The 144179-nt window shown below is 39.8% G+C and overlaps 2 long non-coding RNA genes across 18 annotated transcripts; both read left to right on the forward strand.

The window, feature by feature from the left end:
* Window positions 1–8535: 8535 nt before the first annotated feature.
* On the forward strand, window positions 8536–10118 carry LOC128852743 (uncharacterized). The gene is made up of 3 exons (XR_008450776.1): window positions 8536–8700; window positions 8854–9073; window positions 9897–10118. It is a non-coding gene; the product is annotated as an uncharacterized LOC128852743 (long non-coding RNA).
* A 506-nt stretch (window positions 10119–10624) lies between these two features.
* On the forward strand, window positions 10625–112292 carry LOC128852689 (uncharacterized). 17 transcript variants are annotated; one of them, XR_008450666.1, is made up of 27 exons: window positions 10628–10742; window positions 13275–13482; window positions 14688–19273; window positions 19880–20075; window positions 22078–22162; window positions 22451–22561; window positions 25858–26062; window positions 31943–32088; window positions 32214–32403; window positions 34100–34232; window positions 34733–34842; window positions 36250–36311; window positions 36839–36995; window positions 38357–38449; window positions 83444–83536; window positions 86294–86407; window positions 88335–88677; window positions 89337–89542; window positions 91490–91615; window positions 92381–92429; window positions 94506–94632; window positions 97069–97195; window positions 97960–98224; window positions 100180–101337; window positions 101816–101970; window positions 102057–102142; window positions 104969–112292. It is a non-coding gene; the product is annotated as an uncharacterized LOC128852689 (long non-coding RNA). The 17 variants fall into 17 exon arrangements; XR_008450667.1 differs by having other exon boundaries at window positions 89407–89542; XR_008450672.1 differs by having other exon boundaries at window positions 14688–18005; window positions 19170–19273; window positions 88335–89542.
* The last annotated feature ends 31887 nt before the right edge of the window (window positions 112293–144179 follow it).

Here is a 144179-nt window from a genome sequence, read left to right on the forward strand (position 1 = left end):
TCAAATGATGTCTTCACACTATGTTCTGCCTCAGGTGGTTTGGATTTTTTTGTCTATAATCTTGTTTCTTTGCATCAATTTAAAATTAGTAAAGAAAGGAGTGTTTTCCTTACCTTTTAATTTATTTTGTAATAATATTTTGATTCAAAAACCTGAGCTCTGCTCCCCTGGTGTGTAGCTATGTGAACACATATTATGTGCTCTTGAGAGTCCTTCTCTCCTTTGGAAGGAGTGAGGAAAGGCTGAAAGTGGTAAAACCTGGAATTATTTATGTATATGTGTTACTGCGGTGGGATGTGGGAGCACTGGAGCCTGTGTGTGGCTCTGGCTCAGCTCTCACACTAAACACATAGGATGCTACTGCTCTAAATCTCCAAGGGAAGAAACAAAATGTCAGAGGCAATTTTGGTTCTGGCACATTCGAGTTTTTACAGGTTCTTCTCTCCCAGAGGCCTGGGAAGTGGGGTCAGGAACTTGGTTTCTTTTTCCTGTGAAAATGCCTTTTTCTATGGCCAGGAAAGATCGATCCACACAAAAATTTCTACATACAAATCTGAAAATCTTTTATTCCTGTACTGAAGGTAATAAAGATCTGTGCCAAGATCTAGGCACTGAGAGTCTAGGTATGTTCTCCATCACTGGATTGATCTATTTTGTCTTTCAGAACGATGATCGATCACATCAGAAAAAAACCAGGGTGGATTTGAGAGAGAAGAATCTGGCAGTCTCAAACTAGAGTGACGTTGCAAAAGTCAGTGTCTGACTCTGTGGTACTTCAAATGAGAAGTTATGAAAGGACTGAAATTACTTTAGAAAAATGATGAATTTGATTTTTTTTTGGTAGAGTCCTGAGTGTGCAAGTGGAAGCCCTAAGGAAGAAAGGTGCAAAGTGATCTGGCTGCTTATGGGGCTTTCTGAGGCTGGACATAGCTCTTTGGCTTATGAACATGTGCATCTCCTTTCACACTCCTAAAAGGCAGGAAGGGCTTTATGAACCTTTCCTTGCAGAGGCACTGACTTGGCCCAGGGCTGCTCCCTGCTGTTCAGTTGATTGAGGAAAACAGCACGTATTTACAAACAAAAGCTACAAGGACATTAACGAGGAGCTATTACAATGTGTATATTCCTAATATGCTGCAGATCATGAATTTCTTGCAATTTCTTGTTTTCTGATGAATGTTTGTAGCCTGAAGCAGAAGTAAAAAACTGATGTGGTGCATTCGTTGATCACGAGGCGTTTCTGTGCAATAAATCTGATCCAACAGTAAAAATACTAGAATCATAGAATAGTTTGGGTTGGAAGGGACCTTAAAGATCATCCAGTTCCAACCCTCCTGCCATGGGCAGGGACAGCCCACTAAATCAGGCTGCCCAAGGCTCCTCCAACCCAGCCTTGAACACCTCCAGGGACAGGGCGTAATATTGTCAGTCTTTCATAGGGATTACATCCCTTGAGCTGTGCCAACAATGCAAGACTCCGAGGGGGACTGGGCTCTATGGTGTCCCATGGGATGCTTGGCTTTGCTGTGCAGAGGGTGCACTCAGGGAGTATGAGGTCAGGAGCAGCTGGGAGGAGACCATGGCAGGAGGACCACAGGATTTGAGCATCAGTGGATTACAGTGGATTACAGATCTCCTCCAGTGATCACCACTGTCCGGCGAAGCTGACTTTCAGCGTAGATCCTGTTGCAGATTCAAACAAGAAGAGAAGTGTTGAAGGGAGAAAGACCTACCCAAACCTGGCCCCCACCCTGGTGAGTGCTGCAGGGACGGGCACCTTGTGTAGACCACCCTTACAGTAGACCTCTATGATCTGAGAGCTGAAGGCACTGCTCCTCAATTCCCCATCCATTCTCACTGAAATACTGCCCTGCTAACTGTGTTTTTCATCTGTCTTTTATGAATTGACGTTTTAGCATCCTGGAGTTCCTTGACCTTAACAAATGAAAAAGATGACTCCTCATTTTCACAGGTAATAATAAACAGGATTGGAGGCTGCAGCTCTGTGCACAGTTGTAGCAGAGTTTTGTGAAATCCAAGATGAGTACCGGTGCTTTAATTGGAGCAGACATAAACTGAAGTGTTTTTAATGCATATCAATATCGAGACTTCATGACGCTGGGCAGAACAGCTGTTAGACAGTGATTTGCCAAAATACCTACATTTAATTTGGACAGTTGGTGAACTGTAGTATTTGCCAAATCGTGAACAAGACAGACACTTATTCCAATTACGCAGTCGTATTTGCTCTACAGTAATCAGTTTGGGGTCAAACAGCTACAAAGTAGATAGAAAGTAAAGCACCGTGGCTAAGTGGCTTAAGCTGTGTTTCGTTCTGCTGCAGGACGTATTGAATGTAAGCACCAACAGAACAATGGTGCAAAATGTTAACATTGTTAAGACATGTTTATTCATGACTTTCAATGTGACAAATATCATATAATTGAAACAGTTGATGGGTCACCAAATTCATTCAAAGCATCTTGCCTTCAGAGTGCCTTTTCTACACAAATAGTTCACAGCAATTTAGAGTTGAGTAATAGGAATGAAGGAAAGGCAATTACTTTGGATAACTTAGCATTCATTTTTATTATTAACTGGTGGGGAGTGGTTAACAAATTATCATTTTTATTTTTTTTTTTTTGCATCAAGTGTGTAAGCCAGCATAGGCAGGACACAGGAAAAAAACACAAAACCATGGATGAAATGCAAAGTAAACTTAGTTTCATTACCTCATGAACTGAGGGATCCCTGAAGCAGCACCCGGGCGGAGGCACACAAGTGGGGACGTAAGCTCTGCAGAGCTCGATCTTGGCTAGAGAGTTACTGAACCTGCTGTTTTTACTTCTATATCAGGGATTTGCACAAGTGTAGTTTACTGCTGTGCTATGATCTTTCCCACAGCAGGGCAGGGATCACCAGCAGATTCCATAGGGTTCCTCTCAGTTTATCCCAGGCATATGTTATCTACACATGGATGTTCTACTTGTCAAGCGCACAAGGCTAAGCAACAATTAGTATGATATATGTGTTTTTCAACCCCCCAGCTGCAAGTCACTCGACTGTTTACATTCCTTGCTAGTCTTCCATTATTTTCCAATACCAGAGGTCCATCTTTGCTGGCACAATTTCTCTGGGCCCAAAGGGAAGGGGTGGGGCTGGGTGGTGGAACTAGACACTACTGTGCTGGCACTGGATCCATTGGAACCAATAACGGGAAAAATCATTGAGGAAAATCATTGGGAAACCCAGTGAGAGATCAGAGCAACAGCAGATAATTTTTTTTGAGGGGAGACCTCTTTCAAAATTCTTCCTTCTTCTCAGTAGCTCTCTCCCGTTCACTGGCATTTCGGCTTCCTCTACCCAGACAAACAATGTAGCTCATAAATGGGCCAAGATCTCTGATTTCTTGTGAATACCTGGCTTAGAGATAGCTGCCACTCATGCTCTCAGTAGGTTGCTATAAAGCTGCTTGCGGAGCAGAGGACTTGGCGATAGCATCAGAAGAAAGATTTTCCAAGTCCTTCGCAAATTTCTTACCTGAATCAAAATTTTCCTCAGGCTTGGGAGGAAGGGGCAAAGCGCTTTATTTTCCATAAGGATTTTTTTGTTCGGCTTTTACACCACAATTATAAAGTCAGATCTTTTTGGTGGTTTTGCTATGTTCTTCCTAATGAATTACAAGCATGCTGTGTTTGCAGGCTGCAAATTGCTAAATAAACTGACAGATAATAGAATTTAGTGCGTGTTTTTAATTTGATAGCACTGCCCACAGCGTTGCAAAATGTTATTGTGATAGAGTGCTTATAGCAGTGTGCTTCCATCATGTACTTTCATTTAGAGATTTCTAAGACAGCATTATTAGTGATAATATTATCCCAGTCTGTACCATAGCAGTCCATGCAATGCCTTCCTCCAAAGTGCTGATAATGGGCTGCACGTGATTTATTCTTGTGTTAAAATGATAGATGAGGTTTTAGACTCGTGAAAGCTGTAAATTTCTCTGTAAAATATACTAAGAAAATTAAACATTGATCTTATTTTTATGGGAGGAAAATATTTACTCAGACATTTATCTAAAGATAACAATATTAATTCCTTAGTGTCAGAGGAGTCTGCATGTTTTTTGTTTGTGTTTAATGAACATTCTTTGAGCATCTCTAAACTTTCACAGAAGATTTTTCACAGTGGTGTCAAACCTTTGTGAAATAGCTTGTTTTCACCATATAAGATTGGGAAGAATTTTTTTTTTAAAAAACTAAAAAATCCCGTCACTGGATATTCCACATCTACATCTGAAAGTGGGTTTTGAGAGGCCTCACTATGTCTTCATTACAAAAAGCTTGGCACGTGGCTAGATTTTTCTGAGGACAGCATCTTTCATAGATGTCCCTTGATCTGTGAGTAGCACGTCAGGTCCCTCAAATTTGGGGCTAAATAATAAAATTTAATACTGTAGTTGAAGAAAAACTTCATCTTTAACAGGTATGACTTGGTTTGGGATGAGCATGAGATAAAGACCGATTTGATTTTATCCTTGAATTGGGTAGATGGGATATATGTATTACTACAGATTCTGGAAAACACTTGGAGAACAATATCTTCTTAAATATAAAAAAATCACACAGCTTGATAGAAATACCTGAATTGAAAATTAGTGAAAAGTTATTTTCTGCTTCCAGTCCTTGTATTTGGAATAGCATTGAAACCTGCATGTAATGACCTGAAGCTGGAGAAATATCCACGTGCTTCCACATGTCCTTTCCGAGCTATGCACAAATTCTCCCTTATGTGGAGTAGGAGCCTCATCCATCCTCTTGTTCCAGAAAAATGGGACACGCTTTTCTCCTCTCTCCTTTATAAATAATCTTGTAATGAAGGGAAATAGAATGAGTGTCTGTCTTGAAAGACGCCAATGGCCAGTGGCAGCAGAGCCACGGTCACCCTGCCCGGTCCCATTATCAACCTATAGGCAAGAGTGCAGGAGGATGGGGACAAAGAAGTACAAAATCTTATCCCATACCCTACTCAGGGTTTTCTTCTCCCTGGGACAGGTGAAATTAAGTTTTCCTCTGGGCTTGGGGGATTATGGGGCAGATCGGGATGCTAAATTTGGAGGTGTGAGTGGGACTGTTTTGAGCATTGGAGATCCATGGTGCTGAGCGTAGCAGGCTGGGGAATAAAACCTTGCGTCAAGCCCAGTGTCAGAAGCATAAAAGGTATTGGTTTATGAAGGCATCTTTAAATAGAACGTAATACCTATAGATTGTGGGGTCAAAGGCTGGATGACAAGCAAAGAGGAAATATGAACATGTAATCTTATATAATCTTACAGTACTTCTTGCTTCAAAACTTAACCTGAGAGCACCTTGCTCTTCTAATTGTTCAAAAACTGTAAAAGTTGCAACAAGAATGAGCAGCTCAAGCAAAGGAATTAACATTTAAACCATTTGAGGATAAGTGCTACTGTGTCTCTCTAAAGTTTAAAACATTGACTTAAAATACCTTTAGTTTGGGTTCAGTGAAATGCGATGCTGAAGCTTGCTTGGAAAAAATAATGCTTATCATCTGTAAGAAGGCAGGAATTTATGGTTACAGAGCAGCTTGCTTTGTGCTTTAACTCATTTGGCAGGATTTAATGTAGCTCTCATAAATATGTTACTTGCTAAATAAAAGTCTTTATTAGTTAGTCAGCAGTGCAGGGCAGAAGCCCCAGGCTCGGTGGCACGGGGTATTCCCGCAGACACCTTCCTAAGTTTATCTTCCAATAACTGGATGAAGAGGGTGGAGGTGGCTAAAAGACGACCGTTAAGATAGAGTGGGAATTTTATGCTGTGCCTACTTAAGACTCACTTGTGTGTCACTTCATGGATGCAGGATTTTGTCAACCTTTTTGATGAACCTTGTGATTTTTTAATTTGGAGCCTCTTCACTCCTTTAATGAAAGTGCTACTAATTACGTCAGGTCAGGAAGCACATGCTGCTTTTAGGATTGTGTTGGCTGCCCATGGCCAAGCCCAGTAGGAGATGCTCTTGTCCAGGCAGTGCTCGTTGTATTGAGGCTCTCTCACAGTACGATACATTTTCCCCACAGCTGAGAAGCTCTGACAAAAGCTTCTGCTGCTGAGAGCACGTGCTGATAACATAAGAGGTGAGCTGCATGGCTCGTGATTTAGATGAAAGTTTCCCAAGAATAAACCCCGTTTAAAATCACTGCAGAATCTGACTCAACAAGTGCACATCAAGAGCTTCTTGAAGTCATTCTGCATAAAAGTGCCTCCTCCAGGGACAGACGAGGTGAAGCTGTGACTGGAGCGAGAGCGAGCAGGGTTTCATTTGCCTTAGCAGTAATGAGCTATCACTCTGTGCTCTGCTTCAAGCTTCCCTGGGACTAACCATGTGGAAGGGATCTATGTTTCCTTAAAGTGATTATAGTTGCAACAGTGACTGTAGAAAAATACTATTATATATCCTTACTGAGCAGACTTGCTCAGATGAGCGCTCCAGTCGTTTGGACTTAACTCAGTGTACTTTATTTTGCTTTTTTCTCTCCCGGTGTTTTATTCTGTAGGTTCTGCAAGGTATTTTATAGAGACTTGGTGAAGGAAGTAGAAGACGTGCACTTTCCAAAGGAACAGGTGATCTTTTAAAGCTTCTGGTCTCAACAATTCAATTAGAAAGATCCTTTGAAAAAAATTCATTTTAAGTATCTTAACACTACGGACAATCGAGGAGAACGGTCACTCTTGAAAATCCAGGTACAGTGGCTTTGTGTTTTTAATGAGAACTGTCCTGCTTGTCTTTGTGAGCTTCCAGCAAAGCTGGATGTTGGCACATTCCCATTTTGGTAAGATTTCAACAGCTGATGTGAAGACCAACAGTTAACTTCTTACCTGCTGAAGTAAAGTAATATTACTTTCCTGCAGGAAACATAGCAAGTTTCTGGATGGTGTTATGAGACGTCATGGCAAGAGATGGAAAAGATTATCAGCTCTGCCACGTTCCGCATAAAGATGAGTGGGTCTGGGTAGGATGTGGGGCTCTTGGAGGCATGGAGGACCAAGGGACCAAGACTTTGACATAGTGAAAGGGTGTGTGAGGGACCATATATCTCTCGTGAGTGCTGGATACAGGCTAGAGGCAGCCCAGCTCCAGCCATGGCTACTAAGGAGGAATAAAAACCTTTCAGGCCTTTTGGCAGCAGGCTGTCCTCTCGTCTTGAGCTCTCTCACACAGCACAAAGTGCAAGAAGGGTGGTCAAATGCTCCCTGGACTCCCTAGGGCCAAGCAGGGCTGGTTTTGAGGTGTTGCAAGCTGGGATTTTGTGATTGCTGGTGTTTGCTGGAAATCCTCAGCAAAAATGCAGCTAAACAGCTTTGTATGATACACAGCACACGGCAAAAAGTGCCAGGAGCTGGAGATAACAAGACACTTGGTTCTTCCCTGGTGTGGGAAAGGCCGGCATCTGCTGGAGGCAACTGGAGATCTCAGATCCCCACTACCAACAAGGCTCATGATTTGTATCTGCACACACTGACAGATCTACTGTATGCAATGATATTCATCAAAGTACTCCCTGAAATACAATCCAGGTGAAAAATACGTTTAAAGTTTGCTGAAACTCCTTTTTCTGCAAAACATTTATTTTCAGGCATGTCATAAAATTTCCTGTTCATTGCTATTTTTTCATCACACCTTCAATTTTAGCATGTTTCACGCCAGCTGCTTTGTTACAGAGAATGTTCTTGGATGCATTCAAATTGTGATCCAATGGATACCTGAAAAAGTCACCCTTCACTACAAATTACTGAGGGCTTTAAAACTGATTTTTCAGGATTGTAAGGAAATGTTTTCTATGAAAAGAATGTTGATATTTATATAAATGTCACCATGTCTATTATTAAACATTTATGAATCCATTGGCTGTATATGGCCACTGCATGGAAATTATGATGGTCTCACACTGGCCCAGGTAAGGAAGTGGTAGAGGTTTGTAAATTGGGGCTTTTCCATCCCTGCTGTGGATGTGGTGGTGTTGGATTTCTTCATGCTTCATTGATTTTTTTCTGTAGTTACAGAAAGCTCTGCCTGGAAGGTTTCTTCTTTCATTACTGTTTAACTGTGCACCTCTGCTGGAGTCATAAGTTGTTACTAAAAAGAGTGCAGGAGGCAAACACTTGAAAAATGTCTTTTAAGTTTATCCTTAGTATAGCTTTGTTTTGTCCATCTTCATGAAGTGAGCATCTCTGCCAGGCAGCCCTGTGCACTCTGGTCTTGGAGCAGTGCTGAAGAGAGTCCAGAGCTAGAAATAGGACTCAACAGCAAAATTTGCTCCCAGATTTTGACCCTGAGCTTATTTCTCTTTAGCAGTTCAAGGGCTTATTAGTTGGTTTCAATCCATCTCTATTTAGCTGAGAAAAAAAAAAAAAAGAAGGTGAGTTTAATTATAAGTCACCTGTTTCTCAGATAAGTCAGAAATTTTGTCAGATGTCATTTTTATTTCTTTCTAAAGGACATGTTCTTCGCCAGGTTGTAAACTCTTGACTTCTTATAAAGCTGGGAGGGTGCAGCTCCTGACTGAGTTCCCAGCACCTGCGGAGCTTGGCAGCGCCTTGGGACACTGTGAAGCTGCAGCAAATTACACCAGCTCAGTACTGGGACTCTTTGTATGCAGTCATCTTGGAAACTTCTCCTGACTTTGTAAGGAATATATTTATTTCTTTTTTTCTCTATTGAAGCAATTGTAAAAATTTGCCAGTGATGCTGCATGGAGAACATTTTACTGAAAGAAAAGATAACTTATTAATATTGCAGTGTATGAGCTATGTGGTTGAAGAATTTTTTATCTTACAGGAGAATATTTTGGTAACCAGCTATGCTGAAGTAAATTCAATTGACACAGTGCTCTTGGCTAAATGTGAGGTGGAGAAAGTCAGCAGTGTCAACTACAGAAACCTTTCAAGGCTGCAGAATCATTGCACTGTGCTCTATCATCTATCTCATCTTGGATCCATTTTCCTATTGCTCTAAAGGAAAGGAAGGAATATGGAAGGGGAGGTTGCAGTGCTTTGTGGTAAACGTCTCCTTATCAGGGCTGTTGCTCCAATACTTCTCAAAATCTAAGATTACTGTGATTCTAAGATGCTCCAGGGAGTCAGAACAATGACTTTATTGTCTAATTAAAATGGTTTATATTATAAGCAAACCTTGCTGTATTAATGGAAGGAGAAACAGAATGATGTACCGTATCACCTCTTTAAATTATTTTGTTTAGTGTCTGTGTTGAATGTTAAACATTATGTCATAAAATGTGTGGCTGTAGAGAATTCCAATAGCCTTGACATCAAGGTAAGAGAAAACTAGTAAAAGCATCCTAGTCTCTTTTATAACACAGCCCTGTGTAACCAGGGAACACTAAAGCTAAAATGACTTTTTGCCAATGATTGTCTTTTGGTTCTTTAAAGCAATATAGTCAGACCTCCGTAGACTTAATACGACCAGTTATGGGATTTACTAAATGCAAAACTTAATTCAATGTTCAGTTCTTTAGAATTTAAAATCAAAACTTGAGTATGTCATAAAAATTACAGTACTTCTGGTACTTATTAGTCTAAGAAAAAAAATTGTCTAATTCAATAGAATTCATGGACATTGATACTACATCGGGTTTATTGAAGAGACAAGGTGGTTTTATATATAAACCATGAAAAGGCTGCAACATCCAGCAAGTTATGCAAATTCAATTTTGTATAAAAAGGAGTCATATCTGCATTGCACGAAAACTTAGAAAGACTATCCCTTGCCGGATTTTAACTGTGAGGGTTATTGTGGCTTCACAGCGTTACAGATATATGCACAGTCAAATTGGATCCTGCTTTTCTTTGTTGTGTTGGCAGCACAGGCCCAATATGCCAACACATTATGGAAATGAAAACTGATAGGTTTTCAGCCCCCAGCAGAATTTGAAGCTTCGTTATGCCAAGCAATGAGTCTGTACCTAGCCTCATCATCTGCGGTGGAAGGGTCTGCAGTGCGCAGTCGATGTGTGGACATCCACGCGATGCAATTTGTTGTGTATATTCACTGGCAAGAAAACATGTTTTCCAAGACCAATTTGAAAGACGGTGAGTTCCTTATTGTGGCATTGGTGTTTGTGGATGAATTGTTGAATGAGCATGGGGTTCTCTCCTCACATCCTGTGGAAGGTGTCCACACTGTTGAAGTGAGGGTGGGAAACCATCTGAAGTGTTGGCTAGGTCAGAACTGATAGGTCCTCCGCAAACCACCCAAGATATACCCCCTTCTTCTCCCTCTCAAGAATTAGCTCTGTTGCAAGTTTGAGCAGCATAACAACAGGCTGTGCTTAAGTTAAATTTTCTCCTGTTTGATCAATGCTCTGCTTGAGGCCATCATTTTCACAGCACTGATAGCATGGCATTTCACAGCTCTATAAAGCACACTCGTGAGTGAGATGCAGTCCTCAGTCTTTTATCACGGCAACTCTGAAACAGGCTTTGTAGTACCCAGGCATCTTTTTGCTCGTGAAAAAAAAATCCCATAACATTTAAAAATGCCGTTGGCAGTGGCTGTAGCAGCTCAGATGCAATCTCTTACCCTCTTCCTAGCATCCTGCTGCTGGTGGCCGCTGAAATCTTTGTCCAACTGCTCCAGCAGACAGGAAGGGAATCTGTGGCCATCATCTCCCTTTGCTCGTCTGATACCAATATCTGCTCAGCTGCCAGGTAGGTTCAGATTCGTGCATTTGAAATGCAAGAAGAGAAAGCAAATATGCTGGAAAAATTACTGCTGTTATTGTGGAATCATTGTAGGTGGATCAAAAATGGATCTCGTCTCTGAAATTTGGTGGGCCAGCAAAGCTTTAGTGAGTCAAGGCAGCGGACCTCTCCTTTCCCCCCCTCAAACAGAGGCTTTTTGTGTTCTCAAACATTAAACCCCAAATGACAGATGAACAGGCAGGGATAGAAGTAATTAGAGTTATACAGGTTATTTTGTACTTTGGGGCAAAACGTACTTTGAAAATCCCATTATGTGAATTTTCATAAAAATTTTCAAAGTTACTAAACTTTGACAATGCTCTCTGTGCATTGAAAGCACTGAGATAGCAGTGAAACATTCCAAGATACTTTCAGAGATTTTCATGGAAATATTCACAAAAGATTGAAGAAAACATTTCTAAAAGTACCCATAATTCCAATAATATTCTCCTAATAAGTACATCTTCCTTGTAGCATCGTGCAGTCTTCTATGGAGAAAAAATGACATGTCATACCAATACCACTGCATGTTAAGGAAGAGGTTATAATATTTTGGAACTGAAAATAAAATTTTAAAAAATTGCATGAGGGTAAACCACTCATCTAAGGAAATTTCTATTAAAAATGCTGTTTCTAAACATAAACCCATGGTCTAAATGCATAACTAGTCATAACATTACATAAAACCAAGCATGGAGTATTTTACTTTAGTCGAGAGAAAATATTCCTGAGATTCCAATGAAGTATTCATAAAATATACTTAATAAATGTGCAGAAGAGTAAAGAGGAGAGAGAGAAAAATTCACTGATATTTAAGATTTGAATTTTAAATATCTCTTCTTTTAGAGAGCAATGACCACTTTTCATAATTATCTGAAAATCTCTGAGTCAGAACTTGACAACTCTGGTCCTTCTCCCCTGCTCCACTACAAAAATTTCCATGCTGTGTACTGGGATTTTGTAGCACAAGGCTGGTGGTGCTCCTGAAGCCCTCTTGGGAGATTGTCTTCTTAATAAATACTGCTGAGAAAATGTAAAAATTAATTAACTGAAAAAAGGGCTTTTTCCTGCTATGCCTTGTTCCCTTAATTGTCTTTTTTTTTGCCTTGCATATAACAGTAGAGATGTGCTGCATCTCCTGAAGTGGTTTCGTTGTATGAGTGCCATTCATGAAAGCAGATGGTGAAATGGAGATTGGGGCAGTCCCGGTTGCAGCAAAGGCCCACACAATCACATCTACTTGTTCTTAAGAACTCATGCAGACAGTCCTTTTCCAAAAACAAATTAATATTTATCTACCATGTGGCAGGTCCTATGTACGTGAGAGACCATCTTTTGTGCTTGAGAGGCCGTAAGCTCCTGGGTAACGTCGTTGTGCAGCTGAAGGTGGCTTCAGGTCCTTGACTGCTGGGGGACACTGGTGTTGGAGTCCTGCCCTGGTGGTCATGTGTCCTGTTCTCCTGTTCCTCAGGTCAATCCAGCACCCAGTACAGCACATGACTGCCCCATTCACCCTTTGACAAGAGAGCTGATGCAGGAAACACGGGAAATAATATTGCAGAAAATAATTCTCCAGCTAAATTTAACGCAGACTTGCTGCTCCTCTCTTCCATACTGATGTAGGTCTATTCCTTTGGCACTAGGAGGAGAACTAGTTTTTTTTTATCATAGCATTAAACTCAAACCCCGGTCAGGTACAAATGGAAAGATATCTGCATCCAGCACCCTCCTATGCAGGACATCAAACTCAACCTCTGCATAAAGGTCAAAGAAAATATTTTTTTGGATGTGTTTCTGTCTTCCTCAACCTATGGAAATTTCAGAGTATTTCTGAAATTTGTGTTTTAGCCCAGTGCACGTAGTTTTACAATAATTTGGTCCTCGGGAAGAGAGCTGCTGAGTTCCATGTCTTTGATGCCCAGGACTGCTGTATATGGAAGCTCTTCTGCACTTCTGTAGGTGTCAGCTGAGCAGATCTACTTTGAGCATATAGAATAGGGCACACAAGGAATAATGAGCCTTTTTAACCTTGACACTTAAATCTGAGCCTAAAAGTATCTGAAGAAATCCTTGTCTGCAGTTTAAAACATCCTTAAAAAGAGCAGTGATATTCTTAATACTTTCTCCTTGCAAAGATATAGATTCACGCTTTTCCCTTAAAAATTCACCTGAGATTCCTGGGCATGTAGTTGTGCTGATTATGAAGATGTTTGGGATCTTATTGGTTTCCATTTTCAATGATTTTTTTTCAATGTAAATGTTGGATTTATAGTCTCCGGTCTGACTCTGTGTAAAGGGAATAATAATCACGTACTAACATTTTTTTGCTTTACAGCTTAACGTAAATCTTTATTAGAGTTTGTAAGTAGCAAAATAACCTTTGGCACGAGGCACTTAGGAGGTGATGTAAAACCCTCCTGAAGCCAAGGGGAAGGCTGCAGCTGGGTTCAGCAGACAACTTGCCAGGCTCTTCGGTGTCCCTTGATTCTCTCTTCGCAGACATTGGTCATCCATCACTTTATTTAAATTCCATTTTCTCATTATGAACTTGCTTCTGGTTCAGCCTTGTTCATCCGGATAGTCAGTGGGAGAAAAAAGAAAATCTGGTACACCAAGAAACTGGGAAAAGTTCTGTGAAGAACTTTTCTGTGAAGCCTCACCAGGAGTGAGGCTGGTTTAACTCGTCCTTTAGCACGAAGACTATAAGGTAAAATGCTGTTGTGGATACCTACCTTTAATATGTTGTGTTGTATGCATGTTACATAGCAGGTTAGATTATTTATCGGTCCTACGATTGTGTAAGAATAAGTATATAATCTATAATGGTCTGTAAATTTGTTGTAGTTCAGCACTCCTGCATCTATATTTCATTTCTTAAAAAAGAGCTTTTCAGCCTTGTTTGATGAATTGGCAAAAGCTCTGGGGGTTTTGGCAACCAACCCTTGCTGAGATTCCCAGCCTTGTAGCTAATTTGAATATAAGTTAGCATAATTATTAAAGGAAATAACAAACTAATTATTTTTTAAAGTAGTTTCATTCTTTGCCAGCAGATTTTCATTTGCTTTGCAAATTCTTCCATGAATTTTCTCAACATGTTCATAATCTGTTCATTAAAGATGCTTTTGCGCTGAAGATAATGTCCAATAAATTTCAAAGGAAAAGAGTGGTAATTTGCTTAGAGAAATAAGTATATCAATTTGGATATTTCCGTGGATTTCCAACGAAATGTGTTTGCAAAACAGCTTTATGGCGAAGTTAAGTGACTTTGTAAACTGTCTAGCAGTGAAAAGTTTTTTCTGGCAGCTTTGAGAGATGGATAGGCCTTTGCTGGCATTTGGGGTTGTGTCAGATTTGTTCTCACCTGGTAATTACTGAGAGAGCACAGCTCATGACCATCATATTGATTCATCACTTGACCCTTGAACGATGATTTCTCAGCCTGTGCTAAGAGGTAGTGTTCTCATTAGCTAGCAAATTGTAGAACCCTTTTTGCTGATTTCTTTGCTATTGGTATTTCCATTTAAAAAAAAAATAAAAAAAAGAAAAAATTAATTCCTATAAAGCAAATGTATCTAAGATATATAAAACATCTTAAAAGTTTTGGCAGTTCCTAAGATGTTAAGGAATATTCTCCCTTTATTTCTTCTTGGTACTCTAAGTTTTGCGTTGTATGTTGTATTGAGAAAGAAAAGGAAGGGTTCAAGAGGATGCAATTCTTTCTTAGCTGTGGTGTCTCGCTCACTTGAAGCAATACTGAGATTTTTGCCCATTCAGTATTGGTTGAATAAATTCAGATTCATCTGGACTAACTTCCTCGGTCTTTTTAATTAAAAGGAAAGTGAAGCTTCTGGTAAGACTGAAAAACATCCTCAGATCTGTGTGTTTGACTATAATATTCTTGTGTTCTTACAGCTGATAGAAATGTGTGAAGGGAACTTTCCTTGCTCCAAGATAGGAGTTTTTTTTAAGAATTATAACTCGCCTTTTCTGAGAACTTGGTGGGAGCTGGAGGTCAGATGTGAGTAGTCTGCTGAGGTCCAGGCAATGGGGATTTTGAAAGGCTTTTTCTCCTCAGCATTCCGGGAGTGGATGAGAAGAAGTCTCCCCATGGAAAGTTTAGGTTTTGGCAAAACACAACCGAGGAACATTTTAAATTCTTACCTGAGGTACATGGGTACAGCAAAGAGAAAATCCAAAAGATTTAAGAAAGAAAGACAAAAAGCTTAATAGCAAACATCAGAGGAGAACTACTTTTTGGTAGTAGGGGATGTGGGAGGTGAATTACATTGGCAGCAGTCTGCAGGACAAATTCACATGAATGCATGGGCCGTTTTCCTCTGCTCATGGTCAAATATAGTGAAAGCGATTCCCACTGCTTTAAAGCAAACAAACTGACAAAACTGAGTATTGTTCATGTGAAAGGCAGATCCTACCAGGAGACACAATACAGAGAAGGAGCATGGTGCAACAGCAGTGAAATCCAAGCAAACAAAATTTAGAGTGAAAGGGACGTACTCATGTGTGATGGGGTGAAGAAAAGGAAGGTCTAAGAAAAAGCTAAACTCTTGTACAACACACCCTGGGGAAATGTTCTTGGAGACCCGTGTTTAAAACTAGAAGTAACAAGGAAAAGTGCTCCAAGAACATAACCATCACTGATACTGAGGCCAAAGGCTGCCTAGAGGGCACTTCCCATTGCTGTTCCCATCCCATTTCTGTAGCTCTCTGCAGTGGTTTCAGAAAGAGCTGCTTTGCTCTCAAACTGGTTGAACAGGTGAAAATATTTATTGCCTTGGAGTTTCTCTTCTGTGTTGTATTTTTTTCTTGATTAAGACACTGATAGCCCATATGAGATAGCTATTTTACTGCAGTCAGCACTATAACGTTCTAATCAGATGTATTTAAACTGAATCCTGTGCTTTGCATTGAGGGTTTTCTTAGAAAACAGAGCACAACTTTATTATACTGCATTGTAGAATAATGTATTTAACACAGAATCTCCAATCAATGGGATATAGATTTTGTGGTTTTGTCTCTTGCTCTGTATTTCATACTCACACTGCACATGCTTAGTGTTGGGTTTGACTCTGTTCCGAATATCAGATATAGTTGTTTAAAATTCACAGAGCTGCACAGGTTTCACACTTGCCTGTGAATAGCTGGTTGCTATTAAAAGTACGTTCGTGGTGAAACAGTTCTCTGGTGTCTTAAAGCTGCCAGAAACCATTAGTGCCTGCTGTTGTGTGATAGTGGTAATGTTGGAAATGTCATTTTATGATGTCTATCACCTTAAAGACAATGCAGTCTGTCTATTTTTTGTTCTCGTGCTTTGATGTTATTCAAATATATTTATTTTAAATACTTATAAATGTCAGTGGCTGCCGTTAGTAATCTATTTCAGATGTCGCATTGAAAGGTAAAAGCTCCCACCCCCAGGACATTTGGGAGGGTGGAAATAAAGTCTCATAATGAAGGCGAATTGGGGACAGTAAGGAAGCAAGGGAACACCTGAGGCAAAGTTGTGTGTGCATGTAATTAGATTAACTTTTAGGGCTTGATTAATTTTAGAGCTGTTCCCAAACTGAGGAAGGAGAAAACTGGGGTAAACAAAAATAAATAGCAAAGTATAACTGAAAACAGTACTTGATTTAATTACCATAAGACATATTTCCTGCTGGAAAATAACATAATTAGTGGTATATTGAACTTAAACCTCTTCTATGGTAGTTATTAAATTCCATGACATTTCAGCTTGATTAACTTTTTAACAGATATGACTCGAGGCTTTTACAGTAAACCTTCTGAGGTGGATGGGATATCTGATGACCTACACTGCCGACAGTCCCAATTATTCAAACTGAAGAAAATGTGTTGTAAAACCTCATTAGCAGAAAGGAAACTGATAGACTTATTGCCTGATTTTTCTCCTGTTTTGGTATTGGGTGAGATGAAATGAGGAGTTGTAAAAGAAAGCATCCTCCTGCCCCAGCGAGTAGAGCAACAAGGGGTTTTCTCAACTCCAGCATTACCTCTGCCTTGATGATGCTATTTTACAGGAGTTAATTATGCGTTTTGTATAGGATATTTATTTACAGGGGGTTATTCTGTTTGCGAGAGCACTCCAGCTGCATTTGGGAGTCCCTTTTCCTGTGCCTCCACTAACCTATAGCTGTTCAGCGTAATGGACAGAGTTGTACAGCAGCTTCTCTCCATTTGATAAGAATGACAGCCTTGGGCATAATAAAGGGAATGAGGCTTCATGTAGGTAGAGATTAATTAGTTGCATTTCTCAGGAAAATAGTAATAGAAAACCTTATTTCATGTCACAGCGCCTCAAAAGTGCTTCCCCAGTCCTGTGCACTCTCCAAAGAGCTGCCTCCTGATATGAGGTTTTTGTGCTGAGATCCTGGAAAGAACAACCCAGTGTTACCATTGCCATTCGCACGGGCAATTGGGGATTTGAGGTGAACATGTAGTTTAAAGCAGAAGAGCCTCTCCTCGTGTTGTTTATCAAGCTCGAAGCACATGGGCTGGAAGAATCGGATACACAACTGTTAATATTTTCCTCCTTGATGTTGGAAATATTATTTATTTATATATTTTAAATGAAATTAGTTCAAAGCCATGTTATCTCCCCATTGCCCATTCTGATCTCTGATTGTATGTAGTTCCTAGGTTAGAGGAAACCAATATAATAATGTAAAAATTATTCCTAAAATACTAAGACCGTGGTATTATTTTATGGATCTATTTCAGGGTTTTTTTTTGATCTTGACTTGTACCTCTGCTGCACAAACCCACTTGGTGTAATGGCTGTAAATAACTGCTGTTGAAGTAAAGTGTCCTGACTCTGTTACATTTGGCCATTGCAGGTCTGGACCATCATCCTGTTGGAATCCAACTGCAGGGCACGTGCTTACCACCACAGATGCCCAAGTGCTCCCAGGTCCAAAGCTGTGCATTTCCAAAGTTTTATCCATTTATAAGGCTTCACAAGAATAAAAGATGAAAATGTATCTATAACCTGAGAGCCTTTCCTGGGAAATAAGTACAAACCATGGCATTTATATCAAATATTTGGACAATGTGTATACAGTTTTCTTTGGATGGGATGTTGTTCCTTGATTCTTTAGGAGTTTTCTCTGCAAGGGGTCACAGACATTAATCTAATCAGTTCTAACTGTTAGTTGCCTTACCACACAGTACATAGGGAAAACTAAAATAATCCAGGTAAAAAAGTTAATTTTTGAAAAATGTTTACAAAATAGTGAACCTTAATGGGAAACAAACCCAAAGAAATAAAGCTCCGAACCAAAGTGAAATTGGCTGAGTTAATGAATAATGATCAGGGAGACGATGACATTTGTATCAAATTGCTCTGTGCTCCAAAATATGAGAATGAATATAATGAAAGATTAATGGAATTTGCTTTTGTCTTTCTGTAAAGAAGAAAAAAAAGGCTACTTAAACCAGTGGCGTGATTGGTATGCATATGAAGACACAAAGGTTATGAAAATATGGCACAATCTCCCCAATTCTCTGATTTAATTAAGATAAGCCTCTAAAGAAAAGAATTAAAAGGGATGCTTGTGGTAACGGTGATTGATAAACTCACGTGCCATTTCTTGAAGGTGCAAAACAGCAGCAGTAATGAATGACTGCTCAATACCACCAAATGTCAGATAGGAGCAGCTGAAATCAGTTTGGAGGAAAAAAGGGACATCAATTTTACCAAATCTGTGAGAATAGCAGTTGAATAGTGTAAGTGGAAGACCTCATACTTTACAAGGATGCACTGGGGCTGAGCTCTCCAGAGATTTTTGACTGACCTCACAGTACAAACAGAGGACTTTTCCTGACAGTATTTTTTTGTTTAGGTTGTTCCTGAGAGATGGAAGTTTGTCTCAGCAGCCCTATCACTGATATCTGTAGAGAATATAAAAAAAGATAAATTGCCATACTTTAAACCAGATCCTCAGATAACACAGTAATCCTGGGTATGTCAATGGCTTTTCTTGCCATGAGAGCCCTTTTCCCAGTTGGATTAATACGAAGGCTTCAATGGGGAAAAAGTATGTGGCAAGGCACTTTCCAAGCTGTTCTCACTCCATTCTTTGCTGAGGGTTTTGCCAAATTCTGTAGGCTGCTCTAAAAATTTCCTTAACTGCTTAGAAATCCTTTGCTGCCATTGGATGGGGATAAAAGTGTAACTTTTAAATAAAAAACTAAGATAAAGCAATTCATTGTTCTCCATTTAAAGTACAGTATGTTCACATTAGCTCCCACCGGAGCACACATTTAGGCCCCCGTTTGCAGTAGATTCTTATACTAGAAATATAGTTCCTGACAGCTTGAGGCTTTGTCATCGCAAGATGCACTGGGTCTTCTTTTTAGGGCTCAGCCTTACACATCAGTTTCCTGCATCAAATGGAAATTGTCCATAATTAAGGACCTTCCTGAACCTGCTCTGGACCATCCCTGTGAGTCAGGGAGCAGAGGTGAGCACACTTGTTTGTTTGTGTTTAGTTTTTCTTCTAATAAGAAAATCCTAGAATTGTTCGCTTCTAGCAACTCTTTTTCCTTTTAAATTTGTTCTATTAAATCGGTCATTTCTCACTATTGATATCTTATTGCCAGTCTGAACCGCTGAGAGATAATCTAACACTAATGTGCTAATTAGTCTTACTGCTGCAGTATCTCGGACACAGGCTGAAGAGTTTGGAGATAATTAGTATTTAACCAATTAAGTTTGTTGCAAATTCATGAACACAGCTCTTAGATTTGTTGTGGTTTTTTTTTCCTGGCAAATTCAGACTGAATACAGTAATTAAGCAGCATTTTTAAAAGGCAGCAGAGGAGGTGGTCAAAGAGAATTTTTTTTCCCTATTTTAACATCCTTGGGATTTCACCTTTCCCTCCCAGCTGTCTCCCCAGCTCCCTCTGATTTCTCATTAGACTTTGTTAGATCACAGTTGTTAGATTATGGCTCTGACCTCAAGTAGCCACACAGTATTTGTTTCCACATATCCTTCATGTAAAAATTTAGAAAAAATAGTGAATGATGATACAGATCAATGTGGTTTTCCTTCCTTTTTTTCTTGTAGACTGTGGCCCTATCCCGGTCGAGCAATGCCCATGGTTGCCATGGGTTGGCTCCTCCATGACAAAACATAAAGGCGTTCACCTTTCTTGAAGAAGGAAATGGTTAACAAATGATCTGTGAGTGTCCAAGGAGGAAAAAGCTTTTGTGGCTGAACTATCCCATTTGTGTTTCTGAAGACAGAGCTCTTGTATGAGAAGGTATAAGGTTAATGTTTGTCTTGATTACTAATTGATGTACTAATTGCTACCGATTTTTTTTTATACAAATTGCATAACCATCAAGCGAATGTTAACTTCTTGTCTAGCGACAATTCCTAGCACCTGACACAGTGGCTTACTCTTAGGGTTGCCTGGATGATCTGTTTTTGAGATGGGTTTGAGTGTGAAATGAAAATTCAAACTGCGATTGGGGACCTCAGGATTCTCCCACTCATGAAAGAGGGGGACAGGGCTCTTCTGAAGGTCAATGTCAGCTATATATAATCATACAGGCTGCTCAAGGCCCATCCAACCTGGCCTTGAACCTCCAGGGATGGGGCAGCCACAGCTTCCCTGGGCAACCTGTGCCCCTATATGGGAGTGCTTTCTGATGGTACCGGTTTTGAGGGAGATGTTATACCTCATATATGCATCAAAAGGTTTGATTTGATGATCAGTTATGATCCTACGAAAAGAATTCTTGAACTATTGGTTTCTTCTGTATGAAGAATTTTCTTTCCTGGTTTCTTAACTCATTATTTTTGTTATCTTCATTTTGGATTTTACCTTTGAGCTCTTGACTCACAAACTACGATGGTTATGCTAACCTAGTAACAACGCTTTAAAGACTGCGAGAAAGGAGAGGGTCTTGTCCAGTGACTCATTGGAGTCAATCAGACCAGATGTACTGAGACACAACACCTGGGAGCTGAGGGAGCAAACTGGGGAGCACTGGGATCAGCAGTAGTGGGTAGAGCTCTGTGTTGCTTGGAGCATATAGAACCTTTTACCTTGGTTGATGCTGCAGGAACTGTGGCAACTGTGCTTATAAATTAGCCTAAGAAAAAAAAAATAATGACCGTGTTTATGAAAATCTAAATATTTATAAAAATACATATTTCAGAGAAAATGACTGATGTGAAGTTATGAAGGAATCCATGGCCAGCTCAGTCAAACTACTCTGTTCAAGGCTGTGCATTTTTTAAGTGTCCCGTCTGAAGGACTGCAGAAGGAAGCCCAAGGCAGATGCTTTTTCTTTTTGTGCTGGTGAATCACCTTGTTTCTGCAGAAACTGCACTGGTTTATCTCTCGTGAGAGCAAAATACTCTCTCATCTCCTACTCCACTTGCTGTAAACTCCTTTTCTGCATGCAAGCTGAGGGATGAATACCAAGAGACTGCTCTAATTAAGATATGCCAGAGCAAAGTTAATTTTCAGGGTTTCTTTCAGATACTGACAGGAACATATGAGAATTATTACACAGGGTAATTGACTTCTATTTAATGTGGTACTTGTTTACAAACAGCCAGTCAAAGGTACCAATGTAAGCAATGAAGATATCGTTCAGAAATATTATCACTAATTCTTGTAATAAGTAATATTGAGCACATTAATATTTACACTTCTATAAGTTTGGTTAAGGGGAGATGTTGAACTCACTATGTTTTCTTTCTGCACAATGAATGGGCTGTAAATGACTTAAGAATTTGAAGCAACAAAGTATTTGCGTATTTTACTGTTCTTCAGCCCTACTGTATGTTTCTATTTATTCTAATTTTATACAAACATATTGTTCTCTATATTTTCTACAGAAAATACTGCTGGTTGGGGCAGCACTGGGTTCCTTCACCCTGCATGAAATATTACAGGGAAAATAGCAAAAAAATGTTTTGCAATTCAGAGAATGATGTAAATATACTGGCAGCAAAGAGCGCTTAATAGAAATATTTCATACTGGGAATTTACAGTTTTTCCTTAACCAGGTTTTATACATTTAAATATAGTTTAGAAATCACAGATTTTCTTTAACTTTATTGATTTGGGAATATTTAATGGGTAATGCTCACAACATAGAGATGCTCTCAGAAATATTCACAGCTTCTCCGGGTGATCACACTGGGAATAAAAGAATGCTGAGGAGAAAAGATGGAAAAACTATAGAATATATATGAATTTTCCTTGGTCCTGTCAGGGCTTTTATTATAATTTTATTATTTTATAGATGCTGGAAAAGCTGATCCTCTCACTGAGATGGACAAGTTAGCAACTTAAGAGGAAATTTGCTTCTATCGTGAAGGATAAATGTGGTAATTCTTTCTGAGAGGTTGGAAATTACTGGGGAATGATGAGCAACTATAATTGACTGGAAGCTAAATATGTCTATTGAGAAACGTGTGCCATGCCACTCAAAGTGTGGGCCTGGAGGAGGGGAAAGCCACAGCTCCTGCCTTGCCCTGGTCCAGCCCTGCTCCCCATGGCAGGGAAGAGGATGGCCTGAGAGGGGTTGATGGAAAGATGCTCTTTGCCGCAGTTTGCATTGCTTCCAGACTCTGTACCTGAAGGTATTTCTCAAATTTATTTGGTTTTTTTCATAGAACAAAATCCTATGATGGATAACTGCAATTTGTGGAGCTGAGGTTGTCCAAGATGAGGAGGAAGCTGCGGTGAATACTTGATGTGACCCTCTGCAGCTTCCACAAGAACAGGTCAGCCCCAAATAAGTATGTTACTCCTCCCATGTTTATCATTCACAAGCAAAATCTAGATAAACTGTTACTGGATTTAAAAAGTCAGGCTCCAGTGAAGCTGGGAGTTTGCTTCTGAGGCAGATGATGGGAAAGAGAAACCTTATCATGCATGTGACACAAATGTTTCTGCCTTCTAAGCAAGAGACAACCGAAGCTATAAATTTTGTAGACAAGAAAAGAACCCTGGCAAGCTATTTGTAATCAAAATATACTAGAGATATATTTTTTAAAAAATAATCTACCATTTGTTCGTATACTTTTTCTGAGTGACCTGTATTAATTTTTCCTACAGTACTGAATAATTAATTCTCACTGAGAAAGCTGGAATTACACATTGCAACCTTCAAGAATCAGCGCAATCTGAAATGAACCCTCTACTATTTATCCTGTATTTATTTCTTATTTTAGTGTTCAAGTAATGCAGTGGATAATTCAAAAGAATATGTGATCGAATGCAGCTTTTGAGCAAAGAAGGCAGTCAGGGATAACAGCTCCTCTGCTGAAATAACCCTTTGTGATTTGTTTCCCAGGCCTTTTCCTTTAATTCTAATTTTAAATTGACTCTGAGCTATAAAAAAGTACCAACCTTATCTGCTTTGTGCTTGTACAGAAATCCACATTTTTAAAGTGTTCTAGAAACATTAATTAATCCATTATTACTACGTATATCACTGGGTGAAACTAGGCAGAATAAGTGGCTTATGCCCAAGCTGCGGCATGCCATGCACAGACCCTCATCTTCATGGTGTGGTGTCTGTTGGACTGGGTTAGAATCTGTAATTTCCAGCTTCTTCAGGGAGAAAGGTGCTGTTGGAAAAAAAAGAAGTAACAGAGTTCATGAAGGGACTATTTCAGTCTGGTGCTTCCGGTGGTTAAGGTGAAAAAGTGCCCCCTTTAACAGGAACTCATAATGTGCCGCACTTCTCCTTCAAAATTAAAAACATCAGGGCTCAAGCTGCCAGTCCTTCGTGGGCATCAGATCGCTGAAGGCTGAGGGTAGGTCTCGCCCAAAACCCTGAACTGAGCAGTGTGGAATGTTAAGTATAAATGGATTAAAGATTTTATGTGGTTATTTAGGGTTTTACAAGGTGGCAGTTGAAGCAAACTCTGAGCTTTTTTATAAAGGAGAAAACAGTGAGTTAGAGCAGAGCAAAAGAACGTGAAATTACAAGCCCTCTATATTTGCCTTTTTTCTGTGTCAAAAGCCCTCTGGCACCTGCAGCACCGGCATCCTGTCCACAGAAACCTCACCCGATGAATACAATGTTCCATCAGGAAGATGCTGGCACTTTCCAAATGTTGGTACAGACAAGGATGTCACAAAAATTGTATTTCTGACACAAGTTTGTGTAACATGCCAATACTGAACAAAGATGTTCTGTCAAAATCAAATCCTTGTCGAGTTTGTACGTAATTTTCCCTGTGCACTCTCTCTCTCGTTTGTTGGGGCATCACTTTAGCGTGGTGACATGTGGCTGTCACTCCAGTGAGCAAAGAGTGTTCCATAAAGTCTGAGCTCTCCATGGGGTGCGGCATTGGTCTTGTCGCATTCCTGCGTATCAGGGTTAGGATCTGATATGTCATCCTAATAGCATAGCACAAACATGTATCATAGCTGGATTGAAGTGTCTGGTAGGAAAAGGAAAGCAGTGATACTGGGAACACGGTAACTGTGTAAAGAGCATAAGAAAAACGCATTATTTTTCTAATAATATCTAAGTGAAGTAAGAGTAGAAGTGGAAATGCCTTTCGTCTCAAATGGAAAAACATATCCTTTTCTCATGAATGTACCTTTTTGTCCTTCACTTCCTTCTTGGCTACTTCTAGTGTTTTTTTGTGATGATGATTCAGGAAAGCATGTATGTGTAGACTGCCTTAAACATGGTTTAAAATTCAACCAAATGGTGAAGCAGAGCCTGTACATTCCAGGGCAATTTTAAATGCCCTCTCTTGAGGGCTTGATTCTGTGACCACCTGAGGGACACTATTTTTTTGTAAGAGGGAATAAAATCATAATGCTAAAAATTACTGCACATCAGAGCTGTTCAAATGACTGCGGGTGAAGTTCATGTCAGCAGTTACTCACCTGTTATTTCCAAGAGCTTGCAAGCTGGGTACAAAAATCATCTCTACGATGAACCTTTCAAATATCCGTCCAAACAAATTTCTTAGCTATGCAAATTAGAAATAAAGAGAAACTATATCATAGAGGTGCCAGAAGTATTTGAAAGTAACTATTTCAGAGCAATTTCATCAACTTAATTTGACCATGCATAAACACTACTGGGATCTGGTGTAGTACGTGGAGCTGTTAGCATGTGGTATAGAAATGTAAACTGCTTATATCTGTCATTGACAGATGGTTCATTTCATAGAAACCGTCAGGAAGTGTATTAAAAACACAAAAAAGAAATCTAGAAAGTTTCTCAAGGGGCTACAGATTTGTGTTGCCAAGACCATGAATCTCTGTAGGGTGATCAAAATGACAGCCGGTAGTTCATGTTTCTCTCTAATTGCAGAGCTTGAAATGAGTTGTGCCTGCCTTACTTGTGACTTCTTTTTCTCCACACATTGCTAACCTTACTATTTACACTGCTCTATTGGATTTAAATTATTATTCATATGCAAGATTAAACAGTTCCTGTGGTGGAGAGGCTGAGATAGAGTCAAAGCAGTAATACACCTTCATATGTTGTTACAGCAGCTTAGCAAAGCAAGAAAGCACTGAGCTGTACGGAGCCTTAAATGTCAAGGCTGTGAGAATGGAACCGCGTCAGAGGCAGTGTCTTTTAGAAGAGCTACAAAACTTGGTTTCTTTGATTGTATGTCGGAACTCTGGAGTTTCTGAGTCTGGATAATATTTGCACTCGCCCACGTATTGATGAGTAAAACATCCCAGCCAGGTGTCTGAAAGGCAATTTTTTTCAGTGCTGATCTTGTAAACTCGTTAATTAATGTGTTTGATACCTACTTAATAATTTGAGAGTATCTTATCCCGGGCATACTGTCCTCCTGTTGAATATTTAATACATTAGTGTAGTAAGGAGAAACAATAGGAGGGAAAATCCTAAATTTGAATATGAGAGATGTGGAGAGGTTTTCTGGTAAAAGCACTGGAGAGTTGAACTATGATGAAGACTGCGTGTTCTCTGCAGTCTCACATTGGAGTTAAGAGAAGCAGCTACTCTATTCTACTCTGTTCTAAGAGGTCTTAATTCTGATTTCAATTTTTTTTCCTTTTTTCTTCCACACAGAAGCTAGTTTGTTACACTAGCGGAGCCAAGCAAATGGCTATTTATGAACTTTGTGGAGACTGAAAGGAAGAGATGAGACTCAAAAAAGTCTTCCTACCAAGGTGGCTGGTGACATAAAAAAATTGAAACCTGCTATGTGACTGAAGCTAATGGGCCTTACAACATCTCAAGTTCTCCTGCTGGGAACTAGAGACAAATGCAGAAGGTGGGTGAGCTTTTAATAACTGCACTAAACTTTACTTCTTACAGTTGTAGTCTAAAGAAAATGTTGGTGTTCCAACATTTCTCCTCACTGTCAGAGATGGCAGAGGAAAGCCAATACTGAAGTAAACCATACATAAAGTATTCAGGCGATGTTTTCCTAATTTTCTTAATAATCAGTTATGGAGGGAATGAGCTATCTGACAAATGTCTACAACAACCTTACTAGATAAAGTTGTTTTTAAATGCATGGTGGGATAAATTAAAACATGTATCCTTAATTGTTAAGCCAATACCCTGGCACAATCTTCTTCAGCTGACCTGTCTGCCTGTGTTTTTCTCCAAACAAACCCCAAGATTTCATTAGTCACTCACTTTTTCTGTATAAAAATTTTTTAGAACTCAGTGTTGCACAGTTTCAGTTTCGAAGTCAAGAAATGAATGTTAGCTTGGAAAATGTGAGCTAACGAGAACAATAACCCATCAGGGGCCTGAACCAAGCAAACAAAGGTGTCAAGATCAAACGTTAGCAATTCCTTGAGCTTGCAGAAATCCTATGGACACAAGAGGGGTGGGTGCAACGAGAATTACTAACACTTGGTGCTGGAAACAAAACCAGTAACAATGGTAGACTATTCTATTTATTATCTTTTTTCCCCTCTTCCAATGATTAAAAACCTCCAACAACCCACAAATTTATATTCTGATTAAACCCAAGGACATTACCTGCCTCTGGTAATGAAAGAATTAAGCAAATGATCCTTTTATTGCTTTGTTCTCAGGTCTTTATATAATTCTCCTCATATTTTTCTTGTCATTGAAGTGTCTGAAAGCCTTCCATTTAAACAGTGTGACTAATTTCTCTTATAGGTTTGTTTCTGTCCTTCTTTTTTAGTGGGAGACATATAAGCAGCGCTTGCCTTGGTTGTTTCTAGGTTATATTATCTTTTCAGTTTTTAAATAATGCCTAATTATTAACTGAGCATTTGCTAGGGGGAAAAAAGATAGTTCAAAGACCCCACCAAACCCAGATGCAGAGATGGTTTTGTAAGTGATGTGGAGTTACTTCTACAGACATCTCTTGCCAGATGGACCCTGTAATTGGAAAAGCATGAGATGGTCAAAAGGAGGGCACAGTATCATTAGAAAGGTCCACGTTACTGGGAAATGGCAACATAACATTGTGAACTCTCTGGAATTCTAGAAAGAGTGAAGAATCAGTGTGGTCAAAGTGATAAAGGTTGACTCAAACTCCTTACTACTGATAGATTGCCTCCAGGCAAGGCACAGCTTGGCCGAGTTGCTGCATCAACTGCATTTGGCTTCATTGATTAGCGTCCTCCTCCAGATCTGCTTGAGCTATGATACTGATGTATCTGAAATCTGATATATGACATCTTTATTTATATTTCATTGCACAGATCTTCCAAACTCCAGCCGAAATAACAGTTATGGATACAACTTCATTAGACAGAGCAAGTTTAATCAGCCTTTTTTGCTTGTCCAAACATGTATTCTGGTTCAGCTGCATGTAGCGTTTCCCGGTGAATAGCAGATTTCGATATGCATTTTTTTCCACATGAATGGTAACACATCAGGCTTCCTTTAAATGGCTCTCAGAATAAAATTCTTGCAAACCTGCATAAAAATGATTTAAAAATTAAATATTTGGTTATTTGTAGAGCCACTTGAAATTTCAGTGAATTCTCATGCAGTAGAAAGAATGTGTAAGGAAAGCTGGTTTCACTGAAACCATTAGTTCTTGGAAGTTAAGTTCTCAAAATAGTTTCTTATAATATTGAACGTATTAGGGTAAAATCAGATACTGCTATGGTGAGCTCTGAGGTAAGGCAACTTTCAGCACCCCGTGTGAGTGGGACCCCATATGGAGTGAACCCAAAATCTCTTGAAGCCCCTTCTAACCTAAATTGCTTTATGACTCTCTGTACAAGAAACATGAAAGAAATGTTATAATACTCAATCACTCTGTTCACATCGGTTCACTAATTAGAATCAGCAAATGTATATGTTATTTCAGGTTGTCAGACTCTTGATACCCGAGAAGAGAAATAGCAGCCTGACTGAAGGAAAAGCAGCCCTTTAAATACCAAAATAACAATACGAAACTAGAAAAGAACTTGTTAAAAATGTCTGGAAGTTTGTTTTAGGGCATGAAGCAGAAAACAAAAGCAGAAGTAGCCATATATTCACTCATGCGGGGAATTTTCCATGGTTAACTTGGTTTTCTGGCACTGACAGCTTCTCAGGTGAGCCAATTCCCTCTGGTGAGGCCGGTCTGTACCTTCTCAGTCTGTGCCTTGGACTTCTTTCCCACTTTCAGCTGCACACAGGCACATGTCAGTGTAGGTTTTTTGCAATGGCCGGTCACTGGGTTTGGCGGGATGTCACTGGCTGATGGTGAATGTCACATCATATTTGAAATGAGCAGAAAGCACATTGATTTGCACTCACGGAGGAGGAAACGTATTGGAAAATAGGAATTTTATTAGCAATGTATGAAATGTTTTCCTGTCTAAGTAATGCAATACTGGTATTTTGATAAAGATAAGTATTTCTTTGGATATGATGACTCTGGGAGGGACAGTATGTTTCCTGCTGCAGATTGCTTTTTTGTGTTTTTTTTCCTACTGCTTTTTTAATTTCTTTTTTCTTCTGCTTTCTAAAGACCCCCTATAAGAATTCATGCTTCAGGAGATATGCACACCTGGGATTTAGTTGGAATCACCTCAATAATAGATAAGAGGAAATGCAGAACATAATTGTCTTCTTTTGATACCTCCTTCTTCATGCCCTTCTTGCCCTCCCCCCCAAAAAAAATGAAAACAGCGAAGGCTTGAAAGGAAAGACACAGACTGTACCAATCTGCAGTCAGCAGAGAAAATAGCCTTTTCTCAGTGCTTTTTGTCATTTCCAGGAGGGACTCCCTCTGGTGTGACTGGAATAGTGGGTTGCTGAGCCTCAACACTCCTCTGCTGCTAGTAGTTACTCGTGATCTTATTGCCAAGGTTTACTTCTCTTCCTCTGCATTAACGATCATATTAATTATTGTATGGTAGCATTAGCCCATGTGATGAATCTGAAACTTGTAGGTTTGGTCCTGACTGACATCTATGCTTGTGCGTGTGTGCACCTATAGATGTCAGGATAAACAAGACATTTGTATGTGTGGTTGTGTGCATGTGCATATAAGTGTGCATGTAAAGATATTTACGTGTGTGTTCATGCACATCTCACCTACAGGATGGAATTTCTGTGAACTTTTTCACAGCACAAAAGAAACTCAGTCAATAACAAATTACTCGGGTTGCAAAGTAAAAACTGTAAGGAATAAAACATTTCAGTACTGAGATTTAATTCCTCTTTTGAGTCTTTTCTGTACTAATGAAACTTGGTCTCCAGAAAGGTGGAAACCACCAGGAGACCTGTCCCTGAAAGCCTGACTCATGCCTGCCCAGGAAGCTTTTTGTGCAGATTGCCTGCTCCATCGTGAATTATGCTCCCCCTTCCACTGAAGTCTTTTTTATCCATTTGTTCGTTTGTTTTTTTTTTTCCTCAGGAGACATGAGAGATCAGGGCAGGTGGCAGTAAGGGCTGCAAAATGTTACTCATGGTGTGGCCTCTGCATGGTGCTGTAGTTTGAGGTAAATTAGAGTCAGTTTTATGACTAACTCAATTGCTGTAAGTATGTTCGTTCTCTGAAAACTAACTGCGTGTCTCTTGAGACTGCGTTCTTCTCTGAAGTGATAACACAGGGCACTGATATGCAAAAAGCTACTTAACCAAGGCCATCCTCAAGCTAGTGGAAAAAGAACTGCACCTGTGAGGAGGAGCGAATGGGGCAGGTGATCCTAAATGGACCAGCAGAGGATTCCACCCATATATCCCATATTTGGTATAGATTGAGAGATCACAAGGGTCTCTCTCTCTTTTGCAATGCCGGACGCCCAGTTTTTGCGATGCCAGACGCCCTCGTCTGTCTGGTTACTCCTGATCCAGGATCCATGTGTTCCTGAATCTAGTTCATGAGTCCAGCTCCCTCCTGGTTGTGGACCCATCCCCTCATGTCTGCTTTCCATTTGTGGTGATGTACAGTCATCGAGGAGTGGGGGTGCAACCTCTTATATTTGTATATATTTTATTGCTTTCTAATTATTTTCATTCTTATCATTATCATTGCGTTAAGGCTGTAGTTTCCAGCCCGTAAGTCTTTTTCCTCTCATTTCCCTCTCCCCTTTCCCTGAGGGGTGTTGGAGGGGAAGGGATTTTGAAGGCTTAGCTGCACAGTTTAACTGCCACGTTTGGCCAGGTGGGGCTAAACCGTGACACGTGGCCATGTAATTGGGAGGGAATTCAGGGCATCGAGTGGAAACTTTTAGAGCAGGACCATCTCTGCTGTGTGCATTGAAAGGAAGCAATTTAATCATTGCTTTCTGCATCACCCCAGCTCAAACAACACAAGTGATTGCACTGGAGGCTCCTGCACTTGATGGAGTCTGGCTGGTGCTTAAGTGCTTGGTTAAGTAGGTGCGTGATACAGTGAATACAGAATTTCTCTGAGGGCAAGAGCTGTATATTAAAACAATGCTCTGAGGTAAATAAAATTGTTTCTCATGGGCCTTTTAGCTGTTGGATGATTCCACTGAATGAAACCACTAAAAAGATGACAAAGATTTTCTTCCTTTAGGTGATTTTTTACATCAGTTGCTCTGATAGCCATTGATAGATATTTATATATTGCTTTTACTAAACTCATTTTCTTTTAGGTGATATTTTCATTGCAATGTCATATGTTCTGAATCTGTCAAGGTGGAATCTTTTTTGTCTTTTTTTTTCTTATAGCACAAAAAAAGGGCTTTATTTTATCTGAATGTGGTGATCATTTTTCTGCTCATAAAGATTAAAGGCCAGAAGTACTGTGGCATGAAGCCATGTGTTTATATCCACAGGTCAGATACCACACCAGTTCATCATATCGTTATGTTTAACATGGGCTTAGCGGTAATTCACCGAATATTACAGCCAAGTTCTAGGGGTTGCTGAGCAGAGGTTAAATTTGCTATACTGTGATAAATTGTGCCCTGTGGTTCTGTGACAGACCAACAACTCTGTCTTCTGGAGACAAGGAGAGGCTAAGTTCAGTCTGCTTGGAGCTCATGACCCTTCTCAAAGTTTAGTTTCTGTGGTATAACTGTTTATATTCTGGCATGCAACCCTCTTAAAAGTCTGTTAAACTGACTTTACTCCTGGTGGCATTGGCCACATACACCTGCAGATGTAACACCTGTAAGCCAGCCCCAGCCTCACCTTGGCAGCCTTATGCAGACTTTGTCATTCGGGGGAAAAGCAGTTGTGTGAAGGAAATATCCAAAGTTACGTTAGAGAGGATAAAATATTCAACCCTGAATCTCTATTAGTGTTATAAGCTAGGGAATGTCTTTCGTTGAAACAAATATCGTTTGCAATAGTTATTTCATATTAGGGTATATCATAGAATCATAGAATCATAGAATAGTTTGGGTTGGAAGCGACCTTAAAGACCATCCAGTTCCACCCCCTCTGCCATGGACAGGGACACCTCCCACTGGCTCAGGCTGCCCAAGGCCCATCCAACCTGGCCTGGAACACCTCCAGGGATGGGGCAGCCACAGCTTCCCTGGGCAACCTGGGACAGTGGTCCACCACCCTCATAGTGGAGAAATTCTTCCTTATATCAAGCCTAAATCTGCCCCTCTCCAGTTTATACCCATTCCCCCTCGTCCTATCCCCACAAGCCTTTATGAGTAGCCCCTCTGCAGCTTTCCTGTAGCCCCTTCAGGCACTGGAAGATCGCTCTATAGTGTCCTCTGAGCCTTCTCTTCTCCAGGCTGAACAACCCCAACTCTCTCGGCCTGTCCTCATGTGAAAGGTGCTCCAGCCCTCGGATCATCTTTGTAGCCTCCTCTGGACCCGTTCCAACAGCTCCATCTCCTTCTTACGTTGAGGATTCCAGAACTGGACACAGTATTCCAGGTGAGGTCTCACAGGAAAGGAATAGAGGGGCAGATATGTCAAGTTTTTTACGACACCTTTACAGTTGCTGGTGCTTTCCCATTCACCCTTTTTACTTCCTCCTGTTTCTGTATCTCCACATACAGCAAGAGTTTTCCGCGTGACAATTACTACAACTGCAATTTGCTCTGGAAGTTTTAAATTCATCAGTGGAAATTGCACCTGGCTGCCCAGCCTGATGGACTGCCGAGACAGAGCGATACAATGAAGCACTCTCTTACGGAGTGGGGAGGCAGAAAGAAAAAGGAGCTGCAGACAATCTTGTCTCCTGAAAAGGTGAGGAAAAAATTTCCTATAGCAAACAGCTTTTAGTCTTGAGAATGCTTCACTATATCAAGAGCTTCACCACTGCAAGGTTCAGTGGTTGTCACAGATATTTACAACCTGCGTGCAAGGGAACTGTTGCAGATGGCGGGCGGAAAAAAGTACAGATGCATAAATTTAGTGAATGTACCTCTGACCGACTGCGCGTGCGACTGCAAAGCACAGTCCGCTGAAGGAGAAGAAAAGAAAAAAAGGAGTCAGGAAGAAATATAGGTAGCATTTGTCTTTCATGATGGATGCGGCGACATCACCTTTCTAACACAATTGCTTTTTAATTCACTTTAAGAGACTTTGGCTTGGTTGCCGATTGAAAAAATGAGATTCTCAGGAAAAAGATTGTGAAGATGCTGTGATTAATCTTGAGGCAAATCTGAGACTTTTCTGAAGAAATCTTTATTAAGCAATATCCTAATTTCATCGTTTCCCTCTTCTCCCTTGGGATATAGCCAGTCTCTTGGTTTTCCAGCTAGAGGGAGCAGACAGGACTGCCCAGAATGGATTAACTTCTGTTCAGTCCTTCAGAAATCACTGTGAGCATGAATTCCATTTAAGTAACACAATCAGAGACTTAATTTATTATCTAATTGATAAGAAATAGAGCCTAGGAAGCCTAGGCAATGAAAGCAACTTCTACAGGAAATATTTCACCAAGAGAAAGAGTCATAGGAATGTACCAAAGGCAGAAAATTGAGCTACAAATTAAATAGGTAAAAATATTTCTACTTTTTTTTTTAATGGAACTTGGGAGTGCCTCATATTATTTATTTGTAGATGTGACATTGTAGAGAGGTCTGGAAGAGGGAGAATAACAAGAGAGGTGGAAGCTAAAAGGGAAGGGAAAAGAGCTGAGAGGGGTGTAGGGAATTAGGGAATGAAGACATAGGTGGAAAGTGTTTTATAAGAGAGGAAGCACAAAGCAATGGCATTTCTGATCTCTGAGGATATGCTGAGGTATGAAAAGCTGGAAGATATTTTATGCAGGGCTCTCAGGGGTACATTACCTGCCCGAGGGCAGAGCCCAGTGCTATCAAGGATGCATTTATATCTCTGCAAAAGGTGTTTCTGCTGCCATGGAGAATTGTTTCAACTTCATTGCTATGCATCTTTTTTGGAGTTTGAGATCATCTAATAGATGCTGCTCTATGGAAGTGTTACTGCTGAGCACATGATGATTTCTCACTTCTGTACGTGCTTTGTGAATGTAAGAAATCTGTTGCTAGATGAATTTCTGTTCCTTACATGCTGTGACCAGGGACAGATTTGATTTACCAGCTGCTCTTTTGCAATTTGTCCTTTGCCATCACTACCCGTGGGGATAATACTTCTCCTCCCCTGCCCTCCTCCAAAAGGCAAACATGACAGCAAAAGCTACTCTCATTTAAGGTGGGCAGGGAGAGAAGGTGTGATTTAACTATCAAATTTTCCATGTTTTTACAGTTTTGCCCCTGTAAACAGGAGAGGCAATTACTTTATAAACCCCGCAGGCAGTCACATCAGACCATCCACCTCTGTTTTCCTTGCTTGTCTAGCTCTTCCCAACCTGTCCCTATGCACGGACTCACCACCCTGTGCATCCCTTCCATCCACATGCTGCATCTCTCTCCTCCATGAGTTTAAAACAGTTCCTTCCTTTGCCCTGTAACTTCAGTATTTATACGGGGCTTAAGAAGAAGGAAAGTGGAAGAAACCATCAAGTTTCCAGGGCAGCTTCAGGAAGACGATAGCCGGAGTTCAGAATTAAGCAGCAAGTACCAAGAAGGATGCTGTGGACTAAGGAGCAGGTAAGAGCACTGTGCTGAGCCAGTGTAAGGTCCAAGCACTTGCAATTAATTCAAAGTAACTATAAATGAAATAAACATGAGGAAGCTTGAAATGTTTTCTACCCCATTGGTTTTTAAACCTGCTTTAAAACAAAAACTCCAACCCCAGTTTCAAGGCTAGTTTCCAAAATCAGGTTTCTTTCCCCCGCAGATATACCTTTGCTCTATTCTGTATCTAATGCTATAAAATATGCGTGATAGTAAAGTTTCTAATTAAGTTTTTGGAGCTCTATGCCAAACTTTTCTCTTAGGGATGAGAGAATACGAATCATTTGATGATTATTTCTAACAAAGGTCAACCAATCGGTTTGAGAAATACAAATCAAAAGGTTGATTCTCAAATATTTATTATAAGAAGATGAACATGCAGCAGGCTATAATTCATATGGTAGAATGAAATTCTTGCTAAATCATCACATCATAAAGAAAATTGCTTTTTTAATTTAATATTTCTCTTTCAGCTGTTTCTATAGAGACATGCTAATTTAGGAGCTTAATTTATCATCTGGAAGAATATTATGCTAGATACAAGTTTTCACCAAATCACTTCCTAGTGAAACCAAAGACTCACGTAAGTGAAGCATCTGAGTAAAAGCACAAATTGCCTTCTTCATTATGGCATAATGGAAAATCATGTAATGGCACATTGTTCCTCTGGCAGCAAAGGAGTGGATAAAAATGTTCTTCACTGCTGATTTCATCACTGAAATACAGTACACTCAGCTGTGAAAGAACAGCAGCCTTTTTACTAAAGATGTAGCATGACAAAAAACCCATTTCTTCCTTGAGATAATGTTGGTCCTATAGCACTTGACCCAGCACGTGCTGAAAAATGATAACAATGGCTAATAGGTCCGCTGGAAACCTGCCGCTGGATCTTCATTAGCCTTTTAACAACTGGATGGAAAACTTTTCATATATATAATTTACCCAATATGAGGGGTCTCCAGTCCACAAACAATGACACAGAGAGGAAATCTCTCCATTGTCAGCAGGGATGAGTGCCCCTTCCAATCCCTCTTCCCACTAGGACGCTGTGTGGCCACGTGCCAGGCCTTTTCCGCTCTGATTTGACAAGGGCCGGGACAAAGCACAAAGTATTTGGAGGACCTTAGCTCCTCAGGTTTACTTTGGCCCTTTCAACCTCACTGCTATGCTCCTCATAGCTCCTCAGCTCTTGAGGTGAAGATCACTGGTTTTCCCAGATAACCAGTTATTCCTGCAAGCATTTGAGGGGTGGGATTAACCACCGCTGAGGAACTCTAAATGGGCACCATGCAGAACCTAAGAATACCTCATTTCCAAAAGCTGGTAAGGAACAAAAACTAGAATGATGGGTTTGTGGTGTTTCTTCTGTGACCTTAAACTATCACTTAATTATTTTCAGAAATATTTTATCAAAGCCATCGTGACTAGAGAACAGCTTGACCAAACTGATGACCTTTAGTTTGACTGACCTGGTGCACAGCACGTTTTGTTCAGTGAATGAGTCAACGTTAGAAGTGATCATCTATTACCAAATGATACATATTTCATAAAGTGTGTGAAGTGATGATAATTCAGTTAGATCAGATAGAGATGTCTCAATTAACAAACTGCCAGCCAATTGCCGTCTCTGTTGAACTGCAGAAATAAAATTATTTCTTTATGTACCTTAAATGTGATTTATGCAGACCATAAAATATGTTATAGACTCTATATTTAAAAAAAAAAACCCACAAAAAAACCCCAAAACAATGCAGTGCTGGCCTAGTGCAGCAAAAAAGCTCTGAAAGATTAGCAATACTTACAAATAAAAAACATTTCTTGTATCTATTATGCACGACATATGATTAAAAAATATAGATACTGAAAGATTGTTGGTTCTGTGATACCATATTGGTATGTAGAAGTTTTCATACGTGATAAGGTAAAACAAGCAGGCTGAGAAATGCCATGGAGACATTACTGCAATCAGTGAAATTATTTTTATTTCCAGTCGCCTGCGGCTGCGCAGAGATTCACTTTGTGTTCAAGTTTCTGCATTTTCAGTGGTGTCAGGTAAGCAGACCAGTGTGGATTTGTTTCATGCAGTCTGCTGCAGCCTTCACACTTTTAAGCTGCACTGTGAATTCCTAGGGCGTTGCACATGCTCCCAGCCCCCATAAAAATCCCTGAAGCTATCTGTCTCGGGTTGAGGAAACCTTGTGTACTTGTTCTCTTGTGCTTCTCACCCAACTGGGGACCTGCCTGGGAGCCCAGCTCTGCAGGAGGCCTGGCATTATAATGGACAATATCAAATGCTTTAAAAGTTTTTAAAATGCCCTATTTTGGTTTCTATTTTTCCTTTTACACTGCAGACACATTCCCTGGTTTTATATGGGAAGCGCTTCACCTTTACTACTTATGGGAATTTCCACAGCCCAAAGGCATGAAGATGAATTTTGTGATCATTATCTCATTACCGCAATTGGTTTTTATTTGCTGTTTACAATTGATTTTCTCTGTATAAAATAACATTTTGTTTAATTTCCTGCAGATTGATCCCAGGCTACCAAAGACTAAAATTTTGGTGTTTTTTTCTCTAGGATTTTGATGTTCCCAGCCTGTGAACCTGGAGGATATCACTGCTGTTCTACCTTTGTGCTCTGCTCATGGGGCTCCGGGCTAGACCCCAGATTCTGGCAAGGAGATAAAAGCACCCAAAACCTAACTACAAAACATTTCATGCCTGGCACTGCAAAGGTAACTGTTGCTGTCCTATGTAACACCCAACTACAGGGTTTGCTGTTGCTACATCCTGATGTTTCTCTTGGGGTTATGCTGGCCTTCGTCCCTCCCCTCAGTGCTCACTGCTGGTTAACCTGCTGGAATAGCTCATTTATTTAATTATTTGTTACTATTTTTTACTGCTACGGCGTATCTGTAGAATTGTTTGGAACATTTTTTAAACATATGGATTACTTTGGAATTTGTTAAGCTATTGATTTTATTTTCATCGGTCTACAAATACAACGGTCCAGGCTGGTCATGTAAAGCACAGATAGCACATTATATCAGTGAAGCATTTTGAAAATGTCACTATAAAATTATTATATACATTCAATATGTGGCTTTCACAAAATCGCTGAATTTTTTAGGTCGGAAAATACCTTTAGGGTCATCAAGTTCAACTGTAAACCTCATGCTGCCAAGTCCCCTAAGTGCCACACCCACATGCCTTTTAAATCCCTCTGGGGTTGGTGACTCAACTGCTTCCCTAGGTGGGCTGTTGTAATGCTTGACAGCCCTTTCAGGGAAATGATATTTCCTAATATCCAATCTAAACCTCTCCAGGTGCTCAGGACTGCATAAGGTCACCACTATGAGCAGATGTTCAAAACCAAAGCATTCTGAACATGCACACAAATTTCTACCTTTTTTTTTTTCCAACAGGAAAAAGCATTGTTGGTGATCTGTTTCTTGAAACTAAGCTTATGGTTTCATTTTCTGCATGTTATTAATTGAAAGAATTGCATTGTTTTCATCATACAGAACTATATATATAAAAAATGTTTATTGGCCTCTTCTAGCTCAGAGGTGGAATGGTTGGCTGACCATTCGTTTGAACCCTGGAGAAAAGGATTGTCTTTCTACTGCTCTACCAGGAATTAGGAAGACAAGATTTTGGAATTTTTCTGAGAGAGAAGCTGAGAATTAGTCATTGTTCATAGAGCTGTATCCGAGTCCTGTTTTGGAGCTGCATCACCAATAGAGCTTGCAGCTGAGCGGTAACAAAAATGGGTTGAGAAACTGCAGCAAAAGCTTAGAAGAATTATTTAGCTTAAGTTACTGAATATAAACAGCTCAGCTTTTTCACCTCTTTGAAGAATTTCATATGATTTAATACCGGCACATGTAACTGCAAAACTAAGGACTTATCAATGAATTATGAGTGTCTCTGTTTTCACCAGTTAGCTGTTCTATTTCTGAGCAACCTGTGACAAGGTATTTCAACTGATAACTTGGATTAGATGTTTGCGTACTTTTTATTGGCTGTTTCTCTAGAAATTGATAGGTTCTTAGTGTAGCACCAACTGACAGTGTTTTTATGATGCTTTTTTGAGGTCGCATGATACATGAGGTCATTATGGAGAATTTGAGATCAAAATCGTCTTCTGGGGCTGCTAATTTTGTGGCTCAGCTTGAGGCTTTTTCAGGTATTTTCCTGCTTTATTCTTTTCTCCAATCTAAGTGCTGGTCTACTAGATGTTTTTGCAAGCTTACAGGAGCCTTCAGCAATTCTGCAAAAACTGGCTCATGTCCCACCTTTGGCCACTCAGAGAAGATGTTGGAAATAATAGTTAACCAGAAGATGCTGATTTTAAGTTGCTGAGCCCAGCTTCAACGGTAATTCTATTTTAATGCAGGACCAGGAGCTTTATAGCAAAGGAAGTAATTTTTATTCACTAACATGAAAATCCTATCTTCTTAGAGTGCCCTGACATCCTCGCTGAGTGCTGCTCCCTCAAATCGGCATTGGTTATGCCTCCTTTGCTCACCTTGGGCATACAGTGAGGCAAATATCTGCTAGGGAAAACTGTAATATTTGGAGCGATAGAAATGCCTCAGTTGGTCAAATTGAAGGTCCAGAAGCATTCTGGTCAGTACCACAAAGCTGTTAACCGTCCTTGCCTAAAGATGTGACCAACAGCTCTGAAAATGAATACATTTCTGTCAGTTTGCATTTGCATAGAGTTATGCTTCTTTGTTTGGTTTTTGGTCTGTGTTATTTCTAATACACTTCACAAAATCCACTTACACTTATAACTACCCTATCTTTTGGGCTTATCAGGAGAAAGCTAAAAGGACAATGTAGGATTTCCCAGAAAACTGTTACAGAAAATTTGCGCATTGCTCTTTCATGAAGTGGGATGATCACAAGATGATAAAAGCATCTTCAAAGAGAGTGGCAGATTTTAGTTATGAGCACTTCTCATATGCCTTCAAACCACGCATCAACCCTTTCTTATCAAAAGTATAGCTACCATGTGTGTGTGTGTTAGCTGTAGACCAAATATACTTGCAGTACTTCCCAGTGTGGAGCAGATTTCTTTGTTGGCAGCCAAGCACAGGCAGAGTGCCATTGATTTTCGGTAGACTGAAAATACAGGGCAGTGGTTGGAGAAGCAATGTGATCCTTGCCTGAGGAAGGATTACTCAATCTACATTAGACTGGGATGAAAAACCAAAAGTCAATCATTATCAGATACAAGTTCAACTTACAGATTTTCTAGTCACAATGTGTTAAGTTGTGATGATTTACCAATGGTGGTTTATAGACTCTCTTGAGATTTTCATTCAAATGAATAATTCTTCTCAGTGTAAGCAGTACAGATCCCATACAACAACGAAGTCACTGGATCAAACACTGCACACTGCAAGGTTGCTTATTCTTACAAATGAAATGAGTCATGATAGCGGCTTAACAAGTCTATGTTTTTTTCTGATAAGAAAGATATTGATGAGTGGAGAAAAGGAAGAAATGAGCGAGTAGAGGCTAAAAGTGGCTGAAAGATATAGGATGATAAAAGTAATCTACCTACATGAAAAAGCAGAATCATGATAGGAAGACTGGTCAAACGATGGAAAGCATAGAAATTAAAGAGAAGAAAGAAGATGGAGCAAGAGCCACATAATGGGGTTAGGAACATTAAATGGAAAGAAGATTTGAAAAAAACCTCACTCTAGCACATAAGGCAATCGGTGAGAAGAGAGGCCTTGGATCTGAACATAGGAGGTAGAGAAGAAGTTGTGGAGCAGTGCATGTGGTTAATGGTGAGGTCCTCAGTGCCCCATGGAAAATACCACCATTGTGGGAAGGTCCTGCTGTCCCATGTGGCTCTGATTGATTCTTGCTAAACCCCTCAGTGCTTTCAAATCATACTCCTGGGTTTCGTTTTCCACATGACAAAGCAAACTACTTAAGTCTCCTCTGAACTATCCAGATGGTCCATAGGTTTGCTAAGGGCAGTGTCAAAAAATGGAGACAATTTTCACTTCTGGGATTTCCACTCCCTGAATGTGGACATCCATCTCCTGCACAGAGCTCCAGTAGGTTCAGAGACTCACTTTGCACAAAAAGTGAGTAATTTTGTTCACCAAATCTTGAATTACCTTCTTCATGACGCTGCTATTGCCATTTTCAGTATTTCAGTAGATCCATTAACACACACTAAAAATAACTAAAGTTAGTTGTGCTTCCTTTTCCGTTTCAATTGTGACTGTATTTCTAGATCAAGGAAAATTATATTACTTCTGACTAACTGTATTTAAGTAGTATTGAGGAGGAAAACACAGTGCTTGGATTCTCATGGACGAGTTTCTAACACTGAGCCTATGAACTAAATATTTTTCCTATAATGAAAAAACATTTAAAACTGCTGTATTTTATTAGAATGGACTCAAAAAAATCTCTGCTGATAAAATTTTTGTATCCCTTTAACTGGTCTTGAAATCACATTTTGATTTTTTTTTTGTCAGCATCATAAAAACGATCTTTCCTTTGAAAATAATTACATATTGACTGCTGATTTGCATGCACTGCTGAATTTATTTTGAGAAAGATACAGTTTTATTAAAAGTAGGGAAAGTAAGTGCAACAAGCTTGGTGGAAGCTTTGCTATATACAAACAACTTTTGCAGGAAAGCATGACAGATATTCATTCAGAATTAGGAAAAGTTAAATTTTGATTTATTATTTTTTTCTGAATGTTTCTTTTTGCAAATAAATATTGTTTTGCAGAAAGGCAGTATTCAATGTCCTGAAAACATCCCTTAGTGTTTAAGCTCTGATCAAAAATGAGACATTTTTTTGCAGACTTTTATTGCGTGTTTTGGTTGACTGAGATGAATATGAGCTGCAAATCTCCAGGAAGGCTTTTTTGTGACTGTGGGCACTCTGATAATTCTGCAGAAATGTGTGTGGCTGTAGGGAGCAGCTTCCTTGAAGCTATTTTCCTGTGTCACAGGTTGCTATGTAGCTCTGCCATCCTTTGCTGAGCGTGCTCTGGTATAATAGTATTCCAACTATTAAACCATTAAAGCCTACCAGTGAGTTAATTACATTAGAGGTTACTTTTAAAATCTTCCAGTGATACTCTCCTGGGGAGCTGCATTTCAGAGGCGCCATTCCTCAGCATCCCCTCTCATGAGAGAATTCCTTGACTAAATTGAGAGTAAAGAGGATTGAATGTTTTCAGCCCTTCTTTAAATTGATGTCTCCAAGAGTAGCTCTGGTGCCAGGTGCTTGAGAAAAAACCACAGAGATACTGGAGATGAAATCTGAATAACCAATTTTAGCTGATGCTCATGTTTTGACTTTGTGGAGTCCTTAAGCACACATCGCTTCTCACCAACTTAAAGACGATTTTCTCATGTGGCAAGAGCGAGTGCTGAGTCAGCATGGCAGCAGTGCTGTACTTCTAAACATAAGGATTCAAAGTAGGACTTTCCAGTACCTGGAGGGGCTACTGGAAAGCTGGGGAGGGGCTGTTCACAAACGCTTGTAGTGACAGGAGGAGGGGCAATGGGTATAAACTGGAGAGGGGCAGATTTAGATTCAACATAAGGAAGAATTTCTTCCCCATGAGAGTGGTGAGGCCCTGTCCCAGGTTGCCCAGGGAAGCTGTGGCTGCCCCATCCCTGGAGGTGTTCCAGGCCAGGTTGGATGTGCCTTGGGCAGCCTGAGCCAGTGGGAGGTGTCCCTGCCCATGGCAGGGGGTTGGAACTGGATGATCTTTAAGGTCCCTTCCAACCCAAACTATTCTATGATTCTACGGTTCTCGGTGAGCAAAGAACACAAGTGTGTGCACAGATTGCCAGGGCTGTAGGGGACACATATTGCACTGATGCTGTTTGCAAGGGCTGTGTTAGAAAAACATGTAGCGGTAGGGTTGATTGAATCAAAATAGCTTCTTTCTCTGGGTCTTCCCAAAGCCCAGTCTGGATTGAACTACTTTAATAAAAACAAAAAACAAGGTAGTGAGTGGGTAGCAAAGCTCCTCTGGCTGCTCTTGCTGAATAGAAAAATGAAGATTACCCAGTCTAATTCCAGATAATTAATATACCCCTTTATATCTTGTATAAGCCATAGTTAGCCCACGCAGGTCACCAATACCAACACTACTGAGTTTAAGGATTTAAGGAGATTTGAAAAGGATTATATATTTATGTGAATAATAAGAATATTCTCTTATTTATGTCCCTGCATGAATATACTGCAGGGACACAAAATGCTTTTGTTTCAGAGTAGAAACATAGCACTGAAAGTTGAAGTTAGGATTTTGCTGTTACCCATCGAAGTTTGTCCACAGTGAGGTTTGTAACCCGGAACCAACAAAGGTGTGAGATGCTCACAAAAGAGCAGCACATCAACTGAGTATAGGCTGTGGGTGAGTTGGGCAAACACCAAAGCAAATGTATGGTTATCTGGATATCTTGGAGAACCAAGTCATTCCAGGAGGGAGTAGTTTTGAATCAGGGATGCATTTATTACTTTTTCCACTGCTACGAAATAAGAAGATTTGGATATAGTTGCTTTGGTCAGTGCTGCATCCTCCTGTGTAAGATATCTCTTTATGGGAAAGGGGAAATTATCTATGGAAATCCTGAGAGCAAACCTCAGTCACTTTGTCGTCATAAAATCCAAGTGAAATATTTGTACAGAGACTGAAAGTAGGTCTTGCACAGATATAATAGTCTATGACGTGCTAACTAATAAAGAGAATATGTATCAAATATCCAGATGTATTTAAATTAACAGGCAAGACTTTTTACCTAGTTGATTAATGGCAGACAGCATTGGGTAAATTAATTATGGAGAAGAAAAGACAGAAGAAAGTGAAATACAGTTGCTGTTGTAGCAGTATTAATTGTTCTCCGTCTGTCTGTAGAAACTAAAGTGAAATGGGAGAGATCAGCTCTCCTGCAAAAAAAAGGAGAGCTCAAAACGTTGGCTGTTAATATCAGAAATAATCATTAAAATTTTGACGTTCCCTGAAATTCAAGAAACGCCCTACTGCTTATAAGAAATGAAAAACAAATCTGAAACAAGTAAAAATGGTAAATCCATAATTCCCCATGATTTTGATAGGTGAGGCAACTTTCCCCACAGAGGAGAGTGTTAGCCAGCTCTGCAATGGCCATTAACCCCTTGAGCTCCTCCCAGGAGGGATCTGGAGCCTGTGAGGAGAGAAGCTCTGCAGAGGTTGCTCCCCGTGGCCAACCTCCCACAGAGCTGGCAAGCAGGTCTCTTCCATCTACAAAAGGTAACATTCAAAATAGGAGCCAAATTTAAAATCGATGTCTGGCTTAGACATCAGCAGAATTTACATTCATGTCTAATTAAAAAATAAAAGCACAAAAGTCTTTTTATCTTACTAAGGGACATAGTTCAGAAGCTCGATAAGATAACTCAGCATTAGTTTTGTTAAATTTTTAACTGTTGATCAAAATGTAAAAACAACAAAAAAGAGAGAGATTTATTGCCTGTATAATGCCTTAATCAGATAGCTTTATTAACAGAGATTATCCTCTTTCTTCCTAATTACCTCCTCTCATTTAAATGGTGGGTCTTTAGAGACAGAACTGAGGGGCAAATCCCTGACTGTAATGAAACTGTGTTTAATCTCCTCTTTTATCAGGACAGCATTATGCATAGACGGAGTTTGAGGTGTAGATGCAGCTTGTGGTAAAAATTAGATCACAACTTGTTCATAACTTTTTTTTTGTTAACATATTATGAGAATATGCTTTTTAAAAATGCTCTCACTCTTCAGTCATTTTTGTTCAATGCCGAGCATTGTCTTTCCAACAGTTAAAATCTCAGATCCTTGCTGGTAGTGTTGGTATTTAAGCACCAATATGTGCTTAAGCATTGGAGGAGAAAGGTCCTGGAAAGCTTCCTTGGGACTGAAGAGTGCCTGCAAAAGGTTTTTCCCTCCTGCAGGATTAAAGGAGTAAAAATAATATTTTAAAATAGGTTCATGGATTTTAACTGGCTAAACACTACATGCATATACGTAGTAGAGTGTTGCTTAACATCAAGTCTTAGACCTGTGTTCTAGGTTTCCATATTGCTAACATGTTCACATAGATCATATATAGTCTTTCCTATGTAGCATAGCAGGGGACCGTAAACAGCATCCAAAAAAAGATTAAATTTGGGGTTAGTATTCAAGAGAAAAGCCTTTATCTGGGGTATATTTAGTGGTCCCATAATTTTTTAATAAAACTGTTGATGCTAAAAGTAAAATATTGCTAGTGTTCTTTACGATGGAGAAAGTAAGAGCAAAAATGGAACAATAAAAGAACTTAAAATCAAAACAGCCAGGAGGAAAGAAAGATACAGATGTGTTCTCCAGCTGTGTTAATTTGCAAACTGGCCGTTAGCCTCTGGCCCATTATTCCACAGAGCTCACCAGAATGGAAAAGTCAAAAAATTATTTTTCCTGAGGAATGTAAAGAGATTCAAGGCATTTAATCCTTCTAAAGTGCGCTAAGGAAATACTATATTCCCCAGGAAGTGCAGATCAGCTGTATTTTAGTGATAGCAATTGTGCAGAGCTAATATGTCCATTAAAGTCTGTTGCTTTGCCTTTATTACATACGAAATAGAAATCTGAACTCTGCTAATGTACCCTTTTAACGTAGGATTAGTGTTCAGCCCTTTCACTTGGCTGCTGCTATGGGGTACATTCGGGAAAGGAAATACCAGTTACGTAAACCAATACATACATGTTACCATTTATAAAGAAGTGGAAATTCTGCATTATAATACTCATGATCTCCAGAAGAATGTCAGAGGAGATTATGGCCCAACTTCATTCTTTCAGTTTCTGCAGTTAAACAGAGGGGAATGATTGAAGGAGAGAGAGGAGAAAATGTGAAAACACTCTTGGACTGATAAGACACCAGCCCTGATAGTGGTAGATTTAATTCTCTTTTGGACAGAGATGCAGTATGAAAAAGATGCACGTTGGTTAAAGGCAAGGAGTTATGATATAAACAGATACGCAGTATAACTCATAGTGGTCAGTTCAGTCAAGTTGCTGTAAAATTCTCACATACATAAAGAAGGCAGGAAATTTCCTTGTAATTTCAATCAGAGAAAAGGTTCACTTAAAATTAGAATTCTTCTAGTCAATGAAACTGTGTTGTATTTCTAAAGAGTGCCGCTGTTTAATACGCTCACACTAAGCGATGTTCTTGAGGCATGTGTGTGCACATGTAAGTTTGGTGGCCTTTTGTAGTATGGTTATGTTTAAGATTACATCAAATAACACAGTTCAAAAGTGACTGAAAAGCCTGGTCTGCAATATCTCTCTGCAGTGGTTGAACGGGGATTTTTCATTTCATACATCATTTACAATTTGCTGCAGTGATTCTACAAAGTCAGTACACATCCTCCAGACAAAATGAAGAGCAGGAGCAAATAGAAATTTTTTTAAGATCCCTGTTGTCATCATTACACACGTTTGGCACCGATCTTATTTCACTGTATCTATCTCGCCAAATTGCCTAGAGCACTGTTTGGCACCTGGATATAGAATTCAGCTAATTTAATTTCTAAAGACAATCTTGTCATCACACGCTTTCCCATTTCATGTGTATGTACCTTCCATGTAGGACCAGGGAAGGCAGGGAGATCCAGCAGTCCAAAGCAGCTTGACAACCACTTAAAACAGAGAGTTTATTTGCTGGCATTATCAGTATCAATACATGCACAACAAACCTGCTTCTTTTTTCCCTCCGCACCTGAGTTGGCTTGGATATATCCTTCCCTTTCTTGGAGAGATTCCGGTTCTTGCCTTATCCTCTTATCCTCCTTTTGGCACAGGATGTTACAAGGTAGAAATATCGTTAATAATTTTATAGGTTTTATTTTAGTGACTTCGGAGGCCGTGAGAAAACTGGAGAAAATCAATGGGTTTACTTGTGATGAAGTTTTCTACAAAAACTGTTCATCATTGTAAAACCCTACTTGAGTTTTTTTAGCAGTTGTGTCTATTTGTAGTGAGCTTTCAGCAAACTCTGTCTTAAAGCACCTGAAATAAGCACTGTTATATTTTTCTACCATTAATCTGCACGTTGGAACTAGAGAGTTTCAAGGCTATCTCTGTTTGGGATCTTGGTTTAAGAGATTTGAATAATTATGAAGGTGCAACATCTGACAATCCATCTTAACCTTTGATTTGCAAACTGAGTCCAGATGTTTTAAAAGAGTTGTCTCTTAAGATTTTATCCTGACTATGGCAAGAGAATTCTACAATCATAAAATCAGTTAGGTTGGAAGAGATCTTTAAGATCATCAAGTCCAACCAAGAAAGAAACAGCGTCCACCTCTTGGTGTCTCAGAACCACTTTTGCTCAATGGAGACTGAAGGAAAAATAATACAGTATCCAGTTATAATAATTTTAAAATCTAAAGTATTCTCATCCTGTTTGGTATTCTCTTCGTTTTCTCCTGGTTTGTGGCTGTTTTTATCTCAGCTCCCAGGAATGCCTATGGTTCCCTCTTTCTTGTTATTGGGGAGATCAGAGTCCGCCAGTTCTCAGATGATACAGCATTATTATTATCATTAACATCTATTCTGACTCCATTCAGCATACCCAGATACGATGTACTGTCAAATTATGCAGAGTTTAATAACTTGGCCAGTTTTCAGTGTTCCCTTCATCAGATTTAATTGAACTTTAACTTCAGTCATTTAAGACTTGATCATTACTTTCAGGGCATGTTAAAGTAGGTAGTAATTATTTCTGTATAGTATAATATAAGAATCCTTATGGGTTTTTAAGACACTTTCCCAGTTTCTCCACTTTAATTAAAGTATTACTTTAAAACTATCTAAGAGGCTATTATTTCTGAAGAGTGATTTAATATTTTGACCCTTCTTCATGCAAGCAATAAATTATTTGGAAGGCAAACATTTGCAGGTAAGCAGGGAAGCGAAGCAGATTGAATCACTTTTCAGAAATGGAGGAGAAATTTAAAAAAAATTGTGAACTGTTTGCGTTGAAATTGTCTGCCTCATTGCCTTTCTCCTGTGTGGCTGAGAATTGCAATAAAACTGGGAATACAGCAAAGATTAATGGTTTTGCAATGTTAGCTTTCTTGTAGAGGTGGATGAGTCCTTGGACAGACAGACTCATCCGTGTTTCCATCTGAGGAGAATTCTGCTGAAAGAATATCTATAGAAAGGACAGAAATTAATAAGGCTGTTAACATACCACTGTTGTTGACTTGAAAAAATGAAGGTGAAATATGGTCTGAGTCTACCTGTGGCTGCAGCGCATACAGAGGTACCAAAACTGTTGTCAGTCATGTTGATTTAACTTGATGCTTTGTAGGTTTAGATTTTACTATTAGTTATCTTGAACCCATCCGTTTGCAGCCAGCAAAGTTCCACTAGCTCCATCCAGGAGCATGTTGGAGTCCCTTTCTCTACCAGAGGCTTAGACAAGTACTGGGATCTGGGAATATCTGCCTTGTAGGACTAGGCTGTGTGCTGTCCTGCTGCCTCCTGGCCTTATCTTAACTGGGGAGATTGGAATTGGTATACCTGAATACACACCAAATCAGTTCGTAGAATGTGGCCGTGATGATTTCCTATTTTTCTGTCTTCACGAACACTGTTTGAATTAATCTGAAGCCCAAATAATTTGCAAATTCACAAATTTGGGTGGGATTTGGAACAATTTAGAATAGGACAACAGAGCAATATTACAATTACAGCATCTCAGTGTTGCCATCAGCTTCCAGTTCTGACATCATTCAGTGGCTGTGTTACAATTGGTGGTGATGGTATCGTAGACTGCATTATTTATTCACAAGCTAGCAAACCCAGGCTTATTTATCCAGTACACAGGCCATTAATTCATGATCATTCCAAGAATATAGCCAGAATTAAGATTAAAGTGAATTTTGTAGCCTGTGTAAGAAAATAGATGCATTGCTGAAGTTTAATGGAAGGTGTCCTATCAAACAAATACAATTTTGCTGCTAATTAAATGTTATTTGCAGAATTTTAAGAATAGATCCATACTGATTCTAATACTAGAATAAGGATTTAAGAATAATACATTTTCAACAAAATCTTATACTTCTATTTCATATGGAATCAGAGTATAAAAGTAATAGAAACAATAAATGTTGTGATAATATTTGTTAAGACTAATTAAAACCTGAGCAATTTTGAAACAGACTTTACTCATAGGTGTTGGATTGTGAGATCCAGGGCATATATCAATAATGGACAATACACTAGATGTAAAAATCTGTGTTTGTTTTTTAAATCTACTTTCTATTTCATAGGAAAACACACCAAAAAAAATCTACATAGTCAGATTTATATCTTCTTTTTGTATCTCAGGGATCAATGAAACCCTCAGAGTTGGAAGAATTTGTTCAATGAAGTAATTTCCCTACATTTGTAAAAGCCAATCTGGTGAAAATTCAATTAATAGAACACTTTAACAAAGCTTTCTTAGAAAATTAGGGTTTTTACATGTTTGGGAGGCTATCTGTATGATTAAATGCATTTTTAATGCATGTTTCACCTGGATTATAAATGCAGATGTTAAAGTGTTTGGATTCATTGGATTTTTAACAAACCCAGGAAGTGAGGAGAAGACTGAATTAAGGATGTGTAGAATGTTAGGAGATGATATCTTTCCATTTCATTGCCTTGTGCAGAAAGACCTGTTTTCTTTTATTTCCTGTAATGTTCTGTTCCACTCTCTACATACAATAAGTAGAAACCTTTGTCTTAGGCTTGACCATTTCGGTTCCTAGAACATTACTGGTTGTCAGAATGATTTTAGGCTTTTTTAGCTTCATTTCATCTTAAAATCATTATATAATATCTGTTGTTTAGGGGAAAGTAGGGGACAAACATCTGGTCCTCCTGCTGGAGTGAATGACACCCACTAGGAACACTTCGGGAAACTGAAGAAATTATTTCTGGTTTTAATTTGCATGAGTTTATCATGATGTTATTTTCGGGAAACTGGTGTTTTGTCCACTTAAGTGATAAAACAAACAAGAGGAAAAGAAATACTTTTTTTTTGTATTGAATATTTTCACTATGATGTATCATAACTCTGCTCCCTCCAAAATTCTATATTTAATCCCATCTATTGTAATTTTTCTTAAAGATATGAAATGTGATGACTGCTGAGTTTTGAAGCTGTCTCTACTACAGAAAACTCTGTGTCCTGCAGAATTTCTACTGAATAATAGAGATCACTATTATAATGAAACCATCCTTATAATAATTATTTTCAATTATGTGGTAAATAGACTGAGAACCATGACTCGCTATCGGTTTGTCATGGATAACTCAACTACCTCATCACTGAAAGTGTCCAAATATCTTTTGTCTATATCACACCTCAAAAAGAAGAATGGAGCCATGAATTTCTTGTGAACAATGACACCATTTTCTTTTAACCATATTTATAAATAGCAGCCCCTCAAAATTTAGGATTAGCTTCCATAAGGTCATAGAACCATTGCAGGGGGAATCTTAATAAGTGCATAACTTCAGGTCTGGAAAACAATGAGATGCAGCACTTGCTAATTTGTTTGAATGGATGTGCCCTAGAGTATTTAAATAGGCGTTTATGAGCAAAGAGAATCAGAGGAAATAAATTATGCGGCTTTTCCGCCAGTGCTCATTTGCATTGCAGTAAGTGTGCATTGGCGCCTGCAGAAGAAAACTGATAAGCTGCAGTGCAAAGGATCAAAAACACTAAAAAAAAATGAACTGCATTGGGCACTTGTCACCCGTTTGTACAGTGGCTGTTCAAGATATAATTTACTTGTCCTGCTCTCTTCATTGATTTGTTAGAAGGAAAGTTATAATCATGAAGAACCCGCAGTTCCCGTTCACTGAAAATTAATCAAGTAAAATCTTGATCGCTTAAGTGAGCAACAGCTTTTCTTAATACCGGAAACAATGAAGAATACAGGTTTTGAACAGTTTTACTGTTTTAAATTAATAACTTCACATCTGCTTAAAAAGATAACACTGTCCTGAATAAAGCATGACTTTCTAGCTTTGTATAATGACTCTTTTTCAGATGATATTACAGAGAGACGTAGAATATGAGATGAACCTTAATTAATATTCTTTCAATTACAATATATTTCACCGTCATATTCTTATAATATTCATGAACTAGTGAGGAGCTGGTTATAAATCTAATGACTAGGAAACTAAAAGAATATGAGAGTGCAACTCCATCGCCTCCTAGAGAAGAGAACTATTTAATTCTTACCTTCCATGCATTATTCAAATCTTTGCTTTTAAAAGTAGAGGCAGTCATCCAAATTCTGCCATCACATATATGCAGAAAATACATAACTATTAAAATTTCATTGAAAGTTCATTTCAATTTTGTTCAAGTTCCTTGACGGGAAATGTAGCCTTGTGTGGATTACATTCTGGGACAGTATACAGCTTGGGGGTTTTTTGCTGATTTCTTTTGAAAGTTGCTATAACGATTCTGTGTTATAGCAGCTTTAGTGATGGTGTTTTTCAGCTCTTTTAGATCCAGAGCTCAGGTTGCCAATATTGCCATTGGCAAGAACAGGTGAGTTGGTGGCACTGGGCTGTGGTGTTTGCTGTCAGATAACACTCTTGTTTAGATTAAAAAAAGTCACAGAAGAAATAAAAGCAGTTTTTACCAATTGTATTGGAAGGGATCAGTGCCAAATGCTCTCCCTTCTGAGGTGTACACCTCAAAATTTAGCATGTGTGTATGTGTGCGTGTGTAACCTGTTGACCTCCATTCATGATCCATTAGCAACCATCTCTCGACGTGTTCCAAGTAGACTGTAGTTGATTATGATGGAGCCCAAATAGGCCGTGTTTGATCCTGAAGTAATCAATGGATTGCTGGGTTTGAGATATAGTCAAAGACAGCCTTGCTTTAGACTTTAGACAGGATGAAATAAAAAAAAGTTTGTTCAGAACATTTCCACAGTGACTTAGCAAGACATAAATTTGATTTTTACTACTTTTTTTTCCCTACCCAAGGCCAGCCACATTTAGGCAATGGAGCTGGCTCCATATAGTCCATATTCAGGATATTGACCTCAGACCACGTGGAGTGTCCTTAGAAGCCTCGTGCTGGTGGCTGGCTCCTTGCCGTCATCACAGCCATCCCTAGTGGGTGCGGTCCTTCTTTTTGGGTATCTCACAGAGCAAAAGCCATCTCGGTGGAGAGGCTGCTCATACGTAAACACGCTTTCAGATTCACGCATTTGAGATAAAAAGCACATTTAATAAAAGTTGGCAAGGCAAACAGCAATATAAACAGGTTTTGTAATTAGAAAGCAGCTTTCCTTTGCTATGGCATTTGAGATATAAGACAGGACAGTGCAGTGATAAAAAGAATAACTGTTCAAAATAAGCTGCATTGTGAGAGAAAAATAATAATTTTTAACAATCAAAAAATAAAATCATGCCCACCGTTCCTGTAGTTTAGAAATAACACCTGACAAAAGAAATAAAAGCTTGATAGTAACACATAAGTGTGAAAGAAACCACTTTTCTGTTGACCTACTCTAAAAGTCATTAACTAGCAATGTGCTGACAACACAGGAAAAATAACTTCACAGAGACTTTTATTAGTTTTCCTACTGAGCTTCAAGTAATATCAGAGCCAGTTTAGGAATTTAATACCAGAATTATATAGCATATCCTTTACTATTTCACATTGCATCATTTGGGTTGATTTTGTTGACTAATTCACAAAACATAAACCTAACTGTTCATTTAAACGTTAAGTTCCAGTCACTTTAATAATGAAAAGTAATCCTATTTGATTGTAGTTTAAGATCAAACCATTTACCGTGCACTGTAAGTAATGGGATTTGTTTATATTATTCATCGATACTATAGTCTGAATCCTTTAGTCACTTTCAAGTTTAACTAAATAACCTATTCTTAGAACTACTACTTTCAAAACCTACTTTCTCAGCAGAGATTACCTGACCTCATGATTAAATCAACACCATCTACTGCAATGTGGACTGGTGGGCAGCGGTCAATACCTACTCCAAGTGAGCAGTGATTTGCTTTGATGGAGCTGAAGTGATGCCACAAAGTGGAATTTAATTCATTATCTATACCTACATATGTAACTTTTTAATTGGCACATTTTACCAATGTCTACTTATATAGAGGACAAGATATAATAAACCCACTGCTATTTATTTGTAGTGCTTTGGGACAACCTTATATTTACTGGAGCATGAGAAACTGGTGCTACATCATCTCAAGGAGATATACAAAAGACAGGAAATTCCCTTTTCTCTGTCCACTTTAAAATGATGCTAGCTCTGTATTACCTAGACTAAATCATATTTTTTTATCAAGAAGGGAATATTTTTCAGCAAAGGAAACACTGGACTCCTCAAATCAACTTTATGTAGGTTTGTTTTTAATAAAACTGTCTCTAGCCCTTTTTCAGGATTAAAGTACACTTGAACTTGAGCGCTTGGGGGCTCAGACTTTCACCGTCTAGTGTGTTACATCTTTCATAAGTTAGCAACATTGGGTTTTGAGTAAAAGTCTCATGTAATTTATTACTATTTCATGGGTTACAGTTATTGAAGGACATGATCATGTTAATTCTACCCCTTCCAAAGAAAGGCAATATTAAATTTGAGAAGACTTAAGTCCAGGATGTGACTAGACAATAACAGATGGTCTTATCTAGGTTCCCTTTCCCATAAAAGACTGGACCAGATGAACTTTTAAGGTTCCTTCAATACTGGCTGTTCTGTGGTCCTGTGAAGATCATAGCTTGTCCTACGTTTCTGCTATATCAGTTGTCTGCCCAGAGCTGCTCTTAAAAAGGCAATCCAAATGAAAAAAAAACAAGCCAAAGAAAACCTGACAAAGAGCGAGCACTCAAATAAAGGAAGTGCTCTAATATTTTTAAAAAAATACCGGGGTGTATAAGTGCCTGACACACGGGCGCATTTTTTGTCAAAAATGAAATAATCCTGTTAAACTCAGCGGGCAATGCAAACCCAATCCCAATCCCACGGGTAATGTTCTTGCAGAAGATGGTGATGCTGGGAGACTGTGCTAAGGGATGCATGTGGGAGGAGAGTCCAAGACCAAGCTTCTCAAAAAAGATATCTCTACTTTTTGCAATGTCTTTTTCCTTAATGCTCGTGGTCATGCAAGCCTTAAGAAGGGGGAAAAAATAAATCTGGACATAGAAAATAATATCTAATATGGCTTTTTTCAACTGTGGTCCTGTCCATGTTCTGTGCTGCTTGACCTCATAGCAATGGTTCCCTGTAGACTTCTCAAAGTCAAAGGAATCCAGGATTTGTCAGATTTACTCCATTTGGAGTTCTCAGAACTTGGCTGACAGGTGAGAGCACCAAGGTGGTGCCGCTGAGCTCCCAACTGGGAAGGACACCACTGCAGAGCCCTTGAATGTCAATTGTGTTTCCCTCTTAGTTTAAAATAATCCAGATTTCCTGATTTTTACTTTTTATTTTATTTTTTAAAAAAACTTATTTTTCCAGCTCGGAGAGATGAACAAACAAATAGCTTTCCCAGCAGCATGAGATAAAATATCTCTCTTCTGTATGCCTAAAGTGAATTCTTCTGTCATCACAATTTCTTCTGCAACATAGGTATTTTCCTCCTTTCCTTTTTAGGATTTATAATTATTTAAGAATGTGGTTAAGATTATTATGCCAGCCAAAATAAAGCCGTTAACAATAAAGAAAAACAGATTGCTTAATTAAATTCAATCCTTTAAAAATTTTCTATTTTTAAAAAATATAATTTCAAAGTACATTTACAGTGTTGCTATTTATTTAATTTAAATATAACAATAGGTTTTAAAGTGTTATGATTATTCCAGCTGTCTTCCTTCCTTTCAAAAACCTCCTAACCATCTGAAAGATTTGATTCTTTTCCTGTTTGAATTAACTAATTTGCAGGAAATCTTAGAGCTCTCATTGAAGATATGATAATTTAGCTTCTACAAAGCTAACTGGATTAGCTGTTAGACATTCCCTACAGCTTTTATAATCTACAAAGCTGGGCGTTCGGTGAATAGAAGCACTTAGGCAAAGGTAGACCTTTTCGCAAGAGACATTTCTTTAATTTGTTTTAATGTGCGAAAGTCATCGCTGAATGCACCATACGTTACGAGGATGTCGGTGATAATATTATGTTCTATCTCCAGTATATTGTAAATTAAGCTTCCTCCCTCTGAAATCCACTAGCTCTCTGTGACACAGGTATCAGTGTTTTGTAATTGCAATACAAATTGCTTTCCAAAGAGATCGTGTTAAGCTCTTGATTTCTTCTGTGACATTCCTGAAGAGGTGAAGTACTTTATACTTATCATTAAAACCCAGTGATCTATACAAATCACTTCCCAATGTGGTGCTCACCCTGTTACGCTGAGACAGATAACCGGTGCATCCCAGATGAGCTTCAGCTTGCATCTGGGTGACAGATAAGAAATTTCATTGGACAGGTTTCCGCTGTGATAGACAGAAGTAATATCTCTGGCAGCAGGAGTACTCTACCACTTCAGTCTGTATAACGTTAACACTTTTGGAGTAAACAGCTTTTATGCACGAGGAGATTTATGGAACGTCTCAGGAAATACTCCACCGCGTGCGCTCCTGCATGGAACTAAGGTCTCAGGTGCAATGCAGAAAGCCACTGTACATTAGTTAATACTTAATAAACATAAACGCGACCTGGAAGTGTTTGGCTGAACCTTTAAGGAGGGAAGCTAATTGATTCAAAATCAGAATTTTCATGGGGAAAGTTCTATATCGAACTTTAGGTATTTAATCTTTTACTTGTCAGGAGTATGGTTGCTCTTATATAATGAGGTAGAAAATAGCAGAAGCTGCCTCTGCTAATAATGATGATATTTCTTCTGTCTCTCTCTGCATGTAAAATGCACGATTAAATGCAACACAGGCAGGAAACAGAACTGGGTTTGCAGTTGATTTAGTTGTAAAATACAGTGCTCTCACAGTCTGCTAAGGGTAAAATATTTTCAGAGGACTGGAGCACAGACACTGCTGGGAAACAAATCTGTGGACAAGGTGCCAGTGCTGATGACAAATGCCATTATGCCAAAACAGCATTGCACTGCAGTTTGCAGGATGATGAAGAGTTGCTATTTGGTACTTAGATGACACTCCAGATCATGTTGCTACGAGGGAACACAGGTCAGTACTACCCAATTCATTGCTGAAATACCTCTCTCCACTATAGAGTACCTAAAGATTCTTTTATATGGATGTGGTGACTGGTTGAGAAATGTTATTACGAGATATGCACTTCTCTTCCCCGTACTACAAGATGAATTCATTCAGAAATGTTTTGTATATTCAGGAAAAATCAACAGGGATCACTGAAAGGAGGATATTAGAGAAGGATGACTTAAGACAAAACCTGCCATCGTTATTGTGCCCAACAGCACAGACTGACGGTGCTCCTGGACAGGCAGGGACAGAGATCCAGGGACAGGTCTCCAGTGAAAAAAATAGTAGGAGGATAAGGAAAGAGAGCCAGAGTGTTTGTTGTTTACTATTTATACTATACTAAAATCTTAGTGGTAATTTGAAGTTTGTAGGAAAGGGTAGGTGTTGTCCTTGAGAGGGTACAGTATATATTTCCGAAGTTATATCAAGAAGAGTTTTAATGGGAAAGCTACGTGAGACTGAATTGCTCCTGCACTAAAAGGAATCAGAGAATCAGAATGGTTTGGGTTAGAAGGGACCTTAAAGATCATCCAGTTCCAACTCCCTGCCATGGGCAGGGACACCTCCCACTGGATCATAGAATCACTAGGTTGGAAAGGACCCACTGGATCAAGTCCAACCATATCAGGGATCAGGCTGCCCAAGGCCCATCCACCATGGCCTTGAACACCCCCAGGGATGGGGCAGCCACAGCTTCCCTGGGCAACCTGGGACAGTGTCTCACCACTCTCATCATGAAGAATTTCTTCCTAATGTCTAATCCGAATCTTCCCCCCTTCTAATTTAAAGACTTTCCCCTTCATCCTATCACTCCATGCCCTTGTAAAAAGTCCCTCCCCAGCTTTCTTGTAGCCCCTTCAGGTACTGGAAAGTCGCTATAAGGTCTCCCAGGAGCCTTCTCTTCTCCAGGCTGAACAGCTCCAACTCTCTCAGCCTGGTCACATGGCAGAGGTGCTCCAGTCCTCTGACCATCTTCATGGCCAAAAAGAGAAAAACAGGGTTTGATGTTTGGATACAAGACATCTAACATTGTGGTTTCATAGCTGGACATGTTAGCTGCTGAAACCAACCTTCTAAAAATGTAGGATACAAACCCTGTGTTTTACTGCGTGTTTTAGGACTATACGCTGTATGCAGTAATGATGATGGAAAAATATAAACAGTGTAAGTTACTTACTAAAAAGTTCTGAAACCAATGGGCACAGATTTTTTTGATTCACCTTTTTAAGGCAGAGTGGAGACAGCAGGAGCCCAAATTGAAAGTCTCCTCTGTCTCCTCCTCATTGAGGAGCAGGAAGCAAGAGGTTGTGGGTTCAATGAGACTCATTCCTCACATCCCAGGGGCAGATGAGAAACAGATTTTTACTTTCCCTCAAAAATGATCTTAGAAACAATATAAATCAAACAAATAGATGAGTTCAGTTCCTGTGCCTTCTGAAGTACTTTTTGTATATTGCCAAACTCACTTCCTAACATTTTTCTGATGGAAGGAGGAAGAGATAAAAAAAATACCTCGTTGAGAGCAGACAGCTTGTGTGAAGAACATAGGAAATCCAACATCCCTCTCCCTGGTTCCCCTAAAAAAAGAGAAAAGAAAACAACGCAGTTTCTGAAACGACAATCCTAAGTACTATCTCACAGCAGAGATAAAATAATGGAGTTTGATGTGTATTATGTAACGGAGGAGGTTCCGTGCAGCAGCATTTTGACTGGCCCTGCTTCACTCATCTCCCACTAGCTGTGGCATTTGACTTGGCTTGTAAACAAGTAGAGAGCCCTAGATGCCATGGTTTTACACACAAGCAAGTAAAATATCATTTCCCTGCATAAATAAAATTATAGCAATGGATTACTCATATTCTACATTCGAGTATTTAAACGAATTCAAAAGATATGAAAGCACATAACACGTCTCTTGGAAGACTTTTTAGAATATTTATGAAAACAATTCATAAAATTAAATCCCACTAGTTCTAGATTAGCACTTGGCATTTGTCAGACTAATAACTTCTCTTAGCTAGAGGGGACACCCCTGATTTTCAATAATGCTTAATGGGCTTTCTTCCTGATATCTATTTGCAGTGTTATTCTTATTCTTACTTATACAAATGGCACTGATCTGACAGGACTGCATTTTTATCTGGGATGTAAACTTTAATCTGTCTTTTTGCTATATATATTTACACGTGCATTTGGCATATCCAGCTAAACCACTTCTCACATTTTTTGTGTGCTTAACCATCAGTTTAAACATGACAATTCACATCCATTAATAAGAGTTAAATCATATTTTTTTATGCCAATGCTGACAAAGTTTTTTACATGATTACCTGCATTTTTGGAGGGAAGTTGGTCTTGGTTTGATTAATACATCACAATTGTTTATGAACTGTGTCTATTTGGCTCTCACACTCTATACCAGAGACAATATTTATAGAGGTCTCTTAAGATACATATCTATCTTTCTGGGTCAAACAAAATTCGGGATGTAATAACAACTACATCAGACAGGTATGTAAGTACTACAATAGAGCAAGTTTCACACTTCGCAGGTGGAAAAGGCTTTGATTTTTGCAATAGTAAGATCAGTACAATATATTCTTTAAAATTACACTAAGCTGAAAATGACAATTTGAGAAAGGTATTTTTACCAAAGCCTGTCATACACCTGTGTTTCCACCCTGCAAGTTCCTGATTGCACTAGTTGGATAATGATTAGGAAAAAACACTTAATAAGAATGTCCTTATTAGGCACTTAAATCCTGTTATCTTAGCTCTGAAGAGTTTCTCCCTTATTATAATCTCCACCTTTACCTTCTGTTTCTTACCCATCTACCTAGGCTAAATGTGCAGACAGAAAGCACCACCATCACATATGACTTATATTTATTTTCATAAATTTTCATTGATAGAAGAACAGAATTATATTATCTACCTTGTTTTCCAGCTGAATCTGCTCAGTAATTGAAAAAAATGTGTATTTTCGCCTGGAAGCTCATTGTTTATATATGCAATTTTGCTGAATTTGGCCACGAAGTTAAAAAAAAAAATGCATCCAAATTGCCACAAAGTGGCTGGAAACTGTAAATGTGGGCTAGTGGTAAGCAAAAGATCTGTGAAAACAGTGAAAGAAGTGACTCTGTTTGCAAACTGTGGTGTGAGCACTTTGATCTCTAACTGAAAATCAACTCTGAAATCCAGAATTGAGTACCTTCTCAGGGAGAAAGGTGTCTACTTAATGCCTCGGCTACATTGCCCTCCAGGTGACAGGAAGGTGAATCAGGTTTTAAGTGTCTGATCTACCACACGTGCAGGCTAGGTTTATTTTGGGACCTAATCACGTAGCTATGTCCTAAAAGTTGATGAGTTTATAGCGCATAAGTAAATAGTAAACTAATCTGGCATAAATTTTCTTCAAAATAAGGTAATTCATTCTGAGCATGGTCTGCTGACTCTTTCCCAACCACAGCTCTTCAATACCCTTTGAACTTGGACTTTGAAACTTGGTCTGTGGCTTTAAAACATTATCATCTAAGGGAAGTACCAGCTTAGTTAGCAACAAAACCTGACCTGAAAAGTTTGTGTAAATCCTGGAGGGCCCAAGTGACCTCTTTGAGTGTGAACGGGGTGCCAGAGATCCTGCTGCTACAGTTGCTCAGAGTCAGTTTGACAATTTGGTCACAGCATCAGGCACTTCTGGCAGAAATGTGTGTTTAATACAGAGAACATGAAAGTCTTGTTTTTCTTGAAGAATAAGAAAAAGAAATAATGTCTTATCTCCCACTTCTGTAGCCTCCTTTGGGTCAAGGCCCAGCTCAAAAGCTCTTTTCTGGAGATTTTCCTGTGATTCCATTAGTCTTCTCATTTGTATGTTTGTTTTTTCCTGTCTCCAACTTCAAACCCAGCAGCCTGCACATGTGTTTTCTACAGTCCTTTGTTTTTGTTGGATAAATGTATTTGTCTTTAGACTGGAACACATAATCAATGTCATGATTTTGCCCAATAATAGAACATAATGAATTAAGCCAACCAATTTAAGGGTAAGATGGTGGTAATTTCTGTGAGTTTGAAGTTCTTCAGTAGACTAGAAGAAAGGCTGCAAAAGAACAAAGAGAATACATTAGTGTAGATAAATTTAAATGAAAAAGACCAGCTTTTATGCAAAATAATCATTGCGTACATCATAAGTGTTTTCTTTTTTATACAGTGTCTACCACTAAAAATCCACTGCTAGTTGTAAGAACATTTTAAAGGCTATTAAAACTCATAGCTGTGCTGTACACCCTTCAGAGTAAAAAAATAGAGGAATCATTTATAGTGCTTATTATCATTTCTTGAATGATCCGTTAAGGTTTCTGGAAGGTATTTCTTCTTTGGGGTGCTTTGTTGGAAAATAGTGTCCCCTGGAGCCCTTTGTGAGATAACGGTGTGGGTGCCTTATTAAACAGGGAGGTACTTGGTGAGTTTGTATGTCTTCAACCAGGGCAGAAGTTGTGTGAGAGGGGTCTGTGTACTTCACACGTTCACTTTCCTGCTTCAGGAGGTGCTGCTGTATTGCAGGTCTGGAAAACATGAGGAGCATCTATAGTGGAACATAAAAAGCATGAAATAAGTAGGATAATCTATTGCATAGTCACTAGCTTCCCATTGGGCTGTTAATGGAGCACATCTCACCCTCCATTTCTCTGGGTAGCAGGTGTTAATGACTGTTCTGTGGAGAAGCAGCTTTGTCTTCAAGTGCAAACACTGCTTAACGAGATGATCTGGTGAGAAATCACTCTAGAGCTCTCCCATTAAACGAGCTGTTTATTTCCCTCATCATTGTGGCAGTTATTGCCATCTCTCTCATATGCATTTTATTCCAAATACTGATACCCACAGACAGAGAATCTCTGGGTGGGAGTGCTGTGACTCCATAGGATCTCCATCTGTGGTTCAAACTGCTTGGAAAGGTCCAGCAAAATGAGAATTGGGTTAGAGTTAATTAATGCCATCAGACAATGAGAGGAAGGGCAGTTTGAGCTAAATATTGCCCTTTTTGTGTTTGGGAGATCCCACGGTCATGGCAAGGAACTGAGGAGGACTGAAGATGTTGTCTGGAGCACATCATGCTTGCTGGCTTAGCATGAAGTTTCTGAAGAATACTCTAAATGCCTTTATTATATGGTCACACTTAGGAGTCTTCTAATGCTTTCTTGCATATTCTTCATACTAAAAGGTCACATTATTTGGTTCCAGTACTATACAAAATTAGCAATATCTCAGGAAAAACATCTAAGGGTCATTGCAGCTAGACTGATAAATATTACATGACTGCTGAATGTTCAGTAGCTGTAATTAAAGCTGACGAGAAGGTTGCAATTAGTAATAGGGAGAGGGGAATCATAAAAAGTAAAGACACTCAAATTATTTATTGCAGACGTTTAGACCCTGATCATCCAGAGACTCTCATGTTTAATGTGTGTGTACTAAGTAGCCGTTTCAGGTTTGGCTGTCATCTGCAAAATGTATATATTACTCTTTCTTTGGGGGAAGTGCATGGTCTCTCAGCAAATGAGGATTTTTCCTGACATTTTGGAGGCTGTGTTTGAACTACTGGTGGTATGGGCCACTCTCCATGCAACAACTGAGTCCTCTTGCACCATACCAATTTCTTAATAGAAATATTAAGCCCTTGCTGATTATTGCTACAGTGTACCTTTTTTTTTTTTTTTTTCAGTTGATGTGGGTTTTTGATGCATCTGGAAAATGTAGTGGATTTTGCTTACTGAAAAGAGTTGTTTGAACTGAAGTTGTTCAGTGTTTATCAAAATATAGGAATATATATGGGACTGCCAGGGCAGCACTTGCAGGAGCCCCAGAGCAGGAGCAGCCCTATAAGTCGGAAAGGTCAAGGCAGATGGCAGCAAGGATAGCCCACCAAAAGACTGGTTAATTTGGCAAGAGATGAATAAGGTAAAAGAAAAGGACAACAAAGATAGAATATCATTAATTCCTATGAAATAGCATTTTTTTCCTGAACTTATCCAAAAGCATTTTTTCCTAACTTTCTAATTAGTTTCTGATGAGTTACGGACCAGCCTGTAACTGTGTTACTTCATTCCCTCATAAAGACATTAATTGACTTTTAAGGATGTTTTAAAGCTATTGCCTGAGTTAGGAGCCTTTCCACTTGAGAACTGAAGGGATTTTTAAGGAGTGTTTTCAGTCCACATTTTGGCTTGTGCTCTGAAGAAGTTACCAGGCTGTATGGAGCAGATCAAAAGGCTGCAGTTGTTTGCTGTTCATGATAAGTTTTATTAAAGAATTTAAGATAAGTGGGTGACATTCAGTTTAGTTGAGACCAAAATGAAATCACAGGCCAGTCCCTAAGGATTTGTAGAAGAGCTGAGTCCTGAGAGGCTGACTGAGCCCATGGGGTGATTAGGATGGTCTAATGCCAAAGGAGAGGACAAAGGGTCTGTGCTACACATCCATGCTGATCTGTGAAGAACCTGAATTTGGCTTCTCTCATTCTTCTGTTTACCACTCTGCTTTTGGAAATCACTCTCTTGAGCTACTGTGTTGATTCTGATTTATTTATTTATTCGTATCTGTGACAGAAAGCAGCCATTCTGCTGTACGCCACTTGAACATTTGCTGTAGCCGTGGGTATCTGGTAAATCCAGGCTGCTGGTTGCAAAGTGCTCTGGGAAGGATTGCATAGGTGGAGGACACTTGGGGTTGGTTTCCACCTCAGGAGTAGTCTCCATAGAATCATAGAATCACCAGGTTGGAAAGGACCCACTGGATCATTGAGTCCAACCGTTCCTAGCACTTGCTTAAACCATGTCCCTAAGCACTTCGTCCACCCGTTCCTTAAACACCTCCAGGGAAGGCGACTCGACCCCCTCCCTGGGCAGCTGTTCCAGTGCCTGATGACTCTTTCCATGAAGAATTTTTTTCTGATATCCAGCCTGACCCTCCCCTGGAGCAGCTTGAGGCCATTCCCCCTTGTCCTGTCCCCTGTCCCTTGGGAGAAGAGCCCAGCTCCTTCCTCTCCACAACCTCCTTTCAGGTAGTTGTAGAGAGTAATAAGGTCATGCTCACTGAGTGATTTCATCAGCAACTTGTGAATCTTAGTCTTACCCTGTAATTCTGCTTTTGAGCTGTTTGCAGTTCCAGCAATAATCCTGGTTGTTAATTCAGGAACTAGCTCTCCGAGCAGAGCAATTTATCTGGCATACATATAATATTGTGCAACCCAAACATTTTGCAACCTCAACAGCTTCTGCCAAACCTTCTTACAGGTAAGACACAGCTTTGTCAGTGCTACCTGTGTTGCCCTTCAGCTAAATGTATATCTAGATGAGTACCAACAAAGCAGACGCCAAATCTCAAGTTAGACACAAAGACAAAATGAGGAACAGTATGTATTATTACTATCCCAAATTTTAATCTTCTTTAATAAACATCACAATTCTGGTGATATGAATTGAGCTTTATGTTGATATTTAATACACCCATCTGCCGCAGTAGTCCAGAAGGACAATTAATTATGGATGTAGGCAAGAGATGTTGTTATGTATTGGAAAGATGCCATGGCAAACAAAAGGATGTTTTTTAGTTTTGAGATCTTGGCATCTGTAATCTGAAAGGCCTTCATGTTTATTAAGCAATAGAAGATTTCCATCAGTTTGTTTTTTCTCATCCAGTCCACAAATCTCAGATTCACTGGGCAAATAGCACTGATTCCAGAATTTTGGTATGGAATGACATGATTTGTAAGAGTGAAAACAGAGGAAGGAAATGTAAAGCCGTACTAGCATACCACCAGCAGGCTCGACCAAAAAGTACTGATCAAAATTACTTCTGTGTTTGTTTTTTTTCTTAAATAAACCCAGGACTTTTTTCAAAATTAAAACATTAGGTTGAGTTTAGAACCAATGCAATAGTTATTCTTCCCCTTAAATTTCACATGTACACTGATACTCTCACAGAAATTCACAGCTTCATTTCATTAAAATTCAAAGTAACACTGTGTGGTGAAAGGATGATGCTGAGAAAATCATAAGAATGTTTTTAAAGAACCAATCTCCCATCTGTCTTTGATACTACATTTTTATTTGATTTGCTTTCCCAAACTTTTCTTTATTCCTAGACACCTTATACTATCTATCTATCTATCTATCTATCCATCCATCCATCCATATTGACTACATTAATTACTCATTTATATTTTTTCAGGCTTTTACCAACACATGGTAGTTTAATACCATAGTTTCGTTATTATTAGAATTAGTTAACCTAGGTCTTGATTAGTATAGAAATCAATTTTACCAAACACCTCAAATATTCTGACAAAAAATGCCACAGTTGCATCTTCCCTTCTCAGAACCTTCTAAGGTATTAATGATTACATGAAGCCAACTACTTAAGCTTATATTTCACATCCTTGCATTTTTGAAAAGCTAAAATATATCTTAATAGCATTGCAAAGAACATTTTCCAACAAAAAGATGTGTGCATTGCATGGGAAATATCAATTATTGAGGCAAACCGGAAATCCTCTCATGAGGAAGTGCTCGGTTGTGGTTGAATTGAGTTCCTGTCCCTCAAAGTCTCTCTTCTCTGGCAATGGGAGACAACACACTGTAGGGCAAAGGGACCACCAAGTAACCATTCTCATAGGGCAATATTGCTAGTAATAATTATAAAAATCTGAGAAAAAAATACAATTAAATTGCTGGAATTGACTGTTTGCCACGTGAGAGGGTGTCACTCTGCAGGTGAGTCTGGGCTAACACGCATGATCCATTACCATTCAAAGAATTCTATTGTATATCAAGAAATTCCCCCTCAAATGTACTGGCTGGAAATTTTTAAGTGACTAAACTGTGTTGAATCACACTTTGGTTTTGTTCTGGTGTTTGGGTTGGGTTTTGGGTTTTTTTGTTGTTTTTTTTTTTTTCCTTTTGCAATTAAGTTTTTATTAAATGGAAAGGGAAAGTATCTTGTGTATAAAATTAGAATAAAGTACAAAGTCAAGGGTTTTCGATTTGTTTACTATCTTGCAGGAACAATTAGAAATTAACTGTGTGCTATGGATATCCAGATATTCTCTTATTTGTCGTAGTTCATAGTAATTTGATGATGAGAAAAAAATTATAATGTGGTTTTACAAGAAGTTTTACGGTGCCAATTTGTATGCTTTGTTCATCTGGAGGAGGAAAATGTTGCAAAATCTGGTAGATATCTCTGAATATCTAATAACAGAAGCTATGTTTTCAACTTGATTCCTGGATGTACATGAATTTTTCATAGCAACTGAGGTAATATTTTCATCATTTTGTCTTGAAGGGTGGAATTTTAACTTTATTTATTTATTAGTTATCTGTAGAACTGTAAAACTACAGTCCTCCAGTGAGGCTGGGACTGACAGGAGCTTGAGGTCTCTGTCCCTCCTGCTCTCAGCAGGTCACAGCTGCAGGTTGCTCAAGGTTGCATCCAGGCAGATTTGAGCATCTCAAGGATGGAGACCCCGTGACCGCTCCGGGCTGCCTGCTTCAGTGTCCAACCATCCTCCCAGCCAAAAGTTTTACTTATATTTTAGATTATTAAGGAACTGAGTTTGTGCCTTTTGTCTCCGGTCCTGTCACTGAGGGCCACGGAGAAAGGTCTGGCTCCACATTCTTTGTACCCCCCTATCAGGTATTTATAGATGCAGATAAGATCCCTCTGAGCAATCCTTTCTCCACGCTGAACCATCTTAGTTGCCTCCCTGCTCCAGTTCATTCATTATCTTCATGGTCCTTTGCCAGACTAAACCCATTGGGTCCTTGTGAGAATTACTCTCTACAACTGCCTGAAAGGAGGTTGTGGAGAGGAGGGAGCTGGGCTCTTCTCCCCAGTGACAGGGAACAGGACAAGGGGGAATGGCCTGAAGCTCCGCCAGGGGAGGTTCAGGTTGGATATCAGAAAAAAAATTCTTCACAGAAAGAGTCATGGGGCACTGGAACAGCTGCCCAGGGAGGGGGTCGAGTCACCTTCCCTGGAGGTGTTTAAGGAACGGGTGGATGAAGTGCTTAGGGACATGGTTTAAGGGAGTGTTAAGAATGGTTGGACTCGATGATCCAGTGGGTCCTTTCCAACCTGGTGATTCTATGATTCTATGCTTCTTGTCTCTATTGTCCTGGAGAGGCCAGAACTGGTCACAGTGCTACAGATGTGCCACAGCAGTGTTGAGCAGAAGGGAAAGATTGAAAGAATGACTTTCAATGATGCTTTGTACCTCATTTTTGGAACAGAGTCTTGGGGTTTTGTGTCACCTAAATGGTTTTGAAAGGGTCATTTTTGACTGCTACCATATTTTGCAGAATTTGCAGTCTGGGTGGGAGAATTCGCAGAGAAAATGAGATGCCAGTAACCTGAAAATTAAGGAAATGAACTGTAGAGAAATGTCAAGTGAATTATTTCAGAAATTTCTTCCATTTCACTGTGTCTTATCTAAAAATTTGTATCAAATGAAAATGTTAAGTATTTATATTATCTTAACTTTCATCTGACAAGAAGCAGGTCAGCTAACACTGGCAAATTTAGTATGCAGGAAAGTGGAAGTTGGATTTAAGTAACAAATGCACACAAAAATCACCACGGAAAATATGTCAAGAGCCGTTTTTACAAACTCCACTCTGTCCTTTATAATGAAATGTATTAATAATTGACTCAAGAATGCTTTATGCTTGGAGGTGATACAGACTAGGGTGTGGGGTGAGGCTCCTGCTTCTTCAGGACTACAGTTTACTTTCTAGCAGGAGTTGCATTTGCCTCATGCCATGTACATGTCTGTATGGTCCTCTAGTAACCATGAAACCTTCAACTTCTACGGAAGACCTAGAAATCAGGTTTTCTTAAATGCTGACCTTGGAGGTATGCAGAGGATGGGCCCCAAATTACAATCGTGCTTAAGGTAGCAGCCCTCTTCTTCCAGAGTACCAAAACTTCTCTGTATTTTAAAGCAGCAGCACATCCCTCCGTCTTTGGGCTCTCCGGGAGTACAGCAGTGAAGGTTTCAGACCTGGGAGTAACAGCCTTGGCTCATCTTCTCCCAGTGTGGGAGATGTGATGCTCATCATATCTTGCCTGTCTCCCAGGCAATAGCAATTATGAGTCCTCCTCACATTTCCTTTAAAAAAAAGTAAAGCACCATTTATTTAAAGCAAAAACATTACTAAACAAATATGTGTTGTAGAGAGAAGATGCAGCTTTCCTGGACACATATCATAAGGCCCTACTTCCACCCAAGGTCTTGCAGGTCCCACTCAAATTTGACATGAGCTGGGTTGATTGCTTTTTGACCAGATCATGACTGCCTCTTTATGCAGTTTTCCTTCTTCATATGGCAAGCTTGAAGTGGAACAACTATATATGAATATGTGGAACAGTGATTTACATTAATTACTTCCTAAGTGAGTGATTTCCCAGTAACTCCCACAGTGCAATGTACATAGATGCATACAGCCCTCGCAGCGAAGATACCGTGTTCTTTGAAGATTTCATACTTCCTGTTCCACAGTCAGATTTGTCATGTTGGAGGGTATCAGCCTTCAGGGACTGCTACACTGGAAAGAGAAGCAACATATGCTAGAAATGCAAACACATGTCATTACAGCTATTAAGGGGACTGCTGACGAAAAATACATGTAGAAAGAGTCTGTCATACACTACAAGCTTGATCACCTTTATGCATTGTAGGTGCAAATGTCAAAGCAACTCTTTGTTGATTAGTACTGAGGTGATAGAAATTAGTGAAAAACAAAAAGCTTATTGATTTCCAGAGCCCTAATCTAATTCATTATTTTATCTAGGTTTTAAAGGGAAAAGGAAAAGGAAATTTAATGTCATCTAAGCATCTAAGAGATGGAAAGTTTAAGCAGTAAAAAAGTCTCAGTTGTATTGAAAGTGTTGTATGAATGCACTGATAAAGATATTTAAAGATATACAGTCTTTCGAAAGATGGAAAATATTTGATCCTATGCCTTTCTGATTTTTGCAGATGCACAACTGTCTTGGAGAAATTAGTTGCTTTTGGATGAAAAAAACCATCTCCCAGGACTGCCCAGATAAGAGGCGTGGGTGACTACCTGTCACTGCACTTGTGTTTCTCATTGTCTGATCTGTCTAGCACAAACTTTGTGATATCAAATACCAAGTAGTATCATTAATATCATAATATCATTATTATTTCACATTTGGCACAATGCTGCAAATGCCTGCTACGTTGCTAAACCTTCTACACCAGTAACATACACTATTTCTTCATTGCATTTGGCATATTGGGTGTTACTTATTTTCCATTGGTAATAGGCAAAGGAGGTGCTCCATTTTTTAATCCCCACTGTACAGGCAACAGTTCACGGATGGGTTTTCTGCCAAGATTCCCACTGAAGACCCTCCTAGGTGTTGCACGTAGCCATAATGCACGTAGCCTAGGTGTTGCACGCAGCCATAGGAGGAGGTGGCATGGCCATGCTGGTTGACTATTCTGGGACTCAGGAGAGGCAGATGGGGGTCAGGTATGTTGCCAATACCCGAGGGCTGTGCGGAGACAAGGTCTGGGCCCCACATGAGTTAACACCACAAAGAGTGGCAACCAGAGAGTGCTTGTTAGGAAGAAATGTGTGTCAAATGGAACTCATTTCCTTCTGCAGAGAGACCTTGAGGTCTGGGGAGCAAAGAAAGAGGTCATGGGCTTTGACTCAGTGGTTTGTTAGAAACTCTCTGCAGAGCAGAGAACTCGTATATCACCTCGGCAATCACCGAGCACTAGCTGTCCTGGCTCGTTTTTATCCTAGGAGATGGATGCTACTCTTTTCTTTGGTGATGAACAAACTAGAAAATACTTCAGTTTTCTTTTTGAGCACAAGGGTATCATTCTGCTTGTTTATAAATTCAGAAAGAAAATATTCATTGAATAACCTTGATATCTGCCCATCACTGTTAATATTTGCTGTAAGTCCCATCCACTAATGGGATTAAATGATTCCTATGGTTACTATTGTTCTTGTCACACTTAAGCCCCTAAAGTACTTTCTCTTCTACAGTGATGTTACTGCTTCCAGGGATGCGTTTTCCCTTGATGTCACTAACCATACAAATTGGCTCTTTGTGCTTTGTAGGCTGCTTGGAAAGGTGATTGGCACCACACCTGAGAATAAGCGTGGGGTCTCTCCGCCTCGCTACTATCACTGCTCATGAGTGTCAAAGCTTGTTGCTGTCTCTGCTCTACATACAAGATGCTAAATTATTCTTTGCAGGGACTTTTCCTTTGATATTTGATTCGTATATACATGGATTCATAGATAGATGCTAATGCACGTAGTGGATGATAGCAAATACTACATTTAGTCTTCTAAGTGCACTGTTCTATTTTTATACTGTCTTTTGTGGTGTTTTTTCTTAAGGCAAAGACAATATTTACAGGGTTGGGGGAGCAGGAGGAATGACACAGAGAGGACAAGACAAAAATAGAACTTGCGAAAATATAAAAAATAAGATTTTTAGTATCATTTTGAAATTCCGAACAATTAGAGGAGGAGAAACGTCAGTCATATTATTGTGACCCTTGTATATTAAATCCTTGAATCTTAAGCAGTCAAGGTTATGGAATCAAGGAGGTTGATAATGTAGATTTTTAGACATGTTTCTTTGCTCAACAAATTCATCTGCGTATAGATATCCCTTCTGGCTGGATATGGCAAGTCAAAAAGCAAATTGAATAAGAACATCATCACCCGTCCTTCTCCATATCCATTTATGTTCCACACATTCAAGGCCCGGAGGATTGAAGCTGGAGTGGTTTTGTTATGTTTTGGCACTCATTTACTTAGACATAGAGGAGTTATTTGCTGAGGGATAGAACAGTCCCGAGGGAAGTCTCTCCTGTGGAAAGTGAATTTGTTTTGAATACCTCTATCACAAAATGCCCACCAGACAGATGTAAAAACTAGTTTACATCTATTTTCCTTGGAAACAGGCTCTGGTTTGACAATTGAATATTACCATGTATTCTTTCCATTCCATTGACATCGCTGGATCTGCACATTTTTGTATTTTCTCTGTCCAAGTTTGCTATGTACAACTAAATATATTCTTTGCAACTATGATGGTGTCTGAGCAGCATAATGTGGCTTTATCATGGAAAGTAAATAAAAAGCAGATGCAGAGCTTGTAGATGAAAATTACTGTTGTGGTAATCCAGAGTAGGAAGTAACAACTGGCTAAACAGAATTAAATCATTTAGCTTTTGCTTAAGCTGAAAAACTAGGAAAAAAAACCCCCATAAACTATCAAATAAACAAGAAGGAACAGGCCTAAGAAAGAATAATAAAAAAAAAATCCCTGTAAAAATGCCAAATACAAAGAGATACAATTTTCAAACTGTGACAGAAGCCTACAGTGTTACAGTGTCCTTTGATATGAAACTCGCTGCTGATATTCTAAACCAAGTCCTAAGTGGTCCTAAAATCAGTTCTAAATTAGTCCCAAACTGTTAACTTAGCCCATCATACATTCAGAGTGACAGAAACAAATTTTGAATGTGGAGCATAAAAAAAGACCTATTTTAATTTAAGCCATATTTATTGCAAGGCACTGCAAAATGCAGAAGAGCAACTGAATTGACAAGAGTAGGAAAGACCAGAATGATGCAAACTCAGAAGTTCAGTCCCATTCTGCCCTTTAAAGGGGCTGTACTAGAGGAGACTTTTTCTGCGGAGATTCTCTTTTCCTTAGTGCTCTGTCATACAGAAGCTTTCAGTTGGGTCCAGATGCACATTGGTATTAGTGTGGATAGGACTCGGGCACTGCAGTCATCTGAGCTCATCTTTCCTTCCATGCTGAGTTAAAAGAGACTTTGCATTCTTTGAGGAGAAGTGCGGATTGCAGGCAATAGCTACTAATACTGTGAAAAAAAAAATTCTGCTTGAATTAAAAAGCAGAATTATTTGGCCTCACTTTACTACTAATGGGTTTAGCAGTGGAGTGTGTTGTCATTGCATTACACCTGCTGAGATGGTGGTAAAAAAATGGCATTCACTAACTGTCTACTAATAATTATGTAACATATTAACAGTTTCCAGCGGCTGGTTTAATTGCTTCTTCCCTCAGCAAAAGAAATTTTACAGACTTCAGCCTGTTCTTATTTATGACACATTTAAAGCTTTTTTTTCAGTAATCTCAGCAGTGAATAATTGAACATGCATGGAACATGTGAAAGTCCGATGTGCTAATGTCCATCATTGCGAAGCCTTAGTGAGTATTTACACTGTAGCTTTTGTTGCCACAATTTATTTTCCCACTTGGACATTAAAATCTGAGTCTGGCTATAATAATCTTTAAACGATAAAACTAAAGATAATTGCATTTAAAATGGGCTTTCAGCGTAATGAGCTATAGTAGCATCGTTTCCTTTTTTATTTGCATCTCTGTTCACTGAACAGGTCAGATGTGTTGGGTTGTGGTGAGGAAGACTCACCCCAAGCAGACAGTGTTTCAGTTCTGCTGTTATCACCCAGATCATCACCAAACCTAGTGTTTTTGCTGGCAAACAATTGGGAGATCAAGAAGGCCAGAAACAGGCTTAGGTGCCGTACCTGGAACATCTAATAGTGCAGGTGCTAAAACGGCTACTTTGTACTCAGAGCATTGCTGGGGGAAGCCCAATGTATGGAAAAAGAGCCTGCAAGCGTGAGGATGGGTCAAGATCTTCTCTGATATGACTGAGAGCAGCCCTGCAGAGAAGGATTTAGGGGTGCTGGTTGATGCGAAGCTTGACATGAGCCGGCAATGTGCGCTTGCAGCCCAGAGGCCAACTGTGTCCTGGGCTGCATCAAAAGCAGTGTGGCCAGCAGAGTGAGGGAGGGGATTCTGCCCCTCTGTTCCTCTCTTGAGAGACCTCATCTGGAGTATTGTGTCCAGTTCTGGAATGCTTAACATAAGAAAGAGATGGAGCTGTTGGAACGGGTCCAGAGGAGGTTACAAAGATGATCGGAGGGCTGGGGCACCTTCCATACGAGGACAGGCTGAGAGAGTCGGGGCTGTTCAGCCTGGAGAAGAGAAGGCTCCAGAGAGATCTCTTATCAACCTTCCAATACGTGAAGGGGCTACAAGAAAGCTGTGGAGGGACTGTTTGCAAAGGCTTGTGGGGACAGGATGAGGGGCAATGGGTATAAACTGGAGAGGGGCAGATTTAGACTGGACATTAGGAAGAATTTCTTCACCACGAGGGTGGTGAGGCCCTGTCCCAGGTTGCCCAGGGAAGCTGTGGCTGCCCCATCCCTGGAGGTGTTCCAGGCCAGGTTGGATGGGCCTTGGGCAGCCTGAGCCAGTGGGAGGTGTCCCTGCCCATGGCAGGGGGTTTGGAACTGGGTGATCTTTAAGGTCCCTTCCAACCCAAACTATTCTATGATTCTATGATTCTATGGTGCAGATCAGGTGAACCAATTTTAGTTTAAAGTCACCCAAGGAGAAGTATACTTTATACCTAAGGAATTAATTGCATTTTATTCCGTATGTACTCTGAAACGTGGGATTTCCTTCTGGCCATCTCTGGTGCTCCTCTCTGCCAGCACTCATTGCCTTCTCACATCTCATTGAGTACAAGGAAGTACCTCGGCCCATTACCACCACAAGCTGTGCAGACCTACTTCATCCCCAGAGAATGATTTTGCAGTGCCATGAGCATTGCAGCAGGAGGAAGTCGGATGCTTTACGTGCATAAGAAAAAGGGATATGAAGAGGAGGCACATACAAAAGAAATTGCTGCACTGACTCCCTGATACAAGCGTCCCCTCTCTGCATGGCTGTCAGAAGTGTTGCTCTTTTTTAACTTCTCTGCCTGCACGTGTCCATGACTGAGTTTCACTTGTGCTCTTCTACATTCTATGGATTTTTGACTATGCATCAGTGAGAGCAGAAAATTTGCCTCCTTGACGTAACATGGCAAATTAGGCTACTGTATAATTAACATAGTTTTTTTGTAAGGCTATGCTAAAAGAAAGTTTTTCAGATTGTAAAGGCAAGCACTTGAAGGTCAAATTCATATTTGTCCCTGCAACCTTAATGCTTCTCCATACATTTCCATCCTGTGCATCGAATGGAAAAGATATTATGTGAGCATGTAATTACAGACTGTATTATAGCACAATAATTCCCCGGCAAGACAGCTAAAGACTGACTGAGAGCTAATCTATCCAAAACCAATATAGCAATCCCAGCACAAGCTGGACTCAGGCCAGGATGTAAGCCAGGAACAGCTTTCACGACACTGATTAATGCCGTTTAGTTGCTGATGGATGGGGAACAGACATCCCCTTTTATCCTCCTAGACCACTCTGGCATTCAATCCTGTACCACTATCCTGCCTGAAAGTAAAAGCAGAATGTTCAAGAACATACTAACCCATTTTGAGCTTGTTTACCAAGAAGCAGTGGCAGAAAATTGTTTTTCTGCAACTAGACCTGACTGTGGAGCTTGGCAAGACTCAGGTCCAGCCCAGACTCACCAGCAGCAGAGCTTGAAGGCTTATACATCGCTGAAACTGTAAAGATAGCCTGGTTCTAGGAAAGAATCGGCTCCTAACTCAACGGAGAGCAGCCCTGGGCTCTGTAGGAGGAAGATGCAGCTGTGAACTAAGGACATACTGGTTATAATACTGTACTTTTTACTATTTAAAGAATAATAAGGTAACTGCTGAACTCATGCAGTATTTATACATGCACAATAGACCTGTCCTGTTGTTGGTTTTGACAGCTTCCTAAAGAATACAACTGGGAGGAAGAAAACAGCAGATTGGGGCAATTGATAGCTCAGCCAGAGCAGAAACGAGCGTGAGGGGACAGAGGAATAGACATCTCCAACTACAAGGTTTTGTTCTCACTGAATTTGATAAAACCGCTTGGAAAAATGACTTTAATAGCTTTTCTTAATCCCTCACCCAGCACTGATAATGCTTTTAATGGAAAATAGGAAAGAATTTGAAAGAAAGTGCTCGTTATGCAATTTCCTATGTTTCTTAAAGTCTCAGACTACCAAACCAAATTCAAAGCAACTTTGGGAATGTTAGGGTATTTTTGAAATAAGTGGATGTTGCTACTATATTTCTGTCTCCTGGATCAGCTAAAGTGACAGCCAAACAGAAAATCCATTAGAAAATTTATATGTGTACTGCTCTTTGGAAGTTGGAAGAAAACATATTTTGATGTTTAGATACAAGAAGTATGATGTTCAGGGACTGGAATAATCCCCATAGGACACAGTTCATCCGCAGTACATCATCCAAGGACAGTCAGCTTCAGGCTCCACTTTAATTTCCTGGTGAGCTTCACAGCAATATTTAATGTGCAGACAAAAGAAACTGCATCTAGTGAATATTTATATCGGAAAGGGAAGGATTTTTTAATAACTGGTAGTACATAAATCGAGGAATAGGAGAGACTGGAACAAAAATTGAAAGGTCTAAGTAGGAGGGTAGTTTGGTTATAATTTCTAATTAGAAAGCAGTATAGAAGGTAAGCATTATATCCATGACTCATTTTAATATAGATGGAAGAATAAGAGTTTCAAGCCAACATTTTGCAAGAGTTTCCACCCAACGCATCTGCTGTAAATCACATCACCTGCTGTAGCCAAAGCACCGTTAGTGGTCTCTGTCACCCTGGTTTGGTGCATTTGTACAGCGTTGTCACACCATGCAGGCTGCAATGTGTAAGCAAGTGAGCTCTTCCTTGAGCAAGCCTATGACAAGAAGAAATTGTGTCTGGTACATATTTATTTTGTAAGGAAATAGATTCAAGATGCATTAAAAAAAAAAAAAAAAAAAAGCAAAGATTTACACTTCTTTAGCAGAAGTTATAGTACTTTTATCCAATTTGACAGCATCATGCAGTACCTGCTGCTTGATGTACACTCATTACTCCAGGACAAAGTCAATGTAAAAAGGCCTCTGCTAAGGAAATAATAACAAAACTGCACATCGAAAAGCACTTTATATCCATTCTGAGTATTCAAGATGAGTTGAAAATGCAGCAAATTACAGCATCTATGGTGTCTTTTTTTAAAAAAAAAATACTAGCTGAGAGAAAAATTTTACCATTTGTTAAGGAAAAAAGCTAATCTCAGGGAAACAGATCTCCAGAGCACCTCCAGTCCAGCCTTCTGCTCAGAGTGGGTCCGTGCAAACAGGTCTCCTAGGGCCCTGCCCTGCTGAGTCATCAGCATCTCCAAGGATATTAAAAGTACAAGAAGGTATTGGAAGATTAGAGGGAGAAATCACTGTAGATTCAACAGTGGGTTTGGTATTGAGTGTCACATGAACTCTGGATTGGAAAACTATAGCCTGGGGACAAAAGCTACTGTAGAAAATGTACAAACCCTCTGTGCTACTTTCAGTTGGCAGCTGAGATCCATCGAAATCTCATTAAGGAAACTTCTTCCTTGAATATGAAAAAGAGGGAGGGAAACTGTGTGGAGTTTTTTGTTTTTATTTGTTTGTTTGTTTTCTTGTTTGGGTTGGAAAGGACCATGAAGGTCATCTAATCCAAGCTGACCTCAAGTGTTTCCAGGACTGGGGATTCTAACGCCTCTCTGGGCATCCTGCACCAATATTTCACCACCCTTGGTGAAAAAATTTTCTGTCTAATATCTAGTCTATACTTCTCCTTTAGTTTCATCCACCAGGACCCCCCCAGGTCCTTCTCTGCAGGGCTGCTCTCAGTGTCTTCATCCCCCAGCCTAGATCAATATCGAGGGTTGCCTCAACCCAGGTGCTGGACCTTGCACTTTGCCTTGTTGAATGGTTGCTTTTTCTGAGCAACCATTTAAGAAAGATTTCAAGTGTTATGCAAAATAAATTACAAATATTGGGACTGTGGTGAGATCTAGCAAAGGGAAAATATCTCTTGAGAAGTAGCGTTAGAGATGGGCAGAAGTTTCCTCAGCATGAATAACACCCTGAGCAGCAGAGACAAAGGCAACAGAAATTACAGGTGTGTTTTTCCGTGAGTTTCTGATCCAGCTTTCACTTTGTTATGTCAAACTCAGCATGCACTTGTGCACTGTTGTCAAGGAACAAAATTTACCTGTGTCCAGAGTGACAGTAAAAAGCTTTTCTAACAGTTATCTTGCTCTCCAAGTGCTAGCCTGGGAAATGAGCAGGAACGTGCAGCATGTAGATGAATAATGCCATCGCTTAGTCTTGCTCATAGAGCAGTTGAAAGATGAACGGTAAAAATTGCAAATAAAATGCAGTTGGGAGCTCACTGGTGGAACAGATGTAGAAATGTAAGTTATTGCCTCTCAGAAATTCATTTCCAGCCCTTAGCTAAGGCACGGTGACTAAGGTGCTCGCCACCTCTTGTAGCTTTCTCTCTGCAAAGTAAAGCAGATTAACATCAACCCTGTATAGCAGTATTTTGAGTTAATCTGTTCTGCTTTGCAGTAGATGACTACACAAGGTGGGTGTCTGCATCCCAGGGGATGGGTGGTTGGGAGCAGCTGGAGAGGGGCATCTCCCAACTCACTGGTGCTCCTTCATTTGGACAAGTCTGGCGAAGTCCCAGCAAGATGCTCAGTTATCCATGTGTTTGTGGGCATGTGGGACATGTCTCCCACCACTCCTAAAAGTAAGACCCAAAAGCCAAGGTTGAACTCTTGCTCTGAATTCAAAGATTGGGCTGTATGGGGTTTTGGGCTGCGGGGCGCCTCAGTGCCAGCCTACTTCACCCTTTCAAAAGAACCACAAACTCAACTTTAAATGAGAATAGATACAGAAACACACTGCAAATACTGTCTCTTTTCCACACCTACAGATTTTTCATGGAAAAAATGAATTGATTGTAGGAGAGAATAATATTATAAATCAAGTTGTATTCCTATTATAATGACGAAAGGAGAATACACTTTCTATATGCTAAATATATTCATGGAGTTATATTATGGTAACGTTCCTTAAATTGATGGTATTTATCAGTTGGGGAAAACAAATTGCTAGATACAGAAGAAAATAATTAAAGTAAAGAGAAGAGTAATAGCAGCATCAGAGCAGTCAAGTCTAGCAACATCTTAACAGAAATACTGCTGTTCTTTTGGATGTGTGTCAAAGAGAAATGGAAAGATAGCAGTGTAATTTCTTCTACAGTTACAACTACAAAATATCTTTAAACACCAGCAGTCATATATACCCAGGATGAAATTCCATTTCCAGCAGACTGCCTTGTCTTTTCTTTCACTGATAGGAAAAAGAAAAATGGGTTACAAGGGAATTTTTGTTTATTTGTCTTTCCGGAAACTGTTGAGTGCCATCTATGCTATGCTTAACCTAATGTTTCAGAGGGAAAAGGAGGAAAAAATACAACCTGCAAGAACAAGGATCATTATACTGAGGCCCAGTGGTGCTGTTACGCTTGTTTAAACGGGATATTGGTTTTCCATCATTTCTCCTCCTTTTTTTTCTTTTCCAGCTGCTAATAGTTTGGCTGGTATGTTTGCCCAGGGTGAAATTTTGTGTGGAAATGTACAGGTCAGGACAAGACTAATTTCGTGTAAGTGGACTGAATTCAATTCCATGTTCTTAAGGGAAGGGTTTATTTTTCAGTGTAAGGAGAGCACATCTGGGAACACCTGGAGTGCAAGACACACTGCAGCATCTGTATCTCAGACTCAACAGTAAGGTGCAAAGTGAGTGGGAGAGGCACATATCACCTCGTTATCAGCCTGTCAGTGCTTAATTGAACAGCTGCAGTGCTGCAGAGTGCGTACAGCATTACATGTACGTTCACCTAATATATATACATATCCAACGTGTTTGATGGGTCTTTTATTACAGTGCAGGAATATAGCACTGTTGCTAAAGCTGTCAGGGCTTATAATGCTTGAAAAATAATTGTCCAGTCTCTGAGGACCTGGTTAGTGCTTAACACAACAGTTTTTCTACGTCGTAAAATGCAGCATGACATTAATGTGCTGCTATTGCACCTTACGATGCCAAATGCCAAAGCTAACTTTCAAGGCTGGCATTTCTCTGGTTTTACTAGGGACTTCCACACCAAAATTGTAAATATTTACTCAGTATTTGCTTCCAGAACTCTCTTTTGAAGCAGACAATACTGATCGTATCTCTCTAAATATTGTAGTTGCAGCATATTTGCACCAATGCAGGAGTTGCTGTGGACATTGAGTTTTTCTGCCTGCTTTCCCCATCCTCCTCTTGCAGAAGATTTCCTCTTTCTCCAGAGGCACCAATCAGCCAATTTGATATCTGAGTTACTCTGGAGCTGTCTCTTAACTGTGACTTTGCCCAGTAGCTACCCTCAGGAGACATGATATATTGAGGCTTACATAGTAAGTAGGAGAAAGTGGGAATTTATGGAAAACATTTTTCTCAAGTTTTTTGAAACTCTGCATGCTTATTTTTAACTCCAGCTTCCTTTACAGATGTTCTTATAAACAGAAAACAGCTTGTTAACAGTAAGAAAATGGAAATTTCCTCTGTGCAAAATAAACTTAAGCAATATACTTTTATGAATATAAAATACCTCGTGAAAAACTACACTCTTCTTTGCAAAAACAAATGTGCATCTATATTTTCCTTGAAACCAATACATTACAGTCATTAAGAAATATATAACGTAGACATTAACTGAACTGAAGTAAGCATATGCTTGAACTAATAGAACTGAGGGAAAAGAGGTGAATTGGGTTTCAGAACTGATGGAGCAACTCCATAGGAGAATAATTTCTGGGCATAATGTGGCTGTAATCCATGAACAGCACTGTAAAAAAATGGGATTCTGGTAAAGATATCTACCTAGAAGTAGATTTTTTTTTGTAGCTTCACACAAATGGCTGTTCTCACACAGTAGTTAGCACAGATGAGCAAAAATAGGTTCACAGGTAGATACCGTGAGGTAACTCAGGCACATTCTTTTACTGCAGGCAGAGATGAACTACATGACATGTAGCACCAGGAGCAAGTAAGTTATATGTGTTTCTACATTTTCCAAGTTGTTTACATGAGTAGCTAATGTTCTTCTTTCAAGCAAATCTATCTTTTTGGTGTTGCCATGTCTTCTGTTGTCCTCCTACTGTCCAGTACTACACGCAGTGTAAATATTCTACTCGATGAATGAGGATTTGGTCTTGTCAAACAAGATGATAGCTATCAGTATCCCAAATGTAAGAGAATTATGACATATCAGTAAATAGATGTTTATGAATCCTAAAATTTCTAGTGCAACATTTGTGTTACTTTTCATACAGCAGAAAAGTGATCAGCCTGACATTAAAACAAGTCTTGTATTAAAGGAAGTAAGGCCTAATTTTTGCTAATGGAATCTTACATTTCATTTGCATATCTTTTCTCAACAATTTTACGCTTAAAAAAAATCATTGCCCTTTTGAATTTTGTTAGACTCTTTTTGCTGTGAGGCTCCACTAATTTGCCAGCCTCATGTGTGTAATTAGTTTAATTAGCACTACAGCCTTAATGAGAGCATCAATGTCTGCTGTATGCACTCTGTTCTTTACTGGACAAAGTAAATAATTATGTTTCTTAATCAGCTGCAGCAGAAATACTCCAGTCCTTACAAGACTTCATACAGTTCTTGAATAGAGGTAAAGTATTTTGCTTTCTCTTACACGTTAGACTCTTTATTTTGTGTAAAATGTCTGCATTCATTTGGGCTATACTTAGACAATATATATACAATTCGGGTGTGCTCAGTGAACTGCTTTTCACAGCTTTTAAAATATGTTACTTTGGCCTTTCAGGTAATCCCTAATTAATAATGGCACACAAAACAAACAGTATTCTCACTATCTGTGAACAATGGCTGCATAATGGATGGGGAGAAAGAGACGTAATGCATCTTCTTTAATAGAGGATAAGGATATTTCGCCGAGCCTTGTGAAAGCTTGACATTGAAAACAACTCTTGGGGAACTGTCAAGATGACAATAGAAAAAGCATTAGTAATTTATCAATGTGTCATTAGCCCTGCATGTTAGACCTGACACTGTACGAAGTCTATACATCATTTTTATGTTCCACAATAGAAAAATTTGAGTGGAAATGGAAGTGTATGACCTCTAGGCTACATTAAACCCGTATTAAGAAAAAGATCATTATCTAAAAGGTACAGAATCGTATTAATTCTGTCTACTTGTCTGAATAACACTGAGCATTTCTGCTATGTTTACTCTCAAGTCACAAGGCTATCGATGCATAAATGTTCAACAGAAGCTGGGTTACTCAAGCATAGACTTAAGAAAGAGAATTAATTCCCCAGTATGAATACAATAATTCTTAAAGAAAGTGCTGGTTTGGGTTTGTTTTTTTTTGTACTCTTCCATACAGGGTGGTTGTGGCCAACTTTGAATTCAAGTTTCCTGTTAAGAACCAACTTATATTCTGTATATGTTTTAAGAGAAACAATTTTAAGCAATCACAACACGTGCATGCACAAAACCCCTAAATTTTTTCTCCTTAAAAGCACAGTTCTTTAAACATGAAACTTCTGGAAGGAAGCTCACCTGTTTCTATTCAAAGGGCCCTGCTTTTAATTCATCATGCGAATACCACAAGCATAATAATTTCCATGCTTTGAGTACACATGCCAGTCATTGCATGGAGTCTGAGATCAGGTACTTTAAAAGTAAAACTCCATGATGGGCTTTTTTATTGTGAGAAAGAAACTATCATCATCAAAGCACCACAGTGTGCCTTCTTCATTTTGTCTCTGAAGGCCAAACTGTTTTGGAAGATTACATTTTACCTGCAGATATTTGTAATAAAGAGTATACGAGTGCTTCTCTTGTTTGTGTGTTGACTGCAGCAAAACTCATATAGTGCTTATTGTTGTGTTCCTGCTCGTTGCAGAGCCAGTGCCATCAGTCTGGAAGCCTATTGAAATGAGGGATTTCATTTCTGGACTCACTACTGGTTCAGGCACAGGCTGCCCTGATAATAGTTGTTATTTTATATTGCACACAGAGAAATGGCAAAGGACGTCTGCTTGTGGGAAACTGCTCTCTGGGCCCATAACACTTTGTTTTTAATCTCTGTGCTCAACAGCAGTTTCTATTTGTTTTATTTTAATTTCAGTTGACTCTATTACTCTGTTGCATGTTGATTTCTAAAAACTATTTTTATTGATTTAAGACAGTAAAGCTGTTGGAATAATGCAGTAATGTAATACAATAAAACAGCAATAGGTCTTCGTTTTGCTTGGCTGCAGAACAGCCTAATCTTGGAGAGCGCAGCAAGTTTGCGACAGAAATGCCCACCATGATGCTACAGTTTGGCACATAAATACACATTTAGACAGCTAACCACATGGTCTGATTTTCACAGGAATGAGAAAACTTCAACTAATGTAAATACCAGCTGTGAGTGTTCACCCCCTAATCAATCAGGTGGCATCTGAATGACTAACTGAAGGTAAACAAATAGGAAACAGAGTATCTAGGGCTGCTCTCCGATGTATTATGTAAAAACTTCAGAGACACTGCTGAATTAAGCTCGTGTAAAACCACCAAGGAGAGGAAACCTGTTGGAAGCTTTGCTTCTGCCTAACCAGCATTGAAATTCAGGCTAAGTGTTTTTCCTCATTTTAGGATGACTTCCATCATTGTGTTTTCTAAACCTAGTATGGCTTTTATTTTAAGTTCCTAATTTTAAATTAAAATGTTTTAACCACTGTTTCTTATCCTAGTTCAGTCCAAGGGTTACAGTATTTTTGATTTAAAAGGGAATATGTCTGAATTAGGAGTTGTTATAACCCAAAATGATATTAACCTGTTGTACACTGCCCTGTAGGCTGCTCACACAAATTAAATGAGCAACAGGTCTTTGAATTATAGCAGTAAGAATTTGTGCAGCTCTGTCTCAGGTGGCAGAGGATATAGCAGCAGGGGTGTGGAAGGATGGGCTAGCGGAAGGACTTTAGGGTATCAGCTCTTGCCAGGGGCTGGCTGCTCCATTGGAGGAGCTTGGGCAATGTCTAGCCTTCTTGTGCCTGTGTTAGCGATAAACAACATAGAAATATTATTTTTCTTTGAATAGAAATGGATACAGTGTTGGCACAGTCAAAAATTACAGAACTGGAAACGAACCTGTTATTATATACAATTATTATCATATGATTTATTTTTTTTTCCTTTCTTTACAAGTATTTTTGTCAAAGGTTTCTTATGTGCTCTCCAGCAGTTGGGGACGGGGTTTAATCCAGAAGAAAGTAGCTGTTTTCACAAGTGCTGTGGTGCACAAACACTTCAATTTAAGTTCCAGCACTAAGCAGTGCTGTAGGACCGATGACCGTCTGTGCTAGGGGCACTAACAGTGTGTTTTACACAGGTGCAGTTCATATAAATTCTGTTTAAAACACAACTTAAGTAACCATATATATATGTATATCAAACTCTGTGGGACAATAAAACAAGTAATTCATGCCTAAAGGTTCAGGATAAGAATAGATTCCATTAAATTGGGAGAGATTCATATGGGGAGACGCTGTGAGGTGTGTTTGGGCTTGCTGAGGGCACCTGCTTCCCTTCCTGGGGTTATTCTTGGGTTGAGGTCACGTGCACCGTATGCTTAAGGGCATAAAGACAGGGGCGCAAGAGGGCATCCCAAAAACTGGCTTAATAAAATCCTCACCACTGTAAATGGATAAACGAAGATTAGAGTCTGGCCAATGAAATATTTAGATGACCTTCGACTGACATGTTGCAAATAAGATCCAGATTCCTGATTCCAGGTTTCCCCAATGAGTGACGTAGAGCAGGCTTTCTGTCAGTGGCTCCTTGCAAAGAAAAAAGGTGACAACTTAAATATCTGTCAGGCATTGTAGAAATATGAATGCAGACACAACTGACATTTTTCTCTACACCTTCGATAAGCATAGTTGGGATGTATCTTTGTCATTTTACCTAGTGATGAAGAACACAGTTAAGGAAAGAGCTGTTATTATTTTCCAGCTGCAATAACTAGGATAATACTTAGTAGAAGGAATTAGCAAATAAATTTAACTGTCTTATTTAATGGAAAACAACAAACTTACATTAGGGTGAGTATAGTCCAATAGGTATTTGAAAATTTAACAAGACCTACAATAGATCATCTCCTATTTCAAAAGTCTGTTTTAAAATTATTTCATAATTTAAAACCATTTATACAGGAACTGTAATTAAATTTATTCAGCAGAACATGGAAAACAAACAATGTTGAGGTTTGGGTGGCGTTGCTGCTCACGTAAGCAAGTCTGAAAACCTTGAGACAAGTCAGAAGATAGGGTGGATATAGTATTTTTTGCCTCGTGAGCCTAGATTAATTTGTTTGATTTCTTACCTATATGTCTTTGCTCATTTCTCTAAAATAAACAATTAATTGGTACTCAAGAAATCAGCCATTCATGAGTGTCTATACTGAATAAAACAAAAGGGAAATATTTAACTTTTCTTTTACAGGATTTATATATTTGTTGCACAAGTATTATCTTAATCCGAGAGCCATCCTTCAGCAAGTTATAAATGAGAGAAATGTCTTTCCGCCAGCGGATTTTGTTTAACCAGCTCTGATTATTTAGGAGATGTTTGCAATTCTGAGCCCCTAAGAGTAATAACTTGTCCAAATAAATTAACATGAAAAGTCCCTTGATATCCCCCAAATAATCAAATTCTTTTGTCAACAATATCCCCAAATAGTTTTCATTGAGTTTAGAGAAATTTGTTAGAATTACAAGCTTATCTTGAGGCACGATTCTTCCTCTGCAACTGGAAGATTGTTAATTTCCAGGTTAAATGATTGTTCTGTTTTGCAAAGATCTCTCATCAAGTTCTTTGTACAGCAAAAACTGGTCAGAAGAGATGAAAACTGAAGTTGTACCGTGAGATGCATCAAATGAGAAGTACCCTGACTGCCGCTCTCCATGGCCTCACAGGTCAGTCACATCTTAAACCTTTGAGCAGCAAGAATTGCAGAATTGCATTTTCTTCTGAAGTTTTAATTGCTGGGTGCTAGAAACAAGATGAAACTCAGAAATACTGTGCAAACGTGATGCACAGAGAAGTATCGCAGCAGCAAGGAGCTGTGCTGGATTAAACTGTCTAGCGGGGCTCGTTCGCTGCCACTTCACAGATTGCTCAAAACAGAACCAGATGGCTTTCCCCCTGTCTTTTTCCTTCAGAGATACTTTGGCAAGCCAATACCCACAGGAATAGTAGATATTTTATGCAAGGGAAAATAGTACAAAACAATTTTAATAAAATATTTGAAACTCCTGGAGGATCTTTGTGTTGAGAGCTGAGCAGGCTGTAAATAATTGAAGCATTAATGATAATTTACACCCCTGGGACCAACCGTAGAGGATTACAACCTCATGGAACCATTTACCTTGAGAAAAATGACAAAACTTCCAAGGACTGATGGTTCCTTGAGAGAAGATTTGAAGCGGAAGCTGCACTTGGCTTGAGCCTGTCCGCTATAAATTCCAGTTCATACGAAGACATTTGCTCCAATTATTATTATATCTCTGCCCTTTCTTGCCCTTGAAGTATTGGTATGGTGGCTCTGAAGACAGATTCAATTAACAAACTGGATAGATGCTGACCTTTCCGAGACTGTTATTCTATCCTTGATTTGCTTTAGGGGAGGAAGATTTCTTTCATGTGTATATATGAAGTAGTAAATAAATAACCAAAACCTGATTTATAGTTTAAAAAAAAAAAAAAAAAGAGAGAGAGAAAGAAAAGAGAGAAACGAACTGACTGAACATAGACACTGGTATTAGCAGAATGGATTCAAGAGTTTTGGACTTCGAGTACTCACCAAGGAAGGTGTTATCCATCAAGATTAAAGATTTGTCAGAGGATTTCTAGAGTAGTTTTTTCCAGGGAATGAGGTAACTTAGCTTAGTGCTTCTCATGTTTTGGTGAAGTTTGTGACTGATTTTCTGCAGACCAACAAGGAATGCTTTTTCTTTATTCCTATTTCACACCTTAGAGACGCTGTCTCTCACCATCACTTGTAACAGCATCACGGCTGGTGATGCAGGATGGAAGGCCTGAGAGCCGCTCCAGGCTGGATAGGACCAGGACCAGAGCCAGGATGCTGGGCAACAAACGCATCTGGGCAACAAGTTTCTTTGTTTATATTCACGGTCAAAAAAATGTTCGTTTTATGCTTCAAAACAGCTCTCTTCCCTTCTCACCTCCTCCTCTCCACCATTCACTTACACAGAAAAAGCTCAAGCAGTGCTTTGGTTTTCTTTAACCACATGTGATTATCAGACAGTATTAATAGTTGAGAAATTTTGAGGTTTGCCTGCTCAGCATGTAAAAATTTACAGTTATTGTGGTTATAATTTTAATTACGATTATTATTTGTTTATTATAATTACTTTAATACTTTTTGCAATATCATGTTATAAGTATGAAATTAAAACTTGTAAAATACTCTGAATCTGTTACTTTTTATCTCAGTACCAGGTTATTCAATGAATTGTGCCTCTTACACTAGTGGGACTGTCTGAATTTCCTTCTTTCCGTTTGCTGCCTGCCCTTTTCTGTCTGTTTTTCTACCCATTTCTAGCAAGTAACAAAATACCATATTCAGTTACACAAATTCTAGCAATCCCCTTTCTTAGAGTCAGACTTAAACATTTCTATTTCTGGTCTTGTCCCCCTCATCCTAATGTCTAGACCATGGCTTAGAAAGAAACAGTGAAATTTTCCTGCCAGTTGGAAACAGGATAAAATGCTTCAGATTATAAATGTTCATAATTCTATGAAAAACTGAGACCAAAAATTTCTGTCTTGGACATCACAGTAGATGGAGTAAAAGGTTGATTTTAACGTTAATTCATAAAAATCTTTCCTTCTAAGTGATGGAAATAGTAAAATCCTATTAGATAGCATTACCGTAACCTCAGGTTGCCCAGTAAAATCAGAAAAGTCTTTGCAGGCATAGAAGGAATTAGGTATTTCGGATAGCTCTCTTTTGTACATTGTTACACTACTTACTTGTACAGGGGCACTCCTTTCCAAACAGTGTTATAAAATGCATCATTACTTATGTACAAAGTATATTAACTGCCCTTTCACTCTCTAATTTATGTGTTGTTGGATCAAATAATATTTATTCTTAAATAAACCCCCAGTGAAACAAACAGCAACATCTCACAAGGTACATGGTATGGGCAGTTCAGTGATGGGGCGGACTGGCAAAGGGGAGGGGAGATGTCAGGAGTCCTCCACCATCCTCTGATGGTCCTGCATTAGGGTAGAGTGTCCCTCTGGTCTGACAAATAGAGCCTGGTCCACCAAACTCTACCTCAAGGTTTAGTGTATGGAAGCGTTCCTGCAGCACTAATGACCTGCCTCAGAAATTGTACATTAACTTGTCATTTCATCACAGGTTTAGGGCACCTATGACTACTAAAAAGAAGAGTGACAGATGTACATTTATGCTGTTTATACCAATTATAACGCCTAGATGATCTTCATTTCTTGTGCTGCTGGAAACCTATTGATGATCTAGTTTTTAACTTGATGAAGACAGCCTCACAGATTTGATATATAAAAGAGATTTATTTTCTGTTTTGACAGAAACTGCAGACTTTTCTGCATAACTTATTATAGTGTAGATTAAAACTGACGTGTTGATTTGTTACTGACTTTGAGGATTTCTTTCTACGCAGTTTGCCTCCAGCATTTAGCAGTCCACTGAACTCAGAGACGGTGCATGAATGCTCCTTTTTTGTGTCTTGGGACTCATACTACTATTATGTGTGCTGCATTCAACCAATAAAAAGGTAAATAGAAAGTCTGAGTTTATGCCAGCAAGTCACAATAAACTGTGCATGGGCAAAATATTTAATCATGCTAAAAAAGGATTCTAGGTCCTTCCACATGACTTTATTTTGGCATTGCAAAGTGAACATTTTTTAAAGGTCAGAGTTTCCAATTTCCATATTCTTCTTTCGCTTTTATTCTGAGAATTCAGTTCTTTTTGTTAGTCTGTTATCTAATATTTCAGTACCAGGACTTCTGACCTTTTCTGTAATATTTTTACCTCTATAAATGAGCTGTCCTTACCGCATATTAGTCCCACGCGCACACTTTCATATTCCCCTTTTCTGGTCATCTGAACATGAGTGTAAGAGTCAGATGATAGAGGGATGCCAGGAGGAATAGGAGTGCTGCACACCTGAGTGCGTTAGCACTGTGCCAAGACTTATCAAATCCCTCCACATTTAGATGAGTCTAACTTTAAGTGTACAGTTCCTTACTGAATTTGCAGAGTTTAACTCTTCCAAGTCAGGAACAAGATAGAACCCAAAGCATGTTCAATCATATTGTCTTGGTTTTGCTCCATGCTTTATTGGCTGTAACATTCTCATAAACAGGGCAGGAACTGGTAAAAGTCCAGCTCGGTTTCTAATTAGTCTCATACAGGAATATGACTACAAGCCTTAATCTTACATAAATTGCAAGTCAATGTTGTGTAAATAAAAATATTTGAGCTCTGCAATGTGATCACTTACCCACAAGCCAATGTGGCGTTGAAAAAAATCTCAGAGTTAAAAGCACCTTTGTTATTTTCTATTAAGCATTAAAGTTGCAGGCAGTTTTAGAAATATGAATGGATACAGAAATGTTCTAATTTAGGATCACTCTACCCAGCCACCTCTCATGGTTTTTCTTTTCAGTAGGGTGGATAGTATTATTATTTTTTATTGTTCAACTATTAGTATATGCTTTTATTACTAAATTTTTTAAGCAGCAGCCATGTGCTTGACATTGAGCAAAGGTAGTTGGATTATGCTTTCCTTACATCAGCTTGTATTTTCTGTTGCTAAAGTGTGCTTGAAATTCCTTTCCCAGCATCAGCCTGCATATAAATGCATCTGAGTGCTAGTCCTTCCACAATGTAATGCCCTGGTTTGTAGGCATCATTGTCTGCTTGATGCTGTACGCACATTGTTTGGCAAGCCTTGACTGGGATGTCAAGCCAAACACTGATGTGATGCTAGATGGGAAGATCTTCTTTTTAGTTTATGATTTCCAGTTCAACCCAATAGAGTAATGACAATGTAGTTGCCATCTATTTAACCTCTATTTTATTGTCTAGGAGAAAGAAACCTTATTCATAGTGTTTGCTCCTTAGGTGATCAAAGGTCTTTGCAATGTCACATTTACTAAGGCAGTTATACTTCAGCACAACCGTTTCTTCTGTCCCATCTAGATAGTAAAATACTTCAGTGTAGAAGCTGGGTTCTCTAAGGCTTCTGAAATCCGATTCTACTCCAAACTGCAGAAATAAATCTGAAAGCAGATGTCCCCTCACAATTATTTGCTCCTAAGGATTCCAGGCTCCAGTAACTGGAAAAGAGAGAAACCTTGTTTTGGTCTTTTAGATACATGGGCTTGCTTCAGGACCAGATAGTTTTCTGTCAGGAGGCTGTAATGTAGTCTCCATCCTTAAACAGTGTGGTCTTCCCATTCAAGACACAAAGCTTAGCATTGAGGAAATCACCAACCCATTTTCTATTCCCTTTCAGAAATCTTCATAAAACCCCTCTTGTCCTGACCAATTCTAATCTCCCAGTTTTCAGGCATTAATACATTTTTTCACCCACTTTCAGACTTTTGTTGCTGGCATCATCCAACAAAGGCGTACAAGGTCTTGTGCTTGAGCTTTGACCCTGGGCTCCTCTCTCCAATCTCTCACTCTTTCAGATGCTGCAAGTGTCAATAATTACCATCCTGGTGAAGCCATGGGCAGTTGAGAAAATCCACATTTCAGCCATTTCTTGAAGATAAAGGCATGCTGTTATCTTCTACCCTATGTTAAGAAAAACTCAAGGAGAGTCAATTTGCTTCAAGAGGTTTCGTTGGGGAGGATTTCCTGGAGCACAGCAAAGAACGCATCTCCCAAGTCCTCAGCTAACACTGTTGTGGCTGTATCAACTTTCCTCATTATTTTTCTCCTGCAGAGTATTCTTATAAACAATACAATATAACATGAGATGATATAATTTCCTTCTCTTTCTGTTTCTTTGCATCTTCCCTTCAAATTCAGGTATTGTTCACATCTGTCTCCCTAGGATTTCTGTGGATCTCTGAAGTAGTAAATTAGGTATTGGTGGAAATCAGAGACAGGAATAACAACAACAAAAAATTAGGTTATTTTCTGTTTCTCAGATATAAAGAGAGACTGTAACCCTAATAGGTATTAATATGACCATTCTCAGATCAAAATGACACTGCAGTACTTTCACAGATATTTGGTGGTTTTTGATGAATGAACATGAGCAGAAAGGAAAATTAGAAAGTTGACAATCAACATCAGATGTGTTAATTTTCTGCAATTTTTTCATTTATTTGCAAGAAACTTAATATATATCTTCTATAGCTTTATTGCTCCTTCTATAAAAACTCTTATATACTCTACTTTTCTGTTCGGTGAACTGAAATAACTGTCAATATAAAAACATCTTCTCATAAAAGCATTGGGAACCATTATGGTATATTGTTATGTACACTAGTATTACCTAAGGAAACATTTAAAGGTTTGAATAGACATTTTTTGGAAGGAGTGGAAAACGAAACCACTAAATTAAAAATACAATTTTTCTTGATTAAATTCAAGAAGATATTTCATCTAACAAAATTCATATGCATGAGGTGAAGAAATAATCCTTTAATGAGAAACAAAGAAAAGAAACTCTTTTTTTTCAGTGTCCGGACTCACCTTCTCCGATGTGCCTCCTTGTCTGTAAGACTGAAGCCTCATCTTCTCTCCTTTCAGCGATGTTTCCACTCACTGGACAGCATACATGGATCCCACACGTTCTGGTCAGATATGCAGCCTTGTAAGGACACTGTTGTACCGCTTCGCCCCCTCCAAAAAAAAAGAATCTCTGGATCTTGTCGCATAAAAAAAGGTATTTTTCTTGTACTCTTTGGAAATCTTTGCGTTGTAAAAATACACCTTGTAAAATAATGTATAGGCTGCTGTTCCTAGGTCAAAGGGAAAGCAAACTGACCAAAACACGACAAAGATATCACCTTTTGAGCCACAACCCCCATCCCAAACATCGACTGGGAGGAGGCTGAGGTAGGAAAAGCAAGTCTGGTTAAATGAAAGAAAGAAAACGAGCTGTCTTGTAATTTTTTCTTGCTTGAACACTGCTATCAAACATAACCACCTCCTCTGTGACATTTGCATCATGTGGGCTATCCGTTTGTTGCAAGGTGTCACAATAAGACAGCTTCATCTCCAGGAAAGTCATCAGGCAGACAATGCAAGGAGATCTCCTGTGCGCAAAGCAAGCCTTAACAGCAGCTGTGATGTGCTTGTCTTCACCGCAGTCTCAAAAAGGAGAAAACTTTAGGAAAAAGTTATGAATGATATGGATAGAAAATAGAGTACATTGAGGAAAAGTTTGGTGCTAGTCAGGGGCACATTGACATTCATTTCAATAGAAATTGGGTTACTGCTTGTATTTCAATTCTTCTGCCTGTGATAACATAATACACACTATTTCCATCCTCTTTTTATTCCAGTTCATACATTTCCCAGTTTTGGGGGTCATTGAGTTTGTTCATGAGTTTAATAACAGACAATACTGTGTGCACTGTAAATATTAGAACTGTACTGAGCAGATAGCTATGGTGCGAGGTTACTGATGTAATGCAAATATGCTTATTACTGTTAGAATTTCAGCCAGAGAAAAGTCCAGACATTATCATTTTGAGTAATGGGATTTTTTTTTTCCCATCTTATTTACAGTGCACAGTTCACTGGTAAAGACTGTTAGATCTGAAATTGCTAAAGGTACTCAACCTCAAATATATTTGAAGCCATTCCCTGAATGAAGCAGAGCACACTGGTAATAATGACAATAATAAGTCCGTCGCAAGGCATCTCATGGAAAACTTGTCAGTACTACAGAATTTATATGCAGAAGATCTTGGTACCTGCAGTCAAATTTGATTTAATATCAGCACTTTGTACTTTAAGTCAGGGGTTTTGTTGACAGATGGATGAACATGAGCCAGCAGTGTGCCCAGGTGGCCAAGAAGGCCAACAGCATCCTGGCTTGTACAGAAATGGTGTGGCCAGCAGAAACAGGGAAGTAATTGTGCCCCTGTACTTAGCACTGGTGAGGTTGTACCTTGAACCTTGTGTTCAGTTTTGGTCCAGTCGCTACAAAAAGGACATTGAGCTGCTGGAGCGTGTCCAAAGAAGGGCAATAAAGCTGGTGAAGGGTCTGGAGAGCAAGACTTATGAGGACTGGCTAAGGGAGCTGGGGTTGTTTAATCTGGAGAAAAGGAGGCTGAGGGGAGACCTTATTGCGCTTTACAACTACCTGAAAGGAGGTTCTAGGGAGTCGGGTGTTGGTCTCTTCTCCCACGTAGACAGTGATAGGACAAGACAAAACTGCCTCAAGTTGCACCAGGGGAGGTTTAGGTTGGATATTAGGAAAACTTTCTTTGCCAAAAGGGTTGTCAAGCACTGGAACCGGCTGCCCAGGGAAGCGATGGAGTCTCCATCCCTGGAGATGTTAAAAAAGCATGTAGACATGGCAATTTTGGAAATGGCTTAGGAGGCCTGGTAGTGATATGCTGATGCTTGGAATTTATGACCTAAGAGGTCTTTTCCAACCTTAATGATTCTATGATTTGCACAAGGGACTCTAAATACAGGCATGTGTCTGTCTGTCCAGTCCAGGTTTTCAGCCAGGACGCAGGGGAGAGCTGCTAGGGAAACCCCTGGGTGTTGCATGAGCTGGTGGGATCCTGTGCCTGAGCTAGCTATGTCACCTTGAGAATACCAAAGCCAGATGTTTCCACTCTGAACTGCTGATTGACACTGGTCTTGCTTACAGCTAGGGCTGAGCAACTTTATTGAGTGCTGCCTCCATTCCTCCCATCCGTTAAACATGGAGAATTACACTTGTGTACTACAACTACTCAGTTTAGAGTTCAGACTTGCGAACCAACTAAAATGTCTGGTAAGTGTTTCGTTTGGGAAACTCTGAAAAAAATATGTTGTCTGTACATGGAGTGGCAATTATTCTAAATACACAATTCTTTTTAAGATAAACTCGAAAACATCCGTATCTTAATGCACTGGGAATTCATTTTATTATATTACATATAATGCTGTAGATGTACTTGCAGCAGTACATTAACAGACCATTTAAGCAATTTAAGTGGATGTGACTAAATGCTTAGATTGGTGACCTGAAGTGTTTTCATTTTTAGCATGGCTTAAAACACAGAAATATGTTTGAAATGAGGACATTTATTAGACGCTTGCTTTCACAATAAATTACATAAAATAAAGCAATCTAATCATAGAAAGAGACATAATTAGTTAATTAGAAATCAAAGGCAGCTGAAATAAAGAGTTTACAAACAAGCTATAGGCTAAAAACCCACACACAGATCCTACAGCACAGATCCTATCATTTATCCTGATGGACTGAGAGTACCTGGAAACGTACCTACCTAATGCCATACATAGATGGTGATTTAAATTCCTCATCTGCCACCACCACAGTAAGTGGGATAAAGCCTTCAGTTGTGTGGTTTGAGCAGCATAATTGCTGTCAGCACCTGGAGCAAAAGCTGCTCTACCATGTGTAGAGAATCCAGGGGCAGGAGGAACCTGCTGAAACGGGAGATGCAGTGATGATGGGTTTTGGAGATACTCGACATGTAAGAGCAAAAGTGGACTGATAATTTACTATGTTTGCTCTTCCCACCTTCTCTAGGAGCTCTGATAAATGCTTGTGCTGATATGTAGAGGATGTGGAAGAAGAGGTAAGCAAAGCCAATGATTATTAATATTTTTACCAGGATTGCCACGGTTACATCTAGTTTATCCTGTGTTTATTTCCCTGACATGACTGTGCTTCAGAAAAAAACAACAACAGGAATATGCCAGGAAGGTGAAGAGCTGTTAAATACAAAAAGCTATTTGAGTCATTGGTGCAAAGAAGGAAGCAGCAGCAGACCTTATAAAAAACTGTTGGTTCTTTTTTTGTTTCGAACAGTGTTATCAGCTACTCTCTTCTTCATTTGAAATAAAGGCAATAACAGAATCTAAAATGCAAAAAACTAAACGCTCAAGTTCTATTTGTTCGTACACACCCATATGAAAAATGACCCAACAGAAAACATATGTCTCTTGGCATGTACTCCAGACCCCACCCCTATGTGCTTTGTGTGGGACTGTCTAGATACATGAAATTGTGCCTACTATTTTCTCATGCTGAGATGTAAACATTAAATCCACTGTCCCAGTGCAGCATTTGTACTGATGGTAGAAGAAGTGGACTGCATCTCCCTTTTGTGTCAAATGGTATCCTTGCCTGAATCGTCCAGAATTATCCCAGCAATGGGTATGGCCCAGAAATATTAATGAATCCGGTCTGGGCATCAGCACTATTGTCTATAAGCTGCCTTGTGTAAAGTGATGTGTGTGCAACAATCAGGTTTTTTGTGCTATTTCTCTGTTTCTATTGAATGTGTATTATAGAGTTTAATCAGTGAAATGAATTTACTAATGAATTTGTTAATAGGCTTGCCATAGCTGATGTTGGAGGTTTTATTCTGTTCCTTTCTTTTTGTTATTGTTTCCATATATTAAAAAAAAGGCTGCTGCAACTGTTTGGCAGCTTTTGTTACTTTTTGTTTTAGACAAATGACAAGGATAAATTCAGTTACAATTTCTTAGATGTAAAGAAAAATTAATAGAAATTTTAATAGCACAATCGGCTTAACAGAATTTGAGCTCATGACCTTTGCATTGTAATGAAGCCCGTTTATCTGCCAGCCTGGCAGTCTTTCACTCCCACGTGTGGGGATATTCAGTTACTGGAACCGGGAGAATAGGTTTGGAAGAATTCAGAAATGTTTGTTCCGTTTTGTTTGAACGCTGTTCTATGAATGCGTTGGATACATACAGAGTCACATAGCACGTGTCCTGAGCATTAACCACAATACCAAGGGGTATATGCAGAAAGACGCAGGCTTAATATGTGTAATTAACTATAAATATTTAGGAAACACAGACCTGATTTAGGGCAGTCCCTTGTGTTTTGAAGTGACCCACATCCTTGGCAGCACAGGGTATTTGAGCCAACATCATCATTTGTGTCTCCTACCAAGCAGTGAACTGGCCGGTCCTTTTGGAATATGGGTGCAAGGTCTCAGTGTTAATATTTTTCACATGTGGATATGCACAGTGCAGAACATATGCATGTGTTGCAAATATCAGCCAAAATTCCTGGAGCCTCCTGTATGTCTTCACAGGGCATGCTGTGGGTCGCTGAGATTTCACAGAGCTCCCAACCCAGATGCTGTCCCTGGAGCACCAGCCCTTGCTCAAGCCCGTCTTGCCTTTCATTCAGCAGTATATTTCTGGTGCCACCAATTAATTCCAGGCAAAGGAATTCCTTGTCTGAGGAATGCTGCTGCAGTCTACTGGCATGGTTTTGTCCCCTCCAAAACCTTCCTACTGAACCATGAGGCACAACAATGAAGTGGTGGGATGGGATTTCTTTGACTGCAGCCTGTGTCATAGTGACAGTGACAGCAGTTTTTTGCCTTGTCACGGTATCAATTGTCTACCAAGGTGCTGGAAAATGGGAAGCTGACTGCAAAAGCCTCGAAACATCCCCAGCAACTCCCAGAAAGAGGCAAGGCTGTCTAACACCTCTGTGTGCTAAAAAACTTCCATCAAGGTTCTGCACAGGACAACTTTCTTCCCTGTATTCTCAGTAAATATCACAAAACACCTTTTACTTGGCAGAAACACAAAATTCACTCATGAAAAGCAGAATTGTTATAGTAGAAGTAGTAAATAGAGGCTTTCTTTTGCATGACTACGCACAGGTATTTCATTAGAGTTTCAACAATGAAAAAGGAGTTTGGGTGCCATGGGCAAAAGGGAGATGAACTGGGGATAACTTACAAAAGAGAATGGATGACTGGAAGGAAAGCATCTATAAAGGAAGCACAGGTAAGTGCTGGGAAAGAGTACTGGGCAGGGCTAAGGCTGGTGTGGAACTGCTGTAGATGGGTTTTTAACGTGGGATTGAACACACCTCTGCCAGGAATGACACAGAGAGCATTTGGTCCTGCTTTGGGGTTCAGGGTGGACTGGAGGATCCAAGGATGTCAGTCCCTGCCTCGTAATTCCGGTCTGTCATCACATATTTGGCGCTTGCAAATAGCACGGAACTTAGGTGTGAATGTAACACAGGAATGAGATGAACAAGTTACATGCTCTGAAATTAATTTCACCATTTGAGAAGAAAGTTACCCTTTTGAACAGAAGCCCATCCTTGTCTTTTGCACCTCCTAATCTGGTCAGGCATTAACTGAAGGATTACATGTCCTGAGAGTCTGCCAGCTCAAGTGTGGTAATTTTTAGGAGGTTTGAGCTTCTCATCCCTTTCTAGAAGTGTGTTATAACAGTTAGTGTACGACAGGACATAGCCCTTACACAAAGTGTTACAGGATCCCTTTGTGCTGCAGGACGTCTCAGCACAGGAGCGTGGACTGCTGCAGAAACCTTTTCTCCATTCCTGGAGTAACAGCAAGAGCACACTTATGCCAAGACTGCAAAGCTAGAGATTGAAATTGTCTCCTGCTGAGATCAGAGCAGGGCAATAAACTGATTTTCACTTTATTCCATGGGAGAAGTAACTTGCGCTGTACCTTATCCCTACTGCACTGTGTGTGTTGTTAATTACATCCTAATCTATTATCATTATCACTATCATTATCAATACATTATACTAAAGAAAGACATAGACTTTAGGACGAATATGTTTGGTATTTTTTTCTGAGCACTGTGAATCTGTTAAAGAAAGGATTTCATACTTTCTCGTGGTTGCCTGTTAGAAGTGAGTGAACCAAGTGGTTTCATTCCCATTCTGCCAGTGCATCAGTAGTGGATAATTTCTAGCCAACACAACCTAGCAACTTCCATTTACATGCTGACCTATAGGCGGGGGTTGTGTTTGGTCGAATGCAGTGTCAAAAGTTACAGAAAACAGCTTTTAAGTGAAATCAGCCATGACAATTTCAGACAATTTTCGGACATAATAGTAGAGATTGCTTTAGAAATGCAATGGGAGAGCACGAGAGACTTTATGTTATGTTGTGTTCACCTTCAGCTGTCCCAAGAGGATTGAACGAATGGACTTTTTCACACGCACCGGACAGCTGTCCTTATTTATGACACACTTTTTTAATATTATGAGGCTTCAACCTCACACATCATAAAGCTCAAATTAAAATGGGTCCCTCTGAGCTTTTGCAAGGTATGTGCAAATGCCATAAAGTGAAGTGGGAGATGAGCAATGACAACATACTGCATTCTGCATCACAGTTAATGGTAACCAGGGTGTGTCCTGACAGTTTTTATCTCCCACTGTATATATAACATTTTGAAGAGCACCCTTTAATGTTCCCTTACATTAGGTTAGCTTAGATTAGGATCAACAGAAACACTAAATGTGGTCAATGCCTATATGCTCTTGATGTCCCTGACACAACAGAAAAATACTTCCCATTTGTGATGGTAGAATTTGACATAACTCACCTACAATGAGACAGCTGCCTTCACATCTCAAAGCCCATGGCTCTACTTTTGTCTCCTTCTTCTGCTTTCACTGCTAAGAAAGAAGCACAGACCCACAGTGCTGAAACCTCGTCTGGTTTGGGCTACCTTGGAGATGAAGGAATAGGTGTTGAGAGCTATAAGGTTGTAAACTAGTGTTTTCATAGAGTATATCTTGCTCAGCACCTGATTTGTATAATTTTGGTTTCACCACAAGCAGTAGAATATTAGAGGTGTCAGTATGACAAAACAAGTGTCACTAAAGAGAGGCAGTTTCTAATCCACACAAAGTTTTAACTGTGAAGAATTAATTTCCCTGGCATTCCCATGGGAAGATATGAGAGTGCACTTCTAGAGATGAAAAATGCTCAACTTCATAACACACCCATGCACTGCACTGTGCACTTAGCTCTGCTTCTGCTCCATGATGCAATGACAGTTACTGTGAGTTGATGAGAGTGAGGAAGCCCTCATCATGTGCATCTTCCCACCGAGCACTGGAACAGGCTGCCCGGGGAAGTGGTGGAGTTCAGAAGAGTGGTAGAGGTGTTCAAAAAGCATGTAGATTGGGCACTTTGGATCATTCTTCAGTAGGCATGGTGATGTTTAGTTGATGGTTGGACCTGATGATCTTAGAGGTCTTTCCCAACTTTCATGATTCTATGATTCTGTGGCAATGACCACAGCATGACCTCTGCCATCCAGCAAGGCATGGGTGCTGATATCAGGTGGCAGTGCCGGGACATGAATTGTTGTCTCATAAGTAGTATTCATACATATTACATTGCTCTGTTACTTTAAGTGAACATCTTTATTTTACACATGCAGGAAATATGGAGATGTTTATGAAAGAAACGAAGATCTGGGAGCTGGAGGACAAAAGGCTTTTCACCTTGCAAGAAAGGGATGAATATTGAAAGAGAAGAGGAGATGGATCGGGAGCTCATTTTTGAAGGTTGGGGTGGTTTTTCCTTTCCTTTTGTTTCTCCTCTATTCATTTAAATGAGAATTGCACAGAATAATAATCTCCTTGTTTTGTCTGTGTGATAATTGCATTGATAATTTAGTATGATTTAAATAATCAAATTCATAGTGTTTTGTGTGTCAGTGTCTAAGGAAGGGTTTTCTTTAATCTCCAAAGATGCATATTCATGATGCCATTACACATATAGCTAAAGAAATTACAGTACCATTGTCTGCTTCAAACGAGTCATCCACTGCTGCTTTTGAAAAAACAGATGAAACAGTGAAAACACAATGTGATTTATTTGTACTTTCAAAGTTCACCTCCTCACACTTTGGTAATGGATTTCTTTATCTATCAACAGATATCCTTGTCATTTAACATCCATCCAGCACAAGCTATACTCAAGTTTAAGTGCTGTGTCAAGCAAATGCATGCCTTGATGTTTTTCTGCTGTCTCCGACTCCTGTTTTGCTCTTGCTGCCGCAGCAGAATGGGTCCTTGGTGTGCCAACCATGTGCCTTGCGCTTTGCTGGTTGTGCTGTGAGTTATCCTGGGGATACAGCCAAGGGCCACGTCTGCCTCCTGGGACGTGAGCTCTAGGACATCCCAGCAGCCATGGGCACAACTTAGTTTCTCCTCCGTTTCTCATCACTGACCTGTGGTGCATGAGATGCTTCTGCGTGTCAAATGCAGGAGCCCCATTTTGTTCGCCACTATTCACTTTCTAAGCATAATATACCCATGTTTTCTAGATTAATGTATGTGTCGTTGGAGCTTTGAACATTATGAAATGAGGAAAAGTAACAGTTGTGAAAAAGAACACAAGAATAGCCCCACTGATGACTGTGGGAGTTTTGATCAGGCAACGCTTACAGGAACAGGCTTGCAAGAGACCTCACTGCAGAGCACAAGATAATGAACTCATGCTAAGAAACAGCTTGGATTTTTATGATAGTCTATTTTTGTATTGGATTTTAACATTTGCTGGATCAAGGTTTAACTAATTTATTGTCTAAGGTGAGTAAAATACCCTAAGAAGCATCTTTATGGAATAGTATTTGTCTTGAGGGAAAAATAAAGTTATTCTAGAGATATGAATATTAACACACCACAGGTCAAATATGTGTAATTTTGTTGAGTTTAAAATTTAATCTGTTATATATTACCATGCTTTAATACTAAAATGTATTTATTAAGAGAGGTAGCCATAAGACTGCAATCGACATATACTGGTGAGACAGAATTTAATAAGAATCAAGTCCCATTTTCCTGTGTTTTGTGACTCTGCTGTGCTTTTGCCATTTTGAAATCCACAGCACAGGGTGGAGAAAATGTCAAGAGACATGAAAAGATAAAATTATTTTCCAAGATAATCGGCTAATATTTGAGTATGAAAATATTACCCTGAAATCCATTGAACCAGTCACACACTAAGGGGTCAAGTTAAAGAAGGCAGAAGAATCCAGCTGAGAAAAACAGTTGTGTTAGAGATGGGTGAATCACTTAATGCAAAATCCTCAGTTAGCTATTTTTTATTCTATTGTTCACAAATTGTTGTGAAATAGCTCATGAATTTTCTCAATTATACGTACTTTAGTTACTATGCCAGTTTTGTAGATAACTTGTTGTATGTGCTATGAGAGATGTTTCTTGTCGCGTGGATCCAGCATGCTCTTTGCTGGCTATTTTTCTTTCCATCCATTGGAAGGCTGTAAAATTTAGGCTTCCTGCATGAACAGCTTTCTGTAAACTTTCAGAATATATTCACTCTTATTGTTATTTAATATTTGCATATACCAGTAGGAATTGGCATAGAGTTCAAATAAAAGAAACAGAATTAAAGTATGTTTTCACAAGAATGGGTAATTTACGCCTCGGTAGAAACCTGTGCAGTATAACTGAAATAACAGCAGGAACAGGGTGGATAAATTACATATGTACATATCAATATTTTTTTATATGTGTTATTAAGCTAAGAATGGAAAAAAAAACCTGCTAGATTCTTGCCTTTTTACATAATTCCTTTTCAAACTGGAACCAGGATTTTTCTAGTTCGGTTGGTACATAACAACAAGGACTGCTGACATATGGGCAATCTGACTTGTGTCTTTCCTTCCTTCCTTCCTTCCTTCCTTCCTTCCTTCCTTCCTTCCTTCCTTCCTTCCTTCCTTCCTTCCTTCCTTCCTTCCTTCCTTCCTTCCTCCCTCCCTTCCTCCCTCCCTCCCTGGCAGAGCCTCAATAGAAATGGAGAACACAAAATTTATTGCACAGAGCAAACCCTTATTTGTACCCCTGGCCAAGCAGTCTATTGTCATTATAGTAGATTTACAGTTAAACTGATGTTTAATCCCTGGAGAATTTTGCCTATTTGCTGTGAAGCCTGAGCTAAGGTACAGCAATTTCTAAGTGTGCAATTCAAGAAGGATTTTTTTAAAATATATTCTTTATGGGGATTTATTTCTAAAAATTATTGATGGTTAAAACGAAAAGAATTAGATGTTTTTCTTCCGTTTCATCTGAGGCAATTAATTCCTTAATTACTGAACACAGCTCTTACCAGTGGCTCTGATGAAGTACGATATTTCCATTTTTTCAGACTCAGTGGTCAAAGACTTTTCGTTCATACTATTAATGGGGAAAACATTCCTGCAATGATAAATACTTTTGGTGTTTAGATTAATTTATTATGTCTGTTTTAAAGTATTGAGGATAGAGTTAATTTTTTTTAAAAAGTAAATTTTTTCAGATGTACAGTTATTCAGGCTGTGGCATCCACTCGTATGACTAAAACAGTTAATAAAAACACCCCAGTTTATTATAACATGTCTTTCAAGTGATATTGTATACCCCAAATACTGTTGTTTTGCCTTCTAACTTTGTCCCATGAGCTAAATTTTGACTGTTTCAGGAAAAGCATAGGAGTAAATTAGAACTAATGCATTGATTTTTTTAACCTATTAACTATGTTTAAGAGCCTGAGGCTGCACCAGAGAGCGCTGAGTGCGTGATGGAGCTCAAATCTCTCGGACGGAAGGAGAAGCCTGCATGTAATCAACACTTTGCAACAGAGTGCGTGACAGAAATCCAGCTGGAGGAGCTGTGGGAGTGAGAAGCCCATCTCAGGGAGAAAAATCCCTGTGGGAAGATGCACGCAGGGCAGTCAGTGCCTTTTGAAGCACCGGACACAGTCTTGAAAACAGCAGAAATACTCAATGGGATGTTTTCTTCTTTGAATTTTAAATATAAAGTTTGGCAGATAAAAGTCTGGCTTGACTTAAGGAGTTACTGACTTTATCCTGGATGTAGAGCTGGCCTCAGATTTGATAAGATGCCTGAATACAACAAAACATGTGAATTAACAGCAATAATCATGCACAAGTAGTCTGTAACTCATGCATTGACACCAAGTCTTAGAATAAAGCTGTTACTATTTCTTGCTTACTCCCCTCAGGTTAACTTTTTATACTTCCAGGGACATTTATTGAAAAGGAAAAAGGCACTTGCTGTATAGAACCCCTCCACACAAGTACAGCTCCATGCGTGTTCAGGTTAGCGTAATGACCCCAACAGTTACTGCTTACACCCTGCCCCAGAAAGCCCTTTCTGCACATGCTTCACTTTGGTGCTTTATTGCTCCTAAAGCCCCTGCCTTTCTTGGACAATGTCCTCCTGCACTTTATCAAGATCTCTCTCCCTATGATAAATGGTAAGAAAATAATGAAGTCTTTTAAATTTCATTTTATATGTAAAAAATGCAAATTGCCACATAAACATTTGAGTAATGCCCCTGCCATGGGTATCGGCTGTGTTTCACTGCTGGTCAGGCTTCTGCTGGCTTGTGATTTCCCAAGCAATGTAGCTTGGCTGGAAGCTACTCATAATTCATCATTTTTGCCATGTAAAAGTCAACAGCCCTCTTATCACAGCAGGGAGAGGAGAGCACAGGAGGGATTTGGCAATGAACCGGCTGATGCACAGAAAAGCAGGGAAGACTCCTTCAACATGACAGGTGGTGTCCTAGGAAAGGGAAAGTCGACTTTTTAGAAAAGAAAGCATCAGCACCTGTGTATTCTATAGTTGGTTCTCATCATCTACAATTACGCAAGCAGTGCTGCTTTGTGTTTGAAAAGGTAAACATCCAGTGAATGTAGTGAATACTTTCACTTCATTTTTAAATTTATGGCATTCATAAGACTCAGATTCAAGATTTTTATGAAACTTTGAGGTGCTTCACTCTGTTCCCACCTCCTATATAAGTGGGACATATAAAACACATATAAGCATTTGTCCTCAATATCCCAAAGCAAAAGGAGTGGCATTGTTGTCCAGCTCATGCCAACCACCACTTTCCCTCCATGCCAATGTATGTGGTGCTGAGGTGGGTCATTACAAGCTCTCCTTTTCATGCGTTGCTCCATGCATGAATTACTTCTCCATGAAGCTCTGCTTCCAGGCAGAATGATCCCTTAGGATAATATTTTCAAGTTTCACAAAAAGTCCTTACAACCCCTCCTAAAGAGATGTGATTTATTATTTGTTTATCTTAACTTGCAAGGAGATTGAAGAGCCTTCACTTTGTGAAACCTCTTAACAATCTTTCCCCTGCAGAGAAAGAGAGTGAAATCCAGCATCCCGAACTGGAGAACTTATCACTTGAGAAGCCACTGATCCCTTCCTGTGGTGAAGAAGAGACTGTAGAAATTTTAAACATGGAGAGATGATCACGTCGTTTACAGGGAGCAAAGCCAAAAACTTTATTATAGGTAATTTTCCTCACCTAAACAACAAAATAAAGAAAGTGAAGAGAATATTGGATTGTCATTTTCATAGAACTATTTCTCTTTCACAGGCTAACATCAAACTATTGCTTGAGATATGGCATTAGGGGGATATTCCCAGCATGCAAATATCCCACAGAGGCAGAGATAAGAACCGGTAGGTTTAATTTGGAAAAACATGTATTTTGAAGTTGCATTCTAAGCACTAAGCTGGATCATTTCTATCCACCCTGCAGCTGAGAGAGCTGGGGTTGTTTAGCCTGGAGAAAAGGAGGCTGAGGGGAGACCTTATTGCTCTCTACAACTACCTGAAAGGAGGTTGTGGAGAGGAGGGTGCTGGGCTCTTCTCCCAAGTGACAGGGGACCGGACAAGGGGGAATGGCCTGAAGCTCCACCAGGGGAGGTTCAGGCTGGATATCAGAAGAAAATTCTTGACGGAAAGAGTCATCGGGCACTGGAACAGCTGCCCAGGGAGGGGGTCGAGTCACCTTCCCTGGAGGTGTTTAAGGAACGGGTGGATGAAGTGCTGAGGGACATGGTTTAAGGGAGTGTTAGGAACGGTTGGACTCAATGGTCCAGTGGGTCCTTTCCAACCTGGTGATTCTATGATTCTATGAAGGGCACTTTGCTACCTCCACACCAGGGCAGCGAGGTGGGAAGACTCTTTTGGTACCATTCTCCAGAGCATTCACGTTTCACAACCCTGTCTGGGATGTTTTTGATAATGACCAAACATTGGCCAGTTGTTGTGTTCTAACGGGGTGTTAAGGCAGTTGGCAGATTTTCAGTAGTGTTTGTGGGCACATGTGATGTGAAATTGCAGGTAGAGACTCTCAAAATCCAGTCATTCCACTACAGACCGACATGAAAGAAAAGATGAATTAATCCTTGTCACTTTAGGGGGAAAAATAATTTCCAGAAATTTCTCTCCTTATGATAGACACTGAGACATTCTCTAACCACATTCAGTGAAGATGAAATAAATCCAGTTTCATCCTTTTCTTAAAAATGCTCTGGTAAAAAGGGAGATTGCAAAGAAAAATCTTTACAGTGACAGCAACCGGAGGAAAAGGTTGATGTGCTGAAATCTATCAATAATACCATAGATTACTGTGGGTTTTTTTCCTATGGTGTTGATGTCTAAGTAAATATTAATTACCTTTAATTAGTTACGTTCAGATTCTAGACTGAATGCTTTCATACAAGAAAGTAACAACAAGTTAGGATTTTTTTTCCTGGCACTGCTTTATAAAGACAAGCAGTGCAGCTGAGGGCGTTGTGAGAGGGGGTCATTTCTCATCAGATTTGGTGATTTCCATCACCAAACGCTAGTTTACTTGGTCTCCTCTGGTGATTGATTGTGGTGGCGGCTGTAGGTGAAGGAAATGGCTTTATCTGACACTGTCCATCATCAGATATGAAACTACTCTGCCTGGAAATGTTATGAGTCAGGACTTCACTTTCTATTTTACCAAAATTAATGATTCTTTTTCTTGGCTGATGGTAGCTTTGGGTCTAATTAATTTCCTGTCACAGTGAGAAGCACTTGCAGAAGAGGAAATAGTAGGGAAAGCAGATGAAGCTCAGGTAAAAGATGCATTAATTAAAAGCTCAATTGGTGTGGCAATATTCCCCACTTCTCTTCAGATTTCCTGTTTATTTCCTTTATAGCCAATAAAGCCCAAGTCTGCCATTGTATTAAGCGAGAATAGAAAACTGTGTAAAATCATATTGCTATGAGAAAATATCTATTTTCTAGGTAATAGCAGGACAATGCACATCTTTAACCTATCATAATCACAAACTAAACAGCCAAGAAGAGTGCATTAGGCAACCAATTACCTGAAACAGTCTTCAGAAGACTGTTTTCCCAATAGTGCTGCAAGACTCTTCTGTTTTTCAGGCAGCAAATGTGCTGGGCAGATATGAGAAATGAAAGCTTGTTTGGCTTGCTTAGGCATTGAAGCTTTACTGTTCTCACTCCAGCCTGGTTGGCTGTGTTGCAGCCCTCTTATCTTAGTGGAGGACGTGTGGTCTATCAGGTGCTTCTGAAAGCAGCTGGCCACTGCCTTGGTCAGAGCATTTGTCTTCATTGTGTGGATGATGCTGAGCTGCACCCCTGCTTTTCACTGGATTCATTCAATTAGGACCGACTCCGTGGTTTAAGTTCTAATCCATGGCATCTACCACCCCCAGTAACCAAAACTGATAGAAATATTCAGGTGGTTAAGAGAGATAATGCCTGGGGTTCACTCAGTGTGTGCATTTTAAGCAAGGGACAAGGAAAAAAAGATTAATATTTTAGACAACTGAAGACAGATATTTGGAGTCAAAAGCAGTGGTGGTGTTTGGCTGAGACCTGAGTTCACTGTCCGTGCATCTATACAATGTGCAACATTCAAATGGTGAGTGAATTCCTCGTTTTGAGACATTTGCTATTCCCTAGCAGAGCACCTTGTTCCTAATACCCTGGAAGTCTTAAAACATGATACATCTTCTCAATGTATTGCAGGAGAAAGTCTCTCCCTGGGAATATTAGTGACTTTACAACTGGAGAAAAAAATTATTCTTTCCCTAAGTAATGCAGCTTCTAGTGTGAATCTAATTTTAGATTCCCTCTGTCACCTCTAAATCTTTGCTCTTTGTCTTTCTGACTTGATAGAAGGGCATGTTAATTATCAAGCGTCACATTTATATGGACAGATCTTTCATCAACAAAGCATATGTCTTTCAGTTTTGTAATTGTTGAAATCACATCACTTTTCATGTTTGAGTAGCTGAACAAGCTGTACCTGCAGTTCACGTTTGAAGCCGGTAATCTAAACAGCCACAAGGAGGGAGCTGCCTTTTCAAGGAAAGGTGTGTGTAGGGGTAGATATTACTTGCAATATTTATTTCCAGCTCCTAAAATATTAGGTAAAAGCTTGCCCCCCATCAAGTCCATGAGTCTTGAACCTTCATCAGCTTGTGTGTTTCCTCCTAGGAATCTGTTGGATCTGCTGCTCTCTGTCTACCTCCAAGTGCCTGCCAGGATGTTCTTTTCACCCACACAGTGTGAAGCTCTTTCTGTCTCTTCCAGGAAACCCCCAAATTTTTGTGTTTCAGAGGGCTCAAAGCACAGATCATGTTGTGCTCAAACTCCCGTTATCAACAGAGAACACGCCGTGAACATGGGGCAAAGCGTTCCCTGTTCATGCAGCTCGTGCCTGGTCCATACACCAACAACATAACTTTGCACCCCTCATGAGCACTCAGTGATGCAGTTTTCTATTAGGTTTTTCTTTGAATGAAGTCTGGATCAGTCTCTGCGAGAAAAATGAGATGTGAGTGAGAATTTGTTCTTTGTTGGGTTTCTTCAGCCGTTAGATTTCAGATGTGAACTGCTCCTATTTTATTTTGTTCATGATTTGTAATAGAGAAAAGGCTTTGGAAATCCACTTGTTCTTTCCAAGTCCTAAAAATCAGACACTTTCCAAAGCCCACAGCATGGCTTTTGCAGCAGATGACTCCTCCTGCCTAATTCACACCGTGAATCCTGTGACCGATTCACACTGTGTGAAGAAATAGTGAATAAACAATATACAAAGTGTTTGATACAGTAATTCAGATGGCCAAAAGCCTCCCACAAAACATTACTTGTAAGGAATTAAACAGTACCAGGCAAGAGGTATGGCACTTCGATTCTTGCCAAGACATAGAGCAGAGGGAGGAGCTGATGACCACCTGCCAGTGCAGCAGGAACTCAGCAGAGGGTGCCAAGATGTGAATTGGGGTCAGAGTTATCCAGTGTGTCCTTAAATGTTGGGGGAGGCATAAAGAGAGAGGTGGTTGAGTGTGCCTGTGGCCAGATATTTCAGTTATATTGAGTGGGAAGACTGAGGGAAACTTCTGGAAGATTTAATAAGGAAGGAGGGAGAACGGCAGCAGGGCAGATGAAATGTTTTGCTGACAAATGCAAAACAATGCACATTAGGAGGAAAATATGAACTACTGCTCACTGGTGAGTTCTAAATTAGCTCTAAAATTCATGAAAAAGAGTTAGGCATCATCGCGGAGAGTTAATAAAAATATCTGCTGAGTAGGCAGCAGCTTGCAAAAAAAAAAAAAACAAGCAAAACGTTCAGATGTTTAAAGACTTGGAACAGAAGCTGCAACTAAAATATGATGATGATGCCACCATGCACATGAACGGTATTGCTTGATTTCAAAGGCAGTGGTCCTGCTCTTGTACACAAAGTAGTGGAAAGAAAAGACCTGTTAATCAGCAGCTACAGCCACCGAAAGAGCTGCATGAATTTATACTGAAGAGATTATAGAAGAATGACTCGGTTTGTGAGTCCCTGTGATAAGTCCAGTCTTCCCCTTTTCTCCCTGTTCTGCATCAGCTCCCATGCAAGAGTGACTTTGCCGTGATATAGCCTACATTAAATTTGAAGTGATTTCTACTAGTGCAAAACAAACCAGTCATCATCTTTTTAATGTTTATGTGGACTTTTTTCTTCTAAAGTGCAAAGGGTTTTTTTTGATAATTACTCAAATAACATTATGAAAATAAACTAAAAAAGAGCCATAAAAGTACAAGTTGGATGGTAATTCTGCATATAGAATCATAGAATCATTTTGATTTGAAAAGACCTTCAAGATGATAGAGTCAGGCTGCAAAGTTCAACATTTAGTCCAAAGAACTGCTCACTGTAAAGCCAAAGGCAGGCCATGATGCTCAGTGCCTTGTTTGGCCAAGTTCTGAAAATCCTGCAAATACTATGTGCCAAGAATTACTCTCTCATTAAAAAGCTGATCTCCAGTCTGTAAATTTATTTTATTCCAACTGCTACATGAAAAGCCGTAAAACAATTTATGAGCTGAAAAATGCTCATCTTACTGCCACAGCAACTTGACATATGCCAACTTTAATTCTGGCTTTCCTAAAGCCTCTGTGCAGCTTTGTGGATGAAGGTGAGCTGTGATGCTGTTTCAGCGTCTGTTCTAAGGAAGGAATCTTCATCGCAAATAAAAGATGATGTCTGATTTATTCATTGAATTATAATTTTACAGACAAGTATTTAAAAGGCTCTGCTGTTATCAGTGCACATACTTAAGTAGTATCTGCTTAGAGAGAGGGAGAACTTGTTGTGGGTGGTACAAAGGACCTTCTAAGCACACCTCTGCAGTGTGGGGCTATGCCTACAGTGCAAAGCAAACCCTCATCTTTGCATCCCCTCAGAGTAGAGGAGCACCAGGGTGTTTTATCTGCTGATGATTTTAGGGGAAATTATCAGAAGAACAAGAAGTTTCTGCCATCTGCTCATTGGTGCAACTCAAAGTCTGCGTTTGGGTGATTTCCTCATAAGCTCTGGCTTTCCTCCTAATGGTGGCCACCTGGTTCTGACAACTCAGCAGAGCAGGCTCTGCTGTACAGTCTCACACTGTGGCACAACCAGTTTAACATCTTGTTCAACATCTAATCAAGCACCAAATGCTTCAGGAGGAACAAAAAGCAAAAAAAGGGTTTGGACGAGAGATCACCTGCACTTCAATTAAGGCATCCTTTTAATCTTTCTTAACTAGTGAATGATTTATGCTCAGAGTGAGAAGGCGTTTTATACCTTCTGCAAGGGCTCAGGCTGCTGTGTCAATGAACTGTCTATTAGCTCCAGATGTGGTTTAGTTCCTTTACAAACTCCACCCTCAGCCTCTGCTGTGCTCTGCTCCTTCTCTCTGAAAAGGTGTAGGGCTTTCCAGCTGCAGGACCGAAACTTCTGTTGCCCTAAATACGCCCATTCAACTCCTGGCGTGCCCAGACACCATGCCATGCTACTGTCTCTCAGCTGTCAGGGTCTCCATCCTTTGTTTCTTCCCCTGAAGCTTTCAAACCCTGCCAGCCAGTCCAATTCTTTTCCTCATCAAAGACCCTGCTTCTAGCATCCAGCCTAAATTTACCTCTGTCCATCCGAGGACCTCATCCTCAAGCCATTAAGATTTTATTCTCTTTCTGCTATTTTAGTGCTTCGTAGTCTCTCTGTGCACAAATGTTAAGAAAGCTCAGGCAGGGTCATCACCTTTGAGCACTGTATGCTAATGCTGATAATCTGCTGGGCACTAACACAGATGTCTATGCAGTCTGCAGCACTTCCCAGAGCACTTGAAGTCCTATTCTGCATATCTTCGGTTCATTTCTCTTACAGCACTAAGTAAAATACAAGCAAGAAAAGCAGAAAAACTAGACTTTAGGAGACCATTTCTAGAAGGAAGGTGAAGCAGAGATTCAAAAGCCACTTAGTGAGTTGAAAAGCCTTACAGGTGCAGCTGGAGCACTTTGTCGGGGAAGGAATCCGTCCAGATGCTGCTGCAGCAGCATCCCGATCGGGGCTTCTGGTGTCTGGTCTCATGGGTTGAAAATCTGTAGACTTAAGTTACGTTTAATCGACACTTGTGAATATCAGATGGCCACCACAACGCAAAGGGATTCTTTTTACTTACTCTGTCATCTCCTGTAAGAATCATAGAATAGTTTGGGTTGGAAGGGACCTTAGAGATCATCTAGTTCCACCCCCCCTGAAAAATCTCAGTACAGAGGTGAAGGAATTCTCCTTCTCTTTGATCTGAGCAAAACAATGTTCTGTGCTATTTGGATATGATTTTCTTATCACCTTTTCTGTAAAAAAAAACGAGTAAAAAAACAAGGGAAATGACCATACTTCATACTACAATTTTCTGTCCCTAGTATTCTGTCATTTCTGTAGTTGCTCATTGTACGTACCTAATTTGTCTTTATTACATCAGCAAAGTAAGGCTAATATTTAGACTTCGAGCAACACATCCAAGAGTCAAAAAAACAGATGCATTTTTGTGACTCATAAATGATACTTTTTTGTAGTCAGTGTAACAAAGACATCAGCACTCTTATCGGTATCATACACATTGTAGACTGTTAATAACATTACCAATCAGCTCTAAGAGTACTATAGCATAGTGTCTTGAAAAATATGCTGAAAATAATTAAATTAAATTATTTACAATCCATAGTTAATGGTGCAAGGCACATGTGTATTCTCCTTTGTTTATGATGCATCCTATCTTAAAGAATAAATATGGTTTTTTTAAGGTACTTCAGTTTATTTCAGCTGGACTCAGGAGCCTAAATACCTTAAGAGCATAAACCTACTATTTTATTTATTATTATCAAATACAATTCAGTGATCTCTGAAAAGCTTATAACATTCTCACAATAGATTTCAGGTTGGTTTTGGAGGAGTCTTTCTTCCTCAGGGCAGAGCTCTGTTTTGCTGCATTTCATTGCAAATTTTACTGAAATGCGAAGAACACTTTGATTCAAGTATTTGACACTGATCTTTCAACAAATTTCACTCTAAGAGCCAAATTACGGATTGTTTTGCTCAACGGCTGGTTGTAAATGCCCAGGTGGCAGAGCATGGCCCCAGTCCCAGAGGCAGCTCCCACTTTGTTTCTGATTTTATGGCATATAGCGAGAAAAGGCACAGAAGTTTCATGGGCTTCTGGATTACCTCCTCAAGTTAATAAATATATTTATGGCTATTGTGTCAGCCCATGGAGGCATGAACATAGTTTCTACATTACCTGTTGCATAATTTATAAAGCAAGACCACAAGATGGGCAACTGTGCAAGCCAAGGTGGGGATGAACACTGTTTTGGCTCGCGGTGCATCATTGCTCCACATCCTGGCATGGATGATGGCACCTTTCTCTTTGACAGCCACTCAGACCAAAACTTTCTGCTGCCTACAACCTTTCTGAGATCAACGGAGAAGAAAGAGAAGCACAGCATACCATGCAATTGAGTTATATGGCATAAAATAAATGCCAGCTAAGAGAGACATCATCCAAACCAGTTGGAAGGATGATAGCTTCTAGGACATCAACAAAAGGTTTGCAAGTCACCTCAAGCCACCAGAGATTGAAAAGTTCTTTCAGTCTAGTGACAAGTAATACCTGTAACAAGTTGAGCTATAGTGAGTATAGTCTTAAACTGGGATTTATCTCAGTTTTATCAGGCAGTAATAACAATTTGTGTGGAAATTTCCTAAGGAGAACCAGTTGCATGTCTGAGAAATTGCTGAGCAAATGGATGGCTTCCCTCCCTCTGACTGTGAGCCAGGAGTGCTGTGCAGGTGCAGGTGGTAAGACCAAAGGGGGCTCTTGGTTGTCTGACACCAATGCTTAATCCCATTCTTTATTTTCTTTTCTGAGTGCAGCATTTGCTCCTGCCTCCTTTGAAATCAATGGATTCTGCTTTGGAATAAAAGTCTGTCCGGGATTATCACAGGTTTCCAATGTAGACATACATTTGTGTTTCATAAAATATGTTGGGATGGGATAGATCTACCAGTGTAACTGTCTTCTAAATGTCACATTTAAACACCTTTCTTACTCATTGCTCCGAATGGTTTCCTACTGGTGAGATGTCTAAAAGGAAAAATGTCAATTTGCACTATATTTAATAATCTCTCTACAATAACCATCTTTTTAATTTTGCCTTTTCTCTCCTTTTATTATACTACAAAGAGAAGACACCTGCTACACAGTTTCCATACTATAGTCATATATGAAGATTTCAATTAGTAAACAGCTTGACTTGACAGTAATGTTAGAAGACAGGATTGAAGAAATGTAAAGCAGGAAGAATTCACAGATATGTTCTGTAGAACTTTGAAGTATATACTTGAAATATGTTCTTGAAAATACGACCACAGCTTTAAAACCATACCTATCATTTACTTCGTAACAGACATAAAGTTATCATTTTCTTGTCAGCAATTAGTCAGTCACCTCAAATAACTAGACGTATGAGACACTGAAAAAGTGAATTCAGAGCACGCAGATGGCTCATAGAAGCCACAAAATACGCACAGTTGTTTAAAGTTCAGGAGCGAAACATTTATTATTGAAAAACTTATTACTGTGCAACTGGAAGGTTAAGCACATCAGATCATGTAGCAATGCGGCAGTTATGACACAGCACATCACTAAAGTTTGTCATTATTAAGACAGTTCAGCTTTGTCACTGCTAGCAAGAGATGCTGGGATGTTCATCTACAGCAAAGAATTATTAACAACCAACATGATACTTCAGAAATATACTTTATTCATTACTTCAGCAATCGCAGTTTAAAGCACTTCCTAACAAGCTCGTAAATGCACAGTCCGATATTATACACAAATGGTATTTTAGCACTCTGAAATGTCTCGGCACTGCATTCCTATGAAGTTTTCTCTGATGGATGGGAAGACTGCCAGCTTCTTAACAAGAGTGGCAAAGTGTGGGTTAGAGAAGTTGCGTTAGACTCCATTGGTTTTAACTGCAGGGGTAATTGAGAATAAAAGCTAAACAGATAGGTCAAATCTATTTTTTCAAGTAATTATGAGTGATTCATACATAGAAAGTAGTGGTACTGAGATATAAGTGTATGTAAATTTTGGAAGTGATTTCCTAGAGAAAATTATTGGGTTAACAGTAGTTTAGCATCCTAAAATTAGAAATGATTTTAAACTTAATGTATTTGGGGAATAATCTACTGCATAGGAAAATATATCTGTCTCGTTAGAAGCAATTTAGGAACCAGAAAGCCTTTTTGATTACTGTAAATGGCTCCGAAAGAAAAACATCTTATTGCTGATGTGCATGACAGACGTGAACACACGCCTTAATGAACAGCCTGAGTTTGGCAGAGCAGCAAGACAGAGTCAGCATTTACCATCGCTCACAGGGCCAAGAACCACTCCTGAATTAAAATATTTTAAGGAACCGGGGAGTCAGGGGACCTTCAGACCATCCACCCACACTTCACCATCTCAGCATTGAAGTCCCCTTTGTGAAATTAAATTCCTGCTGCAAGTTAAATGAGAATTTTTACCCTTAAGATGTCACAACTGTTCTGTTCATTGGTATTCTCCTGGTACACAGCTGGGCTAAAGAAACTCTGCCAGAGTCACACAAGACTATGCAGAAAATATTCCTGGAGCATTTAAGGGCTGTTGGTAAGTGTGTGAGTTGGCCAAGAAAGCAGCTGCAGGGGTTTTGAGCCATCTCCCTTCCCTATAGTATTTATCCAAACATGTCAGTGCAGTTGGTGCCCCTTTGCTCCCCCCTTGAGCTGCACCTCACCTGGTTGTTTTGCAGGACCTGGCTCACAACTACCTCATTCTGGCAGATGAAAACTTTAGCCAAAGCTCATCAAGGGCACACAGCCCTATGTAGTGTCTTGTCACAGCCAATGAGCAGGGTAAAGAGTCCACCTAAAAGCAGATTCTGTGCCATACAGCATGAGCTTCCCACGGTTGTAGCTATGCATAAAAACTGAGAATGTTCAAGAGGATTTACAGAAGCATTTAATTCCTCTAATGCTGGCTGGATCCAAGGAAGTTACTGAGATACTGCATTTAAGTCTGTAAATCGGAAGAAATAAAAGAGTGAAAAAACATTGCCCGTGAATTGCAAGGTTTGCTTTGCCTTACAGAAAGATCAACAAGAACAAAATAAAACCCTTAAAGTATATTCTTTTGCTCACGTGAGCAGGTTTACGTAGGTAGCCCTCTTGTATCAAACTACGATATCCTTTGAGCAATATGTGTACTTCGGTGCGGAGATTTACCATGAGCCAGAGAAGTGAGGAGTACAAAAGCTCCTCTCACATTTCCAGTGTGTTTTCCCCTGATGTCTACAACAAATTCTTCAGTGCTTTTTTAAGCCCGTATCAAGGTGTTTCATGTAGGAGAGTCCAGCTGCAGGAGAGTCCACTATTCATAGGGAGACCCTTACTTAAGGGTGGCTGTCAATAACTTATGGTGGTTCCTTTCTCAGAGGAAAGATGTCAAAGACTCTGTGAAGGAGGATGTCATACTTTTGGGTCACAGGGCACCAGTCTGGAAAGCTCTAGCTGAAAAAACTCTTGTAGAAATCTCTGTCTGATATCCGTGATCTGTAATCACTGTAGGAAGGGATATAGAAAGTGCCAGGACTGTAAAAATAAATTCCAATTCTTTGGTCTTTTGAGGAATGGCTCTGATGTTCACTGTCAATATCAAATCAAATAAAACCTCTGGTCGGGCTTTCCCCGTCAAGAATCTTGATGCAGCCAGCCCCGCCTCAGGGGCCTCAAGGCCCTTCCACTGATCTAACGATCCTAATGAGGCATGGGAGAGTGGGGAGAGGATCTGAGGAGACGGTGAGTGTGCTAAGATGAGAGAATGCTCTGGTATGTGTTAGGTGAGTATATCACATGTCAACCAACCCCAGTCTTTTCTGCCAGTCAAGCCCGATATTAACAGTCCATGCACAGCAGCAATGCAAGAAATGCAGAAATTCTATAGGTTTTTATTTCTTTTATAAGCATGTTGTTACAGGCTGGTGAGATTTCTCTTACTTCTGACAGACAAATGGTATTGTGTTCTGTGTTATTGGCTCTGATTTATCCTTCATTTCTCCACCTGAACTCGGGTTTTAAAATCTAGCTTCTCTTTCAAATACAGTCTGTTGATCAATACGCCACACAGGTCTTACCTGGGTTTTATGTGGATGTAGCTGGATCAGTGGTCCTCCACTATCTCCCCCTCACGACAGCCACGTGGCCCTTTATGCCCACCTGTTTGGTGTTGGAGCATACGATAGTGGTTCAGGAAACTTATTTTGGAAGAGAAATAGTCAGGAATGCCAGGTTTGCTTCCTTGAAAAATACGATGTTAATATCTTTGCCCACTAATCCTGGTTTGGGTGACTGTGTGGTACTTGCTTGTAGTTGCAACTGCATCCTACGCTCCTACAGAGCTTGCTGAGATCACAGCATGCAAACATTGCCATCTCGACTCTCTCCAAACAAGGCATTCTTAGTGTTTCTTCTTAACATTTAGGGAATTGGATGAAGTGGTTGTCAAGCCACTCTTTACGATATCCTGGGCTGCATCAAAAAACATATGGCCAGCAAGTCGAGGGAGGTGATTCTCCCCCTCAACTCCTGGGAGACCCTTGCCCACAGCAGTGGGTTTGGAATTAGATGATCTTTAAGGTCTCTTCCAACCTAAACCATTCTATGATTCAATTCCAGTGTCGTGGGACATATGTTTACATAAAAGCCCAGTGTAAAATTTTAATTCCAGAATGCTTTCAGAGTAATCTGGCCTAGTTAGGAGGGTACAGAAGAGCTCACTGTCAGAAAAGGTGGTTGAGGGTAGACCCTGCAGACCCTATCTAGTCTCCAGTGTAAAGACTGAGTAGTCACGGTGGTTTGGTTCTGATATGCTGAATAGATTTTTCTGCCTGTTTAGAGTTAGATAAACCGTTATTTATATTTTAGATTAAAAACTTTAATTTCTCAGTGCCAATGTTAAAAATTATTCTACCTGAATTTTCCTATTTTTCTGCCTGTATGTCTCAATGGTATTAGTGGAAGTTGGGATTGTTTCTCATATTGTGTGTTTTTGTGGGTTTTATTGCTTGACGAACAGTTTTGCTGTCGAAACATCAGATACATATTTCCTTTTTCCCCTGAAATATTTAAAATATATATTGAATCTTTGAAACAAAGTAGTAGGGACCAGAAGTTAATTCTATCCAAGGGTGCTGGGCTGGATGTCACTCAGAAAAGGCTTGGCCTCAAACTCCATCCCTCGTGCCCCCTCTTTGTGGAGGTGTGGTATTGATGTTGAGTGAACATCAGGCTGAGAAGAGGGTGTCCTACATGCTCCGTAAATAATCGTAAGTAAATTAAAAAAGAAAACTGACAGCTAAACTTGCCAAGTCACTTTGCTCCTGTGTATTTCAGGAGGCTCATTTGGAAAATAGGAATAATGTGTGTATCATCATTTCACATCAATGGATTGAAATGGGTTTATGAGAACTAAATATGAGGATACTTACTCTCTCTTTAGAAAGAATGCTTTGATTTGAGGCAGGTCAAGTTTTTATTATTATTGAATTCTTATGTCTCAGAATGCTCAGCTCCGAGATTTTCTTATTAAACTCATCTGTCAGAGTAGAAATACTTTCTGGAGGGCACTGTATTACAAAGGACGTATTCAATGAATGTGTGCATATTATGTCCATAAATGTTTGTTAGAAAAATTATTCCCAACTGATATGACAAAGATATGAAAAATTAGATCACAAATCTCATTAACGATACAGACACTGAAAGAGAAATGAAGCCAATTAATGTTGATAGTGCTTGTCAGAAAAATGTCATGGTTCTCTTCTTAATGCCAGTCACATACTCCGAGTCAGATAACTCCACAAATGACGGCTTTCCTCTCCTTGGGAGCAAGCTTGGGTGAATAATGAAGGAAATTTCTGGTTTTCTTTATGTACATTGAATTACCTCAGTTTACCTGGTAGATGTTATCTTAAAGTTATGAGAGGGAGCGGAGGCAGCAGGGACAGGGCTTGTTGACCTCATAAGATCTCTCCACACTTATCTTCTGTGGGTACTTAAGTGGAATTAAATATCAGACTGCTCTGTTACCATGACAACTTTGGTTTTCATGAAAAAAAAATAGTATGCTGTTTGTGATTTGAGCACTCTGTAAATGCAGCTCTTAAGCATCATCCACTTTGTCATGGGGAAAAGCAAAAAAGATAAACACGTACTGGTAAGCCTGGATATAAAAGGAATTTTCCCACCTGAGAACCAAAATAGAAAATTGGTGGAAATAGTTAAAATTATCAGACCCGATATTTTGTTTACCTAAGCAGTTACATATAAGACTATATACTTATCCACACATAAGCTATATATACAGGTTTAGGTACATAGCTCCCTGTGATTACTCTCCAAGTTATGTGCACATCCTTTTCTCAGGTGAATTAAAGCTCATCACTGAACTTTCAAAGCGGAAAAGCACTCGCTGTTTTTTTACCTTCAACAAACCCCCTACTTCATACTTATGCATATATGCAAAATTACTTTTATCTTAATGCTGCATAAAGTAGCACTAAGGCAATGTAGTGGCTGGTGACTTTTTGGCTGGCACAGTGTGAGACGTAGTGGTAGTTGGAACAACAAGAAATGCCTGTGTCCAAGGAGGTCTTTTACCCACCATTCTGTGCCACTTTGGGCATGAGCAGCCTCCCTGGGGTGAACACTTCTTTTAATCTCAACTGGATTACCATGCAATGTACTTCAAGAAGAAGAAGAAGTTGAGTCATAGTGAAACACGGACTTTTCGGAGAGGGCACAGCAACTCCAGCCCTGGAGTTTGCTCTCTTGGGGCAAACATACACACACAGCCAGCCAAGCTCTGCTGAGCAAACCTCGGGAAATCTCGTGGATGCCCAGTGAATATAGGCAACATACGGAAACTTAATTTTTCTTTTCCCTTTTCTTTAGCTCTATAAACCTTTGCAGCTGTAAGTTTAGGTGTAAATGGAGATGCAGTTTGCTGCCCAAAGCAGTGGGAACCTGCACGGTCGATGGGATGCTGGAGGCCAAAAGACCTCTAGGAAAGGGCCGCAAGTGAAACAGGTTCACAGCAGTACATGGAGAAGACTGCAGAGACCTCTAGGAAAGAGGATGTGAGCATTTCAGTCATTGCTGAGTAGCTGGGGTTCAAAACAAAACAAAGGGCAGGCAACATTTCAGCTTCTGTGGATTTGTTGCCAGCTATGCTACGGCCAAAGAAAGAACCATCAGGGTGACAAAATCAATTATGAAAGGGATATGTGCTAAAAATGCTTCAGTGAGAACGGGCAATAGTTGACTCCTGACCACTGATAATGGAACTACTGCCAGCTCACCAGTGCAAGGGGCACCTATAACATCCAAGAAAGGGCTGAAAGGAGCACTTTTCCTTGGTAGACCATTAAATTGTCAGCTTCTGACAACAGGATGCCAATGTATACTAAAGCTTCATTTGTTTTTAACTTTGACGTTATAACCTGGAACTTATCAGCTGTAAGGTTGAAATCACGCTTGGTGATTTATGCACATAATTTTAGAAGCTGTCTGCAAAGCGATCATTATTTCCTAAAGTTTATTTATTATCCAATTTAACTTACCTGAGCATTTCACATTAAAAGTGGGAAGTACGCTACTTTTTACCTTGATGAAGTTTTTTCTTATACTTGCTGCTCTTAGATTCAATAACTTCCTGAAATGGTCAAGCAAAACATTTCATTCTAGTAAATGCTTTCTCATATTGTTTCAGTCTTTATTCAATTGCCTTACCAGTAACCGATTTGATGGAATATTTGAAGCTCCAACAGTAATACAGGGATATGAAGATCAAAATATTGACGAATCTTAACCTGTTGGGTGTTTTCTAACAAAATCAGGCAGGAAAGGGAAGAGATCGGCGTGGCTGAGTCGAGACCTGCTGGTTAAACTAAAAGAGGGAACTGCACAGGCAGTGCAAGCAGGGACAGGGAAGCTGGGACGTGTACAGGAACACTGCCTGGTTGTGTAGGGATGAAGTCAGAAGGGCCAAGGGGCAGCTGGAGCTGAACTTGGCAAGGGAAGAGAGGGCTACAAAGATGATTCGAGGGCTGGAGCACCTCCTATACAAGGACAGGCTGAGAAAGTTGGGGTTGTTCAGCCTGGAGAACAGAAGGCTCCGAGGAGACCTTATAGAGACCCTCCAGTACCTGAAGGGGCTACAGGAAATCTGGAGAGGGTCTGTTCATAAAGGCTTGTGGGGATAGGACCAGGGGCAATGGCTACAAACTGGAGAGGGGCAGATCTAGATATAAGGAAGAATTTCTTCCCCATGAGAGTGGTGAGGCCCTGTCCCAGGTTGCCCAGGGAAGCTGTGGCTGCCCCATCCCTGGAGGTGTTCCAGGCCAGGTTGGATGGGCCTTGGGCAGCCTGAGCCAGTGGGAGGTGTCCCTGCCCATGGCAGAGGGGTTGGAACTGAATGGGCTTTGAAGTCCCTTCCAACCCAAACTATTATTCTATGATTCTATGATTAAGCCTGCATTGTCATCGAAGAAACTGTCCCTTCTCCCAAGCTTCTGCATTTGTTATGACACAAGGGGTGGCAAGGAGATGTTAATGCATGTGTTTGTTATTTAATGCAAATACAGCAAACCTGATTATTTTAAACAGTGAAATCAAGTCTTAAATGCCTCCAAAATTGAATCAGATCCTCTAGAAGATATTTTTCAAAAGTACAATCAAATTAAGCTTATATATATATATTAAAATACAGATGGTTCTTCAAGCGGCTCTACATATAATTCAAAACATGTGAAAACTAAAAGAAGTTATATTAAAGACTATCGTATCAAGCTAAATTATTTAAGTCTTTTCCATGGTGTTTCAATCACTGGAGCTAAAGTCCCAAGGGACAGCAGGTGCCACTGTGCAAGCTCATCCTCCTGAGCACTGGGCTGGTTTCCTCTCTCCCGTTTTTGCTGGAATTAAATGACCTTCTGATGCTCTGAGACCCCTCATATGTGCCATATGGAATGAGGTCTGATGTGTGCTGCTGTCCCCCCGTGCTATGCTACAGGATAGTATTTTTGCAGTGCATTGTCCTACACTGCCAGTAATGCACACCATGAATGGGACTGCAGTAGTGAAAGCTGAAAAGTGAGTAGTGGCTCTCCATGCCAGAGTGGCCTATGGGCATCCAGCACCTGCAGTTTATCTTAAAATGCCATCTAATTGTGATTTTAATGCAAACACATTAAAAAAAATTCCATGTATACATTTACAGTCACCTACAAGCTTACATTTTAAAAATTGCATTGGTTTGTTAAAAATGTCTCTTAATTTTTGCCTCTTGACCTTCAGGAGAGCTTACAACGAATTTGCAACAAAAATAGTTGACATACGATTAACCCATTCCTGCCATAACCACTTACCTAAACACGGTTCCTATACTCACCAGGAGAAAACTAGGACAGCTCTGGGCATGGACGTGGAAATACACATTTCTCTAACTTCAACACCGAAACAGATATTAATTCAGGTGTTATAGTCCAAATAATATTCCAATTTGATTGTTTTCCCCTCCCATTTTACAAGAGGCTGGATGAAAACAGGGAAGGAAATGAATGATAGCTTTGTAGAGCATCTGTGGAGTAGGTGGGGAATCAGTTCAGGGACACCATTTGGTTTTGGACCTTCACGTGGAATTAGGGTCATTACTGTGCTCTAGTAAGAACATATGTCCAAGTATACACAGAAATTACAGCAAATATAATTTTTCAGGGTTTATTCACCAGTGGATTGCAGAATACAGATGTTGTATGTAATATACTTGCACTAAATTGGATTGTGGGTGAATAAAGGAGCTGATCTTAAATTCAGCAGTGGAGTCCCTCTCTCTGTTCGATTGGGAGTATACAGTCTTTCTTTTGCTTTTTCAACTTACTTAGTCAATAAATATTTTGGCATGCCTGTCTGTTGTGCTGCCTTAATCTTCTCTTCTACTGAACAGAAATTAGCATTTGTAATTTATTCACCAGGGGAAACAAAAAAAGGCTCTGCACTGATTTGAAATTTAATGCCTAACAGATAAACGGAATGCTGAGTCAGCACAAAGTATGCCTGACAAATAAACTCATTGTCTGCATATAATTTAATAGAAGATACGGCAAAGAATGGGGGAAAGAAGAGCTTTTATCTGTACTGCATTAAAGAAGATGTAAGACTTCAATGGACTTTCAGATACTTGTTTCTACCCTAAAAACTCAGCATTTCCTGAAGGCAGCAACACGTACACAGTCTGTCCTGAGGGGCAGCAGAAGAAAGATGGGCATAATGGGAAATACTTTGGGTACCCTCTGGCTACCAGAGCAGTTTGCTGTCTGCTGTTGTCTTAACAAGGACAGGGTAGGACCTAGACGAATATTCAAGTTGACAAAATTTACTTTGCCACAATTCCCTCTTCAGGTATCAATTCCCCCACCTCTTAACTTGTGCAAATTTATCCCTGGATATGATCCAGGTTTGCTCTCATTCTCTGACTAGACTACAAACGCTTTTGTAACGATTCAGGTGTCATCCAGGCTGAGCTTGGGAATGCTCTGCTTTCCCTGACCCACTTCTTCTGCATTTGACTTTAGCGATTAAATTTAATTGACACTTCTGTAGCATTTTAGTCTGGTGCCTTGTGCCTCAAGCATTGCCAGCACCCACCTACGCTCCAGGCATTACCCAGAGACAGAGCACAGGCACACGGACAGCTTTCATGGGGTCAAACAAGCAGGAAAACTTTGGGTATTTTTTTTTCCTTTAACCAAGATAACTAAAGCATGTTAGAGATACAGAGGTGATGTGCCTCCAACACTGCCAGTGTTTGTCTGGACTAGAGCAACTCATAGTGAAAAAGAATCATAGAATCATAGAATAGTTTGGGTTGGAAGGGACCTCAAAGATCATCCAGTTCCACCCCCCTGCCATGGGCAGGGACACCTCCCACTGGCTCAGGCTGCCCAAGGCCCATCCAACCTGGCCTGGAACACCTCCAGGGATGGGGCAGCCACAGCTTCCCTGGGCAACCTGGGACAGGGCCTCGCCACCCTCATGGGGAAGAAATTCTTCCTTATATCAAGCCTAATTCTGATATAAGGAAGAATTTAGCTGCAGTTTCTGCTTTTTCCTCTTTCATTCAAAAATAAGTAAACAACAAGTAAACAAACAGGGGTTTGAGCAGCTTGGAGGTGTCCCTGCCCATGGCACGGGGGTGGAACTAGATGATCTTTATGGTCCATTCCAACCCAAACCATTCTATGAGTCTATGATTTTTGCTGAAAGTAAAAAACAAAAGAAACAAACAAACCCCTACAGCTTGAGATACATATCTAGTATGAAAAAAGAGTAAATGGTTAAATGTTAAAAAATCAACAAAATTACAACAGAAAAATGACGTGCGCTTTCATTGTCAATATCAAGCAAGCTTACGCATAAGTGAGGTGATCACATCTGTCCAAAGCAACTAATGTCTACAAGGGCTATAAAAATCTAGAATCATATGCTGCAGAGACACATCCTTGTTGTAGGAGTGCCTTTGTTGGAGGAGTGCCCATCTCCATGGCAAAGGACCTAGAACGAAGACTGGGGAATGGCATATGCTGCCAGGCTGAGCAAAATCCCCCTTTCTCTGGGCATCTCATTATCTCCAGCCCATTCTGCCCTCCAGCAGAGGAGGAGAAGAGAGGAGTGGAGCATCACCTTTCCAAGGTATTCAATTAATAACAAATTTTTTGTAGTCTAAGTAAGTAGACTGGATGTATTGTCAGTGGCAGAATGCTACCACGGTAAAAGCCATCTTATCTCTAGCACAGTGATTGTGGTGATAAATTGGCTGCAATTTCCCCAATCCTATATGATTTTCAATAGTAGAATAATTTTATTCCATTGCATGAGCAGCTCTACCAGGGCTGGTACTGGCATAACTACCCTGGTGGGGGACAATCATGGCTGATATGGCTATGGCACCGAATTCAAACCTCTTTATTTTTTAGAAATATTAGAAAAAAACCCCCAATAATACAAACGTTTTCTAAATGGCAGATAGATGAGTTCTTCAAACAGTTATAATACTGAGAAACACAATGACAGTCTCTAATTAGATTCATTTTTTCCCCTACTCCAACCCCATGCAGGTTTAAACAAATTACCCCTAAAAAAAGCAAAAACAACATACCCACTCAACAGATTTCAATGATTAAACAGCAGTTTCACTTGCTTGCTCTTCATTTTTCACTCTTGGGAAGAGTTACGTGTCTTTTTATTAGCTTGAGATCTAAAGCTGCTTTACTGTCTCTTACCCTGACCAGTTACAACTGAATTGCCTAATGCAGTCCAGAAAGAGTGTGCTTTTCCAAGCAGAGGTGCTGAGTACATGTCTAGCCTGGCTAGCATCAAAGGACTAAATCCTCTAAATGATGGATGGAGCACTAGTATTGATCACCAATCATGATTGCTGTGATTTTTTTTCTTACTGGGTAAACTGCGTGAAGGTATACATCCATTGGCCCTTGGGGAGCCTGACCATCTTTTGAAATTGAGAATACTCAGTTTCTAGAAGAGGAATATTTGAAAATAAGCAGCTGTTCTGGGGATATTTGCATCTATTTCTGCTTTTTAGTGCCTATTAATAATATTTTTTATTTCTTGTGATGCAACCCATAAGGCGGGTACAGTATGACAATTAAAGCTCGTCAGAGAAGCAGTCCCCGTGGCTGTGGTTTATGAGTGGTTTGTATGATCGATTTTTACTTTTCATCTGAGATAATGGGCACTTTGCATAGAGAATTTATAACCAGAAGCATCCTTCCATATAGGCACATGAAATGGGCATGGCTTTTATTGCAGCACTATTTTATTGATTTTGCAATACCTTGTTTAGTTCTAGGAGCAAAGGGTCTGATTTTGCCTTACCTGGAAGAAGTTTTCCCATGACTATATAGTCATGATTTAACTTCCCAGAACCATTTTGCAGGCTTGATTGTGTGTGACTTTCAGAGCAGTTTTATGCCCGTCTGACTTTGTTAACGCAGCATAAAAAATACAAAGTAAGTGCAGAACATGACATTAAGAGCTTTAAATGTGTATTTACCTACATATTGGAGAAAGGAAGCAGGAAGAATGCTCAGAGTTTAAAGCCATTGAATGGGGATTTTTTCAGAGGGAATGTACACAAAGGATTTGCTCATTTCTGAGGAGGATGGCACCCTGCACTCCCGAGAGCCTCACCAGACCTGTTGCAAACACTCCTGCAAAGCTTCCTCCTGTGCAAATGCTTTATGAAATCTGGGATGCAAAGACAGAGCTGAGACAGGGCAGGACTTTAGCTGGGGTCCTGCCACAGGGAAGGGAACAAATACATGAGGTCATGTTTATATACTCTCTGCATCGCTGATGTGGTACCTCTTGAGTTTTAGCTGTGAGGTCAATAAAAAAAGCCCTGTTTTTTCTTTGGTATGGAGCAGCATATGCCGGCATTTGCAGTGTGGCTGCATACCAGAAAATATCTTGTTAAAATCTGGGAAAAAGCTCCAAAATATTTAACTATGATTCTGCATAAGAAAATTAAGGAAGGAAAAGCCACCACAGATGAGCTGTCTGCTGCAGAGGGGAAAGGCGGGACGGGGGGAGGCAGATAAGTAGTTACTCTTTCCAGTATGAAATACTTTAATTTTTTTCATCCTTTCAGTTTTTTATAACCATAACTTTATTTAAATGTAGTTTTTTTCTTGCCAGTGTGACTGTAATAATTTCTCAGAGAACATATTTTAATAGCTTGACTATGTGCTCAGGATTTCTGTTTGCTTCTATAATTGCTTCTTAATTATTTTCCAATTGCTGAAACAACAGTTTTCACAGTTTATTAAAAAGCATTTTTGAAAGCATTACCCTAAGGCATTGTCAACATTTTATTACTATCACTACCATCCAGCAAAAATGAATAATCATCAGCACTGGTAGCTTGTGTCAAACAGATGAAAACTGTTTGAGGCTTATGTAGAAATTATAATAAAGTTTAATGTCAGACTGGAGCTGTTTTCATGCAGGAACACAGGCAACCTTCTGCTACCAAAAGTCTGGACCAGCTCCATTGCCTCAGCACCAAGCTGGAGCATCTCAGGGAGGAAACCTGGGGGTTCCTGGGTCTGCAATATCACAAGGTCTTCATGTAGGCGGTAGCCAGGCTGCTCCTAAAGGCTATTCCTCTTTTAGCGCTTTGCTCAGAGCCTCCTTGCTATTCTCCAGCTACAGCAGCTGGCTTACAAATCCTGTATGTGAAAAGCCATGGTGTTGGGATGCTTAGAAATATATTCTGTAGTTCTCTAGTCTCACTCGGAGAAGCCCATGACACATCCCGTGTCCCATGTCTCTTCTTCCTACTGCTGCCAGACTCATAGAATCATAGAATCATTAGGTTGGAAAAAGCCTTAGACATCATTGACTCCAACCGTGCCTGTCTACTACTAAATCATGTCCCCTTCAAGCGCCTCATCTACCCACCTTTTAAACACCTCCAGAGATGTTGACTCAACGACCTCCCTGGGCAGTGGTTCCAGTGCTTGACAAGCCTTTCTGTGAAGAAGTCCAATCTGAACTTCCCCTGACGCAGCTTGACACCATTCCCTCTTGTCCTGTCACCTGTTACTTGGGAGAAGAGACCAACACCCACCTCTCTGCAACCTCTTTCTAGGTAGTTGTAGAGAGCAATAAGGTCTCCCCTCAGGCTGCTCTTCTCCAGGCTAAACAACCCCAGTTCAACTCCTGGTTAACATAGCAAAGCCACTACCTCGCATGGCTTTATCACACGCAAACGCGGAATCTTCCTCACCTGCTCTTTCCCTCCTCGTGCCAGGCCATGATGCCAGCCCTGCTGACATTTCTTTGCTGCTGCAGTGCAGCTGAAAGGGACAGATAGAAAGGAAATGTTCCTCAGTGAAATAAGTTTCTGGATAGGGGTATTATGCCTGTTGCCAAAGGGCTGTTCTGTGACTGACAAGAGAGTGATGGCAGACCTCCCATTGCTTTCATTATTATGGATTTTATGCTAATGAATCACCAGAGAAGCTACGGACACAGTGCCTGATGTTTTCAGCAGAGAAAACCATTGTCATTCGCCAATGGTCCTAGCCCTGAAGTTGCAGTGCGATGGGACAGAGCACAGCGTAGCCGTGCCCTCGCCTACTGAGATAGCACCAGAAGCTCAGAGAGAGTTGCCTGCTCCGTATGGCTGTAATCAGGCTGGATATGTGCACCACCAATGTCGGTTCTGTAAAATTATAATGCTCAGAAATGCTCTTTTGAATGCTGCTTGTTTCCAAAGTAGTTGTATTATTGTACACTTTTGAAAAGAAAAAGCAATGCCTCACACTTGTTCTGCCCTTTCATCAGCAGATCTTTCCACAGGAGAAATCAACATCACACCACTAATCTACAAACAAAAGAACCTGAGATCCAGGGAAGCATGCAGGATCTCTAGTACGTTCAGGGAGAGTTGCCCAGCCATTGAGTGCCTCCTAATTTCCCCTCCCTTTGGCCACAAGGTAGCTTGATACCGAATTTGACTGGCAATGGGGAGGCATAAAGGAACTGTCTGTTGGATATTACGCTGAGGCTCCACCTTTTCTTAGGAAGGAGGAATAGTTACGTTTTTTTTAACAGGATTACTTTTAGACCAGTTAACATTTCTGTTCCTATATAACGTTACTAATGGAGATCACATCATTCCATTGGAAACCAAAATTATATTTTCAAAACTTTAAAAAAATTGAGGAAACTATTTTAGCCAATTTTTTTCGTCCACTTTTATTTACTTTGGGAAAAAATTTGGCCTGATCAATTTAGCTATAACATGATAAAACACTCTTAGGTCTGTATCATTAAAACCCAAGACTATTTAGTGTATGGAAGTTATCAATTTAAACCATTCCTATGCGTAGTCATGATTGTACACCCCTTTAAAGTGGTAGTTTAAGAGATATCAGCAAAGCTTGCATGACCTTATTCTTACCTGGGGAATGTTTCAAATCCAGCCCTGTATAATTAAGACTTCTTAATCAGTGCTTCAACAGCAGCCTTGTCTCCAAGCTGGTGTTGCAGGTGTCTTTCCAGCAGATGAAGTCTGCAAAATATTGTACGTACAGAAATTGATAACAATGCTGAAGTTCTGCTGGCCACGTTTTATGCCCCACTGGTGCTTCATTCTCCCTGGATCCCTGCCAGCCCCCATGGACAGTTGCCTAGGAGAAGTGATAGGACAGGTCCTTCAGCTCCTGGACGCAGAAGCTCTGCCCCATCAGCTACAGCCTTTTCTTTGCCTGCGTTATCTAACACACGAGTACCATCACTTAAACTGACTGACATGCTCCCCTATCTCCAACGTAATTTCCTGAGAGTGGAGTTGCCTGGAAATTAAGAAAAAGTTTAATTTCTCCCTGGCTTTACCACTGTTTCGCAGGTGCTTTACACCAAGCACTGGTTTGGGATTTGTGCTATACTGAGCCACAGCTGCTGCACATCAAGGTTGCTCCTTGACTCATTGCAATATATAGATCCTCTGAAAAGCGATAAATACAGGAAATTCCTCACAACAGCCCTTGGTTACAGTTAAATCTTCATTTGCAAGTCCAGCAATAGTTGCTGCTGAACAGTATAGTTGCTTTTTTAACTGAAAGCAACCCCGTGTGGCAGTTCTCCCCAGCATTGTCCGTGCCAGCGGTGTGCAGCAACTCCCTTGTGCTCAAGTACAATTAATATTTAAAGAGTTCCATCCTTGCCAGAGGGTCACAAAAACCAGCAAGGGTGAGCTGCAAAGCTCAGGAGACAGGATTTCACCCTTTCTTCAGGGGACTCATAGGGATCAATTTCTTTTTTTACTATTTACACACCGCATGCAAGTGAAGCACGTTGTTTTTTCAGGTAAGCCACCATTCTGGATGATATTCTGATGTGTAGAGATGCAAATCAATACTGCTCTCTATGCCTGTACTACATACGGATTTCAAAACCACAGCTCATTCTAAACAATTTTAAAGAGAAGAACAGCAATTTTTTTCTTTTGTCCAGGGATCCCTGAACTTCCAACCTACAAGTGATCAATACACTTTTTCCCCCCAATGCATTTTATTAGAGTCATGGAACAGTTTGGGTCAGAATGGACCTTAAAGATAACACAGTTCCAACCCTGCTGCCATGGGCAGGGACCCCTTCCACTGGATCATGTTGCTCAAAGCCTCGTTCAACCTGGCCTTTAACTCCTCCAGAGACAGGGCCTGATGACTTCTCTAGGCAACCTGTTCCAATGCCTCACCACCTCCACAATAAAAAAATTTCTTCCTAATTTCTAATCTATTCTTTCTATTCTAATCTGTTATTTCTTCTATTTCTAATCTAATTCCCCCTTTCAGCATAGAAAGGGACTGGGAGCTGATAGAGCATTAAGATAAAAGCCTTAAGTCCCTCTCCCTCTTCTTGCATAATGCTGACATTTTTAAAGTAAGATATATTAGAAGCAGCAATTGCATATTTATACAGGTGGGAAATAAACATTTTGCTTATATTCTCTTCCCATACTCTCCTCATAAACTAAATCATATAAATGATTCCTTATTTACCTTCATTAGCTATAAGCAGTGCATTGCCTGGATATAAAACTCTAGTTTTAATACTTTATTAAATACTATGAGAAGAATTGATGGCTTGAAGGCACTGTTAGCTGCACTGAACTAAAAGGTTTTCTCCATAATGCAGAAGCAGGAATGAATTCCCACCTCTAAAGCCGGACACAGAGGTTTTGTTGCTAGCCAGCAGGATAATAAACCCGGAGCCAGGGCAGCCAGGAGCATGTTGTGCCAAAACACATGTGTGAGCAAAGCTGATTCACTGCCTTAGATGTGGCATTTTAGAGAGAAAGTTAAGTTAACTTTAAAATGTGTGATAAACATTCAGAAGGTTTATAGTTTCAGTGATGCTGTGAAGGTAGGTGGAATAAATAGTCCCATGAATTTATGGTGACATCACAAGGACCACAGATAATTTACTAATGAATATGCAAATTAGCTGGCCTGGAGATATAAGAAGGGATTCACTAATGGTTCATCAGGGCTGTGCCTGAAGACGATGCTTCACTGTCTGCTCTTCACTTCCTTTATGTTACAGTGGTGAGAAAAGAACATGTTTGAATGCTCCACTGTTACACCAACCTTATTTAGCAATGGAGTTGACAATGATATAATAATAGTTTTGTTTGTTTGCCTGGTAGAATGTTTAACAACTTGTCAGTATTTAAAGTAATGAAGCCAAAAGAAATACAATGTTCTCCAGATATAGCCACAAATGAAAACTTCGCATGTGCCAAAGGCAAGTCCTGGCTTTGAGGAAAATCAACCCTGGGCTGGCTAGGAAGAGTGAGAGTCTTTCAGGCCCATTGTCTTAAATGAAACTACAATTATTGAAAGGAGATCATTTAAACGTTTAAGATAGTTCCAAAAAACAGGTCATAAAAATCTGCTTTTAAAGTCGTGTTTTGAAATTGCATATGAAAAGTCTTATCAATGCTACTGGACAAAGCCTTTTATGTTTGGGTGAAGGACTTTTAAAATGTCAACGCTTTTCATTTAGGTCAGATTGACAAGTTTGGCATGATGTCTCCTCTCAGCAATGAAGAGATCTTTCTTTTTTTAGAATTTATTGTTAAGCTCGCATGCAAGTTACACAATTATATTATAAATAACTCTACAGTTATAATTTACACAGTATAATATGTTATGTGTGTATAATTTCAGCTTCAGACTCATTTCCTAGTTTCCACGCACACAATACGCACAGAATTCACAGTTCGGAATTTCAGCCTAATATAGTTTTTTATTCTTAACTTTGCTTTGTACAGATGTTCTCACCAACTAACAAGGAAAGTCTTGACAGCATTATTTACGTGAACAGTCTCACCAAACTGCCCTGCAGAATTGTAATTCATTATTGATTTAAGTGAAGTATGTGGATAATTACGGTGTTTTTTCTGAGGTCAGCTGGAAGAACAAAAACTATTCACAGAGGCTAGGATTTTCTAAACAGCCCAATGTTTCTGAAATTGAAACGAAAAGGAAAAAAACCAAAGAGATGAGGGAGGTGGAGGGGTCTATTGCTTACAGATTCATAGGAAATTCCCATGGCTACAATTCCAAGTCACATCCATTAACGATCTCACTGCAATCAGAGGTACAACATGATGCTGCTGGCAGAATAACACAATCTAATACCCCACAGGAAATACAAGGCTGGGATTTCTTGCATAGTGATGCACCTGTCATTCAGTACTTTTGTACTGGTATTTCCGTGAATATATTGTTTGAGCTGATACCATAGTAATTAATACACTGAAAGATTTTCTTTTGGGATAGCAGAGACTATCTGTGCCTGCTCTGAACAATAATAACAGCATGAGTCACGTAGTCCCACCTGGAAGAAATAAAGGCATTTTGGGTTTACCTGTTCAAAAGAGTGTGTAGAAGCTGTTAGAAATGGATGGACTACACTTATTGGAGAAATGTGAGCTATTTACTAAGACTAAATAGAATCATATTGTTATTTGATATCACTTAATATCAATTCCTCCTGTGACAAACGGAACTTACAAGGTCACTTAAAGCGTGAGCAGTGATCTCACTTTCAAGACACACTATAGGATCCAGGCTACTTTCTACCTGCTTGACAAACACCAAATAATACCAAACACAGACTTTTAAGAGTAGAGATGGGGTTTGAAGATGATGGGAAACAGCAGAAGAAGAAACACTCAAGAACTCTCCCAAAGACTGAAACTTTCTCTCCAGGAGTGCAGAGGGAGATTGGCACGGGAAAGGTGATGGATGTGAAGCCTGGAAAAAAGTCTGAAAGAAACAAGTGATGGTACAGAAATGGTACCAAACAAAGCCTCTCTTTTCCCCGCCAGCCACTGCGTTGTTGCTGCAAGCAGCACAGAGCCATTGCCATCTGGATCCTAATAAAGCCCCTCCTTGCTGCTTAGCAAAAGCAGAATGTGAGCACGTTTATAGTTACATAGAGTAAAGTTGATATGTTCAGCACTTCATTATTCCCTCAGTTGTGGCTATACGTTCAATAACAGATTTTTTTTGGTTTTTCCTTCTCTTTGTAATAGGATAACTACAATCATTTCTTCTGCAGTCCTGGGAAACAGTTCTATGCCTACCTGAGTTGCTGACTTATTTATGTGTCAGCCGCATCTGCAAACAATGTTATAAGGGAAAATATTCTCAATGTATCATGCCTTGTCAAAGCAACAAATGCCTGATTTACCCAAGAAGCACTCTATGAAAGAACAGGGATTTCACATAGGAATTCACTTCTGACATTGATGTTAGTTAAAGGTTATCACATGAAACATTGAATTACCTGCTAAGGCTGTGGAACTGCAGCAAGATAACAGAGAATTCTGAATAATAACTGATAACTCCATGCTGAAATCAATGCTATTCGACTATATTGATGTAGACTTGTTTTAATCTATAAAAAACAATTAAAAATTTAACTGAGTGCAAATCTTAAATGTTGGTGTCATTACCAGGTTTGTGCTTGTCAACACCTGAACTGAAAACTGTGCATAATCAAGCCAAAGTACCCCCTGCAAAAACACTCAGGAATTCAACAGTGAAGTCTATTTTCTATTAGACAAAACAAGATGTGACATATTAGATCACGCCTCTATCTCCAAGAAGGCTTTTATCAGACCAAGTAGACACAGGATGGGCAGGTTCATCTGTGGGGCATTGATAGAGGAGTGATGCCAGTTTCCCACAATCCATTCAAACAGAACCGCTTAGCCCTTGCTAGATGTGATTTAATTTGCCAACAATTCCTCTTTGCGCCAGCATCGCAAGTGTCAGTCACTCTGTCTCCGTGCTAACTAAACTGGTAGCCAAGCAGATGGATATTTGGGAGAGGAAGAAACATAAGAATATTCTGCTGGTATCTACTTGAGTTCTCAGCATGGAAGCTTTGGTGTTACCCAATGCACAGGATGTCAAGTGTCTTCATTAAACTTGTCCATCCTCTATAAGGGTATGACTGTTTCACAGCAATTTGAAATGAAATTTCATAGCCCATTTGTTTCTTCACACTATAGTGAAGGGGGGCCTGCAAGAAAGCTGGAGAGGGACATTTTACAAGGGCGTGTAGTGATAGGACAAGGAAGACTGGCTTTAAAAAGGGAGGGGGGGAGATTTAGATCAGACATTAGGAAGAATTTCTTCCCCATGAGAGTGGTGAGGCCCTGTCCCAGGTTGCCCAGGGAAGCTGTGGTTGCCCCATCCCTGGAGGTGTTCCAGGCCAGGTTGGATGGGCCTTGGGCAGCCTGAGCCAGTGGGAGGTGTCCCTGCCCATGGCAGAGGGGGTGGAACTGGATGGGCTTTGAGGTCCCTTCCAACACAAACTATTCTATAATCCTTGGTACCAAATAACAACATCAATAGTTACATTAGTCTAAAAGCAATACTCACATGTTACTAATAAGGTAATAAGCCTTATATATAACAATAACGCAGTTTGTATGTGTGTGTGTTTGTGTCCTAAACTGTGAATTAAAGAGGTTATGTATTTTCACCATGGTCCAACTACCACAGCAAGGGCCAACAAATTTTCCAGGAGAAATGTTTTTGAAGAACATACCAGAAAATACTGTTGTAAAGTTCACCATCAAGTTTTTTATCGGAACATTCACAGATCCTGTCAAAACTGTATTTTTAGCCCAAGTGATGCAGGTGCAAGACTGTATTTAAACATAAACACATCTTGATTTCCTTATGGTGTCTCTTTTACAAGGTACAGTGAAGTTCATTGGATTTGGGGATGTTTTGTTACAATATGCCATTTTCTTTAAAGATAATGTCAGCTTCTGACAGTTATCTGGGGAGCCAGAACTCCTGTTTTGGGTTTATTTTATGCTCTGCTCTGGATTGTGTGCCAGGACTGACAGAGGTGAAGGTGGTGAGACATGAACAGAGGAGAGGAAGTGCTGGGGCAGCATGGCTTGCCATCAGCTTCTGGGCCAGGAAAACGTTCACGGTTTCCTCCAACAAAACCAGTGCCCTACCGTCTCACCACAGGTTCACTGTAGCTTTGTCCATACTTTCCTCATTCTTACCTGAGAGAGAAGTCTGGTTACGGTGTTTATTTTCAAATCATTCAAGCACAAGTCTCAAATAGAACAGTAAATTCTCGGACTATTCACAAATTCGGTATAATATTTAAGCCCAAGTACTTTGTGTTTGTGTTTGTGTTCAACTGCAGTTTGTGTTTTTGTGTTGCTGGTAATAACTCACCTTTTAAACACAATAGAAGCTGTTTGGTGAGAAGTAAATAAAGTATTGAAGTGTATCTCATTTTTATAAATATGTCGAGGTTTTTATTTTTGTCTCAGCAAGAGTAGAGAAGGGTGGGAGACCTGGTGTAAAAATTATCATGGAGAAAGAGTGGACACCACTCAAAGATCTCACTTCACATAGTATTCTTTGAACTTGAGATGAGGCAGAATTGGTGCCTCTCTGCTAGAATGGGGATAAGGGGAAAACCAGCAAAAAAAGTAAAGAAGTATTTCCCTGAACCAACTGAGGAAAGTAATTCCCATCATTTTAAGTTATACAACAATTCTTAGTTCTTGATTTCTTACCTAGCTATCATTTCTTTCATTGAGGGCCACCCAAGTTTGCAACATCTACATCAAGTTTCCGACAGAAGGATATTACTTTATGGCAGGTATGATGCTCAGAATACTCTATTTCAAGAATACCATTGCAGGATACTGATGTGAACATCTCTAGAGAAGACATGATAAAACTTTGATTGGTGGAGACAGGACTTGGGAAACACCTACACCCATGTCACCTAGTTGGACTGGTTATGCACTCGTATCCTGACGTGCTCTGGCAGAATGTGCTATCAACATGGGCAACAAATGTTGCTTCCCAGTTCCCAGATTCAAAGGCTGATAAGCTCCTGTCCTGTCAAACTGCTCGAAGTGTCAGAATTAACTAAATAATGATGGGACAAATGGCAGAGTCCGTTTGTCAAAACTGCAACTCCAGGAAGATGACTGCATCTTTGATGAATTCAGAGAGTGTTCCTCACTAGCAGATCAATGTAAGGCTGTCTCCAAGCAATTCCCGAGACTTGGAATTAATTTAAGTTTGAACTGAAGACAATGAACTGACTGCAGACTCAAATGCAAACCACAGCCATTAGAAATATGACTTCTGCTCTATTTCTGATCCAATGAAAACCAAACACTAGTTACTTGAGTGGATACCAGTTACTTAAAAGAATATTATTTGATTTGCCTAAAGGTGACAGGAAAGACGTGTCAGTGTGCTATGAGCTGTATGATGGATTGTAACCCTACCCTGGTTTTATTTGAACAAATATTATGACAATGACCAGTAATTTGATTGTACCTCTGTATGTTTTGTGTGTTCTACAACATAATATTACTTCCTGTCAACCCAGCGGAGATAGGCAATCATTTATTGTAGCAAATAAAATAATTTCCTATTACTCCATATTATGATAATAACATTTCTCTAACTTGTTAAAGTGACTATTGTTTAGCATCTTCACAAAGCAGAAAGGCTGATGTATTTTACTCTATACTTTCATTTTTTTCCGTTCTTAGTTGTACTTAAATATACACATACGTATTTTTTCATAGTATTACTGATTTGAGGATGATGGCATAACATACTAAAACATAGCACCTGATTAATTCTCACAGCAGTACTGTAAAAGGATCAGAATGCATCTCCCTGCACAACTGCTTCTTTAAATGATTTACCTAAGAGCGTACATGTGGGTAAACAGCCACACATATGGCTAAAATAAATTCAAAGGAAAAATATCTTTATTTTTCAGTGCTTTACAGAAACCTTAACTAGAAACTCATGGAACAAAACTGCAAATATTTGCAGAAGGAATGATGAGCTGCCCTTGAAGAATAATTACATTGCTAAAAAGTTGTTTCAAAGAAAGCAAACATGAAAGTGCTAAAAAAGTGTGACAAAACTTCTTAGGAACAGCATCACAAAAGCCCAGCATCGAGAACTTAACAATTCTTATTACCAGCTGTCAAGCCTGAACCTTCCCGTCACCTCTACTTATATTATCATTTCCTCTCTGCTCCTCAGCTTGCCTGTATAAAACCAGAAACATGTCCCACAGCATTTTAGCCTTCCCAGACAGTTCAGGGAGAATTTATCAGACCTTAAGGAAGGCTTATGGAAAGGATAATGGGGTTGCTGCAGTCAGCAAAAGAGAGAAAGGAAGGGGGATGGCACCAAATTGCCATTGCTGGATCTTACAGTGGAGTAGATAACCAGAGAAAACACAGATGCACAGCATTATGTCTAAAAGCCATTTGCAGTATAGGCTGACTCATTAAAAGGGATAATTAAAGACAGCTGCCTACATAGTTAATTACTGTCAACAATTAAACCTGGAGGCACATTGCAATAGATACTTGAAGAAAATTGAACTGAGAATTGGCCTCACCTGGGCAATGTCTTGTCTCCGGCCTCATCAGGTCCCAAAGTATTCCTTTTAAAAGTCTACATTCCTTTTCTAGGAGTTTATTTTCATCATCTTGTGTAGGAAAATTGCTGGCTGTAAGCCCAGGAAGGAGTTTTCTGCCAGGATGCTAACCTGCTTGCAGTCAAAGGGCCAGGCTAGCTATTCCATGGTGACCAGTGGGATGGGAATCCTCACTCTCCTGGCAGATCAGCCCCAAACCTGCTCTTCTAAGCAGGAAACTACAGCCACCTGGACCCTGGTCCAAAGGGGGAATAAACCATACAACTGCAAAGAAATCTTTGTACAGATTGTGACAAGACAGAAGATCACATAGCTGGGAGATGAAATACATCATAGAATAGTTTGGGTTGGAAGAGACCTTAAAGCCCATCCAGTTCCAACCCCCCTGCCATGGGCAGGGACACCTCCCACTGGCTCAGGCTGCCCAAGGCCCATCCAACCTGGCCTGGAACACCTCCAGGGATGGGGCAGCCACAGCTTCCCTTGACATCCATCACAGAGGTTAAAAAATATTTCAGTTAACAATTTTTTTTGAGGGGGAGGAAAGCAAGAAATGTGTTCTTTCTAACTCAGGAGAGAGAGGAAACAAAATAAATATAACAGTTTCAATATTAATATTATTTGTTTACCATAATAGCTTGTAAAATTCCAAGAGAGCCCAGATGGACTTAAATGAACAGTTTTATGAATCTGTATCCAGGGAGTTGCTTATAAAAGCTTAAAATTACACCATTAAATTTTTTCTAATGAAGACCCCTTTAAAGTCTTATCATAATCAGTGGTTGAAAAATCAACCGTGAATATTTGTCATCTTTAAAATATCTTGGATGGTATTTGTTCAAGTCACTACACCATCCTTGAGATTTCCCTGAGGAAGGGAGAGCAGTCAAAACGTGGTCAGGATAAGAGCTCCAGCTTACATCCCCAGCTTAATCAGTGCCCACCTTGGCTTCTCATAATGATCCTTTCACCAAAACCAACATGCCAAACATGTTGCACATTTACTGGAAAACATCAGAATAAGGTAGAGCAGGGGAACACCTTTGCTTTGGTGAAACGCAGGCAAATCACCTTACAGAGACCCCCAATCTCTGAGATCTCCCATATATACCACACAGCACAAGGCATTGTGGCCACCCATCAGCCGTCCAGCACAGGTATTAAACGCTTCTCTGTGCAGCTGGGGATGGAGGGGAAAAGAACGGCTTTTACAGTACTTCCAGAATAAGCTTAAGAAAGTTATTTTTTTTCATCTAGCATACAAAAAATAACATTACAGCTCTGAAATTTGCAGTACTTCTGGCACTGTGTGTTGGCATCTACTGATGGCTCTTGACAGCAGAGGATAATAGAGTTTGATTTTTTTCCAGAACTCCTAACGTACATAAAAATCCCTACCTATTTGCTGCCACAAACTCCAAATGATGCCTGTTTTTTTGATCATTAGTCATTAGTGAAGCTTTCCATCTGGAAGCTTTTTTGCTTCCTTGGAAAAGGAATCTGACCCATGCTCCAAGTCCATGGAAGCTCTTAAGTTTTAAGTTGTCCACAGCTGGAATACCCCATTCACAGTTGCCCTTTGTCAGCATAACTGGTCTGGAGGATTAACAGGAGACACTATCACAGGGGTTTATATTGCTGATGGCCTTTAATCTCTGAGAATACATCCAGTATTTCTTTTGTTCTGTTCCCTGTTGTGTTAAAAGATTATGAGACCAGAGAGTTGGAAATATGATTTAGTAGTGGACAGGTATGGTTGGACCTGGTGATCTCAAAGGTCTTTTCCAACCTAGGGATTCTAAGATTCTATGAAAAGCTACGTCTCCCTAGAATAAAAGAATTTTAGTACTAGAAATACTTAATTTACCAATAGAAAATAAAGGATGTAAACAGGACTTTATTTAAAGGCATCTTACTAAGTTTATTATAAATTATTATTTTGTATGCATGTTCTGACAACATTTTATGATCCCCAAACTATTCCTACAGTCACATTCTCCAGACCTTGTTGCTCATGCATAAATCCAGTGAGACTCCCAAAGGCCAACTGGATATGTATGAGCACATGAAGCCCGTATACTTGATTTTGAACATGACTTTCAACCAGATTTCCCACTTTGTGGAGGAACTTTGCATTTTTTAATTTTGTATTTTTGTAGATGTTTTCACTCTGGATTTTAAATCAATGAAACCAAATGTGGCATCATAAAATAAAAAAGAAGAAAAACTTAGAAGAGGGACAGGAGGTGTTAGTCAAAAGTTGCAAAGCAAATTCCAAGTAGACGTAAGGAAAACACACTCTTGACAATCACAGCAATTAAACATCAGGAAAGCTCACCCAGAAATATTAGGAAAACTCAGCATTTTTGGAGATTTTTCAAAGGGCAGTTGGCCAGGGTCCTGCAACACCTCATCTGTCCTTGAAGTTTTCTTTCTGTTCAGCAATGAATTACAGTAGATTATCTGCAGCTTCCTTCCACATTCCCCTCCCATAATTTCACAGTCCTTCCCCACCCAAAAAATAGAGCTGGAGTGTTGGGGAAGGGTATTGGACCTCATGGGGCTGGATGAGCTAGCAGAAAAGAGGCAGAGTACTGGTTTATTTTAGGGGGAAAATTTGCCAAAATGAAGAGTCTCCCCAAAGTGTTTTGGTTTTGTCAGACTCTCGGGATTCGATAAAATGCTCCTCCAGAACACTTGATTTTGCTTAGGAGTTCTAACTATATTTTGTTAGCATAGTGGTTAAGCAACTTTCCACATTATTTAGGGAGTTGGATATAGTAGTAAAAAATTATTTTACTTATTTAGAGATTGCACCAGACAGACTTAGTGGAAGAGATGATGTATTGGTGTGCTGCTGAGTAGCTCCATGGAGGAAGAATTTGCAGCTATCAGAGCCCGAAATCCCCCACCACTTCTATCGCTTCGGCAATGGGACACACTGCTCTCACTATTAGGCAGCTGAAGTGGCTGAGAGAGCTGGGGTTGTTTAGCCTGGAGAAGAGGAGGCTGAGGGGAGACTTTATTACTCTCTACAACTGCCTGAAAGGAGGTTGTGGAGAGGAGGGAGCTGGGCTCTTCTCCCAAGGGACAGGGGAGAGGACAAGGGGGAATGGCCTGAAGCTGTGCCAGGGGAGGTTCAGGCTGGATATCAGAAAAAAATTCTTCACAGAAAGAGTCATCGGGCACTGGCAGAGGCTGCCCAGGGAGGTGGTCGAGTCACCTTTCCTGGAGGTGTTTAAGGAACGGGTGGATGAAGTGCTTGGGGACATGGTTTAAGGGAGTGTTAGGAATGGTTGGACTCGATGATCCAGTGGGTCCTTTCCAACCTGGTGGTTCTACGATTCTATGAGAGTGGAAACTGGAAATCAAGTCAAATTGAGACTGTTTACAAGGTTACATGCAGAAAGGGAATACACGTATATAAAAAAATAGAGAGAATCTCCATGCTTCTATACTCCACATTCTGTTTCCCCTGAAGAGTAAAATTAACACTTTTATCCAGTTCAGAGACCATTTCTGTGCCTCAGAAATCAGCCATACATCCCATGTATACTGTGCCACAAGCTCTAAGAGACATGCAGTGAGATTTGACAGAAAACAACAAACCCTCCAGTTCACACGGGGCTGGAATTTACTCTTGATTGGCACTGAAACACAAAACATTTCTTTGCTTACTTTCTGAACAATCTCCGCAATGCAAAAGTAATAGGAAATGTAGGACATAAAAGCCATGAACACCTAATGAAAGGAGGGACATGATCGATGAACACAATTTGATGTCAGGCTTTTACTTCTCCCAGTTTTAACATAAACCATTTTTTAAAATGAGAGACAGAGAAACCCAGTTACAACTCTCCATTAAGGTCTGGCATTGCTACTCTGTGAAAGAAGAAAAATGACACTATTTTATACAGCCAGCGTGCTTAAATCACTTATTAGTAGCCTGGATAAAACAGAAATACAGTCCTTCAAATAGCTAGAATAAAAACCATTGGAAGTAGCACCAGAAGCAATAGCTGCAGTGGTGCTGGGAAGATGGTGGGGGACACCAGGACCTTCTCGCCGCCTGTGTGCCCACAGGGTATCAATCCTGCTCTTGATTCCTCTAGCATTAACACTACCCAACTTGGCACCAGGGAAGGATGAAACAGGGTACTAAACGGGGAAAGGTGGTTTGAGATGCTCTCTGTCAGTGTGCCCGATCATCACACCCCAAAGGAAGCGCTGTCATCAAAGAGGCCCACAGGTAGATGGTTGGTGCTGGGCCTCAACAGAGGCACTACTGGAGAAAAGTAGAGGAAAAAAACCCAACTATTCCCCTGCGTGTTTTTCCTTGTGTCACTGGTGAAGCTGCAACGGTGGAAAGTTTTGGAAGAAAAGCTTCAAGTGCTTGAGGAATGTTTACCTGCAAACTCCGTTGTTCTGTTCTGGCAATAAACTGAGGTAATATAAGCTCCCAGTTTGTGTTTTCAACTTATATTTTCACCAAGGTGTTCTCTTAAAATATAGGCCTGTTTTATATATATACAAATACATGTGTATAGGCGAAATCTTTCCCCACTTCACATTTGTACTGATGACTGATGCCAGGTTTTATTCCCTTTAATGCATCAAGCGATCAACCAAGGTATTCATGTGCACACATAATATAAAAATGCCAGACCAAAAAAAAATTATCATACTTATCACATCTGTGATATTACTTTCCTTTATGCATTGCTCTTATCTGCTTGAAAAAATGCTTTAAACATATGACACTAATACCAATTGGATTTTGGTTTATTTCAAGCTGCATTATTGATAATTACAGGGTTTATATTCCAGCTTGATCTCTTCTGACCAAAGATGAATTTGTTATGGAAGAAAGCAGTAGCTATAACTTCCCATTGCACTGTGCCTGCAGAACAGCACACAAAACCACCATCATTTTGGGGGAGTGTGTTTAGAATTACAACATAAAACAGTGAGTCATACGACCACAGTGGAAGGAGTAGCTGCAGCTAAAATGAATTATCCCTGGCCATAGAGGATGCAGATTGACAGATAAAACCACGAGCTAGGGTGAAGTTGCAATTATTATAAATGAAAATGAAAATAATATACCTCACCAAGGGGAGAATCAAATGGACAGTACGCAAGGCTGCAGTCTTTTATGTCCTGTCTGCAGGCATATCAGTTACACCTTCCAAAACTTATTTTCCCACATCCTCTGTATGTCAATACAAGTAACATTACAGCCACCTTAAGAAAACTGAATACTGAAAATATCAAAGGTTTATATACCTGCAAGCTTGCCTGCCTTCTCCCCATCAATGCACATTATTCTAACAACAAATATATGTCCAGCATATCTTTATGTCCCTAGACCATTTCAGCTCTAAACATCACAACTGAAACTACTAAATTGTCTGAGTACTGGAGAAAAAGGTTCATTTATCCAAATCCCTGAAGTATAAGTTACTTGCAGGTCATGAATAACACCTTCCCAAACCAAGGCATAGCATACGACAGGGAGAAAAGCATGCAAGACAGACCTAGGGAAAAACAACTTAATTGCTTTCTTGTAGTCATGGTGAATAGGCTGACAATTAAAAGGCAGTAATGGTGGATAACTCTGCAAATAAGAGACCACGGCAGATCAGGAGGAGACAACCCACTCTTCACAGCCCCAGTGGCTCACACAAGAAAGAACGGCCTGAAACTACAGCAAAAAAAAAGACTGAGCTTGGTACCGGATAGCCAAATGCATTACTTTGGGAGTTTGTAGGATTGCTGTCTCTGGTGGTCTTCAGGAGCAGTTTGGATATCAATAACTCTCATTTGTGCAGGCAGACTGATCAGAAGCTGAACTTGTGTTTTGTATCCCGTGGCTTCCTCTTGTTGTCCAGGAGTCTGAAGTCCCACAGCTCTTGGTGAGAAACTGGTGCCTAAATAGTGGCTGGATACATCTTTAATCGTCTTGATCTGACCCTAAGGACCAGGACACACTTCTACAGCAAAATGGGCAATGGCCGATTAAGAAATTAATTCTGTTGCCTCGCCACCCCCATAGTCTCATCCAGTGATAAGAATTAAATTGAGAGTGAGATGGCTAAAAAGGCTATTTTGATTTTTTCCTAAATAGAGTGTACCTAGGCAAGATAACTCACCTGCAGTTTCTCAGCTCATACGACCCAGAGCACAATCTGATTTATAAACCCGTTCACTGTCATATGAAATGCAGTTGCTGGAGAAACAGATTGGCACAAGCACATCTAGAAGGTGCCAAAGTCAAAGCAAGGTGTTCCGTCTACCCATCCCTTGTTCTTATCTTATGAGGGAGCCTTGTTCAATGTGGCTTCTCTACAGACCTCACAATGTCACCTGGCAATTAAAACTCCAAGCGAAAGGTAGTGACAGTGAGAAAGCTGTGAAGACTTGTTAGACATGCTAAAAAAATATTGTCCAAGACAAATGAAAGCTATATTTTCACAGTGTAATAAAAATAGACATACTGAGTCTAAGAAGGCATATTTTATTTTATCGTGTCCTTGAATATTAAATTCACTGTGCTATTATACAGTTACTAGAAGATATAACAACCAGGTAGGGTTGTGTATATATGATAAATTTTGAGTTTATTTATGATAACTAAACAGGGAGCAGATCTTTTCACAGATATATATCAGCAATCAGAAACCACCTGCCACAGCCTCGGCAGTTCAAGTCCTGAGAAATTATGTGATCACAGGATGCCCAGGGACAGCAGTACATACTTGAGACAAATTTAGTCTTTTACTAGTCTATTACTTTACAATGGTTCTAAGTATCAAAAGTGTGTGATGTTGGTTTGGGTTTTACTTCCTCTGTTTCTTTTTAGAAGTTTCTGTTATATTTGCCTTAAAAGCAAGTGCTGGGAAATCAAGCATAGCACAATGCAACAACCACGGGGGTTATGCTGTGTATCACTTATATAATTTTAAACTTTATTGCAACTTCATCACCTAAGATCCACCAGATTGTAGCTGCTCCTCTCTGGAGGACTTGGGAAAACTCTTATTCAACCGGTAAAGAATTTAGTTTGAATCTTTCTGGACTCCAAGTCAAACCAGTGATGCACAAGCCTGAAAAACCATTTCACTGGTTGTCTTATGGGGTAACTACACCTCTGAAGCACCGGTGCTTTCCCGGAGAGAAAGGCAGGCTCCTGTGGGAATCACAGCACCCAGAGACCTCCTTCTCTTCCTGCGTACTCCACCATATCACTTCCCAGGGCTGACCATGTTGTCTGCCACTGACCCTCTACAACAGGAATTGTGCAGATGTCAAGGAAACACTTTTCCCAGAGGACAATTTGAGAGCCTTTTGGTTTTTCTTCCCTCAGTCACTCTTCATGTATGTGGCAAATGTGCATTTCCTTCTAGTACCCCCTGAAGTTACAGCATCTGCTGCAGGTTGTTAATCCGTTTCCTAGGTACACCCTATAATTAGGGCATTAAGTTTGCTTCCAAAACATCTCTCCAGCTTTGTACAATCGATCCCAGGAGGAAAAACGCTGCTGAGACAAGGACTGAGCAGGGCTGAAGTGGGCACATTGCCTGCCCCCTGTATCAGGGCTCACACTGGGGCTCAAGTTGGTGGCAGTGGTACCATCTCATTTTCCTCTGGATCAACAAAGTAGCTGCAAGCTAAACTCATCTGAAGCAATGATTTCACCTCACTATGAGCAGTCTTTAGCTCCCCTGCTGCATCTAGAAGTGTTGTGAAGAGGCAAGTGAGCCTGGCAGAGACCATTCAAAGCACATACAGACTTAACTGGATTACCAATGATTGTTACAAGCCCACAGTCACCTCTCTGTGCTGTCAGTTTATTTTTAAATAAGTAAACAATAAAGATGAAGCTACTTAAGGAGCAAGAATTCTTTTCCCTAACTAACATGATCCGCCCTCAAAGCAAACATATTTTTTAATAGCACCTCTAAACATAAGCAAATTTTTAGTGTTTGCTACATTCTGAGCACAGTCAACAGAGACAAGCTAAAGCACAAGTAAATAATTTAGTTTTGCTTTTTTCTTAAACAGGGATTTCTTCCCTCTTTCCTACAAAACATATTGACAGCAGGCTTCCTTGTCAAATACCGTGTGAAATTACTTGCAACACCTTTAGATGCAAACTTACCCTCTAAATTAAAGCAAAATGACTGCCAGAACAAACACTACCCACCTACCTTTACTATGCATAGTACCACATGAATCCCTTTTCACTATTTCCTTTCATTTTATATGAACAACTAATTAAATCACCATCTATAGTTAAAAATGCCAGCCCTGCCTGACTTCAGTGTTGGCCCTAGTAGGGCACACAAAATAATTAGTTTATAGAAGACTGAAGGTTTGGCTGATGGGAAAATGCTGATATCTTTAACAAAGTTAATTGGATGATGAAAGGGAGGGTGAGGATGCAAAACACTTGCTGTTCTCCCTCCCTGCACGCATTCACCTAGCACAAACTCACGGCAAAAGGCAAATGACCCTTGTGCAACAGGGAACAGACAGCCAAGATACAACAGCACAAAAGTGAGATGGGAGAGTTTGCTTAAAAGAGTTGTTCCAGGCACTGCAAAACCTAGCTGCATCTCATTTATAACTGACAGCTCTCGGCTCCGCTTCAGCAAAGTGCAGACTGACAGTGACTGATGCAAGATGAATCAATAAAGGTACTACATTTATCGTAAATAAATGGGATTCATTAGGCTAAAAGCCATAATTCATGCCAGGTAATTTATATTGCACAGGTAATTTAGGTAATTAACTAAACAACCAGGTAATTTATATTACACAGAAAACTTACTAAACTCCTGCCCTTATGGATTTACTATTGTTATCCTTTGTTAAATGACAGTGAACTGTCTCATAAAAACCAGTACAGAGCGTTTTATGTGCTCTATGAGTTTTCACATGGAAAACAGCTCATAGACAACAATAGTAAGAAATGCACTGGTATTCTACTGGGTGATATTATTTTCAGGATAGCATTTACGGGACGAGTTGTAGCAGATTAAAGCTATTGGGAGAGCAAATTATACCAGGTAAGAAAGATCAACATTTTCTGCATTACACACAGTTTTCTGATTAGAGATCTCATGGCCTTTCTTTTGAGGTTAATTGCTCAAAGGTTGGGATCTTGGTTGGGTAACATCGGCCAGCAGCAGAGGCAGAGATAGGCACCTCCTCCTATTCCCAAAACCACTTTTCCTCCTAGATGACTCATTTTACCAGGATGCGATGCTTTGGGTTACCCATGCTTCTCTCAAGTCTGAGCCCGATTCTGTGTGGACAGGAATGCTTTGTGATATGGTGGCTCAGAAATTGTTCCATGAAATCTACAAGCGATTAAGTGTTATCAGTTACAGAGCTTCATCAGTACTTGGAAGAAGAGGTTGTATTACTTATGAATGACAGTTACATGCAGACTTTATAAAATGAAAAAAGGGTCTGTCAGGCTAACCCTGTCTTTTAGTGCTTTGAATAGTGTGCGTATATCTCATTGGCCATGAGGAATGAACAAGCCAGCCTACAGACTGCTGCTGTCCATCAGGCATGAAATTCATCCAACATCAACAGAATCACATCAGCAGACATGCAGGAACTCATACACATCACTTGGTACCCAGCCAACACCACTCATGGCCAACAATGAGAGATTTCACTGCTACAGTAAATGTACAGTGCCATTGCTGTGAAGGTGCAATGGTACAGTAGATTATAAAAATGCAATTACTTGGCCGACAACAACAAATACACATAATTTTGGCACCCCAGGAAGATATTTGAGAGCCACAAGGAGACCATAACCATCCTTTCCCCCTCTCGAGGCTGTGAGATAAGGCAAATAAACACAGGCTCTTCAAGTGCCATAGCTGTTGAATAAAGTAGCTGTTGTTAAAAAGTAGCGCTGACACAATATTTATTAACACTTACGGGTTTTACCGAAAGTGGTCTGTCACAACAATTTTCCTATTCACGCTTCTGTGTTTTACTGCAGCTGAAGTGTTTTGATATCTATTAAATCTTTTCTGCCTGACAAAACAAAGCCAAAAAATGCTCCCAGGCCTGCTTAACAGGTTCAAAAAAAATTAGCAGAAGAGATGAGAAGACACTAGATCAAAAATATAAATA

Source organism: Cuculus canorus, chromosome 7, assembly GCF_017976375.1.
Source record: "Cuculus canorus isolate bCucCan1 chromosome 7, bCucCan1.pri, whole genome shotgun sequence".
In the NCBI taxonomy this organism is placed as follows: domain Eukaryota; kingdom Metazoa; phylum Chordata; class Aves; order Cuculiformes; family Cuculidae; genus Cuculus; species Cuculus canorus.